Below are 109,255 nucleotides of genomic sequence, written 5' to 3'. Positions count from 1 at the left end.
AACACAGTGTGTCCAGTCTTTCTGCATGGTCGAGACGACACTGTTGAATCATTTTCCTGATGTTTACACTTCGCTGCTAAGCAGATCGCGACAGTGTTCAGGATGAGATAAGGAGACAGGGAAGTGAACAAGTGGTGAATCATGTAAACGAGATTTCCCTTGTGTACGTTGCCTAGCTTTGAGATGATGAACTTCTCTGAGAAATTTCCTTTCGCCCTTCATTCGTTATTTTCTCCTCTTGCTCATTCTGTTCCCCTCTCTGTTTATTAACTAGCCTTTCACCACAAGTCTGCTTTTATGTGAACACACACTCACTCTTTAGCGCGCGCGCACACACACACACACAACAAAACAGAAAACGAAAAATAGAGTAAGTAATAGGGAATAAGAGTCAGTGATAACGGTAACTATATGGATACTGTGTGTATATATATACGAACACTGGCATACATAATATGGCCAAAATGCACACATACACACACACATACACACTCTCATACTCATTCACATCATTATATTACGAAGAAAACAAAGAAAGAAACAGGTCAACTACATTGTACAGTCATAAGTGATGAAAGTCATGATGTTGAACCAGAATTTCTAATACTGTAATTCTTCTCAGAAATGGTGTATAGGTCTCCAGAACAACATAATAAGGATCTGCGACCTGTTGACAACTTTACAGGACTAATATAATGGTTTCTTGCGATGACAGTTATTACTAAAGTAATGCCAAAATCTCTAATCTTTCCTTTAAAAATCGTTCCTGAAAGATTAAAAGTACAATTCTCTTATTATTGTTGTAACATTTTTACAAATCATGAAATTGCTCAGGTCCTGGAGTGGTGCAGGTCTTGTTTGTTGTTTGGCATTTGGCGTTGAAGCACACCATAGTACAATTGCTCAGTCCAGGCATTCCGCTTCTCCTTCATGTACACCTTGAACCTTCTCTGGCTCCTCCATGGACACATGGACTTGTCAATGCTGATATGATGCTCCGGGATGCATGTTGTCTGGAAGGCATGGGACATGGTTAGCAAGAGCTATACGGTTATTTGTACACTGCTTGAGGAAGTATGGTACTCTTTAGAGCAGCTGTTACTCATACAGTAGTACTCTTAAAAAGTATCTACACATTTATAGCGACTATGCAAAAATGATTTAATTTGATATGATAAACCATAATAAATTGCTGTCACTGACAGTGACAATCAGTGGGCGTGGCATTTCGCAATCAATGATACCGTACTCATTTTTCCATAAATCATAACCGTATCTAAAATATGTATATGAAATAATATTCCTATTATAAAAGTATGTAATGTATTATAGAAAAAGTAAAAAAAATATTTATACAAATACTTACATTATTGAAAAGGTTTATGAAGGGTCTGAATTTGTGAAGAGGGTGACAACCATGTTGCCACTTTAGCACTGCTACAGAACTGCCATGTATATGAAAAAAATTAGTTTACTCATAAAACCTACAACGCTTCATTATCTGAGAAGCAAATGTCGACTGTGAAATTGCACATTTTGCCCAGTAATCACTGATTCTGTGCTTGTAATCAATGCTTATGAGGTTAATTATTGCAAGAAAATGTTACAGCATGTGTATCTCATCACCTCCAAAAAATTACCTTAAAACTAGATGAAATAGAAACATTAGATTTTTAGTGTTATCTATTACTGCATAACATTTGTCTGTACCTTCATTTTTTTTAACCTTTTCCTTACTAATAAATAGTATCAAGAAATCATTCAGCTTACAGTCTTCCAAGGGTGGAACGTTTAGTGGGCTCTGCACACCTGGCGTGGTGAGGAAAACCAGCTTCATCGATATACCACGAAGGTTTTTACACCAATAATCACCAAAATCACCTTCTGAATCAGGAATGTCCTCCAGGAGGTATATTTTGATGGGATTTGTTGTCTCTGATGAATGATGTTTCGGATGGCTGTCGATATCGTCTGCTTCGGCAATGTGCTGCTCTTCTAATTGTGTTTAGTGAATTAATTCATCGTCACGTACGTCTATAATTATAGTCTTTTACGTCGGTATATTTGTCTAAGTCATCGTCATCGTTTTCCACTTCCAACTTCACTTTTTCCTCAAAATGGCGGAGGAACAAGTTTCACACCTCTCGAGCTGTGTATCCTATCTTCATTTTTGCAAAGGCAAAGAAAGGGAAGTGTGAGTAAATGCAGGAACTTACCTTCAAACACACTTCTCCTCTAAAGGAAAGGAGGTAATTGTGCTCGAAAATGGTTATTCTAACTTAATTAGGCGTTGTATAAGTCTTAAAAAAACACAACCGAGGGTCTAACGAGGTTTGCATGACGCGAAAGCTCGCATAGAGGGCGCTGCGTTCACCGATCTGCTGCAGATTAATGCAGAATTGCATTAACCATCCGTTTTAAGGTACATTATGTTTTTGTAACAGAATCGAATCATGTAACCGAAAATAAGGACACATATTTTACTGTAAAATAATTAAATTCCACAAAGTATGTGGAATGGGAAAAGTATAGTAAAATGCTAGACTCAGGTATAGAAGATAATACACGTTTCTGAAATACCTACAATATTAAAAATATCTAAAAAAAACTGTGCAAAGAAGGATTAACATATTAGTAAAGAAAAAAACTGAAATTTTAACGACAAGAAGGTAGGCTGCCTGACTTCTATAGTGGAATCAAATTTTACATTAATAATAGAGATAATGAGAAAAAGTATAAAGTAAATACAATAGCTTTGTACGAAAATAAACAAATAAAAATGACAAGAAGACAAAGTCTATTCAAACACAATCCCCCATACAAAAGCAATAAGTATTTTCTTTAACTATTTAGCTTTACAAATTTATATGTATCAACATATTGTAGGTATTTCTGGAGAAAGACAAACTGAAACAATGAAACATAAAGAAGACACGCAGAAGGCATTATTCAAGCTATAAAAAGTAGAGTTCTTTTAATACATGGGATACATTTATTTAAAAAGTAAGCCCGGCTAAAACTATAAAGCTGCTATACATTTTGGATCTTTAGAAGTATTTAACATTACAGTAATAATTCAAACCTTTTCGTCGTTTAACCATGTAGACAACAATGAGTGCTCCGATAATAGTGATTATAATAACTGTTGCAACTACGCCACCAATCATCCATCTCTTTAAGTCTGCTGCTGATGCCTGTTCGCTTTCTGTAACACCAAATGACACATATAACCAAAACAGACAGGAAAAATTATATTTTTAAAGATTTTTCAATAAATTCAATTTCGTAAACAGCTTTTTCAAATTTTATTCCATGATATATTACATTTTCGGTTATTATTTTACACAAATGAGGCATCTGTTTTGGGTAGTAACTTCTCTTAAGTTAACAAAGCAAATATACAAAACTCTCTTTCTGACGCGCGCGCGCACACACACACGTACACATAAACGCATACGCTACTACCTATATATTTAGCCTTATCTTCCTATAAAGAAGAGTAATTATTAAAATTGTATGTCTTTAAAAGTTGTAAACACTTATGATCAAACAATACGAATAAATTTAATGTTCGCGTGTGTATCCTAAGATTATACACATTGCTTTTGTGCGTGCGTGTGTGTTTGTGTGTGTGTGTGTGTTATACAGAAGTGGTAGGGTTGCACTTTTGTGTTTACGGGAATGAGAAAAACAGATCCAGGTGTCACGTTAGTTCGAACATTTGACCAGTAGCCGAGAAATTTCCTTTTTATTCCAGGAAAGATGTTTACATTTGAAATATCATTTGTATACAAACAAGGTCTCTGATATGAAAATAATGTTTGTTCTCAAAGGCATGCGTGGGAAGACAGGTAAACGATTTGTGTCTGTGCTACCCTCTCGTTGCTTGATTTGAGTTCAGCGTTTTACACTTCAGACCAAACATCTTGCTTGAGAGACTTAGTGCAATATATGGAGTTGATAGAATGGTTGTTGTGTGGTTTTGCTGTTACTTTCATGGTCGTGTGCATATGTTGTCGTGGTAGACATTCAGTCCTCTCGATGCCAAATTCTTCGGGTGGTTTCGTAGAGTTCCATAGCCTAGTGCTCATGAAATGTCTACCAAACACATTTCATCACTGCTACGACTGACATTCATAACTGTTTTACTGATGCTCTGTCTTGTATTACTATCATGATTTGCTGACTCATCAACTTTTCTTAGTCTCTCATACAGTGCGTTTTGGAATTGTAGAGGTAAAGGAGCTTTTAAAACTTCGATAAAATACATTTTGATTAAAATCTGTCTATGCAACACCAAGCTAGTTCCCTTTCAATTTGAGCAGCTATTAACAAGATTGCGAGTATTTTTTTGTATCTGTTTGAAAGTATTACTAGATGTGTCTACACCAGTCCCTTGGCAATATGATGGTAGTGAATATGTTATTCCGGGAATATCTGATGAGATCGTGCGCTTCTAAGATTTCTGAACAAAACTAACCCCCTCGTTTTCCGGATTCTTATAGCTGTGACATCATACCTTTGCTCAGGCAAAGTTTTCTTCATTACTTCATTCGTTGCAAGAGTCGTTTCATACACAGTACAAATGTCTCTAGTTTCCTTTCAGCTGAATCATCATCCTATAGACACTGTCTTTTTGACTCATTATTTGATGTATAGAGTCGTATATGTATCTGCTAAATATTTTTAAGAGAGAATAAAAAAAGCTGTGGATATGTAGCTATATAGACACCGTTGTACAGCAATGAAACTGTAATCTATATGATAACACAGCCAATAAATTCTGTCATGTAGGTTAACACTCGTGGCACTAAACATAATATGCCAAAAAAATTTATTCAATTCAAGTTTTGTGAACTGGTTAGCAAACATTAATTGTATATAAATATGTGTTTGTGTGTGCTTCTGTGTGTATATGTTTTTGTGCAGGTAAATTTTTGTGTTTTATTTTTGAATCTCTTCAAATATTAACCTAACAGAAGTTAGATAGCTATAAAAAGCAAATATTTCAATATTTTACTTGCTTGGAACACCGACATACTGAAGATTCTTGCACTACACAATACACTGAATATCTTTGATTACTTAGAAGACCACACGGACAACAAGAAATGTACTTACCTACTACTCTCAGAGTGTAAACAATTGTATGGTTAATAAACCCATTCGGACCCCATGTCAAACGACACGTATAGATGCTGTTGTCATTTTCTGTCCCAACATTCTGCAGAAGTAATATTCCATCAGTCTTTCCATCCCAAGCCAAGCTTGCTGGTGGGTTGCCCATGTTTAAGGAGGTACAGATGCAGGTAACATTGGATCCCTCAATAACAGTGTCTGTACAGTTGTACTCAGGTTTTTCTGGAAGTACTGGATATTGTGTATGTATATGTGTGTGTTAACTTTGAATGCGTGAATACATATACATAATGTTTTAACACAAAACATACACCAATGCTATTTCGAAAACGGGCGTAAAAAATAGTTGATCAAAGCTTAATACCGATTACTTTACATAAAAATACGGTTTTTAACAAAAGATTCTATTGTCTATTAGATATAGTAAGGCGACAGTGCTTTAGAACAAAAAAAAATATTGTATGATTTTTTTGTTTATTATTTTTGTAGGAGTAAATGAATTGTGTGAAGAATCTTAACATGTTTTAAACAAATAGAAATAATTATAATAATTTAGGAATGAATAGCAAAATGTTTTAAACCAACAGAAAAATATATAATTATGGAATGATTTAAATAATTTATAATAGCTTACTTATATTAATAGTTTCAACGAAGAAATCCTGATGACCAGGATTTATTTCAATGCCGTAGGTAAACTTGCTTTGGTGAACAGGCATTAATTTAGTAAAGGAGCAAACTTCTTTCCAGTAAGTTTTAGACAAATTCCCATAATATTGCCGGTGACCTTGGAAATCACCTGGGATCTATAATCGTAGTCATAAAATAGAAGGTTTGTGAAAACAATTATATCACATTACCACAAAGTTATACACGTTCTTAGTGGCGAATTTGTGTGTGTGTGTGTGTGTGAAAAAAGATATACAGACAAGATCGTCAATTGGTACAGCAAAAGTGCTTACAGAGCAAACATTCTTTAAATAAATAATAATAAATTAAGAGGAGTTCAGTTTGAATATACATCATCTAGCCATAAAACTTTCAGTTCACATTAAAATCAAAGGCCTATTTTTGTCTTTTTAACAATTTTATGAGAAGACTGTATTTATTCTTAAGCCTACATTTTTATAATCATGTTGATATTCTTAAATCATTATGTTTAACATACAGTTATAAAACTGACAAAAGTACAGTTGATTAAGTCGTGTCATAAACAGTGTTTATAACTATGGAGATAGGAATAAAGCAAAAAATATGCCAACAACCCTGTCTAATTAGTTACAGTTTAATGGTCAATATACAGTTTCCAATTCTATTGACATGAACTTCTTAAAAGGTAAATCTTTCCTTTTTTAAACTTAATGTTTGAGACTTGCTAAGTTCAAGGCATTTTTTCCATTTTTAAGTTTAATTTCGTGCATCTTGTTATTGATTAAATAAAAAAGCAACCATGTGTACTAGACATTTTCATGTTTCTTTGTATTTCGATGGTGTACATAATTTTTCTTGATAGCGTTTTTAGAACTTCTGATTTCAATTTTATGTTTTAAACTAAGTCTTTTCTCACTTTATAATAACTTAGTGAATTTGATTACCTTGGTACTGTTTTCACGCCAGGTGCAAATATAATTGTCACTTAACATGAACATGTTTTCAACTTGGCATGACCCTTGAACCCGCCAGTTTGATATCGTGATAATGCAGTTTTCAGGAACAATTCTAGCAGGCGCTGTAAAGATAAAGTGAATTAAAACCGTCCATCACTTGAAGATATTTTGTTGACTAAATACATTTATACCAAGATTAAACTTACAAACTATTTTATATATCATTAGAATTATTACCGACTGACTAAAAGAAACGGTGAATGGTTATCTGTTAATATTTTTATGACAGCTGGTAGACCATTGAGCTTAAACCAATGACAAGGTCTAAGTAGCACTAATGATACAAATGTAGTAAATTATGTTAGCAAATTCGTATAATATTTTAAAGCATTTTTGAACACTCATGTTACTATGATTCCAAGATTTTCTCGCAAATGTTTATGTTTTAAGTTATCCCTAGATAACAGAATGCTTCTGTAGGCGTCTGTGTGTGTGTGTGTGGGGGGGGGGTTGATGTAGATGCGGGTGTAAGTGCGTGCCTACGTACGTGCGTGTGTGTGTGATTTAAATAAGTTGCAAGGAACGAAACAATTAAAGACAAAAAGTCTTCTAAGAGTAGTAACACACGACAGTAAAAGCGATATCTCAATACAAAATGTATCTTAATTGAAAACTAATATTTTCCTAAATTTTCTGCAAAATCTACCAGAGTTGACATTAATAAAGATGTCCATCTAGTCTAGTAAAAATGTCCATCTAGTCTAGAGAAAATTTTAGACTCTTAAAATCGACAGGATGTCCAGTATAAATAAACAGTAATGGACTTTCAAGTCCAGTTGAACTGCTGTGTTCCAGCAAGGACTTGTTTTATAGTGATATGTCACATATTTAGCAACCAACTTACCGAATACTCTCAAACGGCACTCTGTTCCGGTATATAGGCAAACTAAACGACGAGCTGTGAATCTGTCAATTTTTGTTATCGTAAGCTCGGAACTAAGACCAGCAGATGAACTTTCTGAACGTAGTTTATAAATGTTACTTTTTAGTATGCAGCTGTCCTTATTGCAAGAACCAATATGGAGGTCATCAGCCAACCAGTTTATCCAGCCGCTACGAATAGTACCACATGTAAATGATGGACTCGTGTCCTCAGCAATGTCGACACTGCCGTTCACACAGTTGCTGATCTGTACACCTGCAACACACGTGATAAAAATAATTATGTAATAAAATTCCAAACAGTGCAACGTCGTGTAAATCTTATATAACAGGTGGTGGCTACAGCCATTAGAACCTAGAAATTGCTCATATTGGACATTATGTATATTTAGGGTCATGTCCGCAAGACAATGAATCTAATAGTCCTGATGGACGATACTGTCCACTAGTAGACAGAGGAGAGATGATTGATGCCTTTTTCTTAAGTATATGATAGTTTCTGTTTTATCACTTTTATGGAGGAGGCATCATATATACTTTCATTGTTGCTCTGTTTCCCTCTAGGATTCTTTTATTAACGGTGTTTAGTGAGGTTAACCAGCGGTTCTTTTTCTTAAAGGCTACACCATTTCTTTACATGGCTGCTAAAAATACATTTTTATGAGCTCTTTATTCCTTATCATGGATTATTTATTAGTTCCTCTCTCTCTTTCCTTGTGCGGCCCGGTGGCGCAACGGTTAGCGCCTGTCACCAACACATTGAAGGTTGGCTGTCCTGGGTTCAGCTCTCGTCTCAGGCACGCTGTTCTTTCTCTGCACGTGGCATCTGTTTACAGGGCTGGCTGCCTTGCCGTGATATAGCCTCAGTTGCTGGCACGGCGTAAAAAACCAATCCCCCCTCCTCTCTCTTTCCTTCTAATCAGTACAATTCAGTCCTTTCCTCCGACAAAAACAAGTACAGCTTAGTACTATGCAGCATCATTCTTCTTATTTAAAGGCCGGATTTTAAACTTCATCATCATCATCAGCAGCAGCAGTGCTGTCCTCGTAGGCGTCATTTATGTTTGTACAAGCTAACCCTAACCCTAACCCTGTAAAACATCAAAACATATTATCAAATAAAACTAATGAGACTGATAAAAACACGATAAAAACAAAAATTCAGTAATCGACTTACCAATTATTCTAATTTCTATTGAACTGTTGCCTGCCAGCGTTTTACTTTCCGATGAGACACGGCGAGTGCCGAGACACTGAGTGCGAGGGAGTGGATGCTACGTCTACCTAGGAAGGTGTTGTCTTAATTAATTTTGTACATCTCGGGATTTTGTATATGAACATTTTTTTATGTACTTTTTAAATAGATATGCAAGGGTAATTTTGCTCTCGTTTATAACTGTTGTAGGCCCTGTTATACTGGTTTACCGGGTACATGAACTAGGAAGACAGCGTCTGACCCCAAGAAGCAGATTTTGATATATCAAGTGAGGTCACTCGTCCCCCACAGACAGCATCATTTAGAATGCAACCTCTGTCCCCAAGTAAAGGGATCAACAGTGTTTTTTTGTGCAATAGTTGTCACGATTTAAGATAATTTGTGAGTGTGGGGATATATATATATAGATTCATGAAACATTAGTTCTCTGTAACGGTTGTTACAGTGAAAGCAGTGCTGTGCAAACTTTACATTTCATTACTTTTAAGTTCATCATAAAGAAAACTTTTACAATTTAAATACTTTAACTAATGTTGTAGATGTTCAAATGACGTTGAAGTTAATAATATGATTCAAATATTATTAATGTATTTCAATATTTATTTTAATTGTAAAACTTATTGTGATGTCTATATGAAAATAATTATTTGAATTTTAATTAAATTTTTCACTGGCTTCATAATTTTTATAGTTAAAATTTCATTTTAGGTATTCAACGTCGGGGATGAAGTGACTGGACACCCCAAGGCAGAAATCCCTAATGTCGAGAAAAGACGAAATTAAATAGCTTCATGAATGCAATTAGTCTCACTACAAACTAAACAATGGTTAATGAAAAGGTTTCAGAAGACTCTGAGTTGTGTCATCGGAATGTTTTTAATTACTTTACATAAGAAAGACAATTTAGAGACCTTACTTTAGCTGTGTCATACATTAGCATCAAACTAGCTTTTAAAAAACACATTGAAACAAATGAGAAAACAATGGTGATTAGGCGGTTGGTCTAAGAAGTTGTTAATTTGGTTCTTAGAATGATTGTCACCATCATATTTGACTATTTAAGTTATAGTAGTTATGTTTGCTTTTTGAAAAAAAAATGTTTAGCGCTGTTACTTCTATTGACTCTGGCTAGTTGGTTCTTTATGAAAAGGAGAGTGTATGTGCAGGTTCGCGATTACAACTTAAAAGATTGCGCTCCTTGCTGCCGTGTAGACAAGCTAGAGCTTCACCAGTGCGCTCTCACGCCACCCCTTAATAAAAGTTTATATAAATTTGTGCAAATAAGGAGTTTTTGTAGACAGTAAATGGAATGAATATTACCACAGTTCCAAAAACTAGATAACAATGAAAGATTATATCACTTGACCATTGGGAACTGGAGTAGAGGGACTGTAACATAAAGTTAAGAATGTTCACATCACAAACAGTGCAGCAGCTCACTTACCACAATGACCCTCCAGTACGAGTAGTGCAGCAAGACATAGCATCCATAGTCTCCAGCTAGCCATCGCTCTATAGAATTTTAAAAAGCTCACAGAGCAGCTAAATGAGTGCAATAACAAGGTTAGAATATTCTGTGTACTTTTGCTGGTGACACGACATCCACTCTCTACACAGAATGCAATGCAGTCAACACTATGGCGCCTTCCTCTAACGGTTTGTGGTGCTTTGAGAGGTTTAAAAACTTCCTTGTTCTATTTATAGTATATATAGTCTTATGAGTTATAGCAAGGACATTAAGTAGACTTTTAATGACTTTTCCGATGTTTTATTGAATATGTATATACTACTTGATAATACGATTTAGTACAGTTTACGTGTTTTCGTGCCCATGTGTTACAATAAATCACATGAAAAGCAATATTTGATATCTAAATACCGGAATAAAAATTAAGGGCAATCAGACAACGATTCTGACAAATCATGCTAAGGGAAATAACTCTCAATAGTTGCATGCACTAAAGATGCTCAAAGTACAAATCATGTATGTACACAAGCACAGAGTAGATATGATCTGGATTTGCTTGCACGTGTTCAGAGCCGCAATGAGCTGCACACCGATTTCTGATAGACTTGTTTTATTAACAGCTTTTGCAAGCCTCAATGCCCCTCCATTCATTTAATAGTCTATGCACGAAGCTGACAATACTACACTCAGGCGGAAGGGAATTACAATTTAATCACACTCAGTCACGGAAACACTTAGAACACTTGCAATGGTTGAGAACGATAGGCAATCTCGACCCTGATTACACCAATTATAGCGATTTAAAGCGCCTGGAGCTTTCATGAAACCAATTTTTTTTCAATCTCTCATATCTCCACCTCTCATCTGACCTGACCGTCAAACAATTATTGTGTGAGAGCTGCAGCCCTGTTCTAGAAAGGTATGAAAGCTTGATGTGTCTACAATTTCGACCAACTCATATTTCCTATTACAATGACGACCTCCAGAACTTTCCCTTTTGTATTTCTCAAACATAGTTCTTCTCTTGTAAATGTTTCCTTGCTTGACATGTCTCATAAGGAAACTGTATGAAGCACGTGTTGATTAACACTTTACTGACAGTCATATCTGCAAAAAATATATTTTTGATTTCTTCAAAATGGTCTTTTATTTTGCAATTTTAGTGTATAACATTATGAATGCAAGATTAAAAGGGAATCCATGCGTAGTTTTTTTTAAACCGTAAAGGAAGTTGGAAAATTTTCACCGCAAATTAACTTAAGTGGATGAATGCAGATAACCCGAATGAGTCACTTTAAAGTCCCAGCTTTGTCTCATGTGTGTGACAGAAAGATGTAGAGAAAGAAAGAGAGAGAAACAGAATCCAAGAAAACAAAACAGCAGACGATTTTTCTGTTTATACGTTTGCGTGAGGGCAGATTTGTCCAAAGACAGGCTTTGTGTGTGTTGGTGTTGCTCAGATTGTGGCTGTTTGCTATTAATGGTTATATTACAACCTGTTACACTAACCTGATTCCCGCAAAGGTCGTTTCCCTCAAGTAACAGTTAAATTCATCATTCCTTTTGTTAAAAATGGTCGTATTATCAGACGATATGAAGGAAGTTGAACTCGCTGTTAAATATTGAAATCAAGAAAAGAAAAGAAGAAAAGGATGTTGATTAGAAAACAGACTTTAAAAGAAAAACGAAAGAAAAAGAAACGAAGCTCTAGTGGCGACACAAGATGAGAGAAAATTATCGTCTCAAGGGACAGTAGTCTGCCCAGACTTTGCACAGGATCGAGACACGTCGTGAAATCCTGTTCCGGGTGTTTACATTTTATTGCTGGGGGAGGCCGACAGGATGAGACGGGTGGGGCAAATGTCGTGTCATCCACACACGAATATGTCCCTGAAGTATAACTCAGCGTCTGTGATAAATGATATTGCGCAAATAACTCTGCAATTATTAGGGAAAATCCCGTTAGAAGCCATTATGGCACTTGTGTCAGTTTTAACCTTTTAACCCGCGTCGTGACGAGGACGCGCATACACGAGCATCGAAGTGAAAATACGAGGACCACGTCTGACACATTTCTTGCTTCACTGACAGCACATAACATGAAGTGATATCTCTAGGTGAGACTTCTTTGCGTGAATGAAGTAAATTATAAATACCTTGGCAAACACAAACAAACAAAAAACAAACAAACAACCAAACAAACAAACAAACATATAGCATTAAACAACTATCGCAAGAAGATAAAGAAGTAAAACTCTTTTCTTTTGTTTCCAAAAGTATATTTACAAAGAGATATTAAAAGAGAGAGATTCAGAGACAGGGAAGGGAGAGAACAACGTCATGCTGGGGTTTCCAATCGCAATAAGGAAGTAAATACACCTTTGTCTGCCCGGATGTTACTAGTTCTTTTTTGTCAGCTATCAAAGTGATGCATTGTGCCTCCCTGGGGAAGTGCCATTAATCTTCATAAGGATGTAAGGGATGTTGATGAGCTTCCCTATACATGAGCATGCAAGTCATATCGCGGATTCACACTGATGTCACACCAGCCTTGCTGAAGTTCTCAAGTCCACAGTCCAACACATGGATCATTTTAGTTTATTTCTTCAAAAATGTTTAAAATATATAAAGTAAACGATGTGTATGAAACAATTTCTACAGGTAAATTTCTTTGGTTTCTCGGAAGAGTTAGAAAATGTCCTGCTGGCCACTTGCATTTTGAACTATACATTAGCTCTGTTGCTTTTCATTTAACTCGGTGCTAGTTAAAAAACCCAATAAAATGTAGATGGGATTAGGATTGTAGACGAGTATTTCAAATTTTTTATATGACACATATATTGAGACAATGGATGTTACTTGAGCTACAGTACTTGCTTTCTACTGAGATCACATCATGGGCAATGTGATATTACAGTTTTTTTTCTTGGTTTTCCTCAAATTTTCCTGATCACGGATCTTATTAATGTTAGAAGTAGTAGTAGTAAAGCGCCTCGACATAGTTCATAATGCTGGTATAAGGCGCTGTATAAATGAACTTTATTAATTTTTTATTAATTATTTAAAAAAAAGGCTACTTAAAATTTACGGACGTCTTGTTAATCAACAGGTGTTGTACTGTTGCCTTTGTCTTGTAAAATAAATAAACATAAACTCACTAGGCAAATAAAACTTTTGTCGTCTCGTGCATGTTAACTTAGCAAACGAAGCCATTCGTAAAATACTGAGCATACATGGCGAAGAAGCTAAGTAAAAGGAGAATCTAAGTATAGCCAACCACCTAAGAGAACAAACTTATTTGAAGAAACGTATTTAATAGATTTTATGGTAGGCTGAGTGCAGGTAGGTAAGAAGTAGATAAAAGAAAAAAACCTGAAATATTCCAAGAAAAAAAACATACTTGATATGTAAGAGCAATGATTTTATAGTTACATTTACATTGGTAAATTCCGTTTTCTTTTCTGGAGCAGGAAAGAGGAACGGGCTCATTGGTGCTAGGTATTTAAGAATTCACGACTAAGCCATTAAACGGCTACAACAAGTAGCCTTCTAAAAGCGTATCAGTCTTTCCACACTGTCTAAACCAAATAAAGTATTAATTTGAATTATTTATTGATCATTTAATGATTTATTGATTTCTATTCTATTCTCTTGGCATAATATTTTTTTAAGAAATACTTCTTTCAACATTTTTGCTTTGACATTCATAACCAAAAATTATTAGCAAATAATAAATATTAAATATGATAAATAACTTTTAAAATATTGATAAAAATATTATATCATAAATAATATATTGCATACATTTTATAAAAAAAACGAGAGGAAATCAATAAACTCAGGGCTACGGTAAAATAATTAACAGTATAATTTACATAGTAGAAACAGTACAATGTTTAATAGATATCAATGAAATCTCCCTATTGTACCAAATTAACAAAATTTCTATAGGCAACATGTATATTATGCTTTATTTATATATACACACAAAACATCAAAGCCAATAAAATTGAGACAAACCATTATTTATCATCATGATATATGACAGATAATCTTTAATATCATTAAATCAGTTTTAATATATCATCCACAATCATTTTAATAAATAATTTTAATAGCTCGCCTGTAAAATAATTTACTGAATCCTTGCAGACCATAGTCGAGGAGTAGGTTAAATCATGTGTGTTCTTCGCACAACAAACACTGCATCTAGTAGAGTAATAAAAGGGAAAAAAAGCAGACCTAAAGCCCTGCAAAGATTCATGGTAGATAGTTCTATTTTTAGACGTGTTATGTACATTTGTATTTGGATTATTGTGCAATACCGAATTTATTCAAATGATTATACTTTTATCACTCTTTAGTGCTAAAAAAATAATATTAGAGTTGACTGATGGTTGGCAACAGTATCAAACGCTAATTATAAATCTCAGATGCTTTAGCCATAAAAATACAGGTTTATTTTTGCTATACATTAGGCAATACCTGCTGTTTGTGAGACACTTGGTCTTCCAAGGGTTACATCCTCGTAGCCTAATTTATCCTCATTTTGTCTTGTGTCGCTATCGTCTGTTGAACCTAAGCCAGAAAATGTTGTAAATTTTTTCACAATTAGGTACATTTGTGAATAAACATACATTAGACTATATGCACTGTTTTGAGTGAAAACGGATATTAATATCATGTAATTATTGTAAACATTTGACACAATGTAATGATAACACCTGTTTTTCTGTTTACTAGCATATCAAGCTGTGGTGACAGAATGTCTATTCTTAGTGTAAACATTTAACTACCTGCAGGCTGTGAAGCTTTAGTTCCGATTTCAGCAAGGTCCTGATAATTATGTTCGTTTGCGGCAGGCCATCTAGCTGTGTCGTACACTGGAGCTGGTATTAAAAATAAGATATGTGCATGTACTGTGGTTATGAAATACTGTGGTTTGTTTATTGATCCACGTAAGATAATAGAAAACAACATTCTACAGACAACAAAAAATTTGACCAGGCTGAGATTGATATTCTGGCTTTATTTTCACAAAACATATTAAAACAAAGCTTTTTAATGAATTTTAAAACTCTTTTAAATTTTCAACTTTTCCATTAAACGGTAAAATGGACAGATAACAGAGTCTGAGAACAATTCAAATTAGCAAAGATTTTGGATCATGTGATATACTTCTAAGTATATGTTTTACATTAAAAGATTCACAGGTCTAATTATCTTATGAATATGTTTAAAAAAGTGCATACTTATCAATATCTTAATTGGTCACTTGAAGTCAAACGATATATTTAAATCTAAGTTTTATGTTCATTAATATTTTCACTCAAGGTGGTAAATTCTGGTAAGGTATTAATTTTTCGCTTAATAATACATCTTCAATTATTATACAAATAAACTATGCAAAATATATGTTATAAAGCGTCACATAGGAAATCATCATTATTTGTTTAAAACAAGCAAAAAGCACACTTTCTGTCTCTCACACACCCACATCTTTCCTCCTGCAATAAATAACAAGAGAACAATTTGATAAGAATATTTAGTACTTTTGAAAGTTAATAAAAGTAAAAAAGCTATTTTATTTAAAAAAAATTAAACTATACAGATAGAGTGAAAAAGAAAAAGATGAATTTGTTAATAGCGTGAATCACGAAAAAAATATTTGAATTACCATTCAGAAGTTAAAATTAGACTAAAGGAAGTGTAGGTTACAAAACCAGAAGGTTAATATTTTCACATTCATCAATATCATAACTCCTGACATCCTTGTTGTAATTACAATGGGAGTCACCTTAGCAGTTAACAATGTTTTCTAACTGTCAACAGGCCTAATCCCTTTAAAACTCGTTTTCATTTTGTTTTCAAGAGTAATTTTTAGACATTAGCAGTCTGGAGAAAATTATGTCCACATAAAACTGAAAGAAATGACGATTTAGAGTTTTACTATGTCAGCTAAGGAACACGGCAAAGTTTTATGATTGTTCGAGGTGGTTATAGGGTGAGGCTTGGTCTTCTAATCCTGTCCGATCCTTTTCAAAATGAAGGACATTATATTCATCGTCTGATGTTATTGCTGCAGAGTAGAGCTGTTTGTAACAAACATTAACATGTGTAAAATTAAATACATTTCTCTCACTTCTTACGAATAACAATTAGGGCTTCATGATTTGAAAATTTTGTATCTAAACATACAAAAAAGCTGTATATGGTAGATGAAAGTAAAATTGAGTTGTAAGAAAATTAAAGTTTATTACAATTGTATGTTTATAATTTGTAAGATTGAAGATAGGTATCTTTATAAATGTCATACATGACAAAAACAAGTTTAATACCTTAACTAACCCAAAAAAAAAAAAACTCACGTTGGCGTCAAGTGTTGAGGATCCACAATTTCTTGCATGAGGAACTATATGATATACTCCCAGTCCAGATTCAGTAGGATATTGTGTCACATTGACATAAATAGTTTCTGGAATTCAGAAGTTTAGAATTATGGAAAAAAATAGTCACTGCTCGTCATCCTGGAAATGTGTAAATAAAATGATTAACGAGTGGATGAATACATTTTGTTAAATAGCAACCAGTAGATATTAGAGATACTAGTACTCCTGTAACCTGTATGGAATTCTGTATTAGAGAATTGACATTTTGTGGAACCTTTGGTGAGAGCGGTACGATTTCTATTCCTTTTTGCCTTCTCTTAAAGTTCCTATGAGATAAGAAGTCGAGTCAGCTGCGGGAAGTAGATTTTTGATACTCCAATCACTCGGCAATTGGGTTTACACATGTGATTGTGAAGTTTTTAAACAAAAATGACAACCATTTTAAATGCATTTGCTCATTCCTCATGATACTTTCATAATATTTTTCGTACCGTTTTTTTCTTTCTTAGAAAATAATATGGCTTTGCATGTTGTTACCTGATGTTTTCTGGAACGTTTCATTGCCTAGTATAGCTGGGTTGACCATTATGATCGGTTTTATTGTTTCTTTCATCTGACTTGCTTCGTGTGAAGCTTCCCTGACTTGATCATCGCCATCACTTTCTTTGTTGCGCGTTTTGTTCTCAATAGTTTTACAGATCATTGCATATTCATCTTGGCCTTTATTAGCATTTGTTGTGCAAACGTTGGTGTAGAGATCGTCTGATGGTGAAGCATGGTGCTCAACAGTTGTCTCTGTCCTGGGTTTGTTGACCACCGCACACAGCGTCGACAACCTGGTGGTACCGTGAAGGTCTTCACGAAGGTGAGGCGAGAATCCCATGATGCATCTCTCCTTTCCTGATTCTCCTGCTTCTACAGAATCAAGCATTGCTTAATCAGTCAATGTTTATATCATTAGTCAAACTTGGCTTGCACATTTTGTATCTTACATAGAAGGCAGAGGATGTTGTTGCGTGATGATGAGTAAAATAATGGTTTAGGAGGCGGCAAAATGATCTTGTTTACTGTTTATGTTGAATAAAGGTTAAATGAACAAATAAATTAATACTCACATGGTTTAGGTCCAAGTAAAATGCGGCAAATTATAGTGTATCGACACATACCGAGAGACATACAACCTGTCTACTTTTATTACAGACGAACGAGGATCATACAAGCTACAAAACTACAGTAAAAATCACGTGATCTGTAATGGGAACGGAAATTGCACGTGTCTGAAATTACTACGAATCCTTTTGAAGAAATAACTGTAATGGGACCGGAGAGTGTCTGAAATTACTACGAATATTTTTGAGGAAATAATTTGTACAACTTTATCTTGATTTCAAATTAATTTCATAAAAAGAATCGGTATCAGAAGAAATAATCATTAAAAAAAATGAAAAAAGACAACATTCGGCAAGTAAAAGTTTTTCACACACTTTACAACTCAGTTGTATGCTGGCATTCGTTACACATATCCTTTATGCAAATTTACTTACTTTTTCGTCGTTTCATGAAGTACACAAAGGCAGCGGCAGCAATGACAACGACAACAACCACAGCTGTAACCACGCCACCAATTAATCCTCCTTGAGCACTGGCTGCTGATGCTGATTTCTCATCGTGTTCCATTGTAACTGTGAAGAAAGACTTTGTTAGTAATGAAGTAGTCATAGAAGACTACAAATATTTTCAAAAAATGACAGCAAAAAATAACGATTTAAACAAACAACGGAAATTAAGAGAAGTGTTGATGTCATAACCAATAATGCAGATGAAAAAGATAATGAAAAAAAGAAACTTCATGACACATAAATCTGTTATCGTTACCTATTACACCACCGTACAGAAAAACATTTTTAGCATATTTATATGGTAATATTTTAATTCATTCTTTAACATTGTAGTTTGTATGTATATATTTGTGTGTTTTCTCATTACTTGTTACATGTACCTATATTTACGTTTTTGGCATTTAAATATCTACAACAACAGCTAGAAAATAAACAGATATAATTATTTTGAAATGTGTTTTTCATTACTATTTATGGTATATATTTTAAAGTTTAACACTATCACGAGTTTCTAAATTATTTTTTTTGATTTGGCCTAAGATTGTCGAAGAAGCGTATAAGGTAGACGAAGATCAGTTTGCACACATTGAATTATTTATAAAAAGCTACAGTTTAAATCATGTATTTTTAAAGGCATTATTTATTCATTTATTTATTTATCACCGTTGATTTAATTTTAGAAAATGAAGTATATATGTATTTTAATACCAATTTTACTTGCTGTGACCAGAAAGATTAACTACCTGTATATATATATATTTAATAATCTATGGTATGTTTACAAAGATATTATATACGTAATTGTAACACAACAGAAAGCTAACGCAGACGAACATTACTTACATGAGATGCTAATGGTGTACAAAGCTGTGATGTTCATGTTGCCCCATGTCAGACGACAAACGCCGACTGCTCCGTTGCTTTTTCTCGTTACATTGTTAATGACAAAATTTTCACTGTTCGAGCCATCCCACGCGATTTTCGCCGATGGATTACCTCTCCTTGATGCATAACATGTACAGTTGATGCTGGATCCTTCAGGGACGGTTTCTGGACAGTTATGCTTGAGATTATTGGGTTTCTCTGCACGATACAAAACATCTCATTGTTAAAAATGGTGTCCTTCTTTAAAAGAATTAGCAAGTTATTAACATTTTTGTTTAAATTTGAAAGGTGTTGGCTCACCTATTTGAAAAGTTTTTGAGTACTGATCCGCTGGATGTGAAGAAATGCTGATGCTGTAAGTATAATTTCCGTCCTCAGCTGGTATTTTATGCACAAATGAACATTTTACACGTCTGTAGTCTTGGGAATCATGTCCGACCGAATTAGTCGAGCCCTGTAGCGATTGTATTTTGTTCTGCAAATGAGTGATTATAAAGAGCATTATCGTTAAAATTAAATTCAAGCTCTGTAAGTTAACTTTTTATTATCAGCAGTCATCATTAAAATAGCATACAAGTAATGTACGGACCAAACTTTAACTTGTTGTTTACCGAGGACTGGCACACGTATATTGTAAGTAAACACAAGAAAACACAGACGAAGATTTCTTGCAAGAATTGCTTTAAATATATATTAAAACTGAGATTGGTATTCTACGAAATAATAGTGAAATTTTAGTATTTAAAATAAAAAAATTCACAGCCATTACTAGAAAAAAGTACACGCGTTAAGTATTGCTAGGCAATCTTTTAGATGATTGTTCAGCATAGTTTTAAACGATTAGAATCTCACATGTAGAGAATATTGTGTGGTTTACATATTATATGTTAATCAATGATTTTATATTTTTGACAGATTAATAATTAAGAAAAGTTGATTCTAAATGATTGGTCCTCTTAATGTTGTAAATTTCTAGTCCATAAATTGTGATAAAAATAGTAAGTTAGGAGAGTACCTGATAGAGCAAACGCCACGTGCAATTAGGCATGTTATGATTATTCATCCATTCAAGTGTACACCATCCGGAAACACTCCATCCGGACATCTCCACACTGCAACTTTCTGGAACGATCCTGACAGGAACTGGACATAATCATATGCCACTAAAATAATAGCTAGCTAGAAATAAACTTTCAGAGCATAAATAAAAGTCTCCTTATATAATGCTTATTACGTTGATTGTTCGTAAACTTTAAAGGAATTCATTTGCTGTAAGTTAGAAAAAAACACTAAATTTAAAAATATTGATACTGAAAAAATCTAGTCAGTTAAGAACAGTTGACTGAGAAAGTGGTTACAATTTTTACAGATTCCCAGACCATGAGCGAAGCAACTTCTTTTCTTAGGTGACTCAAGAAAAATTTAGAGGGCAGATTAACAAAAAAGATGTAAAATGTTCATAACAAAGACATACGTGCATACACGCTACAGTTCATACGCTCAACATACCGATTACTTTTAATTTGCATTCTGTTGTTATCCACGAAGTTTTGCATCGTAAGGTGAGAGCTGAGTCTCGAGTAATTTCTTTTATTGTAAGCCATGAGCTGTAGCCAGTTGTAGTCGGTTTTGCAGTTAAAGTAAACCGGTCATTAGCAGGTCCACACGTCTGGTAGTTGCAAACACCAAAATAAAGTGTATCTCCTTTAATATCTTTTACCGTCCAATTAAGCTGATCTGCATTGTATCCAGCACATAAGAACGAGCGATTCGTGGTTTCAGCAACATCCAAGCTACCACCTGTGCATTCAGCGAAATACAACGCTGCAACAAAAATAATACATGTAGTTCCTTTTGTGTACTTACACAAAAGATTTGAAAAATGTAAAGAAGTTTAAACAAGCATGAACATGCTTCATTACAATATTTGAAGTACTTGATACAGTCTTGAAAAATTTCACAGAACACTAATTAATATAAAAAAATGACTCGCTATATTTTAAGTGAGAACATGTAAAACATCAGTATACTGTTCTTCATATTTTTTGGTAAACAATTTGATAATTTCAATCGCCTGAAAATATATTCGACCATCATTTTACAAGATGTTTCATGCAAGTAGAAAAGTTTGATTGACAATTACTGCAAGAAAGTAAGGTAGTGATTTTGGAAATATTATACATGTATATATATATATTTAATTTACTTGTAAGATAACTAATCAAACACACATACCAAAAAGATACATTCTAGAAAGGATATCATCAAAAACTTTCTTGTTGCACTCTACTCAAGTAACAGATGGTTGGCTCGTCTGTGTTTTTACAGGACCGGAATGTATCTAACCTCTTGCAGTATAATTTTGGAAACTGTTAATAAAGATTGCAGTGGCCGAAACATCGCAGATAATAGTGAAAAAATAATGAGCCCTAAAAGTAGTGAGCTTAGTGCGCTTTACAAAAAGAACAACAACAACACAAATACCATGAACTGTGAGGATTGGGTTAGTAATGAAGAGTTAAAGAACAACGAATGTGCAAAGACTGATTCTGCTTTATGTTGAATTCAATATTTATGCGGTTTGCATTTGCTCCATAAAGGTAGTGAGTCAAGTGTTGACAGTGTATATTTACATGTTTAATAATGTGTTTTTCCGAATTTGATGAAAACAAAGACCAACCCCGCCAACAAGATGTCAGTCGCAGTAAGAAATGTGTCTCCGTATGTGGTAGCCTCTGTGTGTGTGCGTGAGAGAGAGATTCAAGATGACATCCGAATGACAGATTTTATTATGCGTAAGCGGTGACCTGTGTGTGTGTGAGAGAGAGAGATGTATGTATATCTTCAAGACGACATCCAAATGACAGATTTTACAATGATTGCTATAGCCTGGAGCACTAGCGAGCCACACCTTCTCGGCTTTATTATAAACACAGCAAAGAATGTAATAAAAAGCGAACTAGATTGCGATAAACGAATAAAGTATAATATACATTGAGGAAACTAAGATTAAAACTGAAATACCTGCACGGCACGTTGCAGCGAGTAGTGCAACAACACACAGCATCCGCAGTGTCCAGAGACCCATGGCTTCTGTTATTTTAACTGCGATATAGTTGTTGATGATACAGAGAGCAATACACACAGGAGAAATGTGCGAAGAGGCCTCCCGGCAAAAGTCAGTCGCACAACAAGTGAAGCGGAAAGAGTTTACTTCCTTGTTCTTGTCCTAGTACACTGCTAGCGTGACGTAGTACACTGTTAGCGTGACGTAGCACACTGTTAGCGGCGCTCGTTTATCGCAGGTGTGAATGGCGTACTTTTCTAGAGGATAGTTAATTAACGGACGAGTGTAAATCGTCTATATCTACCGATATCTGCAAAATACGCAAACCTTTCACAGCGTGTTTTTTTTATATTTTTTTTTAAGGGAGGTAAGCAAGTTTACCAGGAATATCATCTCTAACCGTAGTTGCGTCCCTTGGAAATTCTGACGCAAACACAAAAACACGAGCGCACGTCCGCTGATGATAGATTTATTACTCTTCCATAAAATGTGTGAGCGTGTGAATGTTTGTCTAAATGTTAGTACTTTGCAGGATGGCTGGCTCACCCGGTTCGCATTGCTATTACCTGTTCTGTAGCAAGCTCGAACAGACGGAAAGAGACCATTGTGTCACTCGCTCCCAAGCTCGCTACACATGGGTATTTCTCAGGGTTCCCACTTCTCAGCGCAAAGCGGTCACCTGAGAGTCAGACAGTTAAAAGCTACAATTTTACCTCAACTGAAAATGATTCAGCGAAAAGAGTTATGATTAATTGCATGGGTTTTATTCTTTTCATTATCTCTGTTGTTCATAATAGCTACATAAAAGAACCAAAATATATTTTTTATATAGAATATACAAGCTTGAGTCTTGGAATTTAGCAGGACCCAGGCAAAATATATCTCTAAGGAAATTTAAACAATTTGATAAATGCCTTTAGTAATGATCAAGTGCGTCCAAGTGTGTGTATGCGAGCCCACTAGGGTGTTTCTTTGTTTGTGTGCCTATTACCTTATTATTTGCACATTGCTAAATCTATTATCTAAAGCTGGCAAGTATTTTCACTCATCTGACCCAGCCATGAAAGGAATTGTTTGAAAGCGGCAGTCCTTTTATACAAAAATATACAAAGGGTATCTAGTCCACATAGTTTTGTAATAGTTAAAGAACGACAACCTTTGTTTCCTCTTATGCTTATCAAACGGAGTTCCTCCCCTTTGAAGACAGTAAAAAATGTCTATGTGCAGTGACCACGTGATAAAAATACTTCTGCTGGTATTTATATGTGCAGAAATATATTTCATTTGTATATGCCTGCTCTCTTATACCCTTGGAAATTACAAAACCTGTGAAGGCAGGAGCAATAAAGGAGCAATAAGCAGTTTTTAATTAACCCTGACCTTGCAACATATAGGCGGACAAATTTACTCAAGTACACTTAGACAGGTGTTTGTATATAACAAAAATGAGTCATTATGTTCCAACCGTGTGTGTATGTGTGAGAGAGACAGAGGCGAAAAACAGTTCAAGGAACGAAATCTAAGAAGTAAGAAAGCCTGGAAGTATTTGTGTGTACATGAAGGGAAGAACATTCCGATGTGTCCAAAGACAAGTTCTGTGTGTTTTGGTGTTTGCTCAAACAGTGGGTGTGTGTTTGCTAGGAACAAGACATGGAGAGCATTGTATAATGCCATGTGACTCCAGACTCTTTCATCTCTTTCTTTCTCACTTTCTTTCCACACTGTTGGTGGGAGAACTTTGTGCTCAGCAGACTGTGTCCACTATCAAACACACTCATAAGCGTTCACTGTCGAAACACTTCCTTAATGAGCAGGAAACTGATTTAATGTAATACAAATTAGGCCTGTCAAGTACTTCCACTTAGAACAAGACTCGTCCTGGTTGAAACATTCGCCAAGCAATGACATGTTGCTAATGAAAAGGCAGCTGGGATAACAAGCACAAAAGTGCATTTCTATACATTATATACAGTCACAAAGCAGGCGTGATGTATTTGCTTACAACATGAATGGAAACTTCCGGCGGACCTTTAACCGATTCGGTTAGCAGAGACTGGTGTTGATGTAGTCGTTGTATCCTGTAAATGTTGGATCATGAAATAATTAGGATAATATTGATCGAGTTGCTCCGTAGTACATTACATGCTTTATTTTGTAAAATTAGTAGAATTCGTTATCTACTTTTTATCTTTCGCACACTCTAAATACTTTCTCTTTCACATTTCTTCGTTCTCTTTCTTCCTTTTTCATCTTTTTGTCTCTGTTTGGTTGAGGAAACTTCAAAATAAATATTAACAAGATTGGGGAGCAATACTGTTTCTGTTCCCTAGAGAAAGGTTGTGGAACAAGTGATAAATGCAATTAACGGGTCTATATAAGCTTGAGTGAACCGAGTGAGAATGACAGAGCTGACAGTAAAAAGACAAAAGTTTTCTTAAGCGGTGTAGTCAATGTTGCCAGGTTCAAGTCCCATTTTGCTGGTAATTTTATCCTAATCGTTGATGAAAATAAACGTGGCCAGGAATAATACTGATGATTAAATCAGGTTTGAACATCATTAAATTAAAGATCAGACTTAGTATAACAGTAACAGTTCTCAATTATAATATTTTGTATGAAATGAGTCTTACTAAAGACAGTGTCCACAGCGGAGAAATCATACACAAATGTTTATGTTATTTGAAGATGGTGGTAGGTATCGGATTGGTCCTCTTGTCCGGTACGATCATCTTCAAAATGCAGTTCGTTGTACTCATCTTCGGAAGTGGTTGGTACAGAATATTCCTGTGTCAATAAGCAAATTGCCTTAAAAGATAAAACATCTTTTTTAAATGCTATGCATGCAAACATCGTTTTACAAAATATATACCAATATAAATCAGTATAAATAACTAGAAAATTAAGATTAAATTTCGTAACTATTACTGATAATAACAGCAATAATAAAATCTTAAAAGTTCGTCGCCTTACATGATTAAAAAAAATTGGATACAAAACGAAAGTGTGTCTTTAGGCCATTGAAAAAATATTTCAAAAAGCTTTATCGTAGAAAAAAATTAATGTCATCTCTCTTGACATCTTACGTTTGTGTCAGGTTCAGGTGATCCAGACAGTGTTGCCCAGGGAACTACATGATACACACCCAAACCAGAGTCAGTCGGCACCTCAGTGACATTCATATAAACTGTGCCTGAATTAAAGAACGATTTATTATGGATCACTTGTAGAATAATATGTTATCAGTCAGAGTATAGTGATGCACGTTTGCCTGTTTGTATGCATATATTTACTAACTCAGGTAGATATAAGTGTTTGTCTCATTTTTGTGATTTATTCAATACTGTACATAATCACTCGTTAACTGATAGCATCTGAAAGATTTTCTTTCTTTTTATCCAATACCTGTTTTTTATGTTAGCTGTCTTGATTGCCTTTTTCCCATCAATCAAATTATTTTTTACATACATCAAATTATTTATTATCTTATATAATTAATATATATATATGTATCATAACTAATCATCTCATAAAGGTCATTCAGAAACCTATGGACAAAACCAGCCTTTGTTACCATGCAAATCTTGGACTTTCGTCTGAGTGTTTAGAGCTGACTTAGGCTTTGTAGTTGGTGTCAATACTATTGTCTGCCTCTCAACTCCATTTATCTTTAGACTCGCTTGGTGGGCTCCATTATTCTCATTATCATCGGTGTTGTTGAACGACTTTTTATAGACCACTGCATAGTCATCCGTCACGTGACCTGAACTTGCTGTGTCGCCTGAAGGAGATACATGTCTTCTAATCGACGTCTGTGTCTGTATTTGTGTCATTATCTGTGTCTGTGGCTTCTTGATGACAGCTAATGGCGTCACAGGTCTCTGGTTAAAAAGTTTGCGAGCGCGAGAGAAAACTCTCAAGAAGCTCCATTCTCTGTCTAGGATCCCTGTTGTTAAACAAAACATCAAAGACCATTGCAATAATGTGTTCTAATTTATTTAACATTTGTTAGTGTCTGAAATAGATACTTTTAATATTTTGTTACCTAATTAAATGATGTATGACACAATCAGTTAGGTAATCGTATACAAAACTACATAAGAAATAATGAATTCTCATAAATCACGTTGTAATTGACATAATAAATTACATAATATTAAAATCAAACTATGTCAAGCACACAAAAATGCACATAAAAAATAAATCATAAAATACGTTTGTGGATTACTGTCTCTGGAGGGAAACATATTGGAACGGTTTAACTTTACTGTTAATAATAACCACAGGTAAACTAAATAACTGAGAAAGGTTTAAGTCTATTCTTCTTAAAATACCAAATAAAGACAATAGAAAAACATTCGCCTGACATTATTATGTCCATATAGAAGTATAAAATGAGGATGTAAAATATAACGAGAGGCAGACCCGACAAAAGCACTTTTTGTAGAAATAAAAAGGTAACAACAACGTGAAAGGAACAACCAAGAGGTAATATGCCGCTTTAAACGAAATGTTTTCTTACTTAGGATTTCACAAAATATTTTATTCTACAACACAATATGTTATATGTATATGTATATCGCTAGCGAATCTGTCAAAAGCTGTAGATTCATCAAAAGACAATAACCTAAGTTACAAGCTGTTACCTTTTCTTTTTTTGATGATGTACACAATCAAACCTGCAACAATAATGAGTGCTAGTACAGCTGCAATAACTCCACCAATTACCCCCGCATTAGTCCGAGGTGTATTTGCTTGCTTGTTCCCTAAAACCAGAAAAAAATGATTAATTAAGTGTGTTTTTCAAAACAAAAAAGAACTTTATGGCGAGAAGAACGAAAAATATAAGCAATTAATTGCAAGATAATTTCAAAATAACGATCTAATACATTTTGTACATCTTTAATTCATTTAAAATAATGAAACAAATCATTACAATTTTAATAAGACTCTTTACAAATCCTAAAACATTACATTCAACCATAATAAGGTGTAAACACGGAATTTGAATATTTCTGAAAGAAAACTTTTCCCTTTTCGGTTTTTAAGAATAAAATTGTTAGAAATTGATATTTAACGAAATATGAAAGGAGGTAGACGTTTTAAACAAACGATTGGGAGAAATATATGTTTTTAGCTGTGCATACTATCGCCAGACTTTCAAACTTCTGCTTGAAGTTGAAGGAACATATACTAAAGTCTCTTTAGTCAGTCCCATCATAACACGTGACATTCCATTGAAAAACTGTTGATGGACAAACATCAGTCACTGTGCAGGCGAATGAGCGCGATTTACACTTCGACTGGTATTTTTGAAAATTTATATCTACTAACCTACATTAGAGACAAGAATATATGATACACAGTTTTCAAGAACATTTACATTTACATTTCAGAAAATCTGAAATAATTCACTTACAGGCAACAGTAAGTCTGTAGGACATGTTTTCTTTAATGGAGCCGTCTGGACCCCATTTTAGTTGACATGTGAATTGTTCTTGATCCTGCTGCCGGCTTATATTTGTGAGTAAAAGTTTTACATCATTCCTTCCTTCCCACACCAGTAGTGCTGGTGGAGTTACATCTCTTGAAGCAGAGCATGAACAGTTTATACTTGATTCTTCGAATACATACTCTGGACAACTGTGGGTAAGTTTTACCTGATATGGCTCACCTTAAAATGGAAAAAAACCGCATAGACATTAAGTCTGAAGATATCAGGGTTCTGCTTAATATTTAGTCCTGAGAAAAAGCTAATTCTGTTTCTAGTAGGCACGAACGAGCTATTTACTGACATAAATAGTATGTTTTATTAATAAAAGAGCTAAAGGTATATTTTTGACATGCGATTAAAGCTAATAAATTTTTGTACGAGAGGGAATAGGTTTTCCTTAATGTTCTCACCTATATTTATTGTTTGCTGAAAATGAACATCGCCTGGCAACACTCTCATATTGTATGTATACAACCCACGGATGAGAGGCGTTGGCTTAGCGAAAGAACAAACCCCAGTAGTATACTCTCTCGAGTTCCATCCTTTGTAGGGAACTGGTTGAGTTTGGAAATCTCCAAATTCCTGAAACATATTTGATGATAGTGGGAAAGTTCCAACTGCTCGACTGATGAGAAACGTGTACTTATGTTGAACCATAAAAAGGGTCAATAATATAAGAACACTACACAGAAAATAAGAGTAAATACCGAAGGCAAAAGAACACTACACACCGCGAAAAGAAGAGAATATCTATAGAAAAGATTGTCATTGTTTAATTTTATATTCATGGAGGAAAAAGCGGGTGTGTGTAAAAATCAAATATAAACAAACAACAGCCACATGTTATTTAAAAGAATGAGAGAAAGAGAAGAAAAAAAGACGTGTGGCAAAGAACACGGTAAACGAAGATGAAAAGTAATCATTGTTCAAGCATGAAAATTTTTGCCTCATTGTTGTTCCCACTCTCCCTCCATTTGCAATAATAGTTGTTGTCTGAAGAATACATCTTTGTCAATGTGCAGCTTCCGGTCACCATCCAGTTTGAAATACGTACACTGCAGTCTCTATACACCGGGGTAGCTGAAACATTATGTAAATGACATGCTAACACTAGAAATAAAGCATTTATTTAGGTTGAAAAATCTTTCAGTCGCCAACACGATTTTGCACTTTGTTTTTCACTATTTATTGGTTTGTCACTTCTATTGGTGACATCTCAAACGCAGCTGGTATTTGCCAATGTAGGTACCTTGCAAGTTTTTATGTATATATGCTTGCCATTTTTAATTATATATATCATCTTTTACAGATAAAAAATAAAAATGAATATCATCCAGAAAGATGTATAATTGTCAGTCTTTTCCAAAGGTTTAATTATAGCAATCATCAAATTTAATGAGAATGATGGGATTCGATAAGATTTCATTGAATTTTTTATATTTACATCTAGAATGCACACACATATACACACATTCACGGACACACAGACACACAAAATATCGTATTACAGAGCTTTACTTTTTCAGGTAATTTTAAGAGATGAATATAATCACTAAACACGACAGATATTGACAGATAGATAAGAACTAGCAGATTGGAACATGAGATTATTATAATATGAAAGCACTTTACCAATTATTCTTAATTTGCACATTGTAGATTCCAATGAACTGATGCAGTATAACAATCGAGCTGAATCCCTCTTGATGTCTTTTATGATAAGACTGGAAGTGTAGTAACTGGAACCGTGGTACTGTAATTGATACTTTTCGCCTACAGAAAACTGATCATTCCAAGGAGTACAAGACCTTTGTTGGCAAGACCCGCGATAAAGGAGTTTTCCTTTATCACCATAAACCGTCCACTCTGGTCCCCAGCTGGTGTATGAGTCGCACGTGAATGAATAAGTCCTGTCTTCAACAACATCTACACGACCCTCTTCGCAACCACCGATAGTGAACTCTGAAAAACAAAAACAATTTTTTTTTTATATAAATATAGCCTTGCATCTCACATCAAATTTACAAACCTTAGACAGGAAAGTGAAGGCAGAAAATATTCTAAGGTATTGTTACAATATCGTATGAAACCTCTTGCAGAGCCTTAATCATGAAAAGATGCTACACCACTGCATTAAAAGATTTTTGGCAATATTTAACTGATTTGGTGCTTTTGTGTACATGCAGTAGCCATCTATTTCCCAGTTGCCATCTATTTTCTGCTGAAGATGATCAATTTTTCGACATTTTATTTTTTTACTAAAAATAAGGCGTTGGGTTTTGAAGGATGACAAACAGTTAATCGTCTCGAAAATATTTAACCGCTGGCTTGTGAACTTATTTTGATTGTTCAGATATACATTTTCTAGGCAAACCCAATGAGCACCAAAATATCAAACAAAGACTGTTATACTTATCATGTATGTTTTATGACTGGACAGGTGTTGTGGAAAGGAACATTCGCAGCCTGGATATCAGTTTTTTTCAAATGAATTGGAACAGCTTTTAGCTTCATATTTGTAAGATAATATCATAATCTATAGACAACAATTTACCATGATGTGTGGCGGGACTCGTTTTACATCTATTTGTGTCTTTATTTCCTCTGAATAACTCCATGAATTTCCAATATGACAAAAAGTTAAGGTCATTATGTCTTTACTATTATTAAATTTTCAAGTAGTATCTGAATGAAACTTTAAAAGAAACAATTTACTCCTGATGAAGATGGAAAAACACAATTATTTAAATAGTGCGCTCATGAGCAAACGCCTATCGTTGCTTTCTATAACACATATGACCTCTCCTGACAGGCATTCTCTGACACACGAATTCTCTTTCCTTCTCTCTCTCACACACACACACAGATAGGCACGAGTCATTCCCCAGTAGAGTATTAAGGGAGAGAGACGGGGGGAGAGAAGTAGGGTCAGGCAGGGCATTTTAATTGTAACAAGGAAGTTAAATACACCATCCCTGTAGGCCCATGATATTAATTTTACTTACTTGTCAGCTATCTGGTTAACAAAGTATTGCCTTAGGTATCTCCAACAACTAGTAAACTACTTCAGTAGCGGTGTAATAAATCATCATAAGGACTGTTACTGGCACTGTTATGGAAGTCATCTGTCGGATACAGACTACCTCACTTTTGCAAGGTGTACTAAGGTTGTCTAGGAAGCTAACAGTCTTGCTGAAGTTCTTACTCTAAGCCAATCATACAGCACCTACAATGATATTTCTAACAAATTAGGTTAAAAGGTGTAAACTAAATGTGCAAGTCAATCTAACCTCTTTTCTTTTTTCAAGAGATGAATTAAAACAGATTTGGCTGTCTACTTGTATAGTCGCCTGTGCATTTGCATTAGAATATTGCATATTATCTGCCATCAATGCTAGCAACTTGCAAGGGCGGATAGGAAGATCAAGATGGAGAATAGCAGGGTTATGGAGATTATTGTCGACTCCAGCAAAGCAAAGATCAGGCTGAACAGGAAATATCTAGATGAGGCACAGTCTAAGTACTAAGTACCGGAAGCATCAAACTCATCAATCCTTTCTCGACAATCGAACACAGAGAGTCGATACTAGCAACCAAATGTCTGATCTTCTTGGAGTTAAATGTGTTGTTTCTTAAGATTCAATAGTAGGGACTCTTCTTTTCTCCATCTACACAATTGATTTTCCTTTCCAGATATTCCAATCATGTGAATGTTTGCAGACGACACCATAATAACCGCACACCACCAACAGATTGAGACACTTGCTTCCCTCCTACATCTGAGCGCCTAAGACATTCAGAGATGGACAGAAACAAACCACGTCTCCCTCAACCCCCAGAAAACTGATGCCATGTTTCTAACAACCAGACAGAATAGACAAGACCTAGCCATCCATTTCCGAGTATCCATATCGGCACATGGTGATAAGGAAGGTTTGCTTACCGCTGCACTATCAATACATATTTTTAAGACACACTTTCTGCCAAAGCTTTGCTAGAAATACAACATATAACTTCATAGGAATACGATTGATATCACGATTAGTAACAACAATATCATCAATCAACTTCAAGAATGCTAAACATAGCAACTCAATACCTGAACAGCCCTCTTTGGCGAGTAAGGAAACAGCAAAAAACGTCCACAGTATCCAGAGATCCATGGAATATTTTATCTGTAGACACGAGTAGACTTGTTGATTTGGTGCAGCTGGCATGTGCGCGAGTACAGATACGAACTGCCTTCAAATGTGTTCATGAGTTATTATAATCCACTGCACAGGAGACATTTCATCCCGGGAACTAAACCTCTCTCGTCATCAGTTTCTCACAAAGTGAATGAGTGAGTGAGTGGTGCAGCAACATTTGACATCCTTGTTTTGTTAAAACTAACGCCGACAGCGATGTTGTGGAGACAGTGGGTTTACAATGTTCATGCGCTGTTCACGCAGTTTACGATAATGTCATTGTAATAACACCAGGTCAAAACAATATTTTAGTTTTTATTGTGTGTAAACAGATTTTTTTTCCTGTACAAGCTCTGGAGATCAACACGAATTTTTTTAAAAATTATTCTGCTCTTGTATCTGGCCGTGCCATTACTTCCCCTTTTCTTTTTCTGTTATTAATTATTATCGATGTATCTTCTTGTAACGTTGAGTCACCTTGGTGCAAAAGGTTACAACACTTGCCTGATGGGAGGTGAAGTCATAGTTATCTACTTTCACAAACTGATGTACAGGTCTCAGCCTTCACAAAGTGGCTCGCGGCTCCTGCTCAAGGGAGGTAAGCACTTTTTAATGTCGTTTTGTTTCCTTAGTTTCCTCCCCTTGGAAATACTTCAGCTAATGTACCTTCTACTGCAAAAGCCATAAATTCCCCAATGTGGTAACTGTCAATTGTTGCAAAGTACTATTTGTCCTTGAATGAACAAATACTTGAACTGTTTTTAATCGAGAGAAGATGTATTTTAACAAAGAGCTGCAAAATTTCTATAGAAAATTTCACAGTAACATACAATTCTATAATGATAAAACATTTTCTAGCATTCTGTGCTGGCACTCCTACAATATTTTTTAGGCACACTTCGTGGCACACCCACATTGGTCTGGCGTACACAGACACACAAACAGATAAAAGAAAGAGTAATACTTATATATACTTGCAATGAAAAGAATTTATTCAAGACATTGAAAATACATTTTCCTTACAAAATGTTTGCAGGTAAGCTATCAATCAACAATTTGCTTTTAAAAATAGGTTTTCTTGTCTAGCACCATCTTTGTACTTTGAATGCATGTGACGCTTATGATAAATGAACAAAGAGACAACATTGTTAATTAGCTATGTGTTGGGAGTGTACATAAGGTCAATGTGGCCAAAAGAAACACAAATCCTCGGTGACTGTGGCCAGCAAATATATAAACACCGATTGCTTAAGCACCAAACTCGAATTTCGTTTTTAAAAGACACAGAAGAATGTACTTTGTTTTTGCTGTGCAAACTTCATTAGAGGGATGTTCCTTTCCTTCTGAATAACCACACATGCACCAGAGCTTATCCTATCTACTTTACTGAGAAACCTCGTTTTGAGATCTTCAAAAGTTGAATACTTGCTTAAGGGGTAGTGAACCGTCCAAACTATAATTATTTGCAGAATATATATTTGTTTTGTTTACAACTTTCATCGGTAGGTAAGAAAATCTACCTAACTAAAGATTACTCATTCATGTCTAGGCTTGTAAGTAAGCAGTTTAACCCAAGGCAGATTAGAATAATAGAAGACTTTTTCTTTCAAAACGAGAAAAATGAAAAAGAAACAGTAAAATCAACTCAAACTTTTTAAAAGCTCAGTGTATATATGCACCTACTTACTGGAATGTTTAACGAATTAAGCTATTTACTCAGATGAGTTGCAAAACTACAATTTTTCCAACCTACTAGTTAACGATCTAGACCTGAGTATAACTTTTTATGATCACTTTTTGACATGATGTCTCTGACATTTCGGGTCACTTTACTCTTAAATATATATATATAACTTGCAAACAGAAAGAATTGTATAAAGGTTAGTATTGAGGTTAGGCTGTTTTTCTGAACACATACTTCATTAGTAGGGTGATATAACATGGTGATGAAAAATATTAATACTGACAAAGATTATTGTGGATAAAAGCATATGTCCATAAAGAAAATCTTTTAGATGGCGTTGTTTTCTTATATTTTTTGGTCTTTTTTGAGATTACAAACCGGAGAATGAGAAAGAAGAAAAAAATATAAAATTAGTCTTTCTCATGACACTATAATAAAATGAACAGTCAAATAGTATACTTTAATTATATATCAATATTATATAAATATTTATTAGTTTAAAATTATACTTTTATTCGTCAATGAAACATCTACTTTAATGGAAGCCCATGTGAGCAAATATACATTTAGTAGTGTATCTACTAGTACACACACCTTAATGTACAATAAAATAAAGAAAGCAGAATGCAAAGTTCTTAAAGTATTGGCGTTCGAACCCGCAGACGGGGGCAGTTCGATTTTCCCGAACAAAGAGGAAAAGTCTTTTTCTGAGGTCCTAAAAATCGACACTCTGGCCAGAGAATTTAGTTCTATGAAGCGGATCAGTCCGTTTACACTTATTATAATACTTTTGTTTCACTTCTAGCTTCTGATAACATTCTAATAACTGTTCTCACAGGACACCACAATGATAAGAGTATTCTTTTAAAGCAAAAATAGTTTTTTTACGGTTTAAGTATTTGGTAATAATTATCCATAGCGACGATGTAGTCATTACACTTTGGTTTTAGTGAACAAAGATAAAAGTTCAGTCCTAAATCGCAAAGACCGACTGTAGTATATAAATATATTGACAGCACTGTCCACAAATGTAGAGTATGATGTGATTATCATGCTTGACCAAAACAGATAACAGTCGAGGTCAGTATACCCAGGGATAAACAAAAGAAGTAAAATGTGTACAACTACTGGTAAATGGAAAACAATAAAAACACAGGAGACCATTACGAGCATCTTGGTCAAAGCCGTCTGTTTGTCATTAACGGTTACACACAAAGCACTGTTCTTACCTCTCCATCTTGCTGTTTCTCGAAGCTTCACCACTGTGATTGTTGTTGTTAACAACACTAAACCAAATAGTATTAAAGGCAATGATATAAACGTAACCCAGTACAATATAATATAAAATACACCTTTGTATTGCAGCCATATTTCTGTTTCTACCATCTTCCAGCGAAAAATTCCATTCATCTCGATTTTTTTCGCTTGGTATTTTAAACTCAGGGGTATAAATAATAGCTGATTAAAGATTAGTATCAGAAATAAATATAGGGTCATTGTACGGGTCTTTATTCTGATAGTTGCAGTCATCGGGAATATTACACACAAACACCGCTCCACTGATACCACAGTGTTGTAACAAAGTGAAGTGGATTTCAATGCACACATGGTACCAAACAGAAACTGTAAATATTTCTGATAATGTTCAGTAATACTCAGCATACGCAGACATCCTATTGGAAAAGTAAGCGCGTGGAGAGTGAAGTCCACGGATGAGAGGAAGAAGAGGCAGAGGTTCATGCGGCTGCTCAGACCCTGACGAAAAAATACCAGACAGTTCATCAGGTTTCCAGGAATGCCTAGTGTGGTAATAAAAACTGTGAGAAAACCGCCTGCAATAACACTGATATTTTGGTATATATCTTCGGTTATATCACACTTTTTTGCTCCTCGAAGGGTTGATACTTGTGTTAAGAGTTCTCTTGTAGTAGACGCATTCATGATCCCACTTCACCTGTTCACAGGTCGGTTTTCTAGTTATCTACAAGTAAAATCATTTTCCCGAGTTTCTATATGCCAAGTTTACACTTAGAATAACATTCTGTCATGTTTAGTAACTCGTACTTCTTTGATGCTGTAATATAAGTTCTTAAATAATTATGGAATTGTCACCTGCATTTTATCAAGAAATTTTATAATTTTTGGGCGTGTGAGAAATGAAACCTTTATTGATATTATTTTATGGCTGGAGAGTTTGCAGAACACCAGGGTTGGGCTTAATGTTAAATATTTAACATCTTTAATTACAATAAGAAATAACGAGATATTTACTCTAGAGTAGTTCAGGAGTAAATTTCAACCTGACATTAATTAATGGCACTGAATGTTGACATTCATTTACTGCATCATGTAAGTGCGCTTTTCTCTATGTGTACTTAACACAAACACACACACACACATACACGTGCACACACACACCAGATGGAATTGTCGCAGTGGATGACAATTTGTTCTGAACAGATTACAAGTCGAAGTATTTTACCTGTGGAAGCACATTGTTTGCAAAAGTTTTTAGTATTGACATTTTTGCTTTGTAGTTTGAATGTTTGCCTGTGTGTGTGTATGTGTGTGTAAGTGTGCGTGCATTGCTATATAACGCATGGGAACTATTTAATTATTTACATGTTTAGAATGTATTTTTATTCTTTTATTCATTTATTTATCTCATTAGTGCTAGTAGTTATGATGGTTTGCGACTACTTGTCGCTGGTAAAAGAAACTATTAGATGTAGCTGATAACAATTTTAATCACTAAAGTCTGTCTACAGCTGCAGTAATCAGGTTAGTATGGCATCGCAAACCTGTTTTATATCAGACAGTAGTTTTTCTTTGCCAGTCCGTCATTTATTTCCAAAGCCCTTATGAACAATAGTTTTATGAAGATTCCCGTTCTTAAAATTCACTGATTACATTTTAAACTTTCTATTAAGAAGAAAGCAAGCTTGTTATTATGTGTAACTGCCCAGGAATATTTTAAAGAAGTTTTCATCAAGGGTCTGACTTGTCACTGAATGAGGTTTGCTTAGTTGTCTCTTTATTAATTCAATATAATTTTTATTTACAGTCTTGGTACAACAATGTGCTTAAGGTTCACTGGTGGTTTAATCTCTCTATAATAATATGGACATCCCACAATAAAAGACACTTTTTAACTTAACCCATAAAATGTTTATGAGTAAAAGTAACAGATTTTTTAAATTAAACGTTTCTAATAAAACTGAAAAAAGCCTGTGACAACGTATTAGTCTGCAAGAGTATACAATTAGATAAAAAAAACTTATTGGATTTAAGTAGAATTTCATTAGCACAAAGCAAACGGGTGTGTCCTTCTATTGGTAATTTAATGTTTTCTTACATGAGAGACTTTTCTTTGGTTTGCATAGTATTGTCGGCAGCTCCAAGAAACACCTTAAAAATGATCGAAATGTGTGTAAAACAAGAAATGAGTGAGTTCTGTCATGCATAAGCAGCCAGCGATATTTTTGCAGATAACTTCTTTTGCATACACTTGCTATCACACACACTGAGACATGTTCACACGCGCGCATGCCCACACACGCACACGAACGCATGCATTCACTCCCACTTAAACACAAAAATGCAATCTCACGAGAGTAAGAAATGGAATGAAACATCTGATATCTATTTGCAGATGATTATTTGTCCTGAAGCTAGTCATTTGCGCAAACAACACACTTTCTATGGCGTTTCTGTGTTTATAGAATGTGCGTTGTATTTCTTTTTTTCTATATTATCTGCCAGCTCAGTAGACAGTGTGTTTGGCATTTAAATAGCGTGCAAGTCTTTATAGTCGTAAGTATTGTTCACACCTACATGGATACTCTAAGGCAGGGGTCTCAAACTCAATTTACCCGGGGGCCACTGGAGGCAGAGTCTGGATGAGGCTGGGCCGCATCAGGTTTTCCACAAGAAAAGCTTTTACAAAAACATTCCAATGTCATCAAATGTCTTATTTTTTCATCTTATTAAAAAATAAAAATAAATTAACAAATTTATAAGAAAAAAATAAATCAATCAGTAATAAATAAATAAATTGAAAATGAAAATATAATAATAATACAGCAGATATAGAAGACTGAAGAAAATATAGTTGCTGACCAGAGAAATGTAATTATTATTATTCAGATTCAAATGTCTGTATTAGGATTTCTTTAACATTTAACTTTCTGAAAATGAATGGAACATTGAACATAAACTGTTTTGAACATGGCTTCTTCTGCCTACTTCTTGCTGCTAGAGGTCTGGCAGCGCTTACTCTCGCATAGCCGAGCCACATTTGGCTTAAGGGAGGAAGCAGTTGAGACCCTCAGTACGGCTTGAAGATGCTCATCAGTAAGTCTGGATCTGTACTTGGACTTATTGAAGTTCAAGGTAGAGAAGAGCTTTTCGCACAAGTATGTGCTCCCAAAGAGACACATGGTCCGCTTGAACATTCGGGAAAGCTCAGGGAAGCTAGGGGGCAATTCTCTCAAAAATTGCCCGAGCTTGTCTGCTTTTCCACTCACCTCCCTGAACTTGGCTTTGAGTTCAGAGTTGCACTGCAGGTCAATGAGCTCCATTTGAAGCACAGGAGGAGCATCTTGCACATCAAAGGAGAAGGGGTCCGCAAAAATTTGAAATGTGGTTCTGTGCGTCTTGAAGTCTGCAAATCTGTGATCGAATTCCTCCTGTAGCTTCAAAATGACATCCACATACTCTTCACCACTGAACGGTGTGCCTGCATCCATGAGTGACTTGCATGTTGGGAAATGGCAAAGGTTTGTCTGAGAAAGCTGGGCTTTCCATAACAAAAGTTTTGTAGAGAATGCTCTCACGTTGTCATAGGCAGCACTGACAAGTTGCCCCTGACCTTGTAGCTTCTTGTTCAGTACGTTAAGCTCATGTGTCATATCAACCAAAAAAGCTAAGTCCATGAGCCATTTTGGATCACTTAGCCCAGGAACAGCAACCCCATCTTCCTCCATGAAGGCTTTCACTTCGGCTCTCAACTCAAAAAATCTCTTCAATATGTTTCCCCTGCTGAGCCAACGTACCTCGGTGAAGTAGAGCACATCCCCATATTCTGACTCCATTTCCTCTAAAAAAGCACGAAACCTTCTGTGCTTTAAGCCCCTGGATCTGATTTGGTTGATACATTTCACAACGAAAGACATCACATTGTCAAACTTCAGGCATTTGCTGCAAAGGGCCTGCTGATGAATAATGCAGTGCAGAGCAATGGCCTCCTCCACACCTTCCTCTTCCAGTTTTTTTTTTTGAACAAGTGCCACGAGTCCATTTTTCCTCCCTGTCATTGATGGCGCTCCATCAGTTGTTATTCCAACAAACCTCCTCCAAGGCAAACCGGCATTCTCAATGGCATCACACAGCTGGTGAAATATCTCCTGAGCGGTGGTCTGGCCATGCATTGGAATCACTAAGAGCAACTCCTCTATGACTTCAAAAGTGTCATCAACACCGCGGACAAAGACTGCGAGTTGGGCAGTGTCGGTGATGTCTGTGGTCTCATCAAGAGCGACTGAGTATACACTGAAACATTTTGCTTTCTCACACAGTTGATCATAAATGTCACTTGACAGGTCAGAAATGCGCTCTGCTACGGTGTTGGCAGCAAGGCTGATGTTGCTAAACTGACCTTTCTTTTCTGGACAGACAATACTTGCAGCCTGTAATATGCACATTTTTAAAAATTCACCTTCTTTGAATGGCTTTCCTGCTTTAGCAATCATCTCACTAACCACGTAGCTAGCTTCGACTGCTGCGTCATTCTCTTTGGTTGCTTTCTTAAAGAAATTTTGATGCCTCAGTAAATATGTTTTAAGATTAGCAACCCGGTTGACTCTCTCATCTCCCTGGTATTTTGCATACTCCTCAGCATGTCTAGTTGTGTAATGACATTTCAAATTGTATTCTTTGTGCACTGCAACTTTCTCTGTGCAAATAAGACACGTTGGGCTGCCTCTGTGCTCAACAAAGAAATATTGCTCTTCCCACTTTTCCTGAAATTGTCTGTGCTCATCACCAACCTTTCTCTTAACTGCAGGCTTTGAAAAAGACATGTTTGGGGCTGTGTGTAAAGGTCTTTGCGGGCTCACTGTTGTGCAATGGCAAACTTAAACTGACTTTCGTTCCGCACACCTCATTGAACTACCAACACAAACGGCCTATCTTCACCACATACAACTTTACGTTTCCTCGAGACAGACCTCCTTTCGCCAGCGCGCAGTTTGAAAAGTGAGGATTTTTCTCACACAGAAGCCAAGATGTTTCTCCCTCCGCGTGGCATGTCTCCAGTCCTCCCTTTGAAGTTGACCGATTCAGGGAAACTGGAAACACCCAACTTTTCCCACGGCCGTCCGCTTGAAGTCGGCGGTCCACGTACTGGTCAAGATTTATGGCCACCCGCCCGGACCATCCAGAGGACAGTTGACAGAAACTAGAAGTTGCAGACTAAGGAGCGAGAGAGGAGAAGATATGCAGTCAAATCTCCCTACTATGCCACCCCGCTACTATGCCACTCTCGGTATTATGCCACTTTTGCTCGGTCCCGACTATAAATTCAATGTAAAAAAAATTTACTATGCCACCCCTACTCTCGCTACTATGCCACTTTTGTGTGATTGTTAAAAGACACAAGTTGTGAAATTCCGTGCAGTGCTCGATTATTATACTGTATGGTAGTGTGGGACATCGCAGTTAGGTGGATGGAACATAGCACGCACACATGCTCGGTCCCGGTAGGTGGCATAGTAAAGAGATTTGACTGTAACAGTATCAAACTCGGGCCGCACTAACATGAAACTTTGATATTGAGGTGGGGGCCGCAAACTTTTGTTTCGCGGGCCGCAGTTGGCCCGCGGGCCGCGAGTTTGAGACCCCTGCTCTAAGGTATGTTGATCAATTTCTGCTTCGTCCTTACCTTTTCATCAGATTTTACACATAACTGTTCTTTTGACCAAGCTGTAGATATTATTCATCATGTTCACTTAGTTCCCTGGCGTGGGATTGTATCTGTAATATTCCCTATGTCTGTATGTAAACAGTTAATATTATATTGATGCATGTTTTATGGATACTCATAAGCGTGCTTAATACTCATGCCTTCACCCTGACATTTGCTCATTCTCTCTTTTCTACCTAAAGATAAAGTACACGTGCCCTGTATATTTTAATTGCAGAATCGTAGACTGAGATGCCGTCCGTAGGTACTCGACGAAATTACTACTAATATGTATATGTACTCCAATGCAACATAACCGTTAATGACAACATCCATCTACACAGAAAATAACTCCTGTCTTTCTCCAATTTACAAGGAGTATTTTGTGAGACTGTTTTGTACAAAAGCTTACAACCGTTTTGCCTAAGAATAGGGCTGTACATTTAGCTGAAATAAAGAGAAAAAAACATACGTTATAATCAACAACTACATTTTTCCTTTCCCTTAAATATATTTTATAAACGAATCAATGTGACCCATCTGCTTGTTATGGTGAAAATTTTAAAAAATCAAAAGAACATCATGTAAGTCTCTGCACAAGAACTTCAGCAATGGGAAGGCGGGTAACTGGAAAAAACATAGATTTATTAAAAAAAACTTACTTCCTTTAGGAACGCAAAACTAATTATTGAATATTCGTTGAAACTCTGTTAAAAGTTTTTTTTTCAAATATTACGTGCACGATATGCAGACGATATATCCATTTGTTTACCCGAGATCTCTGCTTACTTTTATGTTTCATCAAGAAATATCTAGGCTGCATCCCTGATTTACAACTGATTTTTTTCCGGGTTAATTCCTTTCAGTAAAAGATTAAATTTAATTTCATTATGTATATAATTGCTATTTTTTAAAACACTAGATTTACTTAATGTCTGATTTTTCTCATTAGAAACCATTTTTTGTTTCTTAATCACTACCTCTTTCGCTTGTGCGTGTGTAAATGTGTGCATCTGTCTCTGTTTCTTTGTGTGTAAATGTGTGTTGATAGTATTTATTGCGAAAATATTAACGATCAACACTTGAAAAAATATTTTTTGCTGATTAGTTTGTGTGCCGTATATTTATAATACATGTAAATATATATTTGACTAAGACAAGCATCATCTTGACAATATGTGATGTAGAAGTATGTCGTTAATTCTTTTTTTGATTATTTTTAGAGTAGCATCAGCGATTGGCACACCATTTTCCAGCATCAGTTGTTGGTAAGCAAAACTTCTATAGTTTTCTAGCAGAAGTAGTTATCATCACTCAGATATGGAGGTTAAGCTAGTCACTGATGAAAAAGTGTGAAGACTCGCCATTTTCTACAAAACAATCTTCAATCAGAATAATTAGTATGTAATGACTCCTAATCTTTCACACAATTCACAAAACAACTTAACAGCGCTTAACATAGACCAACACTAATCTACCAGCATCATCCTCTACTGTCTGCGACCATATGGCTACTGGTGATGAAGAGTTGTGCACTCTGTGAGAGAAGGTCTGAGCACCTACTCAGACATCAAAGTCACGACAGAGAAGTAAAACAAAACTATAGTCAATAGAATCAGAGGTTGAAAAGCAGATAAAGTGCACTGAAACATCACGCCATTATAAAACATAATAAATAAACAAACAAGAGTTTGTTATATTTTTGTCAAAGCTGTATTTATTTGGAGTTTCGTTTGCACATCATTGCAACAGATATTCAACATCCCGCGATGTCCTTCAGCTCTTTCTTTAAGTGGGTCTGTACCTGTCAACAATCACATCTGCATTTTTAATAATATTCATTCATATACCGTCATTGAGGTAAGACTTAGGTAATTCCCTACACTTTAGGTAGTAGGAGAGTGAAAGTGATTTTTTAAGGATTTTAGATAAACCTTTAGTTTTTAAAAATACGGATTTTATGCAGATTGTAGCAACCGTTGCAGATGATCTTGTACTGGCAGGAATTGTTAAAAGCTGCAGAATGGGTTTTTTTTTTACTTTGTAAATAACAGTGAAATATTATCTCTGTTATTCCCAGGAGGTAATCTTTCTTAATAAGATATAGTCTTTTACTATTTTATATAACTTGCTTATCTATTTACATTTTTCAGTCAGTATGTATGTCACTCACGTCTAGAGTATGGTGAGCTTACCTTCTGTTGGTGGCTTTTATACTCTCCAAGAGTTGCTTTCCTGTTGTCTGAAAAGATAAATACAAATTCGAGATGTTGAGGCAAGGTAACATGCACCTAAAAGTTTTTCTACCCCTTAGCAGTTGACATACGTCAACACATTTGAACCATTAATGAGCGTCAAAATAAGTTTTTTACCGCATGACTCTTAAATTATAATTTAGTATGTTTTACTTCTAGGCCAGACACAACTGATTTAGAAGGAGGATTTCTTACTGTCCACATTCATGAGGCTGAAATATGTGCATAAGGACGATGAATCGACCACATCATCGAGTGTGGAGTCCATTTGGTCCATAAAGTTAAATAAAATTTGAGCTTGAAGAGGAGGAAGATCTGCAGGATTTATAGCAGTGAACTCCTCAAGGCTGGCACTCCATCATCTGCAAAATGAATAAAATTTTTTAATCTCGTGTTAAATTGTTAAAGTTGACATGAACACTAAAAAGCAGTGAAACAAACATTAACGAACATGAAAGAGTCCAAAAGGTACCGTTTGTATCCATTGTCCTGAACACAGTGAACAGTTCACTCAGATGGATAGTGCCATCGAGGTTCAGATCGAATAATTTGAAATTCTTCATATCTGCATCGTTGCTAAAGCTGAAAGTATAAACAAATGAAGATCTGTCTTAATTTAATGATATTATGAAAGTTGACTAAGTGGACTAAGATAGCTGATTTTGCTGCGAAGTGACATTTTGTTTATTTGCCTGTTCGTGTTTTGTACACATGTGTGTTTATTTTATTTTGTAACTGGAGAACTAGTTTCTGCAATAATCTAAAATTTATGTGTGATTTTAAAACATTTAAAGGCTCCTGCTGTATTTATTTACTTTTACTCGATTATTTACACATTATAATATCTGATCCGACATGAGCAAATTTCGCTTTTTTTACACTTGGTATGAGAAAGTTGAATGTTCAGCTGTTTTACCCCATCTCAAACAGATGTTGGCTGAGCGCAGTCGCAAGAAATCCAATTAAGAAGAGGATTTTCATTTTGTTCCAATTAATCTGCAAAGTAAGTAGTAAGAAAGTAAACGTAAATGTGTGATGTGTTTTGCTATTTTTGTAAACCTTTTCTTTTAGATACAATTTCTGCACGGTTTTTTTTAACCAGCTAGTATGCGCAGAGGCGAGTTACCACTATTGAAACATCGACAGGCATTTTAAAAAAGATATTAATTAAATTACGATTAAAACAACTATGTAAGATACTATGTTTTAAAGATAATTTTAAAAACATTTACATGGTGTAAATTTTAACAAATATACGCTCTGTTTTCTTGTAGTAAAATCATATAAAAGACTTTAAGTGTATTGGACGGAGACAATAAGAAAAAATGTTTATAAAATATATACACCCACAAAAGTACAAAACAATCATATATTTGATTAGAATGTACATTTGAATTTATTACTGCTTTCTTTTCAATTTCGGTTGTTTGAGTACAAATCCAAGTCCAATTGACTAACCGGAAACAAATTTCAATATAGAGCTTGATAAACAAAAATTCGCCTTCTTACAAACATAACAAAAAACCTGATTGGTTGATTTTTTTTCGCCTGTAAAAAGAAGTAATCGAAAGAGATACGATTTTGCGGGTTCCAGTATTTTCTCTCTCTGGTATTCGTTTAATTACGCATAAATATAAAAGGCTCAAATTCTATTTTAAATTTATTTGACTGTGTTAAAGTTTAGGTAAGAAATGACATAAAACTTTATTACCTGTAGTTTTAGATACTAGTACAAATATTTACCTTTTATTTACTTTTTTAAATCTACTTACCACTCGAAGTGCAGAGACGTGAGCAGAACCAAGAATGCTTGAGCTCTTGTTGTGTCTTAGGGAGATTGCAGGACAGTTTATATAGTCTGTGTATGAGTAAACAAGACATATGTCAGGATTAATCCTGATAATTAATGTTTACTCACTTCTTATTTGATATTGACAGGTGACCGCATGCTCAACCTCAAATCGAAGTTGTGTGGAAATCATTGGCGAGAACACAAGCTGCGAGTGACAGCGTGGCAGTAATATTACACAAATAATACTTCCCTTTTTCTTTCCTTTTTTTTAAAAATTAAATCCTAACAAAGTAAGCTATTCTATTAAAAATAATAATTACCATCGTTGAAAATTGTAATGAGAGATTTTAACTATTTAGCATGAATGGTAACAACATTACACATACATATATCTATAAATATTTAATAATAACAGCAATCGAAACCGTGGATATGATGATACTGTAGCATCTGGTCAATCTTACTCAGATGACCCGTCAACCAAACCACAATCCTGTTTTTCTCTTACCCTTTGTAATCTCTTTACGATACATGTTTTGTTTGGCTACCCACAGTGTGTGAGGAGAGGTCCATTGTATTGTGATATTGTCACGGACAGACTGTTGATGATGATCTCAACACGAGTTCGATTCAAAGTTGCTGAAGCGGTCATCTGTCAGATGAAGTGAAGCCTGTGAAGATTTATTCTTTGTTCAAGTTTTATCCTGATTTATGGACCTGGTGATTCAGAAACAAGGGATAAAGTTTGTCCTGTTTGCAGTTTCTGACTTAGCACTGCTCAAACAATCCTGGTAAGTAAGATGGTGTGTACTCTGTAAGATGAAAAAATAGAATTAAATTGTTCTTTTTGGACATAAAAATGTACAATATATTTTTTGTTAATTTGTTTAGTGACACTTGTTAATGAAATAGTCACCACAGCTCAAAAATAAATTGATGTCAGATATTTTTCTATTAATCAGATATTTATAAAGGTGTATTTAACAGTAATCTTATACAGATACCAATCAAAGAGCATATAAAATGATATAATATATTGTACGTATCTCCATAAACTACTCCAAGTGTGTTGAGGCTGCTGTAAGGTTCATCTCTAAAGAACCTTGATACTTAACTGTGTTTCCCTCAGTCTTAAAATGTAGTATTCAGGTAAATCTTTCTGCATCTGTCCTTGACTGTGGGAAACCTGAAATGTTGCTATGTGTAACTCCTTTGTTGGTGTTTTTTTAGCAGACTTTTTGATCATGTTTTGCTGCAGTATTTGTTTTCTTGTAATATTTACGTTTTTACAATCGTTATAAAAAAGTAAACTGTAGAAATAAGAGATTTTACTCCTTTTCGAGCTAGTAAGATCTTAACTCGAATCCTCCTGAATAAATACATCACAATCAAAGAAAAAGAACCTCCGAAAGGAACGATGTGGTTGACGACATGGCCACAGAACTGCGGACAGTGACTGTGACAGGATCATGAGAAATGTGGGGACAAGAATAGCGACCTACAGTTGTTTTCTATTCCTGGTGAAGGCTTATAAAAGTCAACTTATATGCCGTCTAGAGAAGCCCAGATCATTATGAATGAGTGAAGCTGTTTTTCGAATCTTTGCACTGATTTCATTGTTAAAAATTACTTGCTAATTTTCGTGGCTTTTTAGGTACTTTTAGAGAATTCCTTAAGGTATAAAATACAACGATAGGACAAGAAAACACATGGGATATGTGTGTGTGCGTGCTAGTCCGCGCCAGTACACACTTGCAATTTCCAAAATCCTACTAACATAATTCAGGGAGTCCACATTATTACTCTAGCATTCTAAATAATTAAGAGACTATATTTTTATCACAGTAAGGTACAAGTTTTTCAACGTCTTAAGCAATATTTATTTTTCTACTGGTTTTTTTTTGATTTGTTTCGCTGGATTATTGATTTTTATCAGGAAAAAGAAAACTTTGTAAGGTGTCCAGAAAGCGTTTACAACGAAGGTAAAACACAAAAATAAGAACACAACTGCTGATTGGATTACAGAATGAATAGCAAAGCTGATTGTCATGAATGCGATGTAAAATCTGTATTTATTTGGAGTTTCGTTTGCACATTATTGCAACAGATTGTCAACATCCCGCGATGTCCTTCAGCTCTTTCTTTAAGTGGGCGTGTACCTGTAACACAAACAACTAAAAATTGCAATCACATCTGCATTTTTAATAACATTCATTCATATATCTCGATTTTTGCATTGTTGGTAAAGCTAAAAGTATCAACATATGAATTTGATGATATTATGAAAGTTGACCAAGTGGACTAAGCTGATTTTGGTGAAAAATGACATTTTCTTTATTTGCTGTTCGTGTGTGTTTTGTATACATCTCTGTTTTGGTTCATTTTGGTAATTAGAGAACTAGATTCTGCATTAAACTAAATTTTTTTAGTATGATTTTAAAACATTTAAAGGCACCTGCTGTATTTATTTACTTTTGTGCACACATTATAATATGTGATCCGACATTAGAAAATTTCTCTTTTTGTACATCTCGTATGAAAAAGCGGAATGTTTAGCTGTTTTCATAAGTTATTACCCCAACTGAAACTGATGTTGGCTAGATGGAATTGTCGCACTGGACAACAATTTGTTCTGAAAAGATTACAAGTCGAAGTATTTTAGCTGTGGAAGCACATTGTTTGCTATAGGTTTAGTATTAACATTTTTGCTTTGTAGTTTGAATGTTTGTGTTTATGTGTGTGTGTGTGTGCTTTGCTATATAACGCATGGGAACTATTTAATTATTTACATGTTTAGAATGTATTTTTATTATTTTATTCATTTATTTATCTCATTAGTGCTAGTAGCTGGTAATGATGGTTTGCCGCTACTTGTCTCTGGTAAAAGAAACAATTAGATGTAGGTGAAAACAATTTTAATCACTTAGGTCTGTCTACAGCTCCAGTAATCAGGTTAGTATGGCATTGCAAACCTGTTTTATATCAGACAGCTGAGTTTTTTATGACAGTCAGTTACTTATCTCCCAAGCCATTCTGAAGAACAGTTTTATGAAGATTGCCATAATAGAAATTTAATGATTACATTTTAAACCTTCTATTAAGAAGAAAGTATATTCAACAGCTTGTGTGATTATGTGTAGCTGTGCAGTTATATTTTAAAGAAGTTTTCATTAGAGGTCTGACTTGTTACTGAATGAGGTTTGCTTAGTTGTCTCTTTATTAATTCAATCTAATTTTTATTTTCAGTCTTTGTACCAACAATGTGCTTAAGGGTCACTGGTGGCTTAATCTCTCTATAATACAGGTAAGATACCTGTATGGACATCCCACGATAAAAGACACTTTTTTTAAACTTAACCCATAAAATGTTTACGAGTAACAGTAACAGATTTTGTTATTAAACGTTTCTAATAAAACATAAAAAAGCCTGTAGCAACGTATTAGCCTGCAAGACTATACAATTAGATATAAAAAAATTGGATTTAAGTAGAATTTCATTAGCTCAAAGCAAAAGGATGTGTCCTTCTATTGGTAATTCAATGTTTTCTTATATCTTTTTGCAGATGATTATTTGTCCTGAAGCTAGTCATTTGCGCATACAACACACTTTCCATGGCGTTTCTTTTTTTCTAGGATGTGCGTTGTATTTTTTTTCTATATTATCTTCTAAGCAGACAATGTGTTTGGCATTCGAATGGCGTGCAAGTCTTTATAGTCGTGAGTGTTTTTCACACCCACAAAGTCTAAGGGATGTTGATCAATTTCTGCTTCCTCATTACCTGTTTATCAGATTTTACACATAACTTCTCTTTTGACAAAGCTATAGATATTAGTCATCTTGTTCACTTAGCTTCCTGGCATGTGATTGTATATGTAATATACCTTTTGTCTGTATGTAAACAGTTAATATTATTTCGATGCATTTTTATGGATACTCATAAGCGTTCTCAATAATCATTCCTCCGCCCTGACATTTGCGCATTCTTTCTATTGTACTCAAAGACAAGTACACATGTCTCTTGAAAGCCCTGTTTATTTTAATTGCAGAATCGAAGACTGAGATGCCATCCATAGGCCCTCAACGCAATTACTACTAATATGCATATGTACTTCAATGTAACATAACCGTCAACAACAGCATGCATCTACCCAGAAAATAACACCGGTGTTCCTCCAATTTACAAGGAGTATTTTTATGACTGTTTTGTACAAAAACTTAAAACCGTTTAGTTTAAAAAAGGACTGTACATTTAGCTGAAATATTAAAACAGCATACGTTATAATCGACAACTACATTTTTCCTTTCCCTAAAATATATTTTATAAATGAATCAATGGGACCCGTCTGCTTTATTATGGTGACAATTTTAAAAATCAAAAAAAAACATCACGTACGTCTCAATACTTGACCTTAAGCAATCATTTAAAAATATTTTTTAATATTACATGCACGCTGTGCACCGGATGTATCCATTTGTTTTTACCCTAGAGTTTCTCATTTCTTGTACTCCTGAAGTCGGAAGTCGTGACCCCAGGCCATAGTCCTGGAATATCTGTCAATGATACCTACTTCTCTAGATGCATGCATGTGTCAAATCATTTTCCTTTTTCGTTTTGTCTTTAAGATACTTTTGATATAAAATGCGTTGCTATTGTGAGTCCTTCTGGGAAATATTTTTTGTATGGTTGTCTGTATGTCATATGATAAACGGATGGCTTGCATACTCAAATACTCTATTTCAGACAATTCAACACGATACAAAAATAGCTTCAAAGCTGATTTAAAGTTATTTAATGCATCCTATATGTTATTTTTGGCACGAGTAATATATACCCACTTTTCTCGTAAAACAATTGTAGCAGTATTAGTGTCTACAAAGCACAGATATTGTAAAAGAAGATCTTTTATAGTCAAACCATGTCATTAACCACATTAACCACTTGCTCAATATAAAACAAGCGGGAGGACTAAAAATCATTGTTAATGAAAGTATTTGATCTTAAATGTCAAATAATTTTTATAAAGCTTGTATAGCCTACAATATCCCAAATATTTAAATGCGACTTTGGTTTATTTGAGGTATTATCAATATACTACAAAGATATAGTTAAGATAGGCAATACAAAAATTCTATCAGAAAAAAACTATCTAGACAAAAGCCTAATGATATTTTCAAATACTAAAGTAACCAGGAATTGTTTTCCTTTAGTCTCAGCATTCATCTTGTAAAGTTCTTACATTAGTCAGTGCTGATACATATTTCATAATATCTCCTTCCTTTTATGTTTCATCAAGAAATATGTAGGCTATTAATCGTCATTTACATACTAGTTGATTAGGTGTTATAAACGCATCCCTGATTTCCGGTTGACTTGCTTTTTGGGTTGACTCCTTTCCTGAAAGATTAAACTTTGCTCATTATGTATATATTTGCTACGTTTTTTAAACCCTCGTTTTTCTTAGTGACTGATTTTTCTCATGAAATAACATTCTTTGTAAGGTCGCCACGAAAATGTTTAGAACGAACAAAAATACAAAAAAGTGAAGACAACTGTTGATTTGAGGACAAGCATGAGTCCCTGCACTCACTGTCATGAACAGGGTGTAAAAGCTCGGAGTAGCAAAGGGGTTGGTAGAAACAAGGCTACGACACGCCACGTGACCACCGGCGCTGAGGTCAAGATGTAGATGATGCAGACGACGACTAACATGGAGGTGAGAGCCGCCTGCTGGCTGCTGATGTTACCAGAGGTCAAAGTTGTCTACTGTCGCCATGTCATTGCTGCTTTTAGTTTGTGGACTGTCACTGCTGTACTGACACACACTATCACAAAGCTAACCACTCTGACTCCTGTATCGACAACAATATTTCCCAATATATCCACTAGTATCGGAAACTGTTGATAAAACCTTGTAGAAGTCAAAAACCATTTTCTTCCAATATATTGTACTCAGCACGTAGAGACAAAGCATACACAGGAGTGCAAAATTGAAAAAACTATAAAACTAAAACACACAAATAACACACATTGTTTTGTTCTAATTAATGTTGGGGCTTTTAAAGGAAAGACAACACACGCGCATCTCTCCACTGCTATCACCGTGGTAATAACCCCGGAGGTCGCTCGTATAGCAACAAAAAATCCTCCTAACGAAGCAGAAGTCTTGACCCGGTATTGTTCACCTAGAGCTGTGTCATACAATTTTAATAATGATGTTGATGAGTTCATTATAAGGGAGCACAGTAAATACAAACAGTCCGCCAGAGCCAGTGAGAAGAGACACAAGTTCATCCGATCGTGTAGTCCCTGGCGGCAGAACACAAGACAGTTCACTGCATTGCCTGGGATACCAATAACACATGCTAGTGTTGTAAGTCCAGCAAAACACACAACTTCTACTATTTGTTGTGTCTCTGTCATTGTGGCATCATATAAATAAATCTCTACATTAGATAATTCTGTACTAATATTTTTATGTCCTAGTGACGAGTTATTTTCCGAGATATCCATGAAAACTCCAGAACAGAATGCAAATCATTAACAGAAAACTAAAATAATGGATCCACAGAAGCTTTTTACTGTCTCATGACATGTTTACTCTGGGGATGGGCCACACGACCGTTGTATAATAAGTAATATCATTATCTTGATCGACTCATGTAAGCAAATTTAAGTAAACAGCCCGAATAGCAAAATAAAAATAAGAAACTGCATTACTTATCTTAAAGTATATTTTCCAAACAATAATTTATTTTATTGGCACATTTACTTCAAAATGTTTGATGTCCTGTTTAGTCACAATTTTGTTTTTCAAGACCTAAAGGAATTCGATTTTATAATTTTCGGGAGTTCGTGTATGTGTTTTATTTTCTAGAATCATTTTATGTTTTATAGAAAAAATATTAATGTCGTGTATAACAGTGTTTGCGGGACATAATAATCTTGAAAAAAGTTTTAAAAACACCTTGTAAATAGAGTTTCTGTGTGTCAGTAATTATTTTCTTGAATAAAATATTATCTTTTGTTTCTTAATCACTACCTTTTTGTTGTGCGTGTGTATATGTATGCATCTGTCTGTTTCTTTTGTGCGTAAATGTGTGTTGATAGTATTTATAGCGAAAATATTAACGATCAAATCTTGAAAAAAATATTAGCTGATTAGCTTCTGTGCCTTATATTTATAATACATGTAAATACATATTTGACTAAGACAAGCATCATATTGACAATATGTGATGTAGAAGTATGTCGTTAATTCCTTTTTTGTATATTTTTAGAGTATCATCAGCGATTGGCACAACATTTTCCAGCATCAGTTGTTGGTAAGCAAACACTTCTATATATTTTCTAACAGCAGTAGTTATCATCACTCAGATATGGAGGTTAAGCTAGTCACGGCTGAGAAAGTGTGAAGACTCGGAATTCTCTACAAAACAATTTTTAATCACTGAGTTTTTATTTACTGTCGCGTGTCATGATTCCGGCCTTTCTGTCAGCGCCTGGGGACGCTCCTGTTCAGTAGGCAGCTCACAGCAGACGATGGTTGACGGCTGTTTTTTGTACAGTTCGCGGGGAAAAGGTCAATGCCTTCTTCCGCTGACCTTACGTCACGCTCTTGCTACGTCACGTGACGTCGGCTTGAGTGCTGTGTGCTGCTGGTGTGGAGCTTTAGGGGTGCACTGGTCGGGTCCCTCCCTTCCCTGTCCAAGGTTTTGGCGTGAAAAACGTTCACGCGCCTTGGCGTGGCCTGGGTGTCGTGGGCGCTGGCGATTGGTCACAGCCCCTGGGCGACAGGAAGTGACCCCCAGAGAGCAGCGTCCCTCGTGGCAGTTCTGACCTGGGCTCTGTGGAGAGAGGAGCGTTTTGTGTCGGAAAGGACGGCGGGAGGCCGGGCCAATGTGGGCAGTGTGGGCCGGGCAGTGTAGGCTGCGCCGTTTTACCCAAACCGTGTGAGCTTCGTATGGAAAGTGTCCGCGGATATCCACGGGAAAGTTTCTGCCATTCCTGTTGTGGAGGGCAGCTGACCGACGGGCCGTAGCACAAGCCGTTTTGGGTTAGCAAAGTCTATTTCTTTGAGTTCCACTCTATTCTAGTTTATAGAGCCATTAGTTCTCGGTTGGAGTGCTAATGCGCTGATTTTTATGTGTTACAACTATGTTTATGATTTTGAATGGAGGACATGTCGCTTTTCAATGTTAGGTTAGAGTCTGTAATGGCCGGGTCGCGTCTCGTGTGGCACGCACCCGTTTTTCCATGTATCAATTTGTGAGTTAAGGGTGTTTTTAGAAACTGAGAAATGTTTGGAGTGCTGCATGTTGATTGGATGAATTGTTTTTTTGCAGGCTTCCATTTGTTTTCTTCTCCGTATTCCACGTATGCCACATGTTCAACATAATTGTGATCTCGCTGGACGTTTTCTGCTCCTCATCTGTGTCGTCGTCCTCTTTTGTGTGACTGTCCGACATTGTGTCGACCCTGCTGCGACCGTGCTGTGCTACGGCCTAGCCATCGGGGGGAGCACCTGGGGTGAGGGCCGGCGAGCCGAGACTCCGTGACCAAGGTCTACCCGGACGAGAGAAGTGAGGTCAGCTGGACAGCTGGTCCAGAGGGAGAGGGGGTGGCACCGCTGGTTCTGTGAACACCTTGAGCGGACACTTGACTGTGCTGTGTCGCAATATACTTTGTATTTTCTCTGCTGTGTGTGAATTTTATGTGTAACTTCTTTGCGGGGAGGCAGTCCCCTGTTGTTTTTATATTTATTTGACGAGTACTCGTAGGTGTATTTTTTATGTTTTTGGTAGGGATGTGTGTGTACGTGTATTCGTGTTTATATTTTTATTAAACTGCGTGCTTGTATCGTTTTCCCCGTTTTTTGTCGTGGTTTATGCCGTGCACGGGTTCGAGAGATAAGTCGTTGACTGCCTCCGGCTGAGTGTCTGTGCGTGTCTGGCCGGCTGTGCGAGCGGCTGTGCGCGTGCTTCCGGCGACGCTGGGGGTGGAACGCGACATTTACCTTTCTACTTCTTTTATGAAAGATATTGTAAACGCCAAAGTTGTGTTTCTGCCTTAAATGTTAAAAAATACTAATACCATAACCAATTTAAAATATTATAACAAAATGTTTTTTCGTTCAGCCCAGCTACCATCAAAGCATATATTAAAACATCAAAGAAAAGATATGAAATGGAAGACTTCAAAGTCACGACAGAGAAATAAATCAAACAATAGTCATTAGAATCAGAGGTTTAAAAGCAGATAAAGTGCAGTGAAACATCACGCCATTATAAAACGTAATAAATAAACAAACAAGAAGTTTGTTATATTTTCGACAAATCTGTATTTATTTGGAGTTTCGTTTGCATATCATTGCAACAGATTGTCAACATCCCGCGATGTCCTTTAGCTCTTTCTTTAAGTGGGCGTTCCTCTGGCAACAAGAACAAATAAAACTTCTAATCACATCTGCATTTTTGATAATATTCATTCATATATCGTCTTTCAGATAAGGCTTAGGTAATTCCCTACCCTTTGTTGGACCGGTCAACCAAACCACGATCCTGTTTTTTCTCTTTACGATACATGTTTTGTTTGGCTACCAACAGAGTGTGAGGAGAGGTCCATTATATTGTGATATTATCCCGGACAGACTGTTGATGTTGATCTCTACATGAGTTCGATTCAAAGTTCCTGAAGCGGTCAACTGTCAGATTCAGTTAAACCTAATTTATTCTTTGCTCACGTTTTATCCTGATTTACGGACCTGGTGATTCAGAAGCAAGAGATAAAGTTTGTCGAGGCGGCATTATGTGACTCACCATTGCAAAAACATTAACGGTCTGCTGACTTCACTACAAGTAAGATTTTGTCTACTCTGTAAGATGAGAAAAGAAAATGATTTTTTTTCTTACGTAAAAATGTACAATATGATTATTTGTTAATTTATTAAGTAACACTTTTTAATTAAATAATCTCCACAGCTCAAAAATAAATTTATTAGTCAAATATTTTTCTATTAAATAGATATTTACAAAGGTGTATTTAACTGTAAACATGCAGTAGGGTAGTAGGAGAGTGAGGTAAGAGAGACCACACTTTTTTTGAGGACACCAGAGGTCTAACCACTTGGCTATACCTTTTATTTTCTTTATGCGAATCTATAGTTTACACTTTACAGTAATTTACAACTTAATCCCTAAATGTGGTTTTATTTTTTAAGGATTCTAACTAAAACTTTAGTTTTAACAATGGAGATTTTATGCAGTTTGTAGCAGCCATTGCAGATGATCTTGTTTGGCAAAAAAATGTTGAAAGCTGCAGAATGGTTTTTTTGTTTTTGACTTGGCAAATTACAGTTAAATCTCATCTCTTTTTTCCCGAAAGGCAATATTTCTTAATAAGGTATAGTCTTTTACTATTTAATATTAATTGCTTATCTACTTATTCTTCTCTGTCAGCATGTATGTCACCAAACGTCTAGAGTATGGTGAGCTTACCTGCTGTTGGTTGCTTTTAAACTCTCCAAGAGTTGCTTTCCTGTTGTCTGAAAAGATAAATACAATCTAGATTTTTAGGCAGGATAACATGCACCTAAAAATGTTTCAACCGCGTTAGTAGTTGACATAAATCAACACATTTGAAACAATATTGAGCGTCAAAATAAATTCTTTACCCTTGACCTCTTAAATTATAATTTAATATCCTTTACTTCTAGTCCAGAGAGAACTGATTTAGGAGGATTTCTTACTGTCGACATCCAAGATGCTGAAAAATGTGCATATGACCGATGAATCCATCACACCATTGACTGTGGAGTCCAGACTTTCCATAAAGTTAAATAAAATTTGAGCTTGAAGAGGAGGAAGATCTTCAGAAATCATAGCAGTAAACTCCTCAAGGATGACCACTCCATCATCTGCAAAATTTTATATTTTTTTTTAATCTCGTGCTAAATTTATCTAAGTTGACATGAACACCAAAGACCCGTGAAATAAACATTAACGAACATGAAGTAGTCGAAAAGGTACCGTTTGTATCCGTTGTCCTGAACACAGTGAACACTTCACTCAGATGGATAATGTCGTCGAGGTTCAGATCGAATACTTTGAAATTCTCGTTTGTTACATTGTTGGAAAAGCTGAAAGTATCAACAAATGAAGATATTTCTTAAGTTGATGATATTATGAAAATTGACCAAGTGGACTAAGCTGATTTTACTGCGAAGTGACATTTTGTTTGTTTATTTGCCTCTTCGTGTGTGTGTGTGTGTGTGTGTACACATCTGTGCTTAGTTTATTTTGGTAATTAGAGAATTAGTTTCTACAATAAACTTAATTATTTTAGTATGCTATTAAAACATTTAACGGCTCCTGCTGTATTTATTTACTTTTCCTCGAGTGTGCACACATTATAATATCTGAGCCGACCTGACAAAATTTCTCTTTTTCTACATCTCGTATAAAAAAGGGAATGTTTAGCTGTTATTATAAGTTATTACCCCGCCTGAAACTGATGTTGGCTGAGCGCAGTCGCAAGAAATCCAAATAAGAAGAGGATTTTCATTCTGTTCCAATTAATCTGCAAAGTGGATAGTAAGAAAAGAAATGTAAATTTGTGATTTTTTTTTTTTAGCTATTTTTGTAAACCTTTTCTTGTAGATACATGTTCTACTCGTTTTTATGACGAGATATTGTACGCAAAGGCGAGTTAACACTATTATAACATCGACTTGCATTTAAGAAGATATATTAATTGAATTACGATTAAAAACTACTTAAGATACTATGTTTTAAAGATAATTTTAAATACATTTCATGTGGTGTAAGTTTTATCAAATATACGTAAAATCAAATAAAAGACTGTAACTGTATAGAAAGGAGAATTCACAAATCGGAAAGTAGGACATTAAGAATTCTTTCAAACGTGATTTGTTTCAGCCTCTAAAGGGAAGTAATTAGGAGGTAAAGAATTTCAAAAGGTTCCAGTATTTCCTCCCTTTGGTATTCGTTTATTTTCGCATAGAATGAAATGCTTAAATTCTATTTTAAATTTATTTAACTATGTTAAAGTTTAGGCAAAAAAATGACTTAACACTTTATTAAGTGCAGTTCTAGATACTAGCAAAAATATTGACCTTTTATATATTATTTTAAGTCTACTTACCACTCGAAGTGCAGAGACGTGAGCAGAACAAAGAATGCTTGAGCTCTTGTTGTGTCTTAGGAAAGATTGCAGGTCAGTTTATATAGTCTGTGTATGAGTAAACAGAGACATATGTCAGGATTAGTCCTGATAATTAATTTTTACTCGACTTTTTATTTGATATTGACAGGTGACCGCAAGCTCAACCTCAAATCGAAGTTGTGTGGAAATCATTGGCAAGAATACAAGCTACGAGTGACAGCTTGGCAGTAATATTACACAAATAGTATTTCCCTTTTCTTTCCTTTTTTAAAAATTTAAAACCTAACAAAGTAAGCTATTCTATTAAAAATAATAATAACCATCGTTGAAAATTGTAATGAGTGATTTTAATTATTTAGCATGAATGGTAACACATTACACATACATACTGTATATCTATAAATATTTAATAATAACAGCAATCGAAATCGTGGATATGATGATACTGTAGCATCTGGTCCATCTTACTTAGATGACCGGTCAACCAAACCACGATCCTGTTTTTTCTCTTTACGATACATGTTTTGTTTGGCTACCCACAGAGTGGTATATTATATTGTGATATTGTCAGGGACAGACTGTTGATGTTGATCTCAACATGAGTTCGATTCAAAGTTCCTGAAGCGGTCATCTGTCAGATTAAGTTAAACCCAATTTATTCTTTGCTCAGGTTTTATCCTGATTTACGGACCTGGTGATTCAGAAGCAAGGGATAAAGTTTTTACTGGCATTCTGTGAATTACCGTTGCTCAAACAATCCAGGCCTGCTGACATAACTACAAGTAAGATTTTGTGTACTCTGTAAGATGAAAAAAGAAAATGATTTTTTTACTTATAAATGTACAATATAATTGTTTGTTAATTTCTTAAGTAACACTTGTTAATTAAATAATCTCCACAGCTCAAAAATTAATTTATTAGTCAGATATTTTTCTATTAAATAGATATTTACAAAGGTGTATTTAACTGTAAACAGGCAGATATAGAACAAGTAAATGATGAATCAGTTTAAAATCTTATTTAAAACCCTAAGCAGTAAGTAAAACCATGAACACTTTTCCTAATCATATTCATCAACTTGTAAAACTACTTAGTAGTGTTTTGATGTTGTTAATACTTGCAAACAAAGTACTCTACATCAAGTTATTCAAATGACAACTTGCACATATTACAGCATGTGCATTTACTTAGAAATATATTCATAATGATATTAATAATCTTAGCAACTGGTTAGTTATCTCATTACCAAAGTACATTTATGAATCTTTTTGAATGTTTTATAAACGGAAAAGGATTTATGTTTAAATAATGCTCAAGTCTGTTTATTAATGTTCTACATATTTAAAAACAAACGCGTACACATACTAACACAACATCCATATACCTATTCATAATCTATACATATACCGATCTAAGAATATAAAAAAAATAATATATGTTGTAGGTATTTCCATAAACTACTCCATGTCTGTCGGGTTTATCTCTAAAGAACCTTGATACTTAACTGTTCTGCCCTCAGTATGGAAATGAAGTATTCAGATAAATCTTTCTGCATCTGTACTAGACTTTGTGAAACCTAAAAGGTTGCTTTGTGTAAGGCCTTTCTTTTTCCTTTTTAGGAGGCTTTTTGATCATGATTTGATTGATGATTTGTATTCTTGTAATATTTAAATTTTTACTAACTGTTATTAAAAAAGTTAACTGTAGAACAAAAAGATTTAATTCCTTTCTCGAGTTGATAAGATCTTAGCTTAAACCCTCCTGATTAAACTCAACAAAGTCTGAGAAAAAGAACATCCGAAAAGAACGATGTAGTTGACGACATGGCCACAGAACTGTAGACATTGACTGTGACAGGACCATGAGAAATGTAGCGAGCAGAAAAGCGAGCTACAGTTTCTTTATATTCCTGACGAAGGCTTATCAAAGTCAACTTATATGCCATCTAGACATTCCCAGATCATTAAAAATCAAAAGTAAAGCTGTTTTTTTAATCTTAACACAGATTATATTACTAAAAATTAACAGCTAATTTTCGAGTTTATTTAATGTACCTTAGGAAAATTCCTAAGGTATAAAATACAATGATAGGACAAGAAAACACATGGGATATGTGTGTGTGCGTGCTTTACTGCGCCAGTACACACGTGCACTTTCCCAAATCTTACTAACATAATTCAGGGAGTCTACATCACTACCCTTAAAAACTAAATATTTCAGAGACTTTTTTGGTCACAGTTTGTTCAAACTTTTTCAACGTCTTACACAATATTTGTTTCTGTGCTGTTTTTTTATTTTAAGATTAGTTTTGCTGGATGATTGATTTTTATCAGGAAAAATAGACTTTGTACGGTGTCTAGAAAGCGTTTAGAGCTCAGGCAAAACATAAAAATAAGAACACAACTTTTGATTTGAGAAAAAGAATGAGTAGCAAAGCTGTTTGTCATAAGTGCGATGTAAAAGTTTGGAAACGCAAAGGGGTCTGGTAAAAACCACCGATACACCATGCTAATATAGTAGATGAAAATGTGAAACAAACTTTATCCCGCGCAAGTATTTGACGAGTTCTTTTTGTCAGAAGTATACCATGTAATGGCTAAAGAAACAGTTCGCTATCTATTTACCTGATGTTAGAAACAATCACGAATGTCTTTTTTTTTGATAACTTATTGACAAACATGGATCTGATGTCTAAACTGAAAGCATGCCTACTAAAGTCATCAAGAGAGATACAAGTGTCAGATCGTCGAGATATACATAAAAATGTTTTCATATTGTGCATTGATATTTTTTAATCTCGTCTCCTAGTATTATACTATTATTTATAGGCCAGGCTGTATCTACACACGTAGAAATCAACAAATACGTTTGTAAGATAACGAATTTAAAAAACCCTTCAAACAAATAATTTATATATTTTATTTAGTTTTCTGAAACCGAATTTCCCTCATCTAAACAAATAAATCACCAAGAGCACAAATGTACAAAGTAAACAATGTATTGTTAAATGAAATATTAATTGATTATTTATGCAAAATAAGTTTTGGTATTCTTAAACCTTTTTATATTAGCATAGACTTGCCGCTGTATTGTTTTACCTCATTCATTTTCTTTATCTTTGTTTTTTGTTTATGCAATATATTGTTAATCCCAAAGTTGTGTTTGTGCGTTTAATGCTAAAAAATCTTGATGCCGCAACCCGTTTAAAATATTTTAGCAAAAATATTTTGTCATTAAGCCCAGCTACCATCATAGGATAGCATAAAATCTTCAGATGTAAGGAATGAAAGGGTAGAGAGACATCAAAGTCACGACAGAGAAGTAAAATAAAACTAAAGACACTCACAGCAGAGGTTTAAAAGCAGATAACATGCACTTAAAAATCATTCCACTAAAAGACACAATAAATACAAAAAACAAAAGTTTGTTTTATTTTCGACAAATCTGTATTTATTTGGAGTTTCGTTTGCACATCATTGCAACAGATTGTCAACATCCCGCGATGTCCTTCAGCTCTTTCTTTAAGTGGTCCTGTATCTAGCAACACAAACAAATAAAACTTGTAATTGCATCTGCATTTTTAATAATATTCATTCATATATCGTCTTTGAGGTAAGGCTTAGGTAATCCCCTACCTTTGGGTAGTAGGAGAGTGAGGTGAGAGACACTACACTTTTTTAGGACACCAGATCTCTAACCACTTGGCCATTCCTTCTATTGTCTTTACGAAATTCTATAGTTGACAGTAATTTACAATTTAATCCCTCGATGTTTTTTTATTTTTTAAGGATATTCATTAAACCTTTAGTTTTTAAAGATGAAAATTTTATGCAGTTTGTAGCAGCCGTTGAGATAATCTTCTCTGGCAAGAAATGTTAAAAGCTGCAAAACGGGTTATTTTGTTTTTGACTTTGTAAGTTATAATTAAATCGCATCTTTTTTTTCCCTAGAGGCAACCTTTTTTACTAAGGTATAGTCTTTTACTATTTTATATAACTTGCTAATCTATTTAGTCTTCTCTGTCAGTATGTATGTCACCTCACGTCTAGAGTATGGTAAGCTTACCTGCTGTTGCTGGATTTTATACTCTCCAAGAGTTGCTTTTCTGTTGTCTGAAAAGATAAATACAATCGAGTTTATGCAGGATAACATGCAGCTGACATAAATCAACACAGCTGAACCTCTTAAATTATAATTTATATGCTTTATTTGTAGGCCAGACGTAACTGATTTACAAGGAGAATTTCTCACTGTCCACATCCATGAGGCTGAAATATGTGCATATGAACGATGAATCGGCTACACCGTCGACTGTGGAGTCCAGACTGTCCATATAGTTAAAGAAAATTTCATCTTGAAGAGGAGGAAGATCATCAGAATTCATAGCAGTCAACTCCTGAAGGCTGACCACTCCATCATCTGCAAAAATTGATAAAATTTTTTAATCTGGTGTTAAATTTTAAAATTTGTGTTAAAGTGGACATGAACACCAAAGAGCAGTTAAATAGCAATGAACGAACATGAAAGTGTCGAAAAGGTACCGTTTGTATCCATTTTCCTGGCCACAGTGAACACTTCACTCAGATGGATAACGTCATCGAGGTTCATATCGAATACTTTGAAATTCTCGATTGTTGCATTGCTGGTAAAGCTGAAAGTATGAAGAAATGAAGATCTGTCTCAATTTCATGATATTATGAAAGTTGACCAAGTGGACTAAGAAAGCTGTTTTTGCTGCGAAGTGACATTTTGTTTGTTCATTTGCCTGTTCGTGTGTGTTTTGTAAACATCTGTGTTTTAGTTTATTTTCGCAATTATATTTTAGTTTCTGCAATAAACTAAAATTTAATAAGTATTATTTAAAAGGTTTGAATACTCCTGCTGTATTTATTTACTTTTTCTCGAGGGTCTACACATTATAATATATGATCTGACATGATAAAACTTCGCTTTTTTACATCTCGTATGAAAACGTGAAATGTTTAGCTGTTATTATAAGTTATTACCCCATCTGAAACAGATGTTGGCTGAGCGCAGTCGAAAAAAATCCAAAAAAGAAGAGGATTTTCATTTTGTTCCAATTAATCTGCAAAGTGGGTAATAAAAGAATAAATGTAAATTTGTGATGTTTTTTGCTATTTTTATAAATTTTCTTTTTCATACATTTTCTGCACATGTTTTGGACCAGATATTGTACGAAGAGGCTAGTTTACACTATTGAAACATCGACTGATATTTATAAAATATATTAATTAAATTACGATTAAAAACTATTTAAGATACTATGTTTTCAAAGGTATTTTGAAATACATTTCACGTGGTGTAAATTTTATCAAAAATACGTAAAATCCAATAAAAGACTGTAACTCTATAGAAAGGAGAATTCACAAATCGGAAAGTAGCACCTTCAGAAAAAATATTTATAAAATATGTACACACACAAAAAAGTACAAAATAGGCATATATTTGATTAGAATGTACATTTGAATTTATTAATGCTTAATTTTCAATTTCGGTTGTTTGAGTACAAATCCAGAGCCAATTGACTAATCGGCACCAGAATTAAAAGCTCAAATTCTATTTTAAATTTATTTGACTGTGTTAAAGTTTAGGCAAGAAATGACTTAACACTTCATTACTTGTAGTTCTAGATACTAGTACAAATATTTACCTTTTATTTACTATTCAAATCTACTTACCACTCGAAGTGCAGAGACGTGAACAGAACAAAGAATGTTTGAGCTCAGGTTGTCTTAGGGAGATTGCAGGACAGTTTATATAGTCTGTGTATGAGTAACCACAAACATATGTCAGGATTAGTCCTGATAATGTTTACTCGACTTCTTATTTGATATTGATAGGTGTCCGCAAGCTCAACCTCAAATCGAAGTTGTGTGGAAATCATTGACGAGAACACAAGCTGCGAGTGACAGCTTGGCAGTAATATTACACAAATAGTATTTCCCTTTTTTTTTCCTTTTTTACAATTTAAAGTTTAGGTAAGAAATGACTAAACACTTTATTATCTGTAGTTTTAGGTGCTAGTAAAAATATTAAGCTTTTATTTACTATTTGAAATCTACTTACCACTCAAAGTGCAGAGACGTGAGCAGAACCAAGAATGCTTGAGCTCAGGTTGTCTTAGGGAGATTGCAGGACAGTTTATATAGTCTGTGTATGAGTAAACAGAGACATATGTCAGGATTAATCCTGATAATTAATGTTTACTCGACTTTTTAATTGATATTGACAGATGACCGCATGCTCAACCTCAAATCGAAGTTGTGTGGAAATCATTGACGAGAATACAAGCTGCGAGTGACAGCTTGGCAGTAATATTACACAAATAGTATTTCCTTTTTTCCTTTTTTACAATTTAAAACCTAACAAAGTAAGCTCGTCTATTAAAAATAATAATAGCCTTCGCTTAAAATTGTAATGAGTGATTTTAACTATTTAGCATGAATGGTAAAACGTTACACATACTATGTGAAGAGTCTGTCATCCCTACCAAGCAGATCTGCAGCTATCCAAATAACAAACCATGGCTAGGTAAAGGACTGAAGCACTGTCTCAATGAAAAGAAGATAGCTTTTATGCAGGGAGACAAACAGAAAGTGAAAGAAAAGGAGAAGGAGTTCAGGGCAAAGGCAAGAACGGCTAGAGTGGAATACAGAAAGAAGGTAGAAAAGCAATTAATTGAGGGCAACGCAAGAGATGCTTGGAAGGACCTGGACACCATGATGGGTAGAGAACGCAAGACACAAAGAGTAAAGTGTGATGACCCAGTGTCATTTGTTAATGAGCTCAACACTTTCTACGCGCGGTTTGATGTGAGAGACTTCAGCAATGAAGCAGAAAATATCTGTTCTTCACTGTCGGCAGCCACTGTCACCATCTGTGAGGGAGATGTTGTCAGAATTCTCTCTCATGTGAACCCACGTAAAGCCCCTGGACCTGACCACGTGAGAGGCAAAGTACTCAAAGAGTGTGCTAGTCAGCTGAGTGGTGTTTTTACCAGACTTTTTCAGCTCTCCTTGACTCTCATAGTGTCCCCGCGTGTGGAGAACATCCACAATAATACCAGTGCCAAAGAAGCCTCATGCTACCAAACTTGAAAGACTTTCGACCTGTGGCTCTCACGTCTGTTGTGGCCAAATGTTTGGAGAGAGTTGTGGGAAGATTGTTAATCCCCACCATGGCTGATCGCCTGGATCCTTTGCAGTTTGCCTACAAGCCACGCAGGGGGGTGTCTGATGCAACTCTCACGCTTTTAAATACTATCCTACAACACTTGGACACTTCTGGCACCTATGTTCGGGTCCTGTTCATGGACTTTTCCAGCGCCTTCAACACGGTCCAGCCACACCTTCTTGTACAGCGCCTACTAGACCTGGATGTCAACACTGGCCTAGTTCTATGGATCAGATCATTCCTGAAGGACCGACCACAGAGGGTGGGTTTCAGAGTTCCACCGACAGGTACTATAGGGTCCAGCAGCTCGTCTGACGGAGTTTATTTGTCAGTGGATGGAATGATTCTGTCAGATGAGCAGATCCTCAACACGGGTACCCCTCAGGGATGTGTGCTTTCCCCCATCCTGTTCTCTGTATATACAAATGGGATTAGTATTAACAGTGCTATTCTCAAACTTGTTAAATATGCAGATGACATGGCCCTTGTGGGCTGCCTGAAAGACGAGCAGTCCCTGTCACAGTACCTGGCCTGTGTGGGGGAGCTGGAGGAGTGGTTTGACCGCAGCTTTCTGGATCTGAACGTTGACAAAACGGAGGAGATGGCCTTTGGAAGAGCCTACGAAGGAAGAGATGGCACAACCCCTCTCTCCCCACCACCAAATCAAGGGACAGCAGGTGCAGAGGGCTGCTGTGTTTAGGTACCTTGGTACAGTGATCGACGGGAGGCTCTCATTTAGTGATCACGTGAACCAAGTGTACAAAAAGGCCCAGCAGAGGCTGTACCTTCTGAGGAGACTTCGCAGCTTCGACGTCAGCTCGGGGGTGCTGGAGACTGTGTACAGGTCTCTTGTTGAGAGCATCCTCTCATTCAACATCGCTGCCTGGTATGGTCATCTACTAGTCAAAGACAAGGCAAGGCTGGCCAGAATCATCCACCAGGCAAATAAAATTATTGGTCAAGCACAGCTGCCACTTTCTGACTTGTACCTTCATGCAGTCAGAAGGATGGCACATAACATCATTTCGGACCTGAAACACCCTCTCCACACTAGCTTCCAGCTGTTGCCCTCAGGCAGGCGCTATAAGGTACCACGCATAAGGAAAGCTGCCTACCAGAGGTCCTTCGTGCCAGCAGCCATCACCATCCTAAATAAAGGCACAAGGACTCAGGAGGAATCAAACAGAGACTGAAGAAGAGTGAGTGCTGACATCTATTGTCAGCCATCACCTCGTGTGTCATTCTTGTCAATGACATTTTCTGGACGCAGCCGCGGTAAAGTTGAAGAAAAATGAACAATTAGCAAAATAAACAACTGATCAATGCGTACGTGTCATCTACAGTGTCACCGATCACCGCAACTAAAAAATATATCCATGGTATTCATATTGCCATGGCATAGTGTCGCACGAACTGTTTCATCCTACACTTTGTGCGAGTTTGTTGCCTGTCTCGCGGTAAGTCGCTGCGATCTGCGCGGTTCGGACACGATAGGGACTGTCATTTCTGGTACTGTCATCTGACACCACAGACACTGTTACTTCTGGCACCACAGGCATTGTCACAAGAGTTCTGTGGTGATGTTTTGGAAGAGTAGCATACCACCCTGGCGTTTCCTCTTCACTGTCGTCATCCTGAAGGTATGGCGCCTCCCGCAGTTGAATGTCTTTTATCTTGGAGTATACCAAATGATCGTCTAGGTACACAAGAAGGACTGAAATTAAACAGTTCGGCATGGTGGTCTGCATTAACCTCTGGAAAGTGGCTGGTGTGGACGTCAGACCCAATTGGCATCCTGGAACGGGCGTGTTGCCAGCGGCCCTAGCCAGTCCTTTTGTTGACAATGTCTTCTCAAGATGAGCTTCATGCACGGCTGCCTGTACTGCCTGCGCCACATCTGCGGTAGAGTCCATTATCCGATCAAGGACGTTCTTCCCTAGTAGAAGCGACACGCGCCTCCTGCGCTCACTTGTGACCACATCGACCAGGTCTTGACCACCAGGATAGGAACGTCTCAGACTCTGGCCGTAACATGTCCACCACCGCACTCCTGAGTTTGTTTTAGCTGTAAGTCCTGTATGTGCCCTCGTGCCCACTCGTCAGTGACCGTCGTTACTCACTGCCGTGTCGAGCAACGCCATCACTCAACTGCCATAAATGACAAACTCCGCCGTCGGACACTTTCCAGTCAGGCCAGCTACACTTATTTCCCTGTCATCCTGTTACGGACGACGGGGGCAGTCACTTTCCCTGACGGTCGGGCTGCAGTCCTCCGTGATGGTGTCAATCGCCGCCACTTCGACGCTCTGCGCCGCCTTCTACCTCGCCTGCTTAAATTCTGGAGCTTCGCGGCGTATTCGTCGACCACCTCATCACGTTGCTGTGGCACTGATGTCGACATCTTTCCGTTCGCCGTACGCCTCCACTAGGACACCCAAGATCTTTCTCGGCGTATCTCTTGCGTCATGCGGAAGCATCAACACTCGACGTCTGGCAGGTCCCTCCAGCGAGCTCAAGATGTAACCACGAGCCGCATTCTGACACATCGGGTTTATGGCGAGAGCTAACTCGACCTCTGTTTCAATCTCGTCGACACTCGTTGGTCCACCGGCAAACTACTGAAAGCGGACTAACTAGTATGCTCGTAGAGCCTCTGCCCACCCAACGGATAGCATCATGGTCCTCTCTATGTACTAATCTTCTGTCGTGGGCTTCTGCCCGTGATGAACAAATGTTTCTTTTTGTTCAGCAGTGCTTTAGGCCCTTGGTCACCCAAGGTTTGTTGTTAGGATAAACATACACTGCCTTGATGGACTGGTGCAATCAACACTATTTTACTCCTCACTTTTACTCCTAACTGTGTGTTAAATGTCTGTATGGGTATGTGAGCAAAGACAAATTTCTGTCCTCCTGGGCAGACAATAAAGTCTGTTTTGATTTGATTTGATTTTGATTTGATCTATTCCTCTTCGTGCATCAGGTTGCACATGTTGCCTCAACCAGAGTCCGCCACCGATGTCGATCAGCTGAAACCCTCTCCAGGTGACCCCATGTCCAGCCCTTTCCCTTCATCTCCCTTTCCACTGTTCTTCTCCAAGTTTCCTTTGGGCGGCCTCGTTTTCTTCGGCCGTCTGGAGTCCATCGTAGGGCGACTCTGGAAAGGTCTGCTGTCTGCTGGCGGAGCACATGTCCAATCCATCGCCAACGCCTTCGTTGAACCTGCGTGGTGATGGTCTCGGTTTCAGTTCTTCGGTGGAGTTCTTCGTTGGTGATGGTGTTTGGCCAAAAGATGTTAAGTATGCGCCTGAGGCATCTGTTTTGGAAGACGTCAAGCTTGTTACTGATGGTTTTGGTCATCTTCCATGATTCTGATCCGTAAAGTTACACATACATATATCTATAAATATTTAACAATAACTGCAATCGAAATCGTGGATAAGTTGATGGTGTACTACCATCTGATCTATCGTACTCAGATGACCGGTCCACCAAACCACAATCCTGTTTTTCTCTTACCCTTTGTAATCCATTTGCGATACATGTTTTGTATGGCTACCCACAGTGTGTGAGGAAAGGTCCATTGTATTGTGATATTGTCACGGGCAGACTGTTGATATTGATGTCAACACGAGTTCGATTCAAAGTTTCTGCAGCGGTCATCTGTCAGATTAAGTTAAACCTGCGAAGATTTATTCTTTGCTCAAGTTTTATTCTGATTTACGGACCTGGTGATTCAGAAGCAAGAGGTAAAGTTTGTCGAGGCGGAATTCTGTGACTCACTATTGCAAAAACATTAACGGTCTGCTCGCTTCACTACAAGTAAGATTTTGTCTACTCTGTAAGATGACAACAGAAAAGGAATTTTTTTACTTAAAAATGTTTGTCGGATATTTTTCTATTAAATAGATATTTACAATGGTGTATTTAACAGTAAACTTGCAGACATTGAACAAGTAAATAACGAATCAATTTAAAATGATATTTAAAACCCTAACCCAGCGGTTCTCAACCTGTGGGGCGCGACCCCCTGGGGGGTCGCGACGTGCCTACAAGGGGGTCGCGAAGGTGGTCATTTTTTAAAAAAGTTTCTTATACTGGTATTAGTGAAATTAGTTTACATTGTGTAACCGAGTGGTGCGGGGGCTCAAACTCCAAATCTCTTCTCCCTATTCAAGTACACTGTCTCGCAATGCAGTGACTTCTCACTTCAAAACTCAAAACACAATCCCCTCTCAAACAATTAAGCCTCCAATCTCCCTCTCTCAGCTTTTGCCCTCTCTTCTTCCCAATCTCTCATCGCTGACTCCCCTCTCCTCTCCAGTCACACCTCTCTTTTTTTTAAACATCTAAAAGGCAGCATTCAGGAAACGTCCATCATTCACACCTTTCATTCGCACGTGCTCAGTCTAGTACTCTATAGGTCCCGACAGAAGGCCATGACCAGACAAGGGAAGGACACCACCATATTACAACAACTGACAAGATGAATGCTTTCGTCCGAACCATTTCGTTGTGGACGCAAAAGATACTCCAAGAAATATTTTTGATATGTTTCCGTGCTTGTGTAAGTGCAAGGCTGACAACTTGAATCTTGATCAGGTGAAGAATGTAATTATTGCCCATCTAAACGGACTGCAAGAAAGGTTTCAGCATTATTTCGCTGAATTGATGTGACTAAATACGATTGGATTCGTAATCCATTTCTGGCTGATCTAGCACAGCGGGTTGTCCACGCAAGAAGAAGAGCAGCTCATCGACCTTTCGAGTGACCAATCCCTGAAAATGGTCTTCCAAACAACACCAGTGCCAAAATTCTGGATTAGCATCAACGGTGAATATCTCTCCTTTCTGAGAAAGCAATGAAAGTTCTGCTGCCATTTTCAACTTCGTATATGTGTGAGCAAGGATTTTCAGCATTGGCAGCACTGAAGTCGAAATACAGAAATCGTGTGGACGCAGAGGCTGAGCTGCGAATAGCAGTGGGTACGACATCGCACCAGGTTCGCTTCTCTATGCAACAGCAAGCAGGCTCAACCTTCTCATTAATCAAAGTGAGTGTCCAATAAAATAATATTTATTAGCACACAGAATTTTGCTTTAGTAAAATTTCATTAACAGTTATACTTCTTGCAGATACGAACTTTGTTCTTCCGTTGTTGATTTCCTCGACGCAGCGTTCGAGGTTAGTTATGGCTCCCCCCCCCCGCTCTTCCACCGACCTAGCTGGCTAAGGGGGTCGCGGACGTACCGGTGTTCGTCAGGGGGGTCGTTACATGTAAAAGGTTGAGAACCGCTGCCCTAACCAGTAAGTCTATCTATCTATTCCTCTTCGTGCATCAGGTTGCACATAAGGCCTCAACCAGAGTCCGCCATGTCGATCGGCTGAAACCGCTCTAGGTGACCCCATGTCCAGCCCTTTCCCTTCATGCTCCTTTCACTGTTCTTCTCCAAGTTTCCTTTGGGCGGCCTCGTTTTTCTTCGGCCGTCTGGAGTCATCGTAGGGGCGACTCTGGAAAGGTCTGCTGTCTGCTGGCGGAGCACATGTCCAATCCATCGCCAACGCCTTCGTTGAACTGCGTGGTGATGGACTCGGTTTCAGTTCTTCGGTGGAGTTCTTCGTTGGTGATGGTGTTTGGCAAAAGATGTTTAAGTATGCGCCTGAGGCATCTGTTTTGGAAGACGTCAAGCTTGTTTACTGATGGTTTTGGTCATCTTCCAAGATTCTGATCCGTAAAGGAGGGTGCTGATCACATTTGACTTGAAGATTCTCAGCTTGATCTTCTGGCTGATGTTTTTTGCCTTCCATGTGCTCCTGAGTGAGGCGAAGGCCTGGCTGGCTTTCGCCAGTCGGGCTCGAATCTCCACCTCCGCATCCCCGGTGTTTGACATTTTGGACCCAAGATAGGTGAAACAACGGAAGAAATCAACAACGGAAGAACAAAGTTCGTATCTGCAAGAAGTATAACTGTTAATGAAATTTTACTAAAGCTAATAAATATTATTTTATTGGACACTCACTTTGATTAATGAGAAGGTTGAGCCTGCTTGCTGTTGCCTAGAGAAGCGAACCTGTGTGCGATGTTCGTACCCACTGCTATTCGCAGCTCAGCCTCTGCGTCCACACGATTTCTGTATTTCGACTTCAGTGCTGCCAATGCTGAAAATCCTTGCTCACACATATACGAAGTTGAAAATGGCAGCAGAACTTTCATTGCTTTCTCAGAAAGGAGAGGATATTCACCGTTGATGCTAATCCAGAATTTGGCACTGGTGTTGTTTGGAAGACCATTTTCAGGGATTGGTCACTCGAAGGTCGATGAGCTGCTCTTCTTCTTGCGTGGACAACCCGCTTCTGCTAGGATCAGCCAGAAATGGATTACGAATCCAATCGTATTAGTCACATCAATTTCAGCGAAATAATGCTGAACCTTTCTTGCGTCCGTTTAGATGGGCAATAATTACATTCTTCACCTGATCAAGATTCAAGTTGTCAGCCTTGCACTTACACAAGCACGGAAACATATCAAAAATATTTTCTTGCGTATCTTTTGCGTCCACAACGAAATTTTTCTGACAAAAGCATTCATCTTGTCAGTTGTTTTGGAATATGGTGGTGTCCTTCCCTTGCATAGAAGTATTCACAACGTTCAGCTTCTCAAATATGTCCGATAAATATGCCATTAGCAGCAGCATCAGTCGTTCTTAAGCAGGTCAGCCTTGTTGAAAGAGTTCTCCTTCAGAAACACACACATTCTTCCCGCAATTCAAAGACTCTTGCGAGAGCTTTTCCACGCGACAACACCTTGATTCGCAGTACTAGAGCAAGGCGTCCTAGTCGGCTCCCATGTCTTGACATATCAGAGCAAACAGGCGAGACCTGGCAAACTGTTCTTTACAAGTTCACATTTTATGACATCCGTTAGCACTGTGTTCAACTCAACACTCAAATCTTTGGAAGCTAGAACTTCACGGTGGATCATGCAGTGAGTCCAAACTACGTCTGGAGCAACCTTTTTTATAAGAGATTGCAACCTTGTTTCTTTCCGGCCATTGCAGGGCGCCATCTGTGCACAAGCCGACGCAGGACTCCAGGAATGCCTTGGGTCCTTAAGGAAGTCATCGACAATCCCAAAAAATCTTGGGCTGTTGCTCTGCGTTTCAATTTTCTTGCAAAATAAAAAGTCTTCCAGAAGATTATTTTCCCACACGTAACGAATGTAAGCAATCAAATGTGAGTCACCTGCAGTGTCAGTAGCTTCATCTAACTGCAAAGCAAAATTTTGGCTTTTTATACGACTGATCAACTGATCAGACACATCTTCAGATATCTCAGTTATTCTTCGGCGAACCGTGTCATTTGACAAAGGAATGGCTTGCACTTGCGTAGCAGCATCTTCTCCTATCATGGTCCGTACAATGTCCATTGCTGCAGGCAGTATTAATGACTCTCCGATCGTATGTGCTTTTTTGTTTTGAGCAATGCGATAGGAAACTTGATACAAAGCATCAAAGCTTTCTTATGAATTGATGTATGGAGACAAATGTTTTTTTTGTCTCTTTTGCATTCTTGCAATTTTCGTTCAAAAAATTCGAGAGGTTTGCAAGCTAACTCCGCATGCCGAGTTTCCAAATGGCGCCGTAGTTTGTTTGGTCTCATACTCTCTGGAGCTAACATTGCGAGGCAACAAACACACTGGCCGTTCTTTACCATCAACAATAATGTTTGTAAAACCATTTTCAAGTATTCATTGTCATACTTTCTTACTTTCGTAGCAGGCCTTTCTGGTTTTTCATCGGCTCCAGCACCCAAAAACTTGCACATCGCTCGTTTCTTCACTTTTCTTTTCAAAAACCACCGCAATCAGTTCCTTTTTTCGCAGCACAAAATTATCCATGGCTATCTTCTTCAGGACAAAGCACGTGTACTTGCATCCAAATTTGGATTTAAAAACTGCTGTCTTTTTTCCAGTCGCAGCGCATTGTTTCTGGTCATGGCCTTCTGTCAGGGACCTATAGAGTACTAGGACTGAGCACGTGCGAATGGAAAGGGTTTAAGATGGACGTTTCCTGAATGCCTGCCTTTTTAGATGTTTAAAAAAAAAGAGAGGGTGTGACTGGAGAGGGAGAGGGGAGTCAGCGATGAGAGATTGAGGGGAGAGAGAGGGCAAAAGGTGAGAGGAGGGAGATTGGAGACTTAATTGTTGAGAGGGGGATTGTGTTTTGAGTTTTGGAAGTGAGAAGTCACTGCATGCCGAGACAGTGTACTTGAATAGGAAGAAGAGATTTGGAGTTTGATCGCCCTCACCACTCGGTTACACAATGTAAACTAATTTCACTAATACCAGTATAAGAAACTTTTTTTTTAAAAATGACCACCTTCGCGACCCCCTTGTAGGCACGTCGCGACCCCCCAAGGGGTCGCGACCCACAGGTTGAGAACCGCTGTATTACATGGACCATCTGTTTTTTATTTTTCTTTTACAATCACAATACTTTCTTTTCTCCTCGTTGATTCCTATTTATAACAACCTTTCTTATAATAAACTTACGTACCGACATTTAAATACTACTACTATTGAGAGACGTGAAAACATTTTAGAATAAACATTTCAATTTGTCTCAACATCAATCCAAAACAATCATAACCAATTTGTAATATATTATAATGAACTCATTTATTAGAGTGTTTCTTTATAATACTATATATTTTGTTATTAAACTAATCTATACCTACCTTTTTATGTGATTTTTAAGCTTCTCCATAAACATATTTTATGTTATGACTACTGTCTTATCTCTAAAGTCTTTCTAACTTTTTTATAGTCCGCTTTTGATGTCAAACAAAGTCAATGTCCATTCTTAGCAAAGCGTACAATGACTGAAAGCAAATACGTATAGATACACTTATTATTTGATAATATAATCACATTAGTAATGAACACATATCCGCGCAAATCACGAAAACCTGCATTTCAGAAAGTGTATTTATTAGAAACGGTTTACCAAAAAAAAAAAAATCTTAATTTTACATTTATTGTTTTACTACCCACTTTGCAGATTAATTGGATCAGAATGAAGATTGTCATCCTTTTTGGACTTCTTGCCACTGCGCTCTGCCAACCTATGATACATAAGGGGTAATAACTAATGAAAACAGCTCAACATTTTACTTTCTCATACACGATGTAAAAAAGCGAAGTTGTGTCATGTCTATTCAGAGATTGTAATGTGTACACACTCGAGGAAAATTGAAGGAAATACAGCAGGAGCCTTCAATAAAATGTTTTAAAAACATAAGTATAAAATTTTCGTTTATTGCAGAAACTAGTTCTAAGAAAATGAAAACAAAAAACAAAAAAAAGAACTAAATATATATGTGTACAAAACACATAAGAATATGCAAAAAACAAAGTGTAACTTAGCAGCAAAATTAGCAAAGTCCATTTCGTCAACTGTCATAATATCATCAAATAAAAAAAAACTTCATTTGTTGATACTTTTAGCTTTTCCAACGATGCGGAAAGAGAGAATTTCAAAATATTCGACCATGACCTCGATGGCATTATCCATCTGAGTGAACTGTTCACTGTGTTCAGGACAATGGATACAAACGGTATATTCTCGACTCTTTCGTGTTCGTTGATGTTTGTTTCACTGCTCTTTGGTGTTTATGTCAACTTACACAAATTTAATACGAGATTAAAAAAAAAATCAAATTTGCAGATGATGGAGTGGTCAGCTTCAGGAGTTCACTAATGTAAATCCTGAAGAATCTTCCTCCTCTTCAAGATTCAAATTTTATTTAGCTTTATGGACAATATGGATCTTCCGTAGTCGACGGTTGATCGATTCATCGTTCATATGCGCAATTTCAGCCTCTTGGATGTGGACAGTGAGAATGACTCGTTCTAAGTCAGTTGTGTCTGGCCTAGAAATAAACGTATTAATTATATAATTTTAGAGGTTTTGGGCAAACATTAAGAAAAGAATTTGTTTTTTACGCTCATTAATGTTTTAAATGTGTTGATCTCTTTAAACTCTGTAGCCTTTAAAACATTTTAGGTGGATGTTACCCTGCCTAAACATCTCCATTATATTTATCTTTTCAGACGACAGGAAGCAACCTCTAGGAGAATATAGAAACGTCTCCCAGCAGGTAAGCTGACCACATTCTAAACATTTAGTGGGTATACATACTAACAAAAAATGTAATTAGATAAAGAAACTATGTAAAATAGTAAACTAATGTACCTTATTAAGAAAGATTACCTTTTGGGAAGAACAAGGATACATTACTAGTAATTTCCAGTTAAAAGCAAATAACACATTCTGTAGATTGTAACATTTTTTGCCAGGACAAGATCATCTCCAACGACTGCTAAAAATGCATAAAATCTGTATTTTTCTAAAAACTAAAGGTTTAATGAAAGTCCTAAAAAATAAATTGACTTTTGGGGTATTTACTTGTAATTACTGTATAACTATAGATCACGTAAAGACAATAAAAGTGAAAACAAGTGGTTAGAGTTGTGGGTGTCCTCACAAGTGTGGACTACTCTCACCTCACTTTCCTACTACCCAAACAGGTAGGGGATTACCTAAGACTTACCCTCAAACACGATATATGATTGAATATTATTAAAAAAATGCATATGTGCTTGTAAGTTTTATTTGTTTTTGTTTTGCCAGGTGCACACCTACTTTAAGAAAGAGCTGAAGGACATCGCGGGTGTGTTGACAATCTGTTGCAATGATGTCACAGAAAACTCTAAATAAATGCAAATTTGTCGACAATATAACAAATTTTTTGTTGTTTATTAATTGTCGTGTTAGTGGCGTGATGTTTCAATGAACGTGTTTCTGCTTTTTCAATCTCTGTTGCTAGTGATTTTAGTTTTGTTTTACTTCTCTTTCGTGACTTTGATGTCTCGCTTCCCTTTATTCTTGCATCTGAAGTTTTTATGTCATGCTATGATGGTAGCTGGGCTTAATGACAAAACCAGCTTTGCTAAAATATTTTAAACGCGGTTACGGCATAAGATTTTTTATAGCATTAAACGGCAGAACACAACTTTGTCATTTACAATATATTTCATAAAAGAAGTAGAAGATAAAGAAAAATTAAACTTTACAGCGGCACGCTCTATGCTGATATAATAGCTTATACAAAAAAAATAAAATTAATTTTGCAAAATAAGCAAATAAATCTTTCATTAAACAATACATTTTGACTTCGTATCTACAAACGTAATTATTTTTTTTTCGGCATGTGTAGATACAGGCTGGACTATAAGTTAAATACTAGGGAGACGAGATTAAAGAATAGCAATGCAGCAATAATAAAACAATATTTATGTATTACTCGACGATCTGAACATTTGTATCTCTCTTGATGACTTTTAGTGGGCTTTTCATGATAGCTAGCTGTCAGTTTAGACAAACAGATTTATATTTGTCAATCAATTCTCAAAAGAGAGCAGAAGTGTAAAATCAGAAGTGTATTGTATAGCATTTAATTGCTACGTTAGAACCATTGGACACATCCTTTGCAATGGTTGCTTTGCACAATACAAATCATAAACTCAACAATATACATTTTTTGCTGGAGCATGATCAATATGTATACCTAAATCTTCAGTTTCTAAAACATGTTTGATACATAATTTCTTGAAAAAAGATACCAACGAAGATATTCCTGTATCTTCTAACGAGACGTTTTTTGGTACTCTTGGTTTATTAATTTGTTTCTTTCTCGATAGATATGGACTTAGCCATTGTCACCAGAAATAGAAAAAGTAGTGTGATAGAAAGAACGAAGTGTATATATTCTTCTCTAAGTCACTTCCGATCGCGTTTTTAGGAAAAGAAAACAGTTTACCATTAGTAAAGCCATCGTGAAGTTAGTTGGATCGCGGACATGGTATATTCTGAGTCAAAAGGTGTTAAAAGTTAACTGCATTCGAATCTGAACATTTTTAGCAGTCACTATCCTGTCATTGTGTCGAGAACAAGTTAAAAAGGAAATTTTCTTGTAGACGTCAAAATAACACAATCTTGAGTAAAAACTTATTTAGTACAACTAGTCAGTTCACCACTGAATATCTGCAAACTACATTTAATTGCAGAACATATAATTGTGTTTTTTTTTTCGCTCTGAACACTGAATAACCAACAACTACTATCAAAAGTTTATAAATGAGGCGTAAAATCGGCTAAAAACCATTTGTGTCAGTGTTGTGTGCAGATTAAAACGTGAATGTCTGTTTCTATCATTTTAAGCTGTCTGAAAACGAGTTATATGAGCGTGTACCTGACACTATGGTGGATAAACGTAACCCCAGACCAAAAGGTATTTACTTCCCTGATGCGCCATGATTAAAGATGCAAAGGATATTTCGCTAAAAGTAGCATGAAGTCAAAAAAATAACAGGAAAGCAGCTGTCACACGTCATTTACCATTGATATTTACCAACGTTTATGATTGACTTTGACAACAGATATGATAGAAAGAATAGTAAGTGTGTTCACGTGACGCGCTGCGAAGCAGTCGAACTGAGCGCAGACCATACACGAAGTGACCCAAAGACAAAAGTAACAAAACAAAACTAATTTATAGCACAAAAATAATACTGATTAGGAATTAAAATCAAACATTCCAAACTCTCACATGAACAATATAGATCAGCCAGCAATCCAACAAACAAAAATAAGTAAATTAAAATAAGACAAATCAGTTGCTTGTGCACAGGGGAGTATCAGTCACCGTATATACAATACACTCACCCGCATGCACTGCGGGGTGACCGAGTTAGAGTCGTTGAATTGGAACCAGAACCATGGGTACTCTAAATAAATTTTTTAAGTTTTATTTAGATCTTACTATGTTTTAGCCCAGTTTATTTTTTGTCCTATAGTTGCTGATTTCAGTAAACAGACGGAAAATGATTTTTTACTACTACGTGGTTTTATCATGATTTTCCGATGTTTGTCAAAGTATTAAGAGATAAAGTATTAGATACAGTTGTCAGAGTGGTTTACTTTGGGATAGTGTGTGTCAGTATTTACTAATGTAATATTTAAAAAGATTCGAAAAACAGTTTCACTTTCGATTTATAATGATCTGGGAATATTCAGTTGGATTCGATCAGCTCGAGAAAGGAGTTCAATCTCTTAGTTCTTTAGTTCACTTTCTTTATAACGGATGTAAAATTGTAAATATTACAAGAAAACAAATCATGCAACAAATCAGGATCGAAAAGCCTACAACAAACAAACAAACAAACATACCAAATGCGTTACACATAGCAACATTACAAGTTTCCACACAGTCAAGTACAGATGCAAAAAAAAAATTTATCTGAATACTTCATTTCAAGACTGAGGGCAGCACAGTTAAGTATCAAGGACCTTTAAAGATGAACTTGGCAGCAGCCTCAACAGACATGGAGTAGTTTATGGAAATACGTACAGCATATATTATTTTTTTATATTCTTAGATCGGTTTATGTATAAGATTATGAATAGCAATATGGATGTTGTGTTAGTGTATGCCTGCATTTGTTTTTAAATATGTACAACATTTATAAACAGACTCGTGCATTATTTAAAACCCATATAAATCCTTTTCCGTTTATAAAACATTCAAAACATTCTTATAATTTGTAATGTGTTAATGAAGCTAACCAGTTGCGTCTAAGATTGTTAAATATTTCCTATGAATATTTCTAGGTAATGTACATGTTGCATATGTGTAAGATTGTCATTTGAATAACTCGATTAAAAAGACAATGTTGATTAGAATTAACAACATCAAAACACTATTAAGTAATTACAATTGAATTGATACGATAAAGGTAAAGTGGCACTGGTTAGGGTCTTCAGTAAATTTTAAACTCCGTAAATCATTTACTTTGTTCAATATTCTGCCTTTTTTTTACAATTAAAATAAATTTTAAAATCTATTTATAGAAATTTATCCGACATCGAATTTATTTTTGAGCTGTGTGGGCTAATTTGACTGATCGAGTGTCACTTATCATTTAAAAAAATAAATTGTACATTCTTTACGCAAAAAAAAACAGTTTTGATTTTATTTTTTTTTCATCTATACAGTACACACCACTTATTTGTAGTGCAGTCAGCATGACAGATATTCTTTGAGCAATGGTGACTCATAGAAAGCAGCTAGGAAAATTTATCCTTGCTTCTGAAACCCAGGTCCGTAATCAGGATTAAACTTGAGCAAAGAATAAATCTTCACAGGTTTAACTTCATCTGACAGATGACCGCTTCAGAAACTTTGAATCGAACTCGTATAAGCATTAACAACATCAATACACTCTTGAATATGTTACAAGTTGATGAATATGATAAGGCAAAGTGTTCATGGTTTTACTTACTGGTTAGGGTCTTAAATAAGATTTTAAACTCGTTCATCATAAGCTTATTCAATATCTGCCTTTTTACACATAAATACACCTTTGTAAACATCAATTTAATAGAAAAATATCGGACATCAATTTATTTTGAGCTGATCTGTTGACTATTTAAATTAACAAGTGTCTTTTATCACATTAAAAAAATTATAGTGTACATTTTTACTTGTAAAAAACACAATTTGATTTTATTTCTTCATCCTACAGAGTACACACCATCTTGCTTGTAGTACAGGAAGCAGACTGGGAATATTTTAGCAGTGGCGAGTCATAGTAAGCCGCCAGGACAAACTTTACCTCTTGCTTCTGAATCACCAGGTTCGTAAATCAGAATAAAACTTGAGCAAAGAATAAACCTTCGCAGGTTTAACTTAATCTGACAGGTGACCGCTGCAGAAACTTTGAATCGAACTCGTGTTGACATCAACATCAACAGTCTGCCCGTGACAACATCACAATACAATACACCTCTCCTCACACACTGTGGGTAGCCAAACAAAACATGTATCGTAAAGAGATTACAAACAGTAAGAGAAAAAAAAGATTGTGGTTTGGTGGACCGGTCATCTGAGTACGATAGACCAGATGGTACACCATCACCATATCCGTGATTTCGATTGCATTTATTATTAAATATTTATAGATAAAAAGCTTCAGATGAAGGAATGAAAGGTTAGAGAGACACCAAAGTCACGACAGAGAAGTAAAATAAAACTAAAGACACTCACAACAGAGGTTTAAAAACAGATAACCTGCACTTGAACATCATTCCACTAAAAGACACAATAAATACAAAAAAACAAAAACAAAAGTTTGTTATATTTTCGACAAAGCTGTGTTTATTTGGACTTTCGTTTGCACATCATTGCAACAGACAGTCAACATCCCGCGATGTCCTTCAGCTCTTTCTTTAAGTGGTCGTGTATCTGGCAACACAAACAAATAAAACTTATAATTGCATCTGCATTTTTAATAATTTTCATTCATCTATCGTCTTTTAGGTAAGGCTTAGGTAATTCCCTACGCTTTGGGTAGTAGGAGAGTGGAGTAGAGACACCACACATCTTTGAATACACCAGAGGTCTAACCACTTGGCTATACCTTGTCTTGTCTTTACGAGAATCTATAGTTTACAGTAATTTACAATTTACTCCCTAAAAGTTGTTTGATGTTTTAAAGATTTTAATAAAACCTTTAGTTTTTAAAGATGGAGATTTTATGCAGTTTGTAGGAGCCTTTACAGATGATCGTGTCTCGCACGAAATGTTAACAGCTGCAAAACGGGTTATTTTGTTTTTGACTCGGCAAATTACAGTTATATCTCATCTCTTTTTTTCCAAGAGGAAATCTTTCTTGATAAGATATAGTCTTTTACTATTTTATATAACTTGTTTATGTATTTATTCTTGTTTGTTAGTATGTTATGTCACACAAAGTCTAGAGTATGGTGAGCTTACCTGCTGTTGCTGGATTTTATACTCTCCAAGAGTTGCTTTCCTGTTGTCTGAAAAGATAAATACAATCGAGATGTTTAGGCAGGACAACATGCACCTAAAAATGTTACTACCGCTTAGCAGTAGACATAAATCAACACATTTGAAACATTAAAATTATAATGTAGTATGTTTTACTTCTAGGAGAGACACAACTGATTTAGAAGGAGGATTTCTTACTGTCCACATCCATGAGGCTGAAATATGTGCATATGAACGATGAATCGGCTACACCGTCGACTGTGGAGTCCAGACTGTCCATATAGTTAAAGAAAATTTCATTTTGAAGAGGAGGAAGATCTGCAGGAGAAAGATCAGTGAACTCCTGAAGGCTGATCACTCCATCATCTGCAAAATTTCATAACATTTTTTAATCTCGTGTTAAATTTTTCTAAGTTGACATGAACACCAAAGAGCAGTGAAATAACAATTAACTAACATGAAATAATGAAAAAGTTACCGTTTCTGTCTATTTTCCTGACCACAGTGAACACTTCACTCAGATGGATAATGTCGTCGAGGTTCTTGTCAAATACTTTGAAATTCTCGATTGTCGCATTGTTGGAAAAGCTGAAAGTATCAACAAATGAAGATATTTCTTTAATTGTTGATATTATGAAAGTTGACCAAGTGCACTAAGCTGATTTAGCTGCGAAGTGACATTTTGTTTGTATAGTTGCCTGTTGGTGTGTGTTTTGTACACATCTGTGTTTTAGTTGATCTTCGCAATTATAGAATTAGTTTCTATAATAAACAAAAATTTTATAAGTACGATTTAAAAATATTTAAAGGCTCCTACTGTATTTATTTACTCTTTCTCGAGTCTTTAAGCATTATAATATCTGATCCGACATGACTCAATTTCGCTTTTTGTACATCTCGTATAAAAAAGTGGAATGTTTAGCTGTTTTCATAAGCTATTACCCCATCTGTAACAGATGTTGGCTGAGCGCAGTCGCAAGAAACCCAAATAAGAAGAGGATTTTCATGTTGTTCCAAATAATCTGCAAAGTGGATAGTAAGAAAATAAATGTAAATTTGTGATGTGGGTTTTTTTTTTGTTTGTTATTTTTCGAAACCTTTTCCTTTAGAGACATTTTCTGCACGTTTTTTTTTTTGACCACCTAGTGAACGCAAAGGCGTGTTGCTACTATTGAAACATCGACTGGCATTTAAAAAAAAATTAATTAAATTAGTATTAAAAATTTATAGAAGATACTATGCTTTAGAAACAATTTTAAATAGATTTACGTGGTGTAAATTTTATCAAATATACGTAAAATCAAAGAAAAGACAGTAACTGTATAGGACGGAGAATTCAAAAATCGGAAATGATGACATTAAGAACAAATATTTATAAAATATATCCTCACACAAAAGTACAAAATAGGCATATATTTGATTTAAATGTACTTTTGAGTTTATTACTGCCTAATTTTGAATTTCAGTTTTTTAAGTACAAATCCAGAGCCAATTGACTAATCGGCAACGAATGTCAATATGGCGCTTGGTAAACAAAAATTCGACTACTTTCAAACGTAACAAAATAACTGATTGGTTGATTTGTATCAGCCTCTAAAGGGAAGTAATCGGAGGATAAACGATTCCAGAAGGTTTCATTTTTTTCTCTCTTTGTTATTCGTTAATTTACGCATAAAATGAAAAATTTGAATTCTTTTTTAAATTTGTTTAACTGTGTTCAAGTTTAGCAAGAAATGACTTTATTATCTGTAGTTTTAGGTGCTAGGTAAAGTATTTACCTTTTATTTACTATTTCAAATCTACTTACCACTCGAAGTGCAGAGACGTGAGCAGAACCAAGAATGCTTGAGCCCAGGTTGTGTCTTAGTGAGATTGCAGGACAGTTTATATAGTCTGTGTATGGGTAACCACAAACATATGTCAGGATTAATCCTGATAATTAATGTTTACTCGACTTCTTATTTGATATTGACAGGTGACCGCATGCTCAACCTCCAATCGAAGTCGTGTGGAAATCATTGACGAGAACACAAGCTACGAGTGACAGCGTGGCAGTAAAATCACACAAATAGTATTTCCCTTTTCTTTCCTTTTTTTACAATTTAAAACATAACAAATGAATCTTGTCTATTAAAAATAATAATAACTTTCGTTTAAAATTGTAATGAGTGATTTTAACTATATAGCACGAATGGTAAAACATTACACATACATATATCTATAAATATTTAATAATAAATGCAATCGAAATCACGGATATGGTGATGGTGTACCATCTGGTCTATCGTACTCAGATGACCGATCGAACAAACCACGATCTTGTTTTTCTCTTACTGTTTGTAATCCCTTTGCGATACATGTTTTGTATGGCTACACACAGTGTGTAAGGAGAGGTCTATTGTATTGTGATATTGTCACGGACAGACTGTTGATGTTGATGTCAACACGAGTTCGATTCAAAGTTTCTGAAGCGGTCATCTGTCAGATGAAGTGAAACCTGCGAAGATTTATTCTTTGCTCAAGTTTTATTCTGATTTACGGACCTGGTGATTCAGAAGCAAGGGATAAAGTTTGTCCTGGCTGCTTTCTATGAGTCACCATTGCTCAAACATATCTTTCTGCTGACTTCACTACAAATAAGTTGGTGTGTACTGTATAAGATGAAAAATAAAATCAAACTGTTTTTTTACGTAAAAATGTACAATTTATTTTTTTTAATTTGATAAGTGACACTTGTTCAGTCAATAGCCACCACAGCTCAAAAATAAATTGATGTCGGATATGTTTCTCTTAAATAGATCTTTAAAAATTTATTTAACTGTAAAAAGGCAGATATTGAACAAGTAAATGATTTACGAGTTTAAAATCTTACTTAAGACCCTAACCAGTGCACTTTACCTTATCGTATCATCAATTGTAAAATTACTTTATAGTGTTTTGATGTTGTTAATTCTAATCAACATTGTCTTTTTAATCAAGTTATTCAAATGACAACTTACACATATTGCAACATGTACATTTACCTAGAAATATATTCTTTGGAATATTAACAATCTTAGACAGCAACTGGTTAGCTTCATTACACATTACAATTATGAATGTTTTTGAATGTGTTATAAACTGAAAAGGATTTATGTTCTAAATAATTCGCAAGCCTGTTTATAAATGTTGTACATATTTAAAAACAAATGCAGGCATACACTAACACAACATCCATATACCTATTCATAATCTTATACATAAACCGATCTAAGAATATAAAAAAAATAATATAATATGTTGTACGTATCTCCTTAAACTATTCCATGTCTGTTGAGGCTGCTGTCAGGTTCATCTCTAAAGGTCCTTGATACTTAACTGTGCTGCCCTCAGTCTTGTAATGAAGTATTCAGATAAATCTCTCTGCATCTGTACTTGACTGTGTGGAAACTTGTAATGTTGCTATGTGTAACGCCTTTGGTATTTTTGTTTGTTTGTTGTGGGCTTTTCGATCATGATTTGTTGCATGATTTGTTAAAGAAAGTAAACTTAAGAACTAAGAGATTGAATCCTTTCTCGAGCTAATCGAATCCTCCTGAATATTCCCAAATCATTATAAATTGAAAGTGAAACTGTTTTTCGAATCTTTGCAAATATTACATTAGTAAACACTGACACACACTATCCCGAAGCAAACCACTCTGACAACTGTATCTAATACTTTATCTCTTAATACTTTGGCAAACATCGGAAAACTATGATAAAACCACGTAGTAGTAAACAAATCACTTTCCTGTGTCTGTTTTACTGAAATCAGCACTATAGGACAAAAAATAAACTGGGCTAAAACATTGTAAGATAATAAAACTTACAAATTTTAGAGTACCCATGGTTCTGGTTCCAATTCAACGGACTTCTAAACTGTCACCACGCAGTGCATGCGGGTGATGTATTGTATATACGGTGACTGATACTCACCTGTGCACAGGGCAACTGTTTTGTCTTATTTTAATTTACTTATTTTTTGTTTGTTGGATTGCTCGCGCTGATCTATATTTGTTCATGTGAGAGTTTGGAATGTTTGATTTTTGATTCCTATCAGTATTATTTTTATAACTAATAAATTAGTTTTGTTTTGTTATGTGAATTTTGTCTTTGGATTTCTGTGTATGGTCTGCGCTCAGTTGAGGTTCGACTGGCTTCGCAGTGGTCACGTGACACACCTACTATTCTTTCTATCATATCTGTTTGTCAAAGTCAATCATAACGGTGGTAAATATCAACGGTAAATGACTGTGACAACTGCTTTTCCTGTTATTTTTTTGACTTCATGCTACTTTTAGCGAATATCCTTTGCATCTTTAATCATGGCGCATCAGGGGAAGTAAATACCTTTTTGGTCTGGGGTTACGTTTATCCACCATAGTGTCAGGTACACGCTCATTAACTCGTTTTCAGACAGCTTAAAATGATAGAAACAGACATTCCACGTTTAATCTGCACACAACACTGTACACAAATGGTTTTTAGCCGATTTTACGCCTCATTTATAACTTTTGATAGTAGTTGTTGGTTATTCAGTGTTCAGAGCGAAAAAAAAAACACAATTATATGTTTGCAATTAAATGTAGTTTGCGATATTCAGTGGTGAACTGACTAGTTGTACTAAATAAGTTTTTACTCAAGATTGTGTTATTTTGACGTCTACAAGAAATTCCTTTTTAACTTGTCTTCGGACACAATGACAGGATAGTGACTGCTAAAAATGTTCAGATCGAATGCAGTTAACTTTTAACACCTTTGACTCGAATATACCATGTCCGCGATCCAACTAACTTCACGATGGTTACTAATGGTAAACTGTTTTCTTTCCTAAAACGCGATCGGAAGTGACTTGAGAAGAATATATACACTTCGTTTCTTTTATAACACTACTTTTTCTATTTCTGTGACAATGCTAAGTCCATATCTATCGAGAAAGAAACAAATTAATAAACCAAGAGTACCAAAAAAGTCTCGTTAGAAGATACAGAATATCTTCTGTTGTATCTTTTTTGAAGAAATTATGTATCAAAACATGTTTTAGAAACTGAAGATTTAGGTATACATATTGGATCATGTGCTCCAGCAAAAGATATTGTTACAGTTTATGATTGTATTGTGCAAAGGAAACCATTGCAATGGATGTGTCCCATGGTTCTAACGTAGCCTTGAATGCTATACAATACATTTCTGATTTACCACTTCTGCTCTCTTTTTTGAGAATTTATTGACAAATATAAATCTGTTGTCTAAACTGACAGCTAGCTATCATGAAAGCCCACTAAAGTCATCAAGAGAGATACAAATGTCAGATCGTCGAGTAATATAAATAATGTTTTATTATTGTGCATTGATATTCTTTAATCTCGTCTCCTAGTATTTAACTTATAGTCCAGCCTGTATCTACACATGCAGAAAAAAATTACGTTTGTAAGATAACGAAGTCAAAATGTATTGTTTAATGAAAGATTTATTTGCTTATTTTTGCAAAATTAATTTTTTTTTTGTATAAGCCTAATTATATCAGCATAGACGTGCCGCTGTAAAGTTTAATTTTTCTTTATCTTTCTACTTCTTTTATGAAATATATTGTAAATGACAAAGTTGTGTTTCTGCCTTTAATGCTAAAAAAATCTTGATGCCGTAACCCGTTTAAAATATTTTAGCAAAACTGGTTTTCTCATTAAGCCCAGCTACCATCATAGCATGACATAAAAACTTCAGATGCAAGGAATAAAAGGGAAGCGAGACATCAAAGTCACGAAAGAGAAGTAAAACAAAACTAAAATCACTAGCAACAGAGATTGAAAAGCAAAACACGTTCATTGAAACATCACGCCACTAACAGACAATTAATAAACAACAAAAAATTTGTTATATTGTCGACAAATTTGCATTTATTTAGAGTTTTCTGTGCATATCATTGCAACAGATTGTCAACATCCCGCGATGTCCTTCAATTCTTTCTTAAAGTAGGTGTGCACCTGGCAAAACAAACAAATAAAACTTACAATCACATATGCATTTTTAATAATATTCAATCATATATCGTGTTTGAGGTAAGTCTTAGGTAATCCCCTACCTTTTTGGGTAGTAGGAAGGTGAGGTGAGAGAGTCCACACTTTGTGAGGACACCACAACTCTAACCACTTGGTTTTCGCTTTTATTGTCTTTACGTGAATCTATAGTTTACAGTAATTTACAAGTAAATACCCCAAAAGTAATTTATTTTTTAAGGACTTTCATTAAACCTTTAGTTTTCAGAAATACAGATTTTATGCAGTTTTTAGCAGTCGTTGGAGATGATCTTGTCCTGGTAAGAAATGTTACAATCTGCAGAATGGGTTATTTTGCTTTTAACTTGGAAAATTACTAGTAAATGTTATCTCTGTTCTTCCCAAAAGGTAATCTTTCTTAATAAGGTATTGTAGTTTACTATTTTACATAGTTTCTTTATCTAATTACATTTTTTTGTTAGTATGTATACCACTAAATGTTTAGAATATGGTCAGCTTACCTGCTGGGAGACGTTTCTATATTCTCCTAGAGTTGCTTTCCTGTCGTCTGAAAAGATAAATATAATGGAGATGTTTAGGCAGGGTAACATCCACCTAAAATGTTTTAAAGGCTACAGAGTTTAAAGAGATCAACAACATTTAAAACATTAATGAGCGTAAAAAACAAATTCTTTTCTTAATGTTTGCCCCAAAACCTCTAAAATTATAATTTAATACGTTTTATTTCTAGGCCAGACACAACTGACTTAGAAGGAGTAATTCTCACTGTCCACATCCAAGAGGCTGAAATATGCGCATATGAACGATGAATCGACCACATCATCGAGTGCGGAGTCCATATTGTCCATAAAGCTAAATAAAATTTGAACTTGAAGAGGAGGAAGATCTTCAGGATTTACATTAGTGAACTCCTGAAGGCTGACCACTCCATCATCTGGAAAATTTGATAATTTTTTTTTTAATCTCGTGTTAAATTTGTGTAAGTTGACATAAACACCAAAGAGCAGTGAAACAAACATCAACGAACACGAAAGAATCGAGAATATACCGTTTGTATCCATTGTCCTGAACACAGTGAACAGTTCACTCAGATGGATAATGCCATCGAGGTCATGGTCGAATATTTTGAAATTCTCTCTTTCATCATCGTTGGAAAAGCTGAAAGTATCAACAAATGAAGTTATTTTTTAATTTGATGATATTATGACAGTTGGCGAAATTGACTTTGCTAATTTTGCTACTAAGTTACACTTTGTTTTTTGCATATTCTTATGTGTTTTGTACACATATATATTTAGTTGTTTTTTAGTTTTGTTTTCATTTTCTTAAAACTAGTTTCTGTAATAAATGAAATTTTATACCTATGTTTTTAAAACATTTAATTAAATGCTCCTGCTGTATTTCCTTCAATTTGTGCACATTACAATATCTGATCAGACATAACACATTTTCGATTTTTTACATCGGTTATGAGAAAGTAAAATGTTTATCTGTTTTCATGAGTTATTACCCCTTATGTAACATCTGTTGGCTGAACGCAGTGGCAAGAAGTCCGAATAGGATGACAATTTTCATTCTGATCCAATTAATCTGCAAAGTGGGTAGTAAGACAATAAATGTAAAATTGAGATGTTTGTTTTTTTTGGTAAACCGTTTCTTATCGATACACTTTCTGAAATGCACGTTTTCGTGATTTGCGCGGAAATGTGTTCATTACTAATGCGATTATATTATCAAATAATAAGTGTATCTTTACTTATTTCCTTGTAGTCATGGTACCTTTGCTGAGAATGGACATTGACTTTGTTTGACATCAAAAGCGGACTATAAAAAAGTTAGAAAGACTTTAGAGATAAGACAGTAATCATAACATAAAATATGTTTATGGAGAAGCTTAAAAATCACATAAAAAGGTAGGTATAGATTAGTTTAATAACACAATAAATAATATTATAAAGAAACGCTCTAATAAATGAGTTCATTATAATATGACAAATTGGTTATGATTGTTTTGGATTGATGTTGAGACAAATTGAAATGTTTATTCTAAAGTGTTTTCACGTCTCTCAATAGTAGTAGTATTTAAATGTCGGTACGTAAGTTTATTATAAGAAAGGTTGTTATAAATAGGAATAAACGAGGAGAAAAGAAAGTATTGTGATTGTAAAAGAAAAATAAAAAAAAACCAGATGGTCCATGTAATACTACTGACAAGTAGTCACAACATAACCTATGTGGCGAAAAATATCAGTTTTTATGTTATTTAGGGACTCTGACAGACCAGCGTAATCTTCTGTGAGTAAACCACTCAAGGAACAAATAAATGCATGTATAAAAGGTAGTATAAGTTTTCTGGTGTCGAAAATGTATGTAAACATTTATTACATTTAGCCCATACTCTACGGTAACCCCAGACGTTTGTGTAACTTACCGCTAATGAAACTTCGACTGCTATTTTAAAATATATATATTTGTTAATCGACAATCAAAAAAATTATCTGTGATACTCACTTCAAAAGAGAATTTTAAGTACATTTTCGGGGTGTAGATATTAGCGAATATATGTTTTGTTGTCTTGTCGCAAAATCAACTAAAAGACTGTAAATGAATGGGACGGAGTTTTCACAAATCGGAAAGTAGATCGAAAACTCGACATGAAGAAAAAAAATATTTATAAAATGTATACAAACTAAAATGTACAATACAGGCATATATTTTATTATAGCATACATTTAAATTTAAATATTACTGTTTTCTTCTGACTTTTGGTTCGTGAGTACAAATCCATGCCTAATTGTGTAACATGTAACAAATGTCAATATAGCGCTTGATAAACAACACTGCGCCTACTTTCAAACACAAAAATGAACTGACCAGTTGATTTTTTCAACCTTTAAAATAAAGTAATCAAAATATAAATAATTCCTTAAGACTTCTACTATTTTAAATTTGTTTGACTGTGTTAAAGTTTAGGTAAGAAATGAGTAAACACATTATTATCTGTAGTTTTAGGTGCTAGTAAAAATATTCACCTTTTTTTACTATTTGAAATCTACTTACCACTCGAAGTGCAGAGACGTGAGCAGAACCAAGAATGCTTGAGCTCTGTATGTGTGTCTTAGGAAGATTGCAGGACAGTTTATATAGTCTGTGTATAAGTAACCAGACATATGTCAGGATTTATCCTGATAATTAATGCTTACTAGACTTCTTATTTGATATTGGCAGATGACCGTATGCTCAACCTCAAATCGAAGTTGTGTGGAAATCATTGACGAGAACACAAGCTACGAGTGACAACGTGGCAGTAATATTACACAAATAGTATTTCCCTTTGCTTTCCTTTTTTTAAAATTTGAAACCTAACGAAGGACGCTCGTCTATTAAAAATAATAATAACATTCGTTGAAAATTTGAATGAGAGATTGTAACTATTTAGAATGAATGGTAACACATTACACATACATATATCTATAAATATTTAATAATAAATGCAATCGAAATCACAGATATGGTGATGGTGTAGCATCTGGTCCATCGTACTCAGATGACCGATCGACCAAACCACGAACTTGTTTTTCTCTTACTGTTTGTAATCTCTTTACGATACATGTTTTGTTTGGCTACCTACAGTGTGTGAGGAGAGATCCATTGTATTGTGATATTGTCACGGACAGACTGTTGATGTTGATCTCTACATGAGTTCGATTCAAAGTTTCTGAAGCGGTCATCTGTCAGATGAAGTGAAGCCTGTGAAGATTTATTATTTGCTCAAGTTTAATTCTGATTTACGGACCTGGCCCCGTATGCATGTAGACCGGAGAAGGGGTCTAATCGGTAATAACGCTCATCCGGGTGGATAGGAGCGAAAAATTCGTATGCACGAGAGCCCGGAGAAGCTTTCCGGTCTGGCTTCTCGCGTATAAAGTTATCGGCGGCCCCGGGGCTGTGTAACTCGCTATTCGGGCGGAAAAATGGCGGCCGTCACTGTGTTTACTAGCAACAACGTGTATTGTCGAGACGAAATCGGGTGTTTGGTGACAGATCGCACCCGTTTGAAGTGTTGGATGAATTAAAAACTGTATTGCAAACTTCATTTTAGCCGAGAGAACATTCTAGCGATGACCGCTGTAGTGGCATGCGAGATCGCTGTCACCAGTCGGCAAGGCACACTAATATCTTCACTACAAGTGCTCATCACTTTACGATATTTTGCCACAAATATCAAACTTTCAAGAAGGGTGTGGAGAATTCACTGATGTAGACAAATCGACTGTTATTAGTACTGTGGCGAGAATCACCAATGGTTTGCATCGGCGAGCCCCTAAAGGAATTTCATTGCCGGATCAAGGTTGTGCGGAAAAGACAAAGACATGCAGACACATCGGGCCTGTGAATGTCCTTAAGTACTTGGATTTATCGACAGCAACTTGATTTCAGACTCCAATGAAAAACAAAGTAAACTTATCCATAATATTAATACTTGAATTTGTAAGGCGCTTGTAAATGTTTGCTGAATGCACCACACATGAAGTATTGCAAAACAAACCTACAGTACAAAACGTGTACAAGAAACATGTAGACAAAATTAAACCCTAGAAATGAAAGGCTCTACATACTTTGTAATTTCATTATCTATTTAACTCTAATCAACAAATAAACAGACCCTTATTAGATGAGCTAAGTTTGTTTACTTAGGACGGTAAACTAGAAGAATTAAGAGAATATGTGTGTGGAGGGGGGAGGTTTACATATTTATATATCAGTAAATATGAGTATATGCATGTCTGGATGTGGGTAGTATATCTATAAGCAAATATATGTATGTGGGGAGATTTACATATATAAGCAGAGATGTGTGTGTTGGGAGGCATTAAATATATATATAGATATGAGGGAGGGGGGGATTATATATATATATGCAAATATGAGTGCGTAGGGTGTGTGTGTGTCAGGGGTTATTTTATATATGCAGATATATATATAAAAGCAGATATAAGACTATGTGTGCCAGGGTTATAAATAAGCAAATATGAGGCTGTTTGTGTGTGTGCGTAGTTGGATTATATATATGCAGATATGAGTGAGTAGGTGTGTGTGGGTGGTATATATATATAAGCAGATATGAGGCTGTGTGGGGTGGGACTACACCTGCATACATAAGCAGAAACAAGTGTGTATGAGTGGAGGGGAATTATATTTATATATGCTAATATGAGTGAGTAGGGGGAATGTGTCGGGGGTGGGGGGATATTTTATGTAGATGCAGATACATGTGTCTGTGGATTATGTACATATGTATATAGGCAGACATGAGTATGTGTGTGTGTTGGGGGGATATATATATATAAGCAGATGTGTGCGTGTGGATGTTTACGTATATATATACATAAGCAGACATGAGACTGTGTGTAGCAGGATTATTTTTAAATATATATATATGCACATATGAGTAAGTAGGTGTGTGTGTCAGGAGGTATTAGATAAATATATATGTGCAGATATGAGTAAGTGTGTAAAGGAGGTTACATGTATATATATAAAAGCAGAGATGAGTGTATGTGCATGGGGGGTTTACATCTATGTATATAAGCAGATATAAGGCTGTGTGTGTGGGTGGGTGGGGGTTACACATGTATGCATAAGCAAATGTGTGTGCATTATATACTGATATGAGTAGGTGTGTGTGTCGGGGAGGTTTATATATATATGTGTGTGTGTGCATGTGGCTTGTGTATATATAAGCCTCAGTGAGTGTATGTGTAAGGGGGATATTTTATATATGTATGCAGATATAAGTAAGAATGTATGTGTATATATCTGTGTTTAGGTAAGAATGAAATGGAGGGGCAGAAACATTCCCTCCAAAACTTTTTGCTTGTGTACATGTGTTTATATACTTTGATTTATTTGATTACACATGCTGTGATGCAATTTGCATTAAAGGGCTAGAAGAAGGAAAGAACAAGTGAGTGAGGCAAAAAATTAGCTTTTAATGTATTAACTGTTACAAACTGACCAGCGAATGTGTGTATGTGTGAGGGATATTGCATGTAAGATATATAGTAATGCGTGTGAATATCTCTATAGACCCTTGAAAGGGTGAAAAAAATAAAGATTCTTGAATCATAAGCTTCACAAACTGATGACACTCTGAAAAACATGAACTAAGTGCACTGGTGAAGATGTAAGGAATGAACCAAGTCAAAAAGTGGTAGATTACACAAATTGTTTCTTCAAGAATTCTTAAAGTAAAAGGTTATAAAATCAAATGCCCACAAATACAAGAACTGGTTAAACATGACAAATGCTGTGCTTGTCTGTCCATGATAGGAACAGCTTGAACAAAATTGCCCATGTTAGTTATAAGATCATTGGTGTCAAGCAGAAGAATTTGGGTTTTTGTTGCAATTAGTAAATTGCAGGAAATTTGCATTTACTCAATATATGAACATGTCGCTGCAGGAGAATTGTTTTATTAAATTCAGGCAAACCTAATGCTATTCCAAAAGTGCAGAAGCAATAAATATATATACACAAAATCATTTCCTTTATCATTTCAACTGCTGAATACTAAGTGAAAGGTGTGTGAGTGTGAAGGGTATGGTCCTGGAATAGATGTAGGAAACTAGGAATTTTTTTATCAAGCCATTCATTCTTTTACGATGTACCACTTTGTTTTGTAACTGAGCACTTGCTTTGTAACTTAGCAGACTTAAAATTAACCTCTGGTATTTCTAATGGTTGTCATTGGTCAATGACATAAACTACAATGTTGCCCTCTCTAAATGCCACTCTGTGTGTTTAGCATGTGTGTAGACACTTTGTAAATGCAATGAGCTCCGCTATCGATGTGTGTATACTAAATAGTCACTTGCTTTCAACTGTTAAATTATACATCATCTTGATTATCTGTGTAATAATGTAACGAATTAAACACAACCTTAGATTGAACACAGGCTATATATAGTCAATATTTACATTTCAAGGCTCAAGGCTCTTTAATTCATTTGTCTTTGCACTCAGGGCACTTCTAGTGCCAATCCACATGCAGGTATTCACCTTTTGCATGTTGACTCCTCATGAATTTTTTTTTTAGGTCATGACTGTGACTGTGATTACCAAATAAAACAGGATGCTTGAGGGAGATTTCTACAAGCAATGTCGGAACGCCTTGCCCATATGTTTATTTCTTGAACATTTTAAACTTTTGCACATGTAATGTAGTCACAAGAGACAACTCCCTTTGGTAGTTGACATCGCAAACCCGTCTACTCTCTGACAAATCCTTTCACCAGCCCCTTTGTTTATTTTCTTTGTCTCCGCTAGTAACCACGCAAACACACCAAGGTGAGAGATCGCTGCCTCACACTCTGAGTCACTTGACTGACTACAATAGGGTCAAATACCTAACATTTAGACAATGACTTGCTAATTAAGTAGGTGGGACCTCAAAGACGACAGTTCGATGTAAGGAAAGAACGAGGTGACGATAGGAAGTAGTTAGCCTCCTTCACCTCCACTGACAGCCACCGGGTTTTCCCGCAGCCAGTCCCGGAGAGCTAGTCGAGGGCGATTAGCGCTTCGTGCATGCGGAACTCGGAGAGACCGTAATCGGGAGTAGGTCCCGACTAGCTTTCCGGGACTAGCAGCTACTTGGAAATATCCTCAGTCGATTTTCATGCATACGGGGCCTGGTGATTCAAGAGCAAGAGATAAAGTTTGTCCTGGCGGCTGTCAATGACTCACCACTGCTCAAGTATTCCCAGTCTGTAAAGTGGTGTGTACTGAATAAGATGAAAACACACATGATTTTTGTTTTATCACGTAAAGATGTACAATATACTTTTTTCTTAATTTGTAAACTGACACTTGTTAACTAAAATGTCTCTTCAGCTCAAATATAAATTGATAATCCAGAGCTCACTATTAAGCTTAGAATAAGGACAGATTTTTTTCTTTCCGCTCTCTAGTCTTGTCTTGTAGGATTGTTGATCATAATTTGCTGTATGCTTTTTTCTTGTAATATTTACATTCTTACAACCGACATAAAGATATTCACTTCAGAAGTTGCTAAGAAATATGACTCCTTTATGTAGCTGGTAAGATCTTAGCTTGAATCCTCCTGACTAAACACATCACAGTCTGATAAAAGAACCACTTAAGGAACGATATGGTTTTAGACATGACCCCAAAACTGTGGATATTGGCTGTAACAGGACCATGGGAAATGGACAGAGCGAATATAGCGAGCTATAGTTTCTTTTTATTCCTGACGAAGGCTTCTAACACTCAACTTATGTGCCATCTTGACTACATCGATGAAATGCTGCTGTCCACCCAAGTTTGTGAAGATGACATTACTGCTCTACGATGCTTGGCGAGCTTTTTTCCAGCAATACTATCAAAAAAAGTTAGCCATTAAAAACTTAATAAGGGGAATAAGCTCTTACATCAGTGTTAAACTCTTCTTCACTTGTCCTATGTCACACGTGGTCCAAAACATGCTCGAATGTGTCTACATTCTATACCTTATGGACAGCCTACTATTAAACCTTTCGCTCCTGAATTCGAAGTCAAATTGTTTCAACTAACTCGCGCAGGAAGCCCTTTGTTGATGACCATGCTGTCTTTGCCCACAGAAATCGTACAGGAAGCACTTTGTTGATGACCATGCTGTCTTTGCCCACAGAAATCGTACAGGAAGCACTTTGTTGATGACCATGCTGTCTTTGCCCACAGAAATAATTACCTTAAACTGATCCTCCATACAGTTTGTAAGACATCTAAAGCATTGGGTGCTAGCATCCACCTAGCAAAGCCCGACCTTCTCTCAACAGTATTCTTGGCCCTCAGTATCACATCGATGGCACAGTGCTCTAATGGGCTGCAGTCCTCTTTAATAAAGAATCTCTAGCATTTAAACGACATGGAAAGAGTTGCCTACTGTTGTGGACAAGCTCGATAGCTACGATGGTGGATTATTTTACTTGCATGCCTAGGAAAAAATTAATGTATTTGATAAGAAAAAAATGCACTCTTATTCCCCGAAACATTTCTCTCACATTTTATAGAGGATTAACACCGTGACCAATCCACTTTTTGACTAGCTTTTTTTGGGAAAGGAACCTAAGCTAGAGTAGTCAAATTGGTAATCTTTAAAAAAAACCATAAACCAGTTTTAGCGACAGTCTTTAACTGTAGCCAACCGATTGCCGGAGGTTTTATTTCCTTTAGGGATGCAAGAACAGATTATTGAAAATTTTCATTGTTTTGTGAGGCAATAGCTATGCTTGACTGTGTCTATACAAAGGCAGCTGCTGAGCGACTTTAAAAAAAAAAACATGTTTGGATACACACATTATACGCAATTTATTTGTGTCTCCATACCTTCTATATTAACTATATTTGTGTATGCTGAAATTAATGCCTTGTTTCTTTAAGCAAAACCTTGTAAATACAATGGACCAACATGTTTTATGTCATACCTAGACTAATGGGACCAGTATTATTAGAATAAGTGGATTTGTAAAATAAAAATTATAAATTTCTCATATTTAAAAAAATCGACATCACTCATCTATTTAACAAAATAAGACAATAAATAATACATGTTTTACAAGAAAGACATTATTTGTCAACACAACACCATTTTTCGAAAGAAAAGTACGTTTATTCACATTTACTGCAGTAATGAGCAAGGCACTAAGTATCTAATTTATATAAAAGTATTTTATACGTTTTGAAAAAAAAAGATCCAGATTTCATCTTCCGTTGAGTTTTAGAATGTTCCACTTTATATATATACATACAACTACTAACTTTTTTTGAAATTTAGGTTGCTGGCTGTAGTAAGCTTTAATCACATTAAATTCTCTATGACATAAGTCTAGGAGTCTCAGTATACCTTCCTGTATTTAGTAACCAGAAGAGTAATTAACATAACTGCAAACTTTTTAGTTTTATCAGAGCAAGCTTATACTAAAAAAAAGGTGGTGTTAGGCCGATAAGTGCTGAGGAAGCAACGAGATTTCTTATTGGTCAGAGACTACGGATTTATTTTTAGAATCGGTGTGACAATAAATAATGTCACTAATTTATAGTTGTGTATGATTGATAGTTCCCGTAATTTAAGAGTTTGCTTTTACAGTTAATGAATAAAATACTAAGGTCCACTTCTTTTAAGATGAAAGATGTTGCTGGTCATTAAAAATAAATTAAAGTTACAGTAATTCTGTGAGGTAGTAGTCAGTACTTTATTGTAAAAAAAATGACTATTTTTGCATACAAGTTTAATGTACGCAAAATCAGATTCGCTCCCAAGACTTTTTGGTTCTAAAAAACCAATCCTTACTAGTGTCAAGCGTCACTTGAGACTGCTGCTTTCAGACTGAGTTGGAGCCATTTGGACCAATACTCTTGATGGTTAATAATACTATAATATCTTTTCAATCATAAACATTTTTTGTCAGTCATGGCACTGGTAGACTTGAACGATTAATAGTGTCAAAAGAGTGTCCAGGTAGGTTCTGATGTAAAGCAACTCCTAGCTGATACACAACTCTTGAAGTCCTTTGGAAAAAGGATATTTTTTTTCTTTTCTTTCTTATTTACGTTACCGTCAGTTGTCATGGTGAGTGCTCAAATACTCAATTTCAGACAGTGCAAACTAAAAAATGAACTCAGCGTAGTATTCATTACTCGTGCAAAGTTTAAAGTAGTTGTATTAAACAATTCAGCAAAATGCCTTTTATGACAGAATTAGTGATATAACCTCACGTTTTGTATTCATCATCCACAGTTTTAGTTTGCTTAATCAAATCAAATCAAAACAGACTTTATTGTCTGCCCAGGAGACCCAGGGCAGAAATTTGTCTTTGCTCACATACCCATACAGACATTTAACACACAGTTAGAAGTAAAAGTGAGGAGTAAAAGAGTGTTGATTGCACCAGTCCATCAAAGCAGTGTATGTTTATCCTAACAACAAACCTTGGGTGACCAAGGGCCTAAAAGCACTGCTGAACAAAAAGAAACATTTGTTCATCACGGGCAGAAGCCCACGACAGAAGATTAGTACAGAGGACCATGATGCTATCCGTTGGGTAGGCAGAGGCTCTACGAGCATACTAGTTAGTCCGCTTTCAGTTTGCCGGTGGACCAACGAGTGTCGACGAGATTGAAACAGAGGTCGAGTTAGCTCTCGCCATAAACCCGATGTGTCAGAATGCGGCTCGTGGTTACATCTTGAGCTCGCTGGACCAAATAAACATTAACAAATAACTGGTTTGAACTTGAACTTTAAACACATGTGTTGAGAATCATCGTGGATAATTTCATGCGTACTTTTTGCATATAAACTGTATTTCTGAAACCATGCTGATTGCAATTTGATGTTGTAGCCTACCTTCGCTCTCTTACGTACCTTCCTGTGTATATTTAGGTGAAAAAGTAAGCATGAAGCTAATTTAGAAAAGTAAATTTGAATTCTAATAATGTAGATGAATGGTTGTTCCGTTCTTGGTCAAACCATGCGAGTTTGTGAAAGTATTAAACATATGCGTGGTTATTATATTGTCCGAAAAGGTCGTGTGAAGGAGCAAAGTTTGTTAACTATTGAGAAAGTTTTACTGATCAGCAAGAAACGCAAATGTCATAGTTGTGTGTGTGGTTTGGAGCATTTAAATGCCTACTTCGTGAATGTGTTTGTTGTGAGTCTATTGTTAGGTATGATAGTTGATTGTTAAATGTAATATATCCGTGTTAATAAAAGTTTCTGTTCTTTCAACTCAGTATGAACAGTAATGTCTTGGTAAAGCCGAACAGATAAAAAAATCAAGTACTGATGAGAAAATGTTATCACTGAAAGAACATGTTAAATAAATATTTAAAAAAATGAAAGCCCTTTTAAAGATTATTTTATAATATCAATAATCTACCTTTATTTGACATTAATTTTTACTATATTCCGGTAATAATCTGGATATGGAAGTAAACTGTTCCTTCTTCATTACATCCAAAGTTTTTCGTGTTTAACTTTATTAAGATTCCCCATTCACAAGACTATGTGAACGATTGTCCTAGATCAGGGGTGGGCAATTAATTTTCCCAAGGGGCCGCATGAGAAATTGGGATGGTTTTAGAGTGCCGGACTAATATAGTTAACTCAGTTTTACCCACTACTGTATATATAGTATATATACTGGCGGGCGGGCCAGCGGGCGGGCCAGCGGGCGGGCCAGCGGGCGGGCCAGCGGGCGGGCCAGCGGGCGGGCCGGTCAGAGACAGGAGGCGGGCCGGATCCGGCCCGCGGGCCGGCCTTTGCCCAGGTCTGTCCTAGAGTGTGAGGATACAGGTAATGAGTACATTTTTCTTAGTTCAGGAAAAGGAACCCAGAGGAGATAGTGTTATGCTCTCAGATGTCAAGAAACTACGAATTATTTTAGAAACTAGGAGAACCGATATTTATGAATTGTTATGTTGTGCTACTACGACTACTCTTGCCGTTTACTACGCCATCTTTACAATATCAGGACACTGTCTTGAAAAACTGCTCATGTAAATAAAAAAGAATACATTCCGTTGTCTTTACTTGATAATGAGTCGTAAAAATAATAAAATAGACACGCCTTTATGGCAAACACTGTACACATATATATCAGGTGTAAAGACTCTATTTGCACTCGAAATAACAGCCAAAAGTTTCATCGGTTACATGGTTCCTGGAGTCCGATCTCTGGGCAGATATTCTCGTTGACAGCTCATAGGTAAAAATAAAAAAAATATTAATGCTGCCATACACCTATACATCAATAGTTCTACCGTGTTTCCAATCTCTGCACCGGTTACATAAAAAAGATCATCTTTATAGACAATTAGGATAGATTTTGCCTGGTCCAAGTATTACACAATATTTTTTAAATTTTTTTGAAAAGATTTGTTTTGGTCAATGATTTACTGCTTTCTCGAAAAACTATACCTTGTAAGGTCTCACGAAAACGTTTAGAACGAAGATAAAACACAAAAATGTGAAGACAACTGTTGATTTGAGGAAAAGAATGAGTAGCAAAACTCACTGTCATGAACGTGGAGTAAAAGTTTGGAGAGGTAAAGGGGTCTGGTAGGAACAAAGCTACGACACGCCACGTGACCACCGGAGCTAAGGTAAAGATGTAGATGATGCAGACGACGACTAACATGGAGGTGAGAGCCGCCTGCTGGCTGCTGATGTTACCAGATGTCAAAGTAGTCTTCTGTCGCCATGTCATTGCTGCTTTTAGTTTGTGAACTGTCACTGCTGTACTGACACACACTGTCACAAAGCTGACAATTCTCACAACTGTATCTAATACAATGTCTCCCAATACTGTGACGAGCATTGGGAAATCATGATAGAACCTAGTAGAAGTTAAAAACCACTTATTGTCTGTTTTACTGAATTCAGCACTATAGGACAAATAATAAACTGGACTAAAACACTGTAAGGTTATAAACTACAAAATATTAGAGTACCCATGGTTCTGGTTCGAATTAGTGTAGTAGAGCTCAGTGGAAAGACAACACACAAGCATCTGTCCACCGCTATCACCGCGGTAATAACCCCGGAGGTCGCTCGTATCGCAAGAAAGAATCCCGCTAAAGCAGCCTGAGTCTTAACTTGTAATTCTTCACCTATAACTGTGTCATACAACTTCAATAATGTTGCTAATGAGCTCATTATAAGTGAGCACAGTAAATATAAACAGTCCGCCAGCGCCAGTGAGAAGAGACACAAATTCATCCGATCATGTAGTCCCTGGCGCCAGAACACAAGACAGTTCACTGCATTGCCTGGAATTCCAATAACACATGCTAGTGTTGTAAGGCCAGCAAGACAAACTGTTTCTACTATTTGTTGTATCTCTGTCATAAAGTCATTATAGAAATAATTCTGGACATTGGATTCTCCTGGCGTATTGTTCTGTCGTAATAAAGAGGTATTTTGAGATATATTCATGAGGATGATAAGACTCGACATAACATTTGACGGAAAAAAGGTTAATGGACGCAGAAAAAAATTCTAGAGGTTATATCTATTGTTGTTCCCACAAACGCTTACCCTGAAGAAGAAGAGCAGAACCAAGTATAGAGAGATATATAGTATTTATTGACAAAAAATGCAAACCAGTTAAATACAAAAATATAAAACTGTGTTATTTATCTTAAAGTTTAATTTTCTTTAAGAATTATTATTTGATAATGATAAATCTTGAAATCAGGATTGTTTTTTTATTAGGTTTGTTTTATTTTTAAGACCTTAAAGAATGCGTGCGTAAGTCCACTGCATGAAAATGTATATTTCGGTAACACATTTTCATATCTGTGTGTTTTAATTTTAAAAAAAATCTTTTCCCCTGTTCTGATGAGGAGTTTCTATAATAGGACCATTGCAAAGTATACAATAGATTGTGTGTTTTATATACTTATCTGTAAAACAAACTCTTCAAAAAACACGCTGTTAGCAGACTTGTTACTGTCTTTGTAATTATTACCTGAACAAAATTGTCTAATCGCTGATTGTGTGTGTTTGTGCGTGTGTTTGTGTGTGTGTTTGTGTGTCTGTGTGTGTGTGTGCAGACGCAGATGCTATTTTAAAACAATGTAGAAATTTGTGCAGAGACAAAAATATGTCTTATTACTTATCAGTCCCTTTGTGTGTGCATACATATATTTATAAAAGCTTGTTCCACTTGCAAAAAATTGACGAGCTGCAAGGCAGAACAAGTTTTTTATTTACTTAGTAGCAGATTCCTTTAAGGTAACATCAATAATCAAGCCACTCCATTGCATCATGAGTTGTTGGTATTTTGAAACACTTTGTTCGCGTACTACCAACCCTGAGCACAAACGTAGGTCTAGAGGTGTTTTGTTCTGAAAACTATTCCTATTTCTTTACTTCACCTACCACTCTGAATCAAACCACTGATTGACCTGTAAACAGTACACTAGTTTTCTATGTTGTCTTAGTCACATATATTTATTGTTGCTGCTTACTTAAACCCGAGATCGTCTGCTTTTAGCAACAGCACATTTATAACACGTGGGCTTTGCTCATCTCACATCTTCTAAACTCGTTTTCTTTCAGCCTCTCCCACAGCTAATTATGTTTTACATATTTCATTTACATTGATTTTAGCGAAATAGCTGATGGCTAGAACGAGTTTGTGATTCACTTGTGCTGAAGACAAAGCAAAAGCCGAAACACATTACATACAGAAAGGGAGAATGTCTTTGCAGAAACTGAAACTGATCTTTATAAGGAGTTTGGCCAAATTCTTTGCTTTAGGTCTGCTAGCTGAGTGAAATATTGAATATTAAGACCATACCTAGTTAACTTTAGTTTTAGCATTTTTTACTTGCCAAATATCTTTGGAAATATCCAGCCTCTTAGCTTTGTTCCATGTAGAATTTTATTTTCTAAGTATAAATAGAGTGTATAAGTATGTAACTTATTCCATAAATGTAAAAGGAAAATTGTAAAGCTATAATCCATTTTATTGCCATAAAATAAAATACTTAATTTTTACTATTTTTTTTACTCTAGTTGAGGCTTCTGATACAATTATTTTTAAAGAGCCTGGATAATTAATTAACTGTGTTGCCCTCAGTCCTGAAAAGAAGTATTTAAATAAATCTTTCTGCATCTGTCGTTGACTGTGTGAAACCCAAAATGTTGCTTTGTGTAGGGCCTTTGTTTTATCTTTTTAACTTCTGTAAACAAATTAAGTTTGCCTCTGATCAGGTTGTGAAAATAGATGGAGATAATACTCACCGTGCTTATTTGAAAGCAGATTTGCACTGTTAAGTATTTAACTTCATGCAGAATTCAGTCACATCGTTCAAATCTCAGGAAAAATAGTAGTAAAGGACCTTCACTATTTAGGTACCACTATATATAATATGTTTTTAAAAGATGCAAATAACTATAAAAAGAACTTAAGTGTATATATATATATAGCAAAATACAAAACATAACTTTCTATCGATCTTGGTATATGACTTTATTCTGTTTAAAGCACACATGTTCCGTTAGAATGGACCAACATTTTTTTTTAAATCCCATACAAAAAATAATGGGAGCAGTATTATTAGAACGAATGTTAGCTGAGAAGTGCAAATCATTTTAAAAATGAGACCAAATTGGATTTGTAAAACAAATTTTAGACATTTCTCATATTTTTAAAAATAGAGGACGTTGATCTATTTCACAATGCAAAAATACAATAAACAAACATGTTTTTCAAAAAATTTATTGTAAACGCCTATAACACCATTTTTCGAACAAAATACAAGTTTATTTACATTTACTCGAAGAATGAGCAATACACTAAGAGATTAAATTTATGAAAAAAAAATTTTAAGAATTCTTACAAATAAATGTCCAGATTTGATCTTCGGTAAACTTTTAGAATGTTTAAGATACACGATTTTTTTTCCAGGAACGAGCAATACTCTTGATATTTCATGATGCTATAACATCTTTTAAACAAACATTTTTCGTCAGTCCTGTAGGTGGTAGACTTGAACGGTTAATATGACAAGTGCCTTTTCAAGTAGGTTCTGCTGTTTATGAAAGTATTTAACACATGTGGTGGACATGTGTGTTTATTTATATAGTCATAAAAATTGTGTCAGTGTCCAAAGGTTGTACAGTATTAAGAAAGTTGTAAAGATCGGCAAGAAAAGTAAGTGTCACAGTTGTGTATGTTGCTTTGGGCATTATAATACTTAGTTTGTGAATGTGTTTGGTGTGTTGTCTACTCTTAGGTTTTATAGATGATTGTGAAATAGTAAAGCAGCATACCCGTGTCAATATAGTTTGTGTTTTTTCTTGCAATTTTCGTCAATTTAACTCAATATCAACGGTGATCTCTCAATACAAATCGAAAAAAAAAAAAAAACTAAGTACTAATGAGAAAATGTTATCACCGAAACAGCATGTTAAATGAGGTATAAAAATGGCAATCCTTCTGAACAATATTTTCTATTATCCATACCAAGGGTTCACTCAGTTGAACATGCGTAGAGCGGGTGCACAAGACTATATAAACGATTGTTCAGAGGGTGCAAGGATCCAAGTAACGAGCAAATTTTTTTATTAGTTTAGAGAAGAAAAAAACCATAGCAGAGAGTGTCATGTCCTGAGATGTCAAGAAACTAAGAACACTTTTAGAAACGAGGAAAACTGATATTTTTGCATTGTACTGCTGTGCTACTACCACTATTTTTGCCGTTTACATCGCCATCTTCATAGTGTCAGGACGCTGTCTATATAGACCTTCGTGATTTCACAAGCATTCTCCGAAGTACTAGCTAACTCAGGTCTACATAAGTCAACAATATTTTTGGGGAACAAACTAGTAGACATAATCGCAATTGCAAATCTGGATAGTTGGTAAATAATGCGGTACGAATGGTCGGGACGGAAATAAGATTACACGACAAAAAGATGATAAGGTGTACATAAAAGTGCAAAAGGATCTCGTTTAAATGGTTTTAAAACCTGTAAAAGGAAAGACAACAGCTCTCTAACCACAATCACTGTGTACAAAACAATAGTTATGCAAAGGAAAACCATACATACCGTTTTCCGTTACTCAATACTTCGTCGTAAAAAATGACAAAAGTGACAGACCTTTATAGCGAACTCTGTACACATGCACAGCAGGTGTAAACTACATATTAGCACTTGAAATAACAGCCAAAGGTTTATTGGGTCAACTAGCTACTGGCGCCAGAACACAAGGAAATCATGTGGACGGTTTGCAGATACCGAAAACCTCATTCACGTTCCCAGATTATTATAATTCAAAAGTGAAACTGTTTCTCGAATCTCTGCACCGGTTACATTAGTAAAATTAATAGATAATTCTTATGGTTTTTATGTACTTTAAAGACATCCCTAAGGTATACAATACAGCGATAGGAAAAGGAAACACGTGGGATGTGTGTGTTTGTTCGTGTCCGCGCCAGTCCACACGTGCACTTCCCAAAATCTTACTAACCTAATCAAGGAAGTCTACATATCTTCCATTACAATCTAAATGATAAAGATACTTTTTTTCAAATCTGGTCAACTTTTTTTAAACGTCTTACACAATATTTATTTTTCTACTTTTTTGTTTTGAAGATTTGTTTTGCTGAATGACTGATTTCTAATCACGAAAAACTATATCTTGTAAGGCCTGACGAAAGCGTTTAGAACGGAGGTAAAACACAAAAATGTGAACACAACTGTTGATTTGAGGAAGAGAATGAGTAGCAAAACTCACTGTCATGAACGTGGAGTAAAAGTTTTGAGAGCTAAAGGGGTCTGGTAGAAACAAGGCTACGATACGCCACGTGACCACCGGGGCTGAGGTCAAGATGTAGATGATGCAGACGACGACTAACATGGAGGTGAGAGCCGCTTGCTGGCTGCTGATGTTCCCGGATGTCAAAGAAGACTTCTGTCGCCATGCTCTTGCTTCCCTCAATTTTTGTACAGTGACAACAGTACTGACACATACTGTCACAAAGCTGACAATTCTCACAACTGTATCTAATACAATGTCTCCCAATACTTTGACAAGAATCGGGAAATCTTGATAGAACCTCGTAGAGGTTAAAAACCACTTTTTGTCTGTTTTACTGAATTCAGCACTAAAGGACAAACAATAAATTGGACAAAAACACTGTAAGGTTATAAAACTACAAAATATTAGAGTACCCATGGTTCTGGTTCGAATTAGTGAACTAGAGCTCAATGGAAAGACAACACACACGCATCTGTCCACCGCTATCACCGCGGTAATAACCCCGGAGGTCGCTCGTATCGCGAAGAAGAATCCCACTAAAACAACCTGAGTCTTAACATGGTATTCTTCACCTAGAGTTGTGACATACAACTTTAATAATGATGTTGCTGAGATCATTATAAGTGAGCACAGTAAATATAAACAGTCCGCTAGCGCCAGTGAGAAGAGACACAAGTTCATCCGATCGTGTAGTCCCTGGCGCCAGAACACAAGACAGTTCATCACATTGCCTGGGATACCAATAACACATGCTAGTGTTGTAAGGCCAGCAAAACAAATTCTTTCTACTATTTGTTGTATCTCTGTCATAAAATCATTGTAGAAATAATTCTGGACATTGGATTCTGCTGTTGTATTTTTTTGCCATAATGAAGAGTTATTTCGAGATATATTCATGTAGGATGATAAAAGTAGACATCCCATTTGATTGAAGAAAAAAAAGGTTGATGGGCCGAGAGAATAGTCAAGAGGTTATTTCTATTGTTGTCCCCACAAACGCTAACCCTGAAGAAGAGCAGGACCAAGTATAGAGAGATATATAGTCTTTTCCTGACAAAAACATTTACACGAAGTTAAATACAAAAATATGAAACTGTGTTAATGATCACAAAGTCCAAGTTTCTACAAGAATTATTAATTAATATTGACAAATCTTTAAATCAATTTTTTTTTATAACGTTGTGTTTTATTTTTTAAATAAAATTATGCGTGCGTCAGTCCACTGAATTAAAATTTATAATTGTATAACTAATTTTGATATCTGTGTGTTTTTCTTTGTAAAATCAGTGCCCCTGTTTTGATAATGCGTTTCTATAATAGGACCATTGCAAATTTTACAATAGATTGTATTTTTTATAGGCTTATCTGTCAAACACGCTCTTTAAAAAACACATTATTACAAGACTCGTTTCTGTCTTTGTAATTGTGTGTGTGTGTGTGGAGATGAAGACGCTATTTAAAGAAATGTAGAAATTTGTACAGAGACAAAAAATATGTCTTATTACTTATCAGTCCCTGTGTGTGTGTGTGTACATATATTGACAGAATTAACAGAAGCTTGTTAGACTGGCAAGACATTGATGAGTTGCGAGGAAGAAATTTTTTTTTTGTCTTACTTAGTCGCAGACTCGTCTAAGGTAACATCAATAATTAAGTCATTACATTGCATCATTAGTTGTTGGTATTCTCAAATAATTTTGTTCGTGTACTACCAGCACTGAGAGCAATACGTACGTAGGTCTGGAGGTGTTTTGTTCTCAAAACTATTTCTATTTCTTGACCTCACCTGTCAGTCTTCATCAAACCACTAATTGACCTGTATACAGTACACTAGTTCTCTATATTGTGTTATTCACATATCATATTTATTAACTGCTGAATCTTTAAAGCCGAGATCGTCTGCTTTTTAGCCACATCACAACATTTATAACACGTTGGCTTTGGGCATCTCACATCTTCTAAACGTTTTTTTTCTTTCAGCCTCTCCCACAGTGAATCGCACCGGAGGTAAACATAAACGCTACATAAGTACGGCAACTGCTTTACCTCTTATTTTCTTATTTTTATTCTACTTTAAGCTGATACACTGTTCATCGTTGATCGTGGTTAATCAGAAGAAAGACATATTTTTATGGTTTATGTTTAAGAATATTCACGGTAGCGTCAGGTGTTTGGTTGCACGCTTAAAAACTCTATTGTGTAACAGGAAGCAAAGAGGAATCGTAATAAACTTTGTGTATTTTTTCTGATATTAATTACTTCTTATGGTAATAATTACTCAAGGAGAAGTATTGCAGTTAATGCACATCTACATATTTATAGATTTGATATTTTTCAAGCGAATCGACTTGCCCATGGATATTGTCGTGGACCGTCCCCAATGTTGCAGGATGCACGCTCACAACCGCTCACACAGTCGCACGAACACATTCACTCAGTCAGAGGCGGGACACCACGTACCTGTCGAACCTTTGATAAACGTAGACCACAACAAAGAAGAAATTAACTGTACAAATAAGACGTTTAATCAAATGTAGATGAAAATGAGAACGAAAAAAAAAAAAGATTAATGAAATACACTAACGCATACACGTACACGCAAGAAAATTCGTGAACTACCATGAGCAGAAAAAGAAAAGGTTATGGGAGATGTTAGTAAGGGAAATAATAAAAAAAACAGCACACATTTCGGTAGAGTATTCTTAGAGTTCTTGCCCCTGAGGCCTTCAGTCCTGACGTCAGATGTAGACACTGTGCAGTATGTTGACACTGTCTTCTTCAGTTCTGTGACCTCACGGGACTCTCTCGCGCTGACGACCACTGCACTGTCTGCCCGATATGTTCCGCAACCCTTTGCTGGTCCACAGACGGAGCTGCCTTACTAACCTCACGACAAACGACCGGATGACGAAGGTGACGAAACGAAGAAATGAAGGGAGGACGAAACGTAGAACGGTTAAACTCCGCTCAAGCAGTGGCGGAAAGGGCGAAGAAGAAGAGGTGATAAAATTGAAGAACGTAGAGCCAGGACAAGATTGGCAAGATGTAAAATATGAGTTTCTTATAATGAACAGTGGAACCATTCAAAGTTGAGAATGTGTAATGACTTGTAATTTTTACCTTTTGCCTTTTAATACACAATATTGCATTCTTTGCAAATGGTAAAATTAGTTTTAACTCCTCTAGCCCTTCTAAACTATATTTGTAAACATCGCACTTAATTAGATTAAGTAAACACATGAACATCGTTTTGTTGCAATAACAACAGTTACGGAGACTGAATGTAAATTAGGCCTTAAACAGGCATTACGCGCCCATTATATATATATTTATAATTATCTTATAATAATAGTATTCCAATGTGTGATTAAATTATGGCATGCAAGGATGCATCCTTTCTTGTGTTAGACTTTGTTTTAAGGCTAAACACGTAAATCTAGAAAAATCTTTAATCCTAAAAATTATTATCTCATGTATTTTTTTCAAAACAAACCGTAAAAAAGAAAGCTAGCGTGTGTACAAAGAAGAAATAATAAAAGCTATCTTTGTGCATAAACGTAATGCTCACACATTTCGTTTCCGAGAGAAATGAGGACCATGTTGAATTTGCCTTTGGGAGTGGCCGACAATGTTGATAATGATGATGATGAAGGAGACATAACGCGCAAAATCCGAATCCTAGGTAAACGCTCAATGCGCCGAAATGTTACAGAAAAGGACACCAATATAACATTAGCAGCTGCAGAAAACCAAAAGGGAAGTTAGAACCAAACGATCGGACGGCTAAAATGACAACAGTTGTGAGCGAACGATCTGCTGCTGCAAAGCGATACCACTAATTCACAACACAGGACACCAAAATCAGAAAAGGAAAAAGGTGTTTTGCATGGGCAAAAAATGAAGGTTAGATCATCAGGTGATTGGCCTGCAGTACAGTCCACAGTCTCTTGACGAGTGCTGAGCTACATGCACTGTGGTCGTATCTCTGTGACCTGTATATAGCTGATGGATCGATACAGGCCACACTGTCAAACTGCACTATACCCCTCTGTATTGTGAACATTCAGTCCACATGAGTTTAGTTCTTGTGTTGTATCACATCTACAAGCGCACAAGATTAAGTTCTTTGTGTTTGATCAACATCTACAAGCACATGAGTTTAAGTGTCTTTGTCGTTGCATTCTGCGAACTGACTGGTCTACAGGCTTGATGCGATAATCCTCGCGTGCTTCACTCAACTGTAAGCGAACTTGATTGTAGTCAAGAATGGGACGATCCCTTCTGTGTAATTGTAATGATATGGATAAATTCCTTCATAAGTCTTAAGACTTCTCAGTATTCCAAAAAGTTTTTCCGATGTAATGTCCTGTTATCTGGCGCGCGTTAGATTCTACATGATCGCCTTATCAGCCACAAAGTAACACAAACTACAAATAGTTTTGCATTCTTCTTTCTGTGGTAGCTAGACTCTCAATACGTGTTAGTATAGCTGCCGTTTTATTATACCTGCAGTGTGTATCACAGTGCCAGTGTTGTATCAGTGCGAAGGACTTTAGTGTCGCCATAGAAGCAATCGAAGAAAGCTCTTGTATTAAATATCGTGTGGCAAAGCCTTTAGTGTTACAGACAGGAAACAGGGTCTTGTTATCTCACAATGTTAAGGCTACTTGCTGGTATACAATCATGCAATTTAGCAAGTCGTACTGCCGGGCCGTAGCTGGATCTAACCCCGAATTCGATCGTACAGCTCGACCGTAGCGTTCTCATAGTGTGTCGTCATATGGTCATACGTAGCAGCAGAAATAAGAGCATGTGAATACAAGGAACTGCAAGGGTTGAAATTTAAAGCAAGGAACGTGCCAAAGTTGTTGTTATCTGAGGCTGTATGGCTGAG

At 35.8% G+C, this 109,255-nt stretch overlaps 7 protein-coding genes and 2 long non-coding RNA genes across 15 annotated transcripts; 1 reads left to right on the top strand and 8 right to left on the bottom strand.

Annotated features, from left to right (window-relative positions):
- Positions 1-375: 375 nt before the first annotated feature.
- LOC112568150 lies at positions 376-10,565 on the bottom strand. Its single transcript, XM_025245281.1, has 8 exons — positions 10,349-10,565; positions 7,651-7,944; positions 6,735-6,868; positions 5,774-5,945; positions 5,122-5,370; positions 3,083-3,205; positions 1,367-2,162; positions 376-1,013 (listed from the first exon to the last, which is right to left on the bottom strand). Exons 1-7 carry the CDS (start codon positions 10,410-10,412, stop codon positions 2,113-2,115), a joined length of 1,086 nt encoding a protein of 361 aa, XP_025101066.1. The 5' UTR covers positions 10,413-10,565; the 3' UTR covers positions 376-1,013; positions 1,367-2,112.
- Positions 10,566-12,954: 2,389 nt separating this feature from the next.
- LOC112568579 lies at positions 12,955-22,491 on the bottom strand. Of its 5 annotated transcripts, none has more exons than XM_025245917.1 (9): positions 22,290-22,491; positions 20,775-21,089; positions 20,281-20,408; positions 19,566-19,740; positions 19,224-19,463; positions 18,306-18,443; positions 15,169-15,261; positions 14,858-14,950; positions 12,955-14,622 (listed from the first exon to the last, which is right to left on the bottom strand). In XM_025245917.1, exons 1-9 carry the CDS (start codon positions 22,351-22,353, stop codon positions 14,615-14,617), a joined length of 1,254 nt encoding a protein of 417 aa, XP_025101702.1. In that variant the 5' UTR covers positions 22,354-22,491; the 3' UTR covers positions 12,955-14,614. The 5 variants fall into 5 exon arrangements, with proteins under 5 accessions (XP_025101702.1, XP_025101700.1, XP_025101697.1 ...); XM_025245915.1 differs by having other exon boundaries at positions 12,955-14,581; XM_025245912.1 differs by lacking the exons at positions 12,955-14,622; positions 14,858-14,950; positions 15,169-15,261 and adding exons at positions 15,382-16,464; positions 16,741-16,847; positions 17,299-17,694.
- A 258-nt stretch (positions 22,492-22,749) lies between these two features.
- LOC112568578 lies at positions 22,750-32,172 on the bottom strand. 2 transcript variants are annotated; one of them, XR_003100121.1, is made up of 11 exons: positions 31,923-32,172; positions 29,456-29,785; positions 28,770-28,903; positions 28,234-28,405; positions 27,749-28,003; positions 26,976-27,095; positions 25,904-26,275; positions 25,416-25,522; positions 24,963-25,116; positions 24,335-24,410; positions 22,750-23,011 (listed from the first exon to the last, which is right to left on the bottom strand). XR_003100121.1 is itself a non-coding variant. In XM_025245911.1 (10 exons), exons 1-9 carry the CDS (start codon positions 32,038-32,040, stop codon positions 25,003-25,005), a joined length of 1,722 nt encoding a protein of 573 aa, XP_025101696.1. In that variant the 5' UTR covers positions 32,041-32,172; the 3' UTR covers positions 24,136-24,410; positions 24,963-25,002. The 2 variants fall into 2 exon arrangements, 1 of the variants encoding a protein (XP_025101696.1); XM_025245911.1 differs by lacking the exon at positions 22,750-23,011 and having other exon boundaries at positions 24,136-24,410.
- A 10,173-nt stretch (positions 32,173-42,345) lies between these two features.
- On the bottom strand, positions 42,346-44,735 carry LOC112569526. The gene is made up of 6 exons (XR_003100448.1): positions 44,683-44,735; positions 43,827-43,906; positions 43,383-43,492; positions 43,106-43,272; positions 42,851-42,897; positions 42,346-42,459 (listed from the first exon to the last, which is right to left on the bottom strand). It is a non-coding gene; the product is annotated as an uncharacterized LOC112569526 (long non-coding RNA).
- A 3,222-nt stretch (positions 44,736-47,957) lies between these two features.
- Positions 47,958-49,280, top strand: LOC112569527. Its single transcript, XR_003100449.1, has 3 exons — positions 47,958-48,006; positions 48,266-48,338; positions 48,750-49,280. It is a non-coding gene; the product is annotated as an uncharacterized LOC112569527 (long non-coding RNA).
- A 4,741-nt stretch (positions 49,281-54,021) lies between these two features.
- On the bottom strand, positions 54,022-56,913 carry LOC112569524. The gene is made up of 6 exons (XM_025247335.1): positions 56,864-56,913; positions 56,199-56,278; positions 55,729-55,838; positions 55,449-55,616; positions 55,198-55,244; positions 54,022-54,131 (listed from the first exon to the last, which is right to left on the bottom strand). Exons 2-6 carry the CDS (start codon positions 56,261-56,263, stop codon positions 54,084-54,086), a joined length of 438 nt encoding a protein of 145 aa, XP_025103120.1. The 5' UTR covers positions 56,264-56,278; positions 56,864-56,913; the 3' UTR covers positions 54,022-54,083.
- Positions 56,914-60,311: 3,398 nt separating this feature from the next.
- Positions 60,312-63,011, bottom strand: LOC112569522. Of its 2 annotated transcripts, none has more exons than XM_025247331.1 (7): positions 62,972-63,011; positions 62,584-62,667; positions 61,891-61,970; positions 61,405-61,535; positions 61,136-61,303; positions 60,950-60,996; positions 60,312-60,421 (listed from the first exon to the last, which is right to left on the bottom strand). In XM_025247331.1, the coding sequence occupies exons 3-7, from the start codon at positions 61,953-61,955 to the stop codon at positions 60,374-60,376; spliced, it is 459 nt and encodes a 152-aa protein (XP_025103116.1). In that variant the 5' UTR covers positions 61,956-61,970; positions 62,584-62,667; positions 62,972-63,011; the 3' UTR covers positions 60,312-60,373. The 2 variants fall into 2 exon arrangements, with proteins under 2 accessions (XP_025103116.1, XP_025103118.1); XM_025247333.1 differs by having other exon boundaries at positions 61,426-61,535; positions 62,972-63,003.
- Positions 63,012-79,332: 16,321 nt separating this feature from the next.
- LOC112569523 lies at positions 79,333-81,845 on the bottom strand. The gene is made up of 6 exons (XM_025247334.1): positions 81,796-81,845; positions 80,931-81,010; positions 80,467-80,576; positions 80,187-80,354; positions 79,971-80,017; positions 79,333-79,439 (listed from the first exon to the last, which is right to left on the bottom strand). Exons 2-6 carry the CDS (start codon positions 80,993-80,995, stop codon positions 79,392-79,394), a joined length of 438 nt encoding a protein of 145 aa, XP_025103119.1. The 5' UTR covers positions 80,996-81,010; positions 81,796-81,845; the 3' UTR covers positions 79,333-79,391.
- A 4,042-nt stretch (positions 81,846-85,887) lies between these two features.
- On the bottom strand, positions 85,888-89,165 carry LOC112569525. The gene is made up of 6 exons (XM_025247336.1): positions 89,087-89,165; positions 87,537-87,616; positions 87,075-87,184; positions 86,793-86,960; positions 86,527-86,573; positions 85,888-85,993 (listed from the first exon to the last, which is right to left on the bottom strand). The coding sequence occupies exons 2-6, from the start codon at positions 87,599-87,601 to the stop codon at positions 85,946-85,948; spliced, it is 438 nt and encodes a 145-aa protein (XP_025103121.1). The 5' UTR covers positions 87,602-87,616; positions 89,087-89,165; the 3' UTR covers positions 85,888-85,945.
- Between the last annotated feature and the right edge of the window lie 20,090 nt (positions 89,166-109,255).

The sequence above is a fragment of the Pomacea canaliculata genome, linkage group LG7 (genome assembly GCF_003073045.1).
Source record: "Pomacea canaliculata isolate SZHN2017 linkage group LG7, ASM307304v1, whole genome shotgun sequence".
Taxonomy (NCBI): Eukaryota; Metazoa; Mollusca; class Gastropoda; order Architaenioglossa; family Ampullariidae; genus Pomacea; species Pomacea canaliculata.
This window is presented reverse-complemented; position numbering and strand designations above follow the sequence as displayed.

Coding starts and splice junctions, on each gene's coding strand:
- LOC112568578 (XM_025245911.1), bottom strand. CDS start 32,040: ATGCCAGCTGCACCAAATCAACAAGTCTACTCGTGTCTACAGATAAAA. Junction 28,904..29,455: donor GTGCAAATTAAGAATAATTG/GTAAAGTGCTTT, acceptor ATAATGTTTCAG/CTACCCCGGTGTATAGAGAC. Junction 25,523..25,903: donor GAAAGTCCAAGATTTGCATG/GTAACAAAGGCT, acceptor TCTTTAATTCAG/GCACAGTTTATATGAATGTC.
- LOC112569523 (XM_025247334.1), bottom strand. CDS start 80,995: ATGAAAATCCTCTTCTTATTTGGGTTTCTTGCGACTGCGCTCAGCCAA. Junction 80,577..80,930: donor CAACATCTGTTACAGATGGG/GTAATAGCTTAT, acceptor TGATACTTTCAG/CTTTTCCAACAATGCGACAA. Junction 80,355..80,466: donor CAGGAAAATAGACAGAAACG/GTAACTTTTTCA, acceptor GAAATTTTGCAG/ATGATGGAGTGATCAGCCTT.
- LOC112569522 (XM_025247331.1), bottom strand. CDS start 61,955: ATGAAAATCCTCTTCTTTTTTGGATTTTTTTCGACTGCGCTCAGCCAA. Junction 61,536..61,890: donor CAACATCTGTTTCAGATGGG/GTAATAACTTAT, acceptor TCATACTTTCAG/CTTTACCAGCAATGCAACAA. Junction 61,304..61,404: donor TACCTTTTCGACACTTTCAT/GTTCGTTCATTG, acceptor CAATTTTTGCAG/ATGATGGAGTGGTCAGCCTT.
- LOC112568150 (XM_025245281.1), bottom strand. CDS start 10,412: ATGGCTAGCTGGAGACTATGGATGCTATGTCTTGCTGCACTACTCGTA. Junction 5,946..6,734: donor GGCGTGAAAACAGTACCAAG/GTAATCAAATTC, acceptor CTACGATTATAG/ATCCCAGGTGATTTCCAAGG. Junction 3,206..5,121: donor TTACACTCTGAGAGTAGTAG/GTAAGTACATTT, acceptor TTGGTGTTACAG/AAAGCGAACAGGCATCAGCA.
- LOC112568579 (XM_025245912.1), bottom strand. CDS start 22,353: ATGGGTCTCTGGACACTGCGGATGCTGTGTGTTGTTGCACTACTCGCT. Junction 16,848..17,298: donor AACGTTCCAGAAAACATCAG/GTAACAACATGC, acceptor TCTGAATTCCAG/AAACTATTTATGTCAATGTG. Junction 16,465..16,740: donor CCTCAACACTTGACGCCAAC/GTGAGTTTTTTT, acceptor TGTTACAAACAG/CTCTACTCTGCAGCAATAAC.
- LOC112569524 (XM_025247335.1), bottom strand. CDS start 56,263: ATGAAAATCCTCTTCTTATTTGGATTTCTTGCGACTGCGCTCAGCCAA. Junction 55,617..55,728: donor CAGGACAACGGATACAAACG/GTACCTTTTCGA, acceptor AAAATTTTGCAG/ATGATGGAGTGGTCATCCTT. Junction 55,245..55,448: donor CAGCATCTTGGATGTCGACA/GTAAGAAATCCT, acceptor TTATCTTTTCAG/ACAACAGGAAAGCAACTCTT.
- LOC112569525 (XM_025247336.1), bottom strand. CDS start 87,601: ATGAAAATTGTCATCCTATTCGGACTTCTTGCCACTGCGTTCAGCCAA. Junction 87,185..87,536: donor CAACAGATGTTACATAAGGG/GTAATAACTCAT, acceptor TGATACTTTCAG/CTTTTCCAACGATGATGAAA. Junction 86,574..86,792: donor CAGCCTCTTGGATGTGGACA/GTGAGAATTACT, acceptor TTATCTTTTCAG/ACGACAGGAAAGCAACTCTA.